This window comes from Pempheris klunzingeri, chromosome 7, assembly GCF_042242105.1.
Source record: "Pempheris klunzingeri isolate RE-2024b chromosome 7, fPemKlu1.hap1, whole genome shotgun sequence".
NCBI classification, from domain to species: Eukaryota; Metazoa; Chordata; class Actinopteri; order Acropomatiformes; family Pempheridae; genus Pempheris; species Pempheris klunzingeri.
Genome location: NC_092018.1, coordinates 24,067,582 through 24,179,793, shown reverse-complemented (window position 1 = coordinate 24,179,793; position 112,212 = coordinate 24,067,582). Strand labels below are relative to the sequence as shown.

The 112,212-nt window shown below is 43.5% G+C and overlaps 2 protein-coding genes across 4 annotated transcripts; both read left to right on the top strand.

Annotated features, from left to right (window-relative positions):
• The first annotated feature begins 289 nt into the window (after nt 1-289).
• cux2b (cut-like homeobox 2b) lies at nt 290-81,467 on the top strand. Its single transcript, XM_070834096.1, has 22 exons — nt 290-352; nt 33,798-33,908; nt 36,305-36,352; nt 56,573-56,651; nt 65,077-65,217; nt 65,500-65,659; nt 66,201-66,280; nt 67,163-67,229; nt 70,155-70,203; nt 70,892-70,996; nt 73,227-73,418; nt 73,543-73,601; nt 73,692-73,740; nt 73,962-74,061; nt 74,243-74,872; nt 76,012-76,113; nt 76,293-77,131; nt 79,198-79,363; nt 79,571-79,876; nt 79,970-80,158; nt 80,251-80,527; nt 80,663-81,467. Exons 1-22 carry the CDS (start codon nt 290-292, stop codon nt 81,465-81,467), a joined length of 4,617 nt encoding a protein of 1,538 aa, XP_070690197.1.
• Nucleotides 81,468-85,039: 3,572 nt separating this feature from the next.
• Nucleotides 85,040-108,771, top strand: mtmr3 (myotubularin related protein 3). 3 transcript variants are annotated; one of them, XM_070833071.1, is made up of 21 exons: nt 85,040-85,193; nt 87,242-87,317; nt 88,928-88,984; nt 90,264-90,353; nt 91,368-91,484; nt 95,333-95,415; nt 96,513-96,679; nt 96,771-96,867; nt 97,139-97,252; nt 97,963-98,153; nt 98,492-98,623; nt 98,776-98,887; nt 100,190-100,385; nt 100,639-100,824; nt 101,076-101,246; nt 101,851-101,996; nt 102,503-104,018; nt 104,139-104,249; nt 104,434-104,522; nt 105,725-105,751; nt 107,654-108,771. In XM_070833071.1, exons 3-21 carry the CDS (start codon nt 88,982-88,984, stop codon nt 107,823-107,825), a joined length of 3,720 nt encoding a protein of 1,239 aa, XP_070689172.1. In that variant the 5' UTR covers nt 85,040-85,193; nt 87,242-87,317; nt 88,928-88,981; the 3' UTR covers nt 107,826-108,771. The 3 variants fall into 3 exon arrangements, with proteins under 3 accessions (XP_070689172.1, XP_070689175.1, XP_070689174.1); XM_070833074.1 differs by having other exon boundaries at nt 105,725-105,746; nt 107,654-107,751; XM_070833073.1 differs by lacking the exon at nt 105,725-105,751.
• The last annotated feature ends 3,441 nt before the right edge of the window (nt 108,772-112,212 follow it).

Here is a 112,212-nt window from a genome sequence, read left to right as displayed (position 1 = left end):
TTCAAACACTCGGGCACTTCGCCAAAAATATCATCTACTTTTTTTTTTTTTTTTTTTTTTCCCCTCACGTCTTTCTTCCAAAAAAAAAAAACCAAAAAAAAAAAACAAACCCCCCCAAAAAAACATGTTGGCTGACTTGTCAAACATATCGGTGGAGTCTCGTGTCAAGTGTGTTCGTTATGTTTTTTTAAAAGTGGGACCGGTGATCGTAAACGTTGTTTAACGAGGGGGAATCCAGCCCACATATTTATTGCAGCCGCTGAAAAAAATCTCCTCAATATCCCCCAAGATGGCCGCCGATGTAGGATCGATGTTTCAATATTGGAAGAAATTTGATCTACGGCGGCTCCAGGTTAGTGCTATTCTTACCTTTCTCTGCTTATTTTTCCAGCGGTATGTCTTCTTACTGTACTCTGCTGCGTGTTGTGTGCTTTTGGGTGAAACGGAAGGCGAAAGCTAGCGGCGTTTGCATTGATAGTTATTAGAAATTGATCCCTCTTCTGCCTTTGTTCAGTTCAATCATTGATCAGCGGTGGAGCGACCGTGGAGCAGCACAGCCTCCGTGTTAGCCACACCGATCTGGGATCAGCACCGCGGACAGCACTGGTGTTTACATGCGTTAGCTTTTTGCTTTTTTACTCTTTATTGTCCGCGGAAAGCACCGGCGTACTTACATGTACGGAAACTTTTAATGCGCCCCTGAATCTCTGTTCTTGGACGTAGGCTCTAACTTTTTCACCCAGCTTAATGTTTTATGCGGTTTGTGTCGACGGCCGTTGCGTTGCTGCTGCATCTTTCAGTAGGCTATAGTACAATTCCTGTCTTTTTCCATTTTTCTACCTTCAAGATGTTGCATGTTGGGAAGTTTTATTTGTGATTGGGAAAGTTTATTTTGTGGACGTTGGCCCTTCTGTTCGGACATTTTATGAAAAAAGATCCACATTTGTGTGGACTGTGCATTTAGAAACGTTAGTCGTCACCGATGTGCACCGCCACACAACCAGTTAGTAGTTAAATGGGGGGAGAAGAAGAGGAAGAAGACGAGCTTTGAAGTCGCTGAATTGAAAAATGCTTTTAATTAATTTTGTGGGGGATGTGGCAGGTGAGCAGTTTGTTCGTATCACAGCCATAACATGTACCTATAGTCCCATAGCATGTCAGCTTGGTATCACGCCGCGGAAGCCGCTGAGCTGAAAGTTGGATTTAAAAACCACACCGCTGACAGGCTTTACGAGTATCCCTCTAAGCAAACGTTGAAATAAGGTTGGGAAAGCTAAACGCTGTTTTCAGTGTCCACTCCCGCCCCCCCCCTCTCTCCCCAACCACCACCACCACCACCTCCTCTGCTCTCTCCTGAAGCCGCATAGGGCTGCTCTGCCGGGGGGGCTGTGTAATTGTATTCCCCGCTAATGTTTGTAAATCAGCCTCGGCCGGCGCAAGGGCAGCGTCTGTGCCGTTTGACTGATGTTCTGTAACATGAGAAATGACAGGAGCATGGCAGCCCGGGTCCCTCGGAAAAGCCTACCGAGGAGGAGAAATCAGATCTGGTGGCTCTCGGTTGTCTTGTGCTGGCCGAGTGTTATTCCAGCTCCCAGCCGCTGGACCTCTCTCTCATCCAGGCTGGGATCCGGAGGGGCGAGGGGAGCTATTGTTGTTGCGGCTCCATGTAACAGGCTCCCGTCCTGGTTCACCCAGAGCACCGTGTAACATTTATGATAGATGCATACATCCAAGGGTTTTTATTTTTTTTTTATTTTTTATTAAATGTGACTGAGTAGCCTAGGAGCTAAATCTGAACTGCCCCTTAAGGATGCCCAAGCCATTACCCAGTGTCATGAGCAGTGATTTAGTGGTATATAATAAAAAGGGTAGCCTCCAGTCAGTGATGATCATAAGGCACACAGCCACTAATATAAAGAAAAATTCATGATACCAGCGGAAAACTGTTTGCTCATGCTCGTGTTCCCTCGGATGACCTTACCCTCATGTAAAATGAATCACTTTGATGCCGCTTACTATGAAATAGTAGCACCTGAATCTACTGCAGAGGGATTATTGTCAGTTTCTAAAGGGGGCTAAATTATTCCACCAGTGATGAAAAGGTGGATGGAATGAATTTAGGTATTTACTTCTGCAGCATACCTGGGTTTAAAGCTTTCGGATTATGTTTGCATGTTGTCCAGGGTGATATTCTGAACTGTAAGTAAAACACCGGTAAGCACCAGAATAACTGTGCAAAGGTTAGTTTGTTAACAAAAAGCCTTGTTGCAGAGGTGCACGTACATTTAGTCCACATAGTCTCTACACATGGCAACGACAAATGGCTCACATTGACTTTCTTGTGTCTGGAAAAGTGCCTTTTTGTGATCGGGTTGTTGATCCTATAAAGTTTGCCAGGGTGACGTTGAGGATCATTTGCCGGTCCACAAAGATGTCTGCTAGCGCTCTGGCCACATGCATGTGTTGATCATGGTGGCTGTGTTGAGAAATAATTAGATGTTCTGCTGAAGCTCTGTTCCTTTAACGCTGAAACATTGAATATTTCGCAGGGCTAGCATGGATTTGATTACATTATCTTTTCGTCAGCAGTTCTAATAAATATTTTTACAAGCCCTTGGTTGCAAACAAGCTTGCAGCTTAAATGTGACATCCTCTGTTACATGTGTCAGAAATCAATTAATTCACTTATTTCTCATTCAGTCACTGTTGTAGCCAGTTTCTGGTGTTGTAAAATGATTGCAGCTGTTCCACCATCTGAGCCCATATAGAAGAGTATTCTTCGCCGTATCTGAGGACATCTACGAGCTGTTTATTTTAGCAGTTCACGCTGGAACATTTATTTTCTCATTACAACTTATTATATCCGTAAACTGAGTGTGCAGTTTTTTAGTGTTTGTGCAGTAGTTTTGTGCCTCTGAGTAGTACAGGATGAATAATTCACCTGCAGGCTGATGAAAAGAGGGCAGGGAAAGTGCGAAGCACTGAGGTGGAGTGACCTTGGTTCCTGCTGGCTGCAGGTCACCCGGCCGTTGCTGTGGTAATCATTCACACCAGCCAGATGGCATTTCCGTGGGCGAGCATGAAAAGGACGGGTCAGGGTCTGTCCTGCCAGGTCCTGCCAGGCCCAAAAACAACTCTGGGCCAATACGGTACCTCGAGAGTGAGTATTGGTCCTGTAGAGAGACTTTGCAGAGCCAGGTGAAGAGAATGCCCGGTCAAATGCAGTTTGATTAGTTGTGCTTTTGTTTAATCAGCTGAAATTTTCTATTAATCATTGAGGATTTGCAAGGATATCCACAAAGCTGTCCAAAAATACTTTTTATTTGATTTTACTTAAGAAACCGTTTCTACTAGTTACTTTTATCCCTGTGCTTTTTTTTTTTTTTTTTTTAAAAGCGATGTTGCAATGCTGCGCTCATACGGCGAAACAATGCTCTGCTTATTTGTTACCATTTTTTAGCCTTGTTTCCACTCTCTCTTCCTTGAATCTAAGAAGCAGTGGGGTTTTAGATCAGGAACAAAAGCTTGTGATTGTACTACATTTAGCATGACTCAGTTGCTCTGGTGTCAGCTCTAATCCGCACACAGAGACAACAGTATTGCCAAACAGTGAAATTGCTTTGCAGCCTGTGAGCCTGGCTGCCTCCGCTGCCAGCCTGCTCTGTGTGCTGTTTGCCAGTAGCCCCCCCCACACACGCACACACACACACATACACATACACACCAACCCTGCAATCTCAAATTGGCTGTGAAAATCGCTCTCTGTCTCCCTTTCATTCATGCTTTCATATATTTGTTTGTTGATATTGTTAATGTCAAATGCATCAGCATAATCTCATTGTAGTGGAGAGTAAGTAAGTCCAGAGCGCCTCAGATCTTGTATTATTTATCATAATGACTGTATCATTTTATTCATGTGCTGTGATAGATATAAAAGTTGACCTCCACAGTGTGTGCTATACAGTATGCGCTCATTATATCATTTTTCAAGACGTCTCTTTTGTTGTTGGGGCTTTCAAATTGTCAGCAGATTATGTTCTGTATTTAAATGTAAAAGCTGCCCCATCATCGCAATCAGCACTGGTTTGAGTTTTGCACGTCTCCCATATAAACATTTCTTAACATGCCTTCATTATAACCACCTTTGTGAATCAATGGGTGGGGCATGTCTGTCACGGTCCCACATCCCTCTTGGTTGCCCCTCTCTTCCTTTGACAGTGACAACAAAGCAAATAAGAAAGAGGGGAGCTTTTACAGGACTATCTGGGGCAAATTGAGATGTGAAATCCAGGAGCCATAACCCTGGTACATAAAACGCAGGGAACATTAGAGAGCGAGAGGAGTGAAACAGACTTCAGCATTAAGCTGTTTAACCTCTCTGTGTAGCATTAGTGGTAGAGACTTCAAAGCAGATGCTCCAGCGTTGGAAGCCGAATGACAAATGGGTTTAGAGACAGCTACGGTGAGCATTCTCACAGGAAGACTAGGCCTGTCATTAATGTCAGCTTAATCACTTTGACCTTCCTTCAAGTAGATTTCCATACCTATCCAATCATTTTGCCTTGTGCTCCTGTTTGCAGACTGCAGTATGTGCTGCTGTTTGATAAGGCCGGGTGTGATGTTACTGTCCATATCAGCGACTGTATGCTTGAAGTGTCCTGAAAGCTGTGATATGAAAGGTTTGGTTTACAACTATTTTCTCATCTTCCTTCAGTAATATGTAGCCATGCATTTAGCTTTGGTGTTGCTTAGTTTAGCCTTGACATAAGCACTCTGAGATCTCTGCCCCCCCTCCCCATGTATTGGTAGAGAATGCAATTTGCATCTTGTTGCTCCAAAAAATTACAGCTGTAGCAGGTATCGTTTAAGAAACAACATAGCCCTGACCCAATACTATCATGTATGTATCATCATAACTGGGACATTTCAGTCCCTGATTGGCTCATAAAATTGATTACATGAAGAATGATAAAGATATCATTAGTGACCTTTTAATGAAGGGAAAAAATATATTAGTTGGGTCTAAAAGCAACAAAAAATAGGATTTGGATTTGACTCTGACCAGCAAGGGTCTATTCCATTGCTATCAATACAAACCATTTCAAATCAAAGATGGAAGCTACATAAAGGATAGATAAAATACACTTTTATTTAGTAATGTTGATGCAATATAGCTTCTGGCTACAGCGGCGCTGAGCACGCCGCTGTTTGCAGCACCCAAGTAAGTGGCAAAGAAATCCTGCGCAATTTTGGATCTCACATGGTTTGAATCGAATCTAATGGAAAAGACCTTTATTAGTCAGAGTAAACTCTTTGTTTTTTGTGCTTTTTCTTACTTCACACCTGCCTGTTTTTTCCTGAAGATCGCTCACCACCAGGTGAGTGTTTAACATTTCTTCCCAAAACAAATTTTACAAGCCATTTGTGGAAATATCTCGAGTTCTACAAGGCAGCGCTGCAGGACCGTGGCATGTATGTGAAGCAGGGCTAGAATCCACAGACCTGTTTGTGAACAGTTCTCATTGAAACTAGGATGAAACTGAAACCGTCCCAACAAAACCTGTTGACGGTGCGTTACAAATTGTGCAGAATAACAGGGACATTGTTATCCTGGAAATAGCTGTTAATGTTACATGTTTTCAATGCTGGAAGCACCTCAGACAAAATTCTGTACACCTCAATTATGTAGGCGAAGAGCAGAAATCTCAGAGACTGATGTCTCAAAAACTGAGCAAATAAAACCAAACCTGTCTCCATGACTAGATACCACTAGAGTTTTTTTTTTTCTTTCTTTTGGGTGAACTAAACCTTTAAACTGCTGTTTGAACCGCAGCAGCTGGATCAGGACACATGATTTCATAATACTGATCATTAATAGTTGTAGACTTTCATCATTATCCTCTTTGTTTTTTTTCTTCTGCATCTCTACCTGCCTGAATATTTCTGTTTGGAGGCTTGCTGTTTTAATGTCTTCTTATATGAAGCTTTGTGCCAAAAAAGCAATACCCCCAATGTTTCAGCAGGAACGCCCCCTTGGTATTTGACAGTGCTTCATAGCTAGAGATGCCAGATTTTTCATAGCGGTGTGTCCTCCGTTCTACTGCCCCTGAGCTGGAGCAATTGCTTTGCAGGAGTAAATAACCAGCTTTAACAAAACTTCAGGGACACATTAGTCTGCTTGAGGACGGCTCCATGGCGGTAGGGCAGCCTCTTCTTCCCTCACAGTGAGACAGGCGGAAGCATCAGGAGGGGGAGAGGTAATGGCTCATCGGCATGGGTATAAAGCTGTGTCCTCTCTCCCTGCTGACAGCCAGTCCCATGCCCAGCAAGTCCGTATTGAGCTGCGTTTCTCCACAGCGGCCTTGGCTTTATTTGTTTTGACTGTCTGACGCCACTGCAGACGTATTGAGCACCAGTCCTTTCTTGTTCATTTTACTGGGCTTACTATGAATCCCACTGCCCCCCTCTCTCTCTGTCTCTCCATCTCTCTACCTAGCATGCCTCAGCTGTATTTGGCAGGGCTTCACTTGCTGTATTTCATTCCTGTATTGTCCATTTTGACCTTCATGATTTAAAAAAAAAAAAAAAAAAAAAAAAAAAAGCATACCTTTTTTTTTCCCAAATGGGTAAGTGTCAAGCTTTGATACGGTGTTCTGATGGCGGTTGTCATGTAGTGTGAGTTAGCATGGTGTGAAGGGTGCTCCTGGGCCCGGCACACTCATGAGATCAATGCTTCACTAACCTTCTCCAGGTTGTCTTTGGGGATCTCAGTCGCTCTCATTATGTGCCACTGCTCAGAGTGTGTTTACCAGACTGGAGGAAGAGTAGTCTTGTGCATGCCATCTATTTGTAAGGCCCATTTGTCCTCATTTAAGTAAAAAAAAGAGAGAAGACCCTGGAAAGATGATCTCTTGGTGGTCTTTTGAGTATTAAACCTGGGTTTGTTATTACTAAGCAGATGTGCTCTTATTTGTCAAAATAATACAAAAGGTGTGTTATAGCAAAAGCAGATGGATAAGGCTTGTTGTGTTAGCCGGTCTTGTCTTTGTGCAGCTGCTACCCCCACACAGTTAATTACTCTCTTATTCATCTCCAACAATGGGAGGGGATGGAATAAATCTGAGCCGCGCACTCTCGCTTCTTCACCAGGAAGGTGCAGACTGGGACCCTAAAGCGAGCGAGTGGCTTCAAGAGGTACAGTTTATCATTTTTAATGGAGAGGAACAGGAAGTGGAGACATGAAGCTGGGCTCTGTGATTTATACACGCCTCGGTCGGGGGAGAAAAGAGCAAGTCTATCTCCCTGTCCACACCTCTGGTTTGCAGTTGCTCCCACTCGAATCATACCCCTTCGGTGTTCTCAGCTCCTTTCAACACCACCGAAATACCACTTGCACTTTCTCTGAGAATCTCCAGCGAAATAGCACAACAGGAGATTTCGCTTATGTAAACCATTAGATTTTGAAAATCTTGTATTGCCTTGTTTATTACGATCTATTATTAATGTCAGCAATTATATATGTTAACACATGCAGTCTAATTAGTTATTGCATATGTGTAGGAGGTACGGTATCATCCCCAAATCAATCTGCATCTCTCACTGCCTGCTGCCTCTTGGTTTATCTGGTTTATTGTTCCCTGAAAAGCTCAGTGATGTCATGCCTCCATTGTCACCTGTTCATTTACTTTCGTAGTGGAGGGCATCGGGGTATTGATTAGGGTTTGCAACTGTGTTAGCAGCTCTGCCGGTGTGTAATATAGGCCTTGAGGCTATTCTGTCTTTCCGTTCAGTCTCACGAGTGCTTCCCAGACCTTGTAATCTTAATTAAATATGCAACTTTTGATCGCAACAGGGTCACTATTTTTGCATTTAAATGTGGTCACAGCCTCACTCCCCCTCAGTTGAGTGAAAATGCAGACATTTTGAATCTTAATGCAAAAAAGGGAGAAAAGAACAAAGAACTGAATTGAGTTGCTCCGTTTTCAATTTCCCTTGTTAGCCTCCTGCTGCATTCCCCCTATAGTTTTCTTTCTATTTTTTTTTTCAGATGAATTTTATGATATTTTCCTCCCCTCCACTCTCCGCCGCTCCCCCCTTTCTCTCCTCTCTTTCACTCCTCGGCAGTTTTCCCCAGACAGGTTCCACAGTGTTTTAGAGGGGATGGATTTAATTGCTCTGTGGGGATTGGTTGGCTGTGCTGGGCTCGGCTGTTTAATTAGTGTACCCTGCCGGGATTGGTTTAATGCTTCATGATCTTGAAATTGTCTGATTGTTCAGCCCTCTGGGGACTCTCCCTGCCTACGTAGGCCAGCAGGTTTAGCTAAACATTGCTCCAGGCTTCGGCTGTATGCGGCAGGAGGAGCATGCCTAAGGAACCAAAATTTGGTTGAGGTGGTGGGTGGGTGGGTGGGGGGTTCAACTTGTATGACAAACCAAGAGGCATGCATGGGAAGTGGACAGTCTTCCTGGTTCTCCTGAGTGCTCGACTGCAGGAGGTCTGTGCAGACCTCACAGGAATGTTTATCCTTACAATATTTCATCTCAGCTTGATGCTATATGGAAATGATCCTATTGACTATTAATGCAGTACCAATATTTAGACTGTGATACAGTGTTTCCTTATGATAAGTAAGCACATGACTTTTAGCTGCAGCCGAGCAAAATAATTTGCTATGCATGTGGTTTCCTGCTTGGGCCACACATTTTTTTTTTTCTTCATTTTGAATGTGTTTTTGAAGTAGCTCTTCTCGCTGCATGCTTTCGCTGACTTGTTTTGAATGTCGGAGTGTCTGTGCTGCAATGAGGCCATCAGGATCATTGTGTGTAGATCTCTGAATGATGTGCTTGGTCACCTTGAGTGAGGGGAGCTGGGGAAATTACATTTGTGTAAATGGGCGTGGGGTGTGTCCGCATCCACTCCGTAGCCTTCCGTGGGATGCCCTTGGTTTGGTTCAATCAAGGCAGTGATGTTGACCTCAACAGTAAATGTGCTTGGCATTATGTCCTGGAAGAGCGTGCATTGTGGCGGTGCAGTCCAGTACAGATGGCACCTATTGAAGGCTAAACTCATTCCGCTTCATCAGACTTATCGAGCCCACTCACTCAAACAGCTCAACCTTCAAGTGAATAAATCTCCAGTGGGTGATGATAAGAATACCTTCCCCTGCTCCTCTGCCTGGACTTTATAATGTATTTTTCCTCACAGTGAATGATGACAGTGTTCTGGTGCAACAATGATTACTTTTGTCTAAGAGCTTGCTCTGTTCGGAATCCTCCAGGTAGACGCCACACAGATCATGTGTTCTGCTGCTGTTGACTGGATCATGTGCGATGCACCCAGGGGGGGTCATTTTTTTCTCATGCCCGTGTTCACTATTGTGTTTACACCCTCACAGGCACAAAGCAGATGCACATGATCACCAAGGTGATAGACTTCATGGCAACCCGAGCTGCTCCCAAGTGAGAGTCGCACCCTGAGTTTCATCCCCTTTCACTCTGGGGGAGATGCCCTGATTACTGAGTGACTTTGTGCGGGACTTGAGGGCCCACTCCAGCTGTTGGGTTTGTTTGTGCAATGATGATAAGGGGTTGTGAGTAATCAAAGTTGGGTTGGGTAGACAATCTTTTAATCTCTCTATTATGAATGTTGTTCAGCCATGTCAGAACATTTTATCCATTTGTGATAAGTGTTACTTACTGCACTTCCTTTTCATTTAGCCTTAAATAAGATAGTAGATAGACTACCAGAATATAACACAACGTTCAGAGATATTCATTGTTTTCTGTTATTTTTTTTAAGGAAGGAACCTCAGGTCAATTGTAGATCATGGTCAAAGTCAACAGTGCTCCTCTTTCATAAATAAACTCTAAGACTTAATATTGCAGGGCTGGTTCTCCTTCAAAGATAAAAATATTATTGCATCGCAACACCATCCCCCACTACCTTTTGGCCAGGGTGTGAGCCCAGCATCCGTCTAGACGTGCGGCATCATTAACCTGCCGCGACCTCGGCCCCTGATGAATTCGCTCTCGCATCCCCTGCAGCCTAGTGTTAGCAGCCCTCCCTCCGTCCACAGGGAACAGGGGCTCCTCTGGACTGGCCATTAGAGCCACTAGCCTCTGCTGGCAGGCATTAATAGGCCAAGTGGCCGGAGCCTCTCTCAGACTGCTGAATAATTCAGACCGTCTGGGCCATGTCTAGTCCCGGGGCGCAGGGGGATGTGAACTAGGGAGCAGGGTGCAGGGGGCTGCATGGAGGTGCAGGGGTTAATAACAGGTCTGCCTCTCTGTGTCAGCAGCTGCTCAACCCCCACCACCCCCAGCAAACGCACCCAACTCCACCCCACCCCACGTATGAAAGAATCCTATTCAGTTGATTAGATTTTTCAAAATGGATCAATTTTTAATCAGCGGAGCATCTGACTACGGTCAATACCATTGTCGCTGGGAAGACAGTTGCTGGACAGCCGTCTTTATTTACAGGAATGTTTGTTTTTTACTGTATGCAGATGTAGAGGCAGGAAATGGCCAGCTCAGACCACGGCAATACTGCAGTCCCTGGCCTGTCCAGGCAGGGGTCTGGCCTCATCATGCATGTCTGCAGCAACAACACTATTACCAAGGCTGCAGCAAATCCAACCCTCCCTGGTCATGCCCTCTGGAACATCCGTTGTATATATTTATTCACATCAGAGCAGAAAGGTAGATTAGTCTAATGTCTTTTCCTGTGTGAATGTGGGTCTGTCCAAAGAGACTTCTCTTACCCATTTGCATCTGCATAAGTAGTGAGTAGGAGTAGGAAGCCAACAAACTAGCTGTAATATTGCCATCAAAATTTCATTGGGCTGTGGGGAGACCCTAACATGTTAAATAATGAGGAGCCTATAAACTTAATGTTCAGAACCTTTCCGCAACTGCTGACGATGTCTAGTTATGACTCGATACAGAGGCAGAATTATGAGGAGATAATCCTTCTTCAGAGTGCTCCTTATTTTTGCACATCTGGTTCTTAAACGGCCAATCCCCATGTATTCTTTGTGATCATGTGAAGGATCCTTCAGTATGTAAAAATCAGAGGGAATAAGCTACTAAATATACTGTATGTACCGTCCCATCACAGTGGGACAATGTGTCGGTCACATGGACTGCACATAGAAAGACTTAATACTGTATATTTCAGCATAATGTAATGGTATTGCTTTGACACCACTGTAAGGGCAAACTTTTTTCTGTGTGTGATTATCTAATGTAGACTTGCATACATGGTGTCCTTTTTTAACAGTGACTGTTCCAGTAAACAAGGTCAAATGGTGCGATATGTTGATATGATATGTAAAATCAATACTGTTCTGTCCTGATGGGGTTAAATCAAGATACCCAAGTCAAAAAGATTAATCAATAATGTGACAAAGCAAACATAATTAAAAGGGAAAATATAATATGTCACTTACTCCATGCTACTTAAAAATAGATTTTCATGTCACCCACAACCCTGGAATAAGTTTAAAAGCATTACAGCGAAATAAGAACTCTAAAAATGACATTTAGCCGAGGTTTAAAATGCCAGACATTGACATGCTGTGTCTGTGTCTATGACAACGTCTGTTTTTGTGGAAAACAGCTGGACATTCATAGTAAAATGACACGAATAACTTGAACTAAAAGCGGAAACTGATTGAATTCATGCAACGTAAGAACTGTAGATCAGTTGTGGATGGCTACTACAGTGTCACGTATTGGCCACGTGTCGCTGCATCGTGTCATTACACATTTGCTTAAGCTCTTAATTTCAATAACTAGAATTAACAGTCATTGAGTTACAAATTTTAATTCTCAGTATCGCGTACATTTGAAATTTCGCAAAATGAGTTATGGCGTATGAGGTTGATCTTAACCCTCAATACTGTACTACTATCAACGAGTAGTCAAGTTACAGACCTTTGGGCTAAAAAAATGATGTGTCAGCTTATGTAGTAGGCTTTACGTTCATAAACACATTTAAGGTGGAAGTGTAAGAGGGCAATGGTAAGAAAAAAAAAACATCTTTCAGTAAAATGGATTCGCTGAAATTATTGTCACTATGTGCAGAATGATTGCTTCTGTGGCTGAAAATCTTTCTTTTTCCCGTCTAATCTTTTTAATCTATTTTAAAACGGTCTGAAAAGGTTGGATGCTGTGGGTCCAATGGTGTAAAAGATCCAGACACTTTGAGGAGGAAGAAGAATGAGGATGACAATCAAGCAAAACAAAACAATTGCTTATGGATCCCTAATAATAATTACAGTAAAAGTATAATTTGTAAAACAAGTTCCAGAGCACTTCGTAGTCATGAAAGATAAAAGACTGAGCAGATGACATGGATCAATACAACAGAAGGACACTGAGGCAGTGATGGAAAAGCTGAAATAGAATAAACAGAGGAATCCAGCAACAAGGATATTAAAACAATAGACTAGTCAGGAAGAACATGTCCCATAAACACAGTACATAAACGCACATCTTAGTCAGTGGAGCTGCAAGACTCATAATATATATTATATATATTTAAAGAAATGCTATTGTCACAGTATCAACAGGAGACAAAAATAATCATAGCAACATTTCAAAAAAGGGGAAATATCGTGTTGACTAGTGCACGACATAATGACACTGACATCATAACATATTAGCAAATGACACAGATGACATAACGACCTTTTGACCCTGTGATGTGATGACCTGTTTGCATCATGGCATACGATGGCATATTGTCACATGACATAATTACACATCCTGCTGTTTAATACCAGTATATTTATGTTCCATTGTGTGCTCTGTTCAAATCCACTCCTTAACCTCAGCGGAGAGAGACTTCCAGTTTATATATTGTGTTAAGAGTGAACTCATTAATGACAATGATCATGTTTTCAGCAAAACAATTACAAGATAAAGTATACAGTTTTGCCCGACACTGTCATAAGTGTAATCAATGCATTAAATTACAATTCTTTTTTTTTTTTTTTTTTTTTAGCTTTTCTTTTGCTTCATATTTTCGACAATGGATGAAACACTTGGAAAAACGACAAAATAAATCAAATGGTTTAACTGGGAAGAAAGGCTTCCACAGAGTTCAGACTTGACATAAAAACCCCTGTCCTCCATCTAATCTTCCCCCTTAAACGTCAAACTTGTGCAAAAAAAAGAAGCAATGCTTTCAATAAAGACTACTTATTTTTCGCTCACTAATGAAAATGTTTTGAATCTTTCCGCTGCTGTGCCAATGGCGTTGTTTCCTTCTTTGCTCTCTGATTATAGAGCTGTATAAACTGGGCGAGATTTTGAATTCTTAGCTGATTGCGTGCCTGTAGCCATGCACTTTCTCTGCTTTCCTCTTTTTTTTTCCTGATAGCCTCCTTTTTTTCTGGTACAGTGAGATGCAGTGCACTTCATATGCAGTTATGCTGAATAGGTGCTGATGTATGTTGAAAACAGTTTTGCAGGTGCCTTGTCAAATTGTGCAGCAGATAGGCAGTAACACAATTCTGTTTAATATGCTATCAATCAGCCCGTGGATGCCCGTTTGTACATACAGTATTATGAGTCTGCTGTTCCCCAGACTATCACGACACTGCTGGTGTTTAGCTGCTCTCATGTCCTCCAACAGTGTATCCCTATTGTGTGTTTGTCTGTTTGATATGCAAAGGCGGTCATTCAGGGAGTCATTTTGGACCAGTGTAAACGAATCAGCAACAATGATTAGCTGGCACTGCAGAGGAAGTGTCCATCACTGTGTTAGCGCATTTGGACACCGTCACTCCTACCTCAGGTCATCTTGCTGCTGCTCTCCCAGCCTCGCAGAAGACACTCTCTGAAAAACACCCAAACAGCACCAGAGTAAATACACTGTAAGTGGAGTTACTTAATGGGAGATTTTGCATGCTTAATTGCAAGTATGGATTGAAGGTCCATTAAAAGACATCAGGGTCCTGGAGTCCAGCATATAGTTTGACGATACTTGAAATGGATTGATCCATTGGCTTCCTGGCTTTTCTATCAGTGAAGTAATTAGAAACAAAGAGCTCAATGCCATTTTGAAGATGATTTGAAAAAACGAGAAAGAAAACATTGATAGTATCCAAACAGTCCTATTTCTGATGCTGGAGGTTTTTGTTTGTTCAGTGTATGCAAGCATGCTTCAGGGTGGCACTGTAGATGTCCTGAGGGAAATATCAGGCTTATTTATTGGAGCCTTTTTAGCCCCTGCTCAATAGCAGTAGTCTGATGGCCGGGGTACAGAGGGACTATCTGGCAGAGGAGGAGATGGAGGAGGAGCTGGGCCTGGCGTCAGCTCTACTGACAAGCTCTTATTTACCGTCCAGATCTATGACTCATTTTATGTACCTAATCGTAAAGCACTGAGATTTATCTGAGGTAACGGGACAGAGGGGAATACCCCAGGAGAGTGGCAGATTCAGCCCCCCCTTCATTCCCTGGCTGGGCTTCAGGTTTACTCTACCTGGCCCAGCACGCCAACACCTTCTGGGAAGATGGGAGCCCAGATGAGGAAGTCCATAATTCTGCCAGATATGGACAGCTGATATCTCATCTAATAAAGAAGAGGGTTATAAAAATTGGACGGGCTAATGGATGACTCTGTAAAGATTAATAACCGCTTATTGGCCAGGTGTAATGACCTCTTGCAGAGCTAACAATGCACTGGCCAGCTGGACTCTCACTGCATGCAGCACAGCAGTAGATGTGTGTGTGCTTTTTTTTTTTTTTTGGGTGGGGGGGGGGTGCAGGGAATTAAATTGCTCTTATAATTTGTGATACCTGTTGTATCCTCTTATGTTTTAGGTCACAAATGTAATGTGCAGTTGAACTCTGTTGGTTTACAAATAATGTATTCATCTAAGGGAGGAAAAAATCTAAAGGTTGACGTCCTCACTTCCCATCATTTCTTCTCATGTCTGCCACTCCAGTAATGGCAAAGGAAGAAGCAAAACAACAAGTTATTGTAATACTGCCTTTGTTCTGACAGGAGCGCTCTCAGGGCCTGTTTTATATTCCTGCCGAAAATTAAAATTAAACTTTCATTGTTGTGCATGCTGTTTAATCCAATAACGATCTGATGTAACAAACTGCCGTAATATCTCTCAGCATACTTAATCGGAGCGGACTTAGCCCTGTCACTTTATATTAACCTCTGCTGCAACAGGAGAAGGGCTTCACTAATCTGCCATTGTTGGGTTTGGCAGTCTGTAGCTAGTGCAAAACAGATTTGGCAGTCAGCGCAAAAGTAAAGGCTTTATAATGACAGCAGGGCCTCTCTGCTATTTCAGCTAATAATGTCAAAATCTAATAATGCTGTGGCCCTCGGAATTAGATGGGAGGTGAATGGGTGGGAATAGTGGTGGTGCGGAAAAGGATTTTGGTGGGATGGGCTCAGTGATCCCACCTCCTCATCATGCCACTCACTTTTTAGACGGCAAATTGGCAGTCTAATCTTTAATGACCTTGAAAGACTCTGTCAGTGGGTGCGTGCATGCGCTCATGCAGCTGCTGGCGTATTTATCTTGTATTCTATTAAAAATGTATAGCGCAGTTGTGAGGAAGTTGTGTGAAATAGCGTACCGTCCTGACGTCTGATGTCGTAGTCAGATGCCGCTGTGGTAACAGGATATTGGGCTCGCCAGGAAGCATCTGAGCAACGGACCAAAAGAGTCTCGGCTAACAGAGTGACCTCACACCGCTCAGCGAGGCAACATCTGCAGCGTCATCAAAGCACTCGACTCCTGTGTCCCCCCTGAACGCAGCCTTGTAACTTAAAACAAAGAGCTGATTGGTTGCTCTCTCAGCCTCCCCTCATCCTCTCTGCTGTGGATGAGGTCTCAGCCAGGGAGATAAAATAGCAGTTATTTCTCATGTGCTATGCCATTTTGTCAGTTTGACTGTTCCACTTATTCAGTGTTTTTTGACTTGCTGAGCTTGAGGGGATGTGAGTGCCATTTCGCAGCCAGATCTGAGTTGTGTTGATTGAATTAGACAAAGTCGGAAGATAATTAAGAACCGCAAGGCGCTGCAAAACTGTCTGCTTCCAAACTGGTGAAAATGAGACGCTGCCACATCAATGAGCTAGCTGGCTCTGCTTGATGTCAGTGGTGGGTTATATCAGTTGACACCCTTACCTCCTAGTGCTGGAGCCAGTTTCTTCCTTTCCCTTTAATGTTTCTCCAAATATGATTAATCACAAGCAGTAAAACCGTTGCCTCTGACAGTGCACCACATTTGCACAGCTTTGTTTGTTTCTTTCACGGTAGTAATATGATCCTCAGCTGCCAAGTGTAGTTTACGGCATAAACACCACCCTAAAGAGGTATGTCTAGAAGTCAAATGGAAATCTTAGCTTGGCTCACAACATCTCTTGTATTTGTGATTTAGTAAGACTGCAAGTGCTTTTGCATTCATATTTGAGTATTTTATGCATCTCTCCAATGTTGACCTCCTGATATTCTTGAATATATTGCAATAATTAGATTTCTCAGTCTGATCTGTACTGCACATATATTTAAATCCCTCCCTTCTACACACAGCTCTCCTGTGCAGTTAAGCCAAAAGGTAAAGTATAGTGAACTACTGCTACTGACCAAAAAAAACAAATACTTTCCAACACTTTTCCAAACCTTATAACGGACTTTTTTTTTTTTTTTGTCTTTTGGAGAGACATAAGGAAGGGTCAGGCGGTCGGCTCTGTCTGATAATGTGCTGGAAGCTCATGTGCATTCAGCCACTTCTCAACCTTTATTTTTCTATTTCATCCATTTTATTTTTCACCCCATTTTATGGATGTGGGCCATGTTGGTGCTTCCCTTTCTTTTCCATTGCTGGATAGGTAATGTAGCTGTGAGGTTAATGTTGAGAATCGTATAGCTCAGGCACAATAAATTTGATAGTGTGAGACCCAGAGAGGCATGTTTATGGTGGTGCCTAGCTATGTGTCTGCCTTTGTGTTTGTGTGAGCCTGAATGTGTAAAAGGGTTTGGACTGTTCTGAGGCCCCCAAAGGGGCTGGACTGCAGACTAGGAGGGTGGGAGCGCAGTGGAACATGGGGTGTCAAAGGCTAATTTTCAAAGCCACTCACGGGCGCTCATCTCTCACTGTGAAGTGGCAAGCGTGGCAAGTGGCTTGCACGTTGTCATGGATACTAAAGCATGGGACCCCAGAGATGGGGAGCGGGGGACGAATGGCTGCCCTGTCTATAGGATTCCTGTCAGCTCTGGCGTGATAGATGGCATTGACGGATCATTTGTCATACTGTAATTGTTCTCAGCAAACACAGAATACCCACTAGTATAAACAGTAGTGTGCCGCTGGGCTAATAAAGCAGGAAAATGGAAAGGGATTCACTGATCCACTGCCTCTTTCACTTAAAGAGACAATGGCTCTGTTGTCCAGGCAAGACGGTCTGATTAGAGCTGTGAGGGCTGCGAAAAAGCCCGGCCAAGAGAATAAAACAAGGCAATCATAAAGCAAACAGCAGTCACTTCTCTGTATCGATGTGGCTAGGAAGGGGGTGAAGTCTGTGAGAAGTGTTGACAGCTGAGGGAACAACAGGAGTAGGTCTAGGAGTGATTCGTTTTCTCCCCCCTCTCTATTTGGCCACTGAAATGGTGAGGGAGAATACTTGTCCAAGATAACAAATACAGCACAAGTACAGATGCATAGCTGGGACTAGGCGCTCTATCTGCCAGGCTCTGAGATAGCCAGGTGCCTGAGCTGGGTACAAATGACTCTGGGTACAAAGGTAGTATTTGTTCACCCTTGTTTTGGTATGGACCCTGTGTCTTTGCTATTACTGTTGGGATTGACCTAGTGCCATTTCTCTGCTTGGAGTGCTCTCTCCGCCCCAGTTTTGTCTGTGCATGGGGGGGGTTTGGGCTCAGACATGCGTGACTGTCGACGTATGTACCAGACATGATTTCTAATGTGTACTGGAATCAGCTAATCTTCAAACCTACATTCATCTGCAGCGATTCTGTATAAATCACTTTTGGAGTTGCAGCTTAATGGTGATGGCAGAGTGCCAGGGCACCAGCCGGACATGATAGTTCAGAATAGTCACCACAATACAGAGTTTGACATCAATCATCTAATCCAGGATAATCAGGATTAGATCAAATTTGTCAGGTGCCCACACTCTTTCTCACCCTTCTGCTCACTTCATACTTGTCCAGGGAGTGTGTTTCTCTCTTGCCACTACTCTGCAGTCCACCGGTAAGCATTTTTATGCAGGTGTATGATGTGTTGACTAATGCGTGTGTGTGTGTGTGTGTGTGTTAGAGGGAGGCAGGTGTCCTGCAGCCTGATGATGTTCTGTGCTGTAGCGAGTGTTCCTGGCACTCCTCGTGGAGTACTTCACCCCTCTGACTGTACCCTGACACACTGTGACGCCTGGAGCACTTTAGGCTGACCTGGTTGCTCACCTCCTGCCTGATGGACAGATTAAAGGACCATTAAGCATAATTACTGTTTTGGTTGGAGAGGCCAACTCATCCTGTCAGAAATGGTTACAAATTGCGGCACCTCTGCCCCCTGTATAGCTCTTACATTTTGAATTTCATTACATTTATGTACTTGTCTTGCTATCAACATGTTTCGGGTTTGACAATAAAAACGTGCTTGGTGAGGAAAAATGAGGAAGGCAAATGTTGATTAAGGGAAATACGACCTCAAATTGGGCTGAAAAATAATTTCTGCAGTTTAGTCGTTTGCTTTGCAATAGATGTTTCAGTTTTTGTGACTGTGGCTCTAAAGCAATCAAAGTGAGCCTGATGGTCGTGGAGAGGTGTGTGACAGGTAGTTGATGTGATCTGGAGTAGAGCAGTGTGAGTGTGTGGTCTGTTGCGCTGTCTGTCTGATTATGTAAAATGTGGTGAGATGGTGTAACATTGGCTGGCTGTTGCAGTGGTTTGCCAGCTCCATAGGGCCTGTTGCCAGTTTTACATGAGACTGTGCAGCCGTGCCTGGTAATGTTCTCCTCTTTCTATCCATAAGAAAACCCACACTACCGCCCTAGGGAAATTGGTCGATACCATCAACCCAGCTGGAGGCCTTGGCGGCAGACAGAGTTTTCCCATTTTTACATCATCACTGATGTTTATTATGAGATTTCCCTTTACTGTAACCTGTCCCTCTTGCGCCCCTTCTCTTTCTCATTTGGCCGATTATTACACCCATGGTGAGAACAAACAGTTTCCCTACTTAATAATTCACATCACTTTCATCTGATACTCAGTTACCATGGGCAATTTAGTAGTTGAATAATTTTGTGAAAAATTCATTTATTATCGCTGTGTGTTATGAATCTGGAGAGACGGAGAGTGGAGTGGTAGAGGATTTTAAATTGCGTCTGTGGAGCGAGGGATCCAATGGTAGGTAATGTGTTCTAATGTTCTCAGCCATATGCATTGTTTTCAGGGCTCATCGGTTTTACATCGATTCCCACTGAAGTGTTTAATTGCATCATGAATATGATCTAATTCTGTCCTTTTCACTGAAACTGGAGCACTCTCTGCAAATGATGTATGGCCTTGACAGCACCACATCAGGATGTATTTTATATGGAATGTAAATTATAGTGTTAAATTAGCCTGGAAAGATAACTAGCTGGCACGGGGGAATGGACTCAACAGTTTAATTTAGTGTCAAAAGGCCGTGAAGGGATAAATCACCTCTCTCTCCCCTCTCTACAATGCCATATTAGGCTTTAATCATTCTCCTTTTCTTGTAATATCACTTGTTTCTCACTGCTGCCTAAGGAGTTCTTGAGAACTACACTGCATTTCTCGCAGCATCAGTTGACTGCTTATACATATGGAAGACATTGTTTGCCCCTTTTTTTCACTTTCATACTTTAAATACTCTACACTTGTTTTAACTTTCCCCTGAGATCCAAATTGGCACTTGAAGATCTTGAAATCACTTTCTTGCGAGCAGCAGCATCTTTTTTTCATAGTAGCTCAGAACAGAAGCAGGTGAGGAAGTGCAAGGTTTCATTGCACAGTCTGGTAGGTGGGGTACTCGTGAAACAGATGAAAGCCATTAGATAGGCTTTGGTTTATAAAAAGGACCTCTCCCGGTTTCCTGTCCTTAAGGCTGGAGTGTTTGTCTGAGTGGCCCTGCCATTATCTGGAGTTACCCTGCATGACCCAAATAGGCCACTGTGCCTGGGAGCAACCTTCTTGCAGCCCGGCCTATCCAGTATGATTGTGTCCTTGACAGCAACTAGAAAAAAAAAAAAAAACACCTGGCCAAGATCTGGTTTTTAATGTGAGAACGCACTTGGCTTTGTGTTCCCAGAGTCCTTTCTGTGAACTGACATTCACTTCAATTCACTTCTCATCCTCTTGGTTGGATGGGTAGATGGATGCAGGGAGAGAGGATCGTGGAGGAGCTCCAGGGGCCAGTTGACACCCCCAAGGTGATGTAAAAACCTGTGCAGGTTTATGAATGTCGTGTCTGGCTATTAATACTTGGACACCGATAGATATTTAAAACCAGCTATTCACCGACTAACCAGGTCGGCGACACAACCAGGGTGCCTCCCCTCTCTGTGAATTTCTCCCACTGTACTGCTGATTTTGACAGCTCTCCAGAGAAAAGGGCCCTTAAATTATCAAGTAGGGTTGTAGTTGTTTTCCTTGTTGTTCTCATCTCTCAGGAGGAGGCGGGAGCTTTAGGGAGGAATTGGTATGTTAAATGAGCTATGGGAGGTCTGCTGAGGCATTTTTTTTGAGTGGGGGGTAGTTCAGTCAGACAAGAATTGCTGTGTTGGGCGTTTGAGGCAGCTGTGTGAAGTCATTTTCCGGGAGTGCAAGCGGGAGAGAGGTGCGGATTAGGCAGCGCCTCTGAGCCGGAACAAGTCTGTCTGGGAAGGGATGAAGGCTACAAACCATAGATCTAATTCCCGCTCACGCTGCTAGACAGCAGAGACACTCACACACAGCCAGTGTGAATTAGGCCCATTTGCTCCCCTCAGTCTGAAGCGAGCGAACACAGGAGCAGACAGGGAGAAGTTGACAGACTCCTTATATCCTGCCCTCTCTCCTGACTCCCTGCGCTGTTTTCAGCCCACCTCCAAAAGCTGTCTCTAGGTCTCTCTGTTTTTTTTTTATTTTTTTATTATTGTTTCTTGTGCTGCAGGTCTCTATTATTGCTGACATTAACATGAACACAGGGAAAAAACTGGTTCCACTGTAATCCTGGGAGGGGTTAAAAAAAAAAAAAAAAAAAGGACATTCCACTGGCAGTGCAGAAAATGTTTGCACCTGTGGCCCCATTGATTGCGTGCTTGAAACTCTAATGCCCTGAAGTTCATGTGTTTTTAATGCGTGCAATGCTTTGCCTCAGGTCATGCGATTGCCCTGAGGTTAAGGAAGGTTCACGAGGCCGTGTGCAGTGGTGGATTAGCCGATTCGCCATCCTTCTCCATTTCCCCACTTTACAATCACAGCTTCCCGCCTCTGCCTGCACATACACAGAACCAAACGTAGTGCCCTCTTGTCAGCACACAAAAACCTGACCCCAGAGCCATGCAGTGAAGGGCTGAGATCAATGTAGCCGACCCAGATACACTGTTCCCCTGCCTCTTTGTGATTGGACATGGTTTGCTTGCGGGTCAACCACAGTTTTGGAAAGGCAGGAGGGGAAGTTGCAATTCAGACCTGAATTAACCCCTGAATGCTATCCATCAAGTAACTAGTAATGCCCATGGGCATGTAGCCTCTGTGGCACTTTCACTTAAAGTGTTAACAGTATTTCTGGTCTTCCCCGTAATTCCACCACTGTTTTAACACTTATTTCGGAGAAGCTCCAAAAATCAATTGGATTGCTTTAGTTATTAACGCTGATTTTAGAGCTCTGTTAGTTGTGAGAAAAGATGGAGACATTGGTGTGAGGGCACCCTGTTCTCTCCCCGTTGTGCTTGTCTCTCCCATCACAGCCCTCTGCACCCTGCGTGCCCAGTAATGAGTTGTATTACATGCTCTGTGGTGGGCATGTCTTGTGTTGGAAGGCTGTATTCAATCTTTGTACGGTGAATGGAGGGGAAGGCTCTTTGTGTGTCTTTGAGAGGCACTGAATTGAAACGGTGTGCACACAGTGAAGCTGATGAGGAGAGAGCAAGTCCTGAGAGGAACATGTGGATGCCTGGCAGGCACTGAAACACTGTGGTATGTTTGTGTGCAGTTGTGCGTAGACATGTATCTAACAGTCTGCAATTGCTCTCTGTGCATTCACTGCAGAATGGTGGATTTCAAGGAAATGTGCTGCTGAGTTTGATGTAAGCTGAATTAGCCTATTGAGTTTACTTATTCCACATTTTCAAATGGTCTGCCAAGAGGTAGTATATATTATATGAATGAAAATCTACTCCAGTCGGCTCATTCATCACTTGAGCCTCTCATTGTGACCCTTTATAAGGTCTGGCGAAGGGCCTAGCTATGGGCTAAGTGATTTTATAGGGCTCAGGTCTTCCTCCTTTTTGTAAGAATGCATTTTCTACTTAGATGGCAACAAACTGCATTTGCACTTAAAACATATTCTGTAATCTTCTGTTATTTTACATACAAATTGCATCCTGGGCGATGCATTCATCATTGCTCATATCCAGCCCACTCTTAAATGAAAAATGTATCTGAGATGAATAATGGATCCCTCTATAGTATAATTTTGTGTTTCTTGAATATAGTCGAGAGTTCCTCCTCTGCCTTATCCTCTAAATTTTTCCTCTTTGCCTGGATGAAGTTTTAAAGGAGGGAGATATGAAGAAAAATTACTTATTTACCGTGGTTATTGTTTACCTGAGAATTTTTACATTATAAAGCTTCTGAGACACTCATAATATACAGAATGTGTCGTCAGAAAGAGCATATTGCTTTTGCGAATCATGGTGTGGTGACTTCAGGACACTCCACATTCGAATGCCAGTCAGTCACAATCATGCGCCTTACTATGTAGTATGTCACATGTTCAGTCTTTAAGTAGTTGATTGGGAGATGAGAGGGTTTGTAGCTAGGTAGCATATACAGGTGCTGGTGTAATGGCAGTGTCGAAGGGTTCCTCTGGGGGCTGTGGGTGGGCAGCCTTCTGTGAAGCTAGGAGAATTGAGGTTGAGTAGCTGAGCCCTCTGTCTTTATCTCTAATTACATGGTGAGGCTTGGGGAGATTGGGCAGAACTGTAAAGCCCCCACAGATAGCTCTGTGGCCCCCCTGGCTGTGACACAGCGGGGTCTGAGGGTATGAAGCAGAACCAGGTCTGGTGGGTCTCTAATCCCACCACAGACGTTCTCCCTGGGGAGTCCCCGGTGTTCTTTCCTCTCCACAGCAGCTCTGCAGTCTGCCACATTCCAACCCGCCGCTGGGGGAGAAGCATGCCGAGGCTCCGGCAGCCCACTCTGTCGTGCTCTACTTGCTCCTGTCGGTTTTCGTCGTCCCCAAAGTTTCCTTGCCTGTCCTCAGAGACATCATGACACAGAGTTGCAGATGGGAGGCATTGGACCGAGGCAGCTGGTGTCACAATGTGGATTGGAATTCACAGTTGGGATAAAATATGAAACAAATATGTCATTATACATATGTTTTCCACAGTTTGTTCATCCAGCTGTTTCCTTGCTCAGTCCCCCTCACTCCCCCTTGCCTTGCCATATAAACCTGGGTATGGTTGAGTGATACTAGCGCACGATTTGTCCAGTTGTGCCACATGTTTTTCCCAAAGTGGATGCAGGTACCTTTTAAGCATTATTTTCTATAGCTGCCACTTCAGTCATGAGAGCTCTGTCTTTTCGTTTTTTAATATTTGCACTTGGTTATTTTGTTGATGAGCCAACACTATCAGAGGAGAGCACAGAAAATACTTCACCACAAATGGAAAAAGGCAGAATTATTCCCAGTCAGTTAAGTGTCCTTTGACTCCTTTGCAAGTTTAATCAGCAGAAATCGATAAAAGGATGCATGTTGGGCTTGGGAGTCAACAGCAGCCATGTTTGATGGGTAAACGGACAACCAAATGGATGATGTGGGAGAGCATTCATCTTTCTTTAGGCAAATTGGGCCGGTAGATCCTGACTAATTGATTGATTGCATGACTTGCTGATACAATCAAAGCCTGGCCTGATTTATGGCGATAAATCGATTGATTAATAAGGTTTTCTGTGCTCACGTCGGTCTGTGATGGTGGTGAGGAGTGGGGGGAAGACGCCGCCAAGTCACACATCCGTCTTGGAGCAGTCAACCTTGTTGGTTTAGTGTGGTAATAAGAAGGGCCTGAATCTCCCTCCTGACATTTACAAAGAGCCGGCTGGCTATGACCCACTCCTTAGATTAACCTCCACTTGTTCTCATAAGCACCACTGATATTAAAAGATGGAGAGCAGTAGCAGGCAGGGAAAAAATGGAGTGTGACTTTTTTCGGTTCACCGTTTGCATAGATCATTAGGGGAAACAACAAAAATCAATTGCACATTCCAGAATAAATAAAAACAAATATCTTGAACAGCGTAATGCGAGGGCCTCTTGTTGACTTTTTCCAGATTACATTTAGCCGGGTGTTTAAATGCTGATTTACAGCAAGATGGAGTCCATTCCCTGCACTCTCCTGCCTGTCTGCCTGCCTGTTCAGAATATGAAATGGAAGTTAAACACTGTGAATCTCCAGTGTGGGGAGAAGGGCTCTGGACGTGTGGGCAGTGTAGCATCAAATAGATTGTGTTTCCTCCCGTGTAAACGCCTAATGTGTGCCGAGTGCTCTGACACAGATGAATGTAAGGAATTTGCTGTAAAGACTTTACAGCCCTTTTGAGAGACATGGCTGGGAACTGGTAGTGTGGAACCTGCTCCACGCCCCCCTGAACACACGTACACACATGCACGTACGCACATGCTTGCACAAGTGCTTACACATGCACACATGTCAAGGCACACAGCCCTCCAAGGAGAGCAGCTACATCAAACCGTTAAGGCTGGTGCGGACATCAGGGATGCTTTTTATTTGCTTTGGGTCAGAAATGGCGGCCCTGATGATGTGATGAAAATCATCTCGCAGACCTGCTCTGCACTGTGTGCTATGTTATGACAGGAAGTAATCCTGGAGATTCTCTTGACCAGGCTCATCATTTAATATACGAGAGCTACCTTCTGTGGCTGAACAGGGCAAATTATAAAATGATTCATGTATAAACTGCCCTTTCAAGTGGTTGCTCCCATTCCACGGCAACGGAGCTCGTCTGCCGGATCTTAGAGCCTTTGTGGTGGTGCTCAAAGCTCTCAGCTGCTTGTTGTCAGCACTGGTTTTATTCCCACTCTCACCGCTCTATTTAGATTCATTTATTTTTGGTTCAAATGCTGTAAAATGAAAGTGTGATGGAGAGAAGGAGGGTAAAGGAGTGTTCCCTCTTCCTCAGACAGGTGGCCCTGGTTTATGTCGCCGAGCCCATGGGGCCCCAGTAACTGAGTCTGAGCGAGAGGAGGGACCTGTCTCTCACCACTACACAGGTGGTGTGAAACGCAGCCCTCTCTCCACACCTGAAATATTCAGATTCTTCCAGCGGCGTCGCTTTGATCTTGCTGCAATCGACAAGGGAAAACGGAGAGAGTAGGGGGGAGAAAACAACAAAAACAAGGGGAAGAGCAGCACACCTGAGAGCGAACAGATTGACATTTCTTAAGAGAGAATAAACAATCGCAGGTTAGCTGTGTTGCATCGCTCCAGCTCGTCGTTTCAGGTGAAAGTGGGCCATTGTGATGATGGCTGCATCTTTGGAGCCTTCCTCCTCTCCCACGAACTGACCTCAATGGTGAAGCTTCACAGAAAAGTCCCCTGCAGTGCACTCCTCTTTTCCCACTTTAAAAGAAACAAGAAAACACACTGGCTGCTCTCCTAATTTTTTTATGCATTCTCCTCAAAGAAACCTAAGTTTTGAAGCATTCTGTGTTCGGAGAATGGGCTTTTTTCCGCATTATTGGGTATTGTGAAGCCTCGCTGTCGCTCTCCATTTTCACATCTCCATTTGAGCTGATCATTTGGCTGACTGAGGTTATCATGTCTCTCAGGTTTCAACCCACTAGTCTACTAATGAATCATAGGACTGTGTAATTAGTCACTCTGCATGTACCACACAATGACAATAGACACCCTGATTGTAACCACAGAGTTTGAAAGGAGCAGAACAATGGTCAGCCTTAATTATGATAAATAAGGTGTTGTAATTGGCCTTCGTTTAGAGCATTCAGTCATAGATTGTAATTTCAAGTTTCTAATTTGAGAACATTTTAAGTTATTCATGGAATTGAGAATGGAATTGAGATTGTTTGAAAAAGCTATAATAAGATGTTTTCATGATACCTCTTGATATTATTATGAATAAGACTTGACAATAAATGGAAAGCCTCCCTGATCATACTAAGATGTGTTACCAGTATATCAGTGAGAAATAGGAAATTGTGTGTGTGTGTGTGTGTGTAGGAATTAAAGACAGAAGTGTTGACAAGTAGGCTGCGCTCTGGTGCATCAGGCGCCAAAAACTCTCTAAATGAGGCAGGGTATGACGAATAATGGCTGACAACACCAGTCACACCTTTTGCTGATGGTTGTAATGCTCACACGCTTCTCCATCCTTTTGTAAGATTTAACATGCTGTTTGAAGACAGCCTGACTGACTGGGGATTAATTATTTTGGATGATTTATCAGACTTACCAGTCCAGAGTTTAGAGTGGTGTCAAAATTAAATGTGATTTTCCTCGTTCGCAAGTCCTCACGATCTACACAACCTCGTATATCTGCACTGTGCAGTCGGTATTGCTGCTGGACAGTTGCAGAGTGTGCAAGTAATATGTGGGGAAGGGATTCCCAAAAATGGTGTTCAGGATCCTACAAGGGATCGTAAGACAAATCTGGGGTTCTGAGATCATTTTTACCCCAAATTCTTCATCCCCCATTGCAAATTACACATCAGTTTACACATCAAATACCCAGACTGGCGAGGGGTTTGTTCACAGTGACATTTGGTTGCATGTTAGAAATATGTATATAACGCATCCAAAAAGATAGCAAAGGCACTGAATGTTCCTAGAGATACTGTTTGAAGCATAGTTTGCAAGTTCAAAGCTAAAGGAACGCTGGCTACTCTACCTGGACGTGGCAGAAAGTGGAAGCAATGGCTGCCAACAGATTTCTGAGGAGGCAGGCAGCCAAAAACCCTCGAGTGACTGCAAAAGACCTGCAGCAAGACTTGGTGGCAGCAGGCACTGAGGTTCCAGTTTCTACAGTCAGACGCATAGTAAACGCTAGAGGCCTCCATGCCAGTAATCCAAGACGCACACCGCTACTGACCCAAAAGCACAAGAAAAGTCGGCTCCAATATGCAGGAAACCATATAAATAAGCCACAGAAGTTTTGGGATTCTGTTCTGTGGAGCGATGTAACAAAACTGGAACTTTCCGGGTCTATGGATCAGCGGTATGTCTGAAGGAGCAAGAATGAGGCATACGCTGAAAAGAACACCCTGCCTACAGTGAAGCATGGCAGTAGCTTGGTGATGCTCTGGGGCTGCTTAGCTCGAGTATCAGGAAATCCTTGGAGAAAACATTGTGCTGTCTGTGAGGAAGCTGAAGCTTGGGCGTCATTGGACCTTCCAACAGGACAGTGATCCCAAGCATAGCTCAAAGTCCACCAAGGCTCGGCTTCAGAAAAAGTCCTGGAAGATACTAGAGTGACTGTCATAGTCGACTGACTTGAATCTCATAGAAAATCTCTGGTGGGATTTGAAGAAGGCAGTTGCAGCACACAAATCCAAGTATATTAGAGAGCTGGAGGCTCTTGTCCTTGAGGAATGAGCTAAGATTCCTCAGGAAGGCTGTCAGAACCTGGTGTCTGGCTGTGCATCATGTTTGCAGCAGGTCATTACAGCAAAATGTACTAAAGAGGCTTGTCAGGAAGGGGTTGCATATTTTTGAGACTGCAGTAGTCATTAAAAGCAGCATATTGTGTTTAATTTGGAGAAACCATCTGTAATATTAATTGTGTTGAGCTTTTTAAATTTTCTTCTATTCTGTTCTTGTTTGAGTTGTTAATCGAACACAGCTGAAAATTTTACGAATACACAATTTGCAACGGGGGTTAAATAATTTTGACTGCAACTGTATATACATTTATTATTATTATATATATATATATTATTATTATTATTATCATTCATTACATTTTTGCTTTTTGTGTTGTGAATTCCTAGAGAACTTTACTTCCTTAAGCCTCTGAAAATTGGTTGGTTCCTTAAGCCTCTGGAAATTGGTTGAATTAATCATAAGCCACTGATCACCATTTGCAACCACAGACAATGGGTTGTAAGACACTGCCTGATTTTTAGGGAAAAAGTTTGATATTTTAGGAAATAAGCTTATTTGCTTACTGCCAGGAGACTGTTATCTTAGCATTAAGCAGTAGCTTAGTAGGAGCACTGGAAATGTGGGCAGAGACCCCTTGTTTCTACTCTTTTATGCATATTCATGAGATGCATTTGGGAGTGGTATCAATCTTCTCATCTAACTCTTGGCGAGAAAAGCAAATAAGTTAAGTTTCCTAAAATGTTGAAATCTACCTTGTAGAGTCAAAGAGGTTGGGAACCACTGCAGACAAAGAACATTTAAACATGAACATGGTTTGGTGTCATTGACAATATACCTGGCACCTATAACTTTTCTAAATGGTAATGGGAAAACATTCCACCCATCTGTGACTCGCAGCAGTTTTTAACAAACTCTCAGAATGTAATGCAAATATTCTATTTGACCCAGATGTTATGTGGTCTAACAGCAGTGTGATGGTGGTGTGAATTGGAGCAACTCTAGCTAAGCTGACGAAGAGCAAAAGTGAAGGCGCAGCAGTCGGTGGTAAACAGATGGAGGTGAGATGTCGGGTGGTAGCAGCCCCACAGTGCTTCCCTGTCAGAGGCCGCGTGCTCAGCTCCCATTCCTAGCACCAGGTCACGTAGGTCAGAGGCTCCTTCTGCCCAGCTCCCTGTGTCTGGACGCTCCAACACACACACACAGAGAAAGAGAAAGACACTCTGCCGGTTCTGCCTTTAACTGATATTCAGGCCAAGGAGGCCAGATAAGAGTTCATGTTGGATCTTTCATATGGACAGGCGCCAATGTGCACGCTTCCCCATACCGCTGCAACCCCCCCACCAAACTGCTCCCTCCTCCCTCAATGGCTGGGGGGATTGCCAGTAATAATGTTGAGGCCAGACTAGACTGCAGTGATTGGGGCCATTGATTGTGGTGATTTGATTTATTGATCAGTCCCCCCTCTCAAATGTGGCGTCTGAGATGCAGGGCTAATCTGAGGCTGCTATGGACAATCTTATGCCTCACAGAGAATGCAAGGCGACAAAGGAATTCAGGAAAGGAATCTACACTTATCTTAATCTCACACCGGTCCCTGCTTTGCCTCGCTGCAGCCCCCGTGTGCATATGTCAACGCACATGTCTCTGCGCAGGCATGTTTGCACATCCGCTCTATTGTACGAGACCTTGTATGCGAGTGTGGTGTGTGTGTGACTTGTGTGAGTGTGTGGGTTTTCTTTTTGTGTGTGTGTGTGTGTGTGTGTGTGTTGGTGTGCGTATGCGGTGGGGGTTGTGAGGCAGTACAGTCACCAGGCAGAACAGAGTGGATCTATAAATTGATGGAATTCAAAGCCTCCAGCATCGATTACCATTATAACAAACAGCAGCACACAGAATGTCTGATTATTTTTAGACAAAGATTCTGTGCTCTCAGCAGCAATTCTGCTGATGCTGTCACACTTTCAGACATCTGCCTATGATTGCAATTAGATGGGATACAAAAAGAAAAATAATACTCCATCTGCATTTTCCCCTCTCTCCTCCTCCTCCCTATTTTTCCCTCTTTAATTTGTGCTGTCCAAGCCCAGTGCACACAATAGTGATTTTGACTCACTCTACCTCATTGCAGTACCTTGGTAGTTTTTTTTTTTTTTTTTTCCAGTTGTCAACATTTTCCACCATGGGTTGTCTTTGTGAAAGGCCAGAAAATAGCTTACCACTACAGATGTAATCAAGACGAGCCAGGTTTAATGAATCAATGTCAAATCTACTCAAACACAATGCATTAGTGAGCCCCACATTTTACCTAAAACATTCGCAGTTGCATTGTTACAGTACATCTCTCTGCTCCCGTTTTTGTCAAGAGCGTCGTCTTTGCCAGATTTGATTATTAGACGTTTTACTCTCTGTTTGCTGCGACTGCCTACAATAGACATTACTTGCCTCCCATCATTTGAGTGAAACATAACATACTTGACAACCATCTTATTTCGTAATCCCCAGTGCTTTGTCTTCTTACAGATTTGTTGCCACCACTGGCCTGCACTGCTCTTGCCTGGTTTATCCTTCCCCCAATAGAGTCTGAGGGGACCACTCCCTGCAGTCTTTGCTGCAACACACTTGCATAAACCTGAGACCTCTTAATGCAGTATATGTGGCTACCTGTCAGATCATGTAAGAGCTCAACTACAGATGCTGATACGGCCCATCTTTGGCTTAGAAATGTAGGATCTGCCATTTGATACTGCCCAAAGGACGTGCAAGTGGTGGCTTCACAGCTTTTTTCTGTTGTTCAGGAGTTCATTGAGCTTCCAGTGCATTTACTGACTGCCATTGGGCTGCAGGTCTATCCTGTTGAAGCCAATAAACTTCTTGTTTCTTGGTCTTTGTCTTTGACCAAGATTCACCAAGATTGCTTTCCCTTCACAGATTACCTTGAGCACGCCAGGACTGATTCTATGCTCAAAATCCCTTCTTCCCTACAGCCCAAATGACAGCTCCACCCTCCCCAGGGGACACTCATCAATTATGGCTGGATGTTTGACTGGCAGAGGCTTAATGACAGGAGCTCTGTATTGACCCGACTGTCACACACTGAAAATTTGGTCCCAATCGCCTTTTTTAAAAAACCTGTCAAACGATTACAGATAAACTCCTCTTTGCACAATGAGTTGAACTTGCCTTTCCTCCTTTTTTAAGTGTTTAAGGCATCAAAAACATCTACATGTTCATGCTAATGGTGAAGGATGAAGCTCAACGAAATGCAGGGAGATAAGTGAATTTTATCAGGGATCTCAAAGGTGCCCTAGTTGTAGGTTGAAATAGATCATATCTGATTAGGAGGAAGAGGAAAAATCTTCTTTAGTATCTTTTGTCTCCTGAGATAGCTTTGTGAAACACTACATTGCAGAGTTCCTCCCGTCATCAATCAGAGAAAGACAACCAAAGTAGCAAACAGTCTGTTCTGCTTCACTTCTTTCCAGAGAAACAGACAGTAGGTTTCATTTGATGGGCTGTTGCCCAGGCGCCCCTCCCTTGTAATGGTTTAGAAACTGTGGGGGTGCTTTCAAAATAACCATGCCATTATGATAGCACTGTTTGTCTTACATACGGCATGAGTTTTCCTCATTCTCATCAGCTGAGCTGCAATAAAAAGTGGCCACTGAGGCAGTGGCGGACTTAGACTCACCACACTGTTATATCTTAAGCACTTATAAAATCCACTCAAAGTCACTTCTAGAGGAATTTTCTCTTGGCAAGATTAGCCAGTCTAGGGCCATTTGAATCTAGTGGAGGTTGGCTGACTTCTGAAAGCCCACTTTCTAATCTCTAGGAAGGCTCATCCCAGATGGACTGTAAGGACTAACAGGAGTTTATAAAGTCCTGTCGCATTATCCTGAACAGCCACGGCCCTTTGCAGTGACGGTACAATTTGCAAGGAATGACACATTTCCCCACTAACCAAATGTAGCCGAAACATTTGGATACTTTGTAAGTGTAGAACTTGTGATGTATAAAAGGGAGCCGCACTGGTGTCTAAAAGTGTATTGTCTTTCGAACACGTGGCAAATGGGACAAGAGACATGCAATCTCTCAGGCTCATTGAGAATGTCCTCAGCAGAGAAACTCTTGTATTGGTAAATAGCATTTGTATAGTGCTTTTGTACGAAGGGCTTTAAATTTTACTTCTCCTGGCCTGATCATTGAGAGCAATTTAGGTTTCACTATCTAGACCAAGGACACTGACATGTGGGCCGGAGGAGCCGGTGATCAAACAGCTAACCCTGCAATCTGTGAGCGAACTGCTTTAGTGTTACTGTTCCTCATAGTCTTTATGTTAAGCTAAGGTAAGGTAAGCGCCTGCTGGGTGGTAGATTCATATTTAGCATAGAGACATGAGAGTGGTATCTGTCTTCTCATCTAACTCTTGGCAAGAAAGCAAATAAGCACATTCACCAAAATGTCAAATTGTGCTGGGTGGCATGTTCTCTGTATTTGTGACCAGTTTTCAGAGACTTACAGTGATATTAGCCAGGTGCATTGCCCGTGGACATGGTGGCAAGTTGTAGTGTTCTAATGTAGCATCTCATCTTATAGCACTGCATCTCAACTCAGACTGTACAGTCCTACTTTGGCAAATTCCCGATTCGTCAATCCAACCTCAATTAACGGCCTACGTCTCTGACCGACAGGATGCCACCATCCCATAAGGCAGCGGCTGTGGAAGTTTCACCCTTACCCTTTTTCTTTTTTTTCCTCGTGTGATGATTTATTAAATTGCCTTTAAGTAAGACTGCAGATTAATTAAAACACAGTCAATTTAATTTCCAGGCGTCATATATAAATTCACAGTGGTAATTGAATCCCTTACTCCACTTTTATATTGTAACCCAGCAGTTACAAGAGAAGATCCTCATCAATTACTGAGAATCACAGTCAAAATGAAGAGAGTGAAGAGGAGGTGTATGTACAGTTGTCTATTTCAGTGCTGCTCAGTACAGGAGAGTAGACTTTGAATCTTTTTTTCTTTTTTTTTTTTCTGTTTGCTGAAAGAGCCGGGAATTGAATGACTGATCGATAATATCGGATTTGCGGATGGCATGTGGTGCAGCTGAGTCCAGCATGAATGCAAGGTTCTGATGAAGGGCCTGCTACACAGACAGCTTTGAATAGTGGCCCAGACATGCTGCCGGGGTGGAGCTCTCATTTCATATAAGACAGACATGTAAAGAACCAATGCACAGAGACATTAGTGGAATAGCGATTAGGCTGTTGTTGTAGCAAAAGGGTAATTTGGTTAAAGCTATGGAGGCTGCTGTCATGTATTGAAAATCTGTGCGGGATCAATATAAAGATCGGTGCAGGCGATGTGAGAGAGATTGAAAAGAAGCTGAAAATAGATCTGACCTGTGGTAATTACAACAGCAAGCGAGGTGTTTGTATGTTTGAATCAGGTCTTGGCCAGGCTTAAAAAACAGTCTTTCATTTCAGGAAGAAGCAGTATTTGTTTGCAAGGGTGTTTGTCAGGTTATTGAGCCTCTACATGTGACCCCCCCCCCCCCCCCCCCCCCCCCTTTTCTCTCTCTCTCTTCCTCTCTCTCTCCCGCCCGCCCCACTCCCTCACTGGTGCTCTATAGCCGTTGCAAGCGTATTGATTATTTCAAATACTGATTATCTAAAAGGCCTTCTGCTACTGTAGGCATTGGATTTATTTTGGCTTAATTATTTATGGGCCAGGGCTAGCTGTAAGTATTACTGCTGTGAGATCATGAAGGATTACATTGTTAATATGCAGTAGTGTATTTTTATTTATGTACACTCTAAGCTTTACTGGATGAGCGTTGGCAGGCTCCCTAAAGTGCTGTCTCTCTCTCTCCACTCTCTTCCTCTCACCATTTCTCTCTCTTTTGTATGTTCATAGAGGGAGCTAAACTCTGTAGCATCTGAGCTGGCTGGTCGTCAAGAGGAGAGCGAACATTCCAACAAGCACCTGGTAGAGCTGAGCAGGGAGTTCAAGAGAAATGTCCCTGAGGTGAGTGTAGCACCCCCACCCCCCCATTCTCTCAACTCAGTATTGTTTCCCTCATCTTCATTTCAGCAGTCTGTCTGCATCATTATTGCTGCTCGAGTCTCTGCATGTACCTTTTGTACAGGGAATTATTTATTTCTTTAAAATTAGCATTAGTATATATTAACAGTGCACCCCCCCCCCCCTCCCTTCCAGTAGTTTGGTTAATATTTAAATGCTGAGGCCTTGCAGTAATGTTCACTCTGACTGAGTGCGGTGAGAGGCCAGGGGGCTCATTCACAAAAGGTACGGTCAACGTTGCTGCTTACTTTCAACTCCAAAGCTAAAGCAGCAGTTTCTAAAAAAGTTATCTTGGTACCACAATTGGCAGCTATTATATTGAATGTCTGTGTTGTAACATGAGCAGGTGTCTCTCCAAACCTGTAAGGAGTAGTATAGTGTAGCAAGTATAGCAAACACACTTTGTGCTGCTTTTTAAATAAATATGTTTAGTAGAGACAAGAGTAGAAAAGAGTACACTTTAACATTGCAAAGTGTATGTTAACATTTTAAACTCTTTATTTGGTTATTTGGGGCAGTTCCTTCTAGAATAGTTTTATATGCCATGTGCTGTTCTTGAATCACCTCATTCTCTGCATAATGCACACTGCTCTTTTCGCCCTCTTTGTGAACGCTGAAAAAGCCCAGTCTGCTCTGACTGGGTAGCTCCCACAGGGCTGAGCCGCCACTGTCCACCAACTCTACCAAGGGGAAGCGCATTAGCAACATGCTAACGGCAAGTTCAACAAGCTAACATGCCGAATAAACAGCCGGTATGAATCCATCCTTTTGAGTTTGTGCCGTGACCGGCCCTTGTTAAGACAGCAGTGAAATAGTGTCCACACACACACACACACACACGCAGGTTCCAGTTTTGCATTATGGGGACATTTCCATGATATTTCCATCTGAAATAAAATAAATCCACTGGGTCTTCACTTCCTTAGATTGTGAGAGGACATGCTTTTTTTTTTTTTTTACCACAGCTGCCATTAGCAGCGTGACACCGATGGCGGCAGCCTGCTGAAGGGCCGAAAGCGGTCACATGCTCAACAGGCCCTGCATATGAGGCGAGCAGGAGAAAAAGAGAGAGGATGGACTTTTCTGGACCTGCTGTTGAAAAGACATCAAAAAGTGCATTTTTGTATAATAATAATAGTTTTTTTAAAGAAAATGCTCGCAAGCCCATATGTGCACCGAAAGAGTTCTTGGCCTCTGTGATTGTTCCTTTAGCCTATATCGGCCACACAGAGATCCCGTTCTAGAGTGAAAATGAAAGAGATGAGGGACAAAACCCACAGCCCAAGCTAATCTCAGTCTTCAGCAGTCTTAGCTAGCCAAATGAAGCGGACAGCTTCCGAAATCAGAGAATTTGGCACAAAATCCCTTCTATATGTTACTTTCCCTGTGAAAAACAACGTAGTAGACATGCAAATGGTGCTGCTTCGAGTATTATCCTTTTGTAAACCTCTCCCCTGAGAAGGACTCCGTGGTTTATGCTGAACTTAATTCAGAAGTTCCTTTACTAGAAACATCATTACCTCTGTCACCCAAGTTAATACTATATTAATACTTACACAGTATACAAAATTCAGCATGCCATTATTTGTTATTTGACAAGACTACCGTTGGGGGGTTTTATTCTATGTTTGCTGTCTGCGCATCACTGTGTTGTTATTCATTGTCTTCTGCTTTACATTTTGAATGTGCCAAGACTTCATTACACCTTTATTATTGTCAGGCAAAGTGGCAATTAAGGTGGATTGAACTGAATACATGAAAAGCTAAATCTATGAATGATACAGATATGATTTTGTCCTTTTTATGATCTTCTTTGAAATGATCATCCATTGACATCTAAGCTGCAGTCAAAGAGAATATTTTTATATTTTATAAATGAGCCCTCAGGCTGTTTGCTGTGGCTATGCTGCCTGCCTATCTCAGCCCAAGTATGTAGTGTAGTGCTGTAATCTTGTCAGTATAATACAGGCATTTAAGACAGGATCAGGCTGTCACCACTGGCAGCACAATCCCCTTACCTGAGGCTGTGGGAGCGCACACAAGTCTGGATCTCTGAGCTCTAATGCAAGCTAGTGGAAAGCCCCACTTTTTAAACATGCGCACTCAAACGCTTTAGGTTTATCCACTAATACCCACATCCCATAACACACCTCAGTCGCACACACATGTAGTGTAAGTGGCTCTATGGAAAGAATCCATTAACATTTAAAGATTTCCAGTCTTCTGTCGTATGGAGAGCTGTTTGTGCCTCGGTGTAGCCAATCTGATTCCTGAACAGGTGGAGCATCTGCAAAATAGAAAATGCTGAGAATGAGTTTACTTTTTCTGTCTGTACACAGGAAGTCAGGGAGATGGTGGCACCTGTTCTCAAGAGTTTCCAGGCCCAGGTGAGTTGCACATCTTTTTGTTTTTTTTTACTGTTATAAGAAACATTTATATGTTCTGCAGGATGAAACACAGAAAGCCTGGAAACAGCTAAGTAGCTGTTGCATTTCCTAAGCTGTCTGCTCCACATTCTAATTTACTGAACAAGAGACACTCCTGCTGGATGTTACATGTACAGACCAGTGCAGATCACTGTGCCTGTGGCATAACTGATTTGATAGACAGGCATCCATGGCATACTTTCTGTCTTACTGCTCATCTGGTGCTTATTGACTGATGCCTTTTCTGTCAAAGTGAAGTAGCATCTATCTGCCATTAGATGATCAGATATCTGGCTTCTCATATTTTCTTGGCTGAGACAAGCCCTCATTTCCTGTTGTGATGGTGCATTCACCATGCCCCCTCTGACGTGGCCATATTGAAAAAGTCATCTGATACCTACCAAGACTCTGCTCCAGCCATTAAACCAAGGTCATAAATCACATTTGTGAGCTGCGTTATGGTCCGCAAAGCAGAGGCTTATGGAAATGATACCACAAATATGTTTTCAGTCTCGCTTTCCCTCTTAACTCCTGCTCAGCGCTAACCTGAAAGCCCTATCATCGGTAAACATGAGAACACTCAGCATGGATTGTTCAGTTCTCTTGGAAGTGATTATTGGCAGATTCTTTTTAATGCTCTATAATTGACTATGTTCAAGCAACCCTGTTCCCTGGCAGAAGCTATCACATCCTTCAATACTACACTCGGCAGTACTCCGTGGTTGATTTGTGTGCTAATTCAATTACTCTACTGTAAAGTCACACAAATATCAGACGCACCCTTCCTTGTCTTTATTGTGCAAACAGGAACCCACAGGATTAATTTAAGCACCATTGATGTCTGACAACTGGGAGTCTGGAGATGTTTCATAGTAGATAAAATAGATGGCTGATAATGAGCGATGATTTTTTTTCTTGGTTGCTGCAGGCCTCTCTGGGTACCTCTTGGTCTCTCTTGTGTAACTCTACAGGCTTATGTTCTGCACATTGATAAGTAAGCCAGCTTGCAGTGGAAAAACCCTCTGCAATTTTTTTGATCTCAAGGTGCAGCGAGCAACTCGGCACACCATAATAATATAATCCTCTGGTGTTTTCCGATACACTTTGACCTTATTGGTAATGTCAAACAGCTTGCGGAGGCTTGTGAACTTTACCCAGCGGTAGTCTTCACGACCTCAGTGTAAGCTGTGGGACCTCGACCTGCTGCTGCAGGGGGAGAATGTGAGGAGAAGGTGGAGTTGGATGTGCTTGTTTGGCTGTGTGGTTTGGGATAGACTAAAGCTCCCCTGCAGCTGCACTGTACAGGTGGTGAACGATGGAAAAGTCCGTGTGTGTGTGTGTGTGTGTGTGTGTGTGTGTGTGGGGATGCATATATGTGAGAAAGAACTGGGTCCTTGCTTCCACCCACCACCCCCTCCTCCCAGTTTGGAGGCCCAGAGGAGTGCCTCATGGTATTTGGACCCTCATCATGCCACTTCTAAAGGAGAAGTCGGCTCCTTTGAAGTGTTTGCGACATGACAGGTTCTCTTTCTTTTCTTTTTCATTTCAATGTTCCCCACCCACTTTCTCTCTCTTCTCCCGTCCAATCTCGCCTTCTAATTATCACTAACCAGGCGACTGATTAGAAACACGCTGCCGACCTAGTTTTTTTTCTGAGGAGCTGTAGGAGGAGAAAGGGTTAATCCCAGAGCTGGTGGCTGTCATTGGTCGCTTCCCTCCTTCTTCTCCTCTTTTTCGTTCTGCTCTCCTCTTTCTTTCCCTAGAAGTTTGCTAATGAGGTCCCGTCAGAGCTGAGGAGAGGTGTTAATTTGGCCTTGTGAAGTAGGAAGGAGATTAAGGACAGTGAGGAGCTGAGTTTACGGCTTAAAATACACCGCTGTCCTTATTAATCCACAGGGCCCTGGGAGACCGGCGTTTTTGGTTTTATAATGAACACTGTCTTATAATGAAGGTAATTTTAATAAAAATTTACGGCGAAGAAGAGGAGGTGGTACATGTCTCCATGGTCTCAGGCACACCTTTGGGGCTGAGAGATATGACAGTTATTTTTCAAATAACCAATCGCTGGAGAGACGGGCCCATTGGACCACACTGTTCACACAACTTTCACACAAGCTTTTGCTGCCATCTGAACATACAGATAGTAGTCTTCACCCAGTCTTTCTAAGACTATGTGGGCTTCTCAATGCAATTTACACCTCCCTCTCACTTGAGAGTGTAAACTCCCCTCAGGATAAACCTTTGTGAGGCAGAAAAAAAAAAAAAACAGTGACGGGTTTCTTGAATATTTGTAGCCTTTTTATTTATTTTTTTTATAGAGAGGCAGATTTTTTTTTTTTCCTCACATCCGGCCTGTACCATTCTGAATATCAGGTCCAAATTAACCAGTCATTCTATTTTTCTCCTCTCCTCTTGATGTCGTTCCGTGCTCTCAGAAAAAGAAAACAGCAGTATGGGTCCCTAATTACTGAAACTTGCTTTACAATGATAATCCGTGGAGTAATTTAGCGTGCACAATGAGAGTTGTGGTGCTTGCGCAGATGAAGATTCTGATAAATAGTTTGTAACGTGTAATTAGCAGCTCTGCCGGTTACATGCCATTAACCCCTCAAGCTCAGGAATCATTATTGGCCCTCATTATCAAGCAGCAAGGTACGATCTAGCTGACTAGACATCAAAAACATCAAACAGCTATTAAAGCGCTGCAAAGTGGGGGCCGGTGGACACCTGTTTATGAGTCTAACTGTGCCATTTCTTCCCCTGAGGTTGGGAAGTGATGATGTGGGGGAAGACAATGTTTTTATGTACGTTGTTGTTGTTGCTTGTTTTCCATGGGAGCATGGGTGGTATTTTGACTATACAGCAGCTTTTCAACTCCACGAAACTGAGCAAAGAGATCACAAAATGGCCGCTGCTTCTCACCTATACAATTTGACTTTTCATGCTCAGGAAAGTTAGAAAGAGGGGAATTCAGAAACGGGTTTAGTCAGCTTGCACTGATATCATCTTGTTGTACAGAGCTGATCATGTAACCGTCATGTTCTTCTATAATGCACCTTGTCAAACAGGCCATCGGAGAATGACAACAGAAATAAGGAAGAATGTACAACACAAGTCACAGTGGTTATTTGGATTGTCATAGTTGTGTTTTCAACCTAAATCAAGGTGCGCCAGGCATCTTGCAGCTGATTCGGCCAGCGTCGTTGAGTTGGGAGACCTTGCCCCCGCAGCGCCTTGTCCTGAGCTCGCACGCCATGCAGCGAGGTAGACAAACACCGTCTTTGATCATCCATCGAGAGACGACCAGTTCTTCCTCCTTTTGATTAATTCCAGAAGGAAATGATAATTTCTCTTGAATGTATGAATATGTTATGAATAGTGGAATGAATCAAAGAGTAAAGGATGATAATTAATTACAGCGCTATGATAAAAGGCTGTGGGTGTTATGACGCAAGCTTCCTCCGTGTCATTATGAGAGGCTCCGTAATTACCTTTCTGCACGAGCCAGCGCTCCTGGCAGTGCTGGCAGTAAGAGCGCCGCTCACTGAGTGAGTCTAACGGTCATAAAGCTTTTCCCTGCCTAATTGTCTGAGGGGCTCTATGGCACTTTCATAGATGAGGGACTGCGCCGTTAGGAAAAATGCTCGGCGACGCTACAGCTTTTCCAGCTCAATGAAGACAGATCTTCATCATGGGCTAAACCTTGCAGTTATTAGGTACAGATTGCTTGAATGGATGGCTAACTTGGGAAGATGGGGTTGGAACAAGTGAGCAGCAGAGTCAGACGGTGTGACGCAAAGCTGCTTCTAGACTATGTACAATTTTAAAATAAAGTTGCTGTTGATTTCTAGGTTTATTGTTTATTACAGGCCCATATTTCTGTCCCAGCAAACCAGATGCCTTCCAGTTACCCCTGAATATTCCCTTTGTGTTGTTATTCATGCCTTGTCTTATGTAAGGGGCATTTATGACACCCTCCTACTCCTCTCGGTCACTTATTCGTTCCCACTCGCCCATTATCCCCTGACCCCCCCCCCGTGCGCGCACACACACACACACACACACACCCCACACCCCCGCTATGACCAGACTGCTCCATATTGGGCTGACGAGGTATTTCTAATGCCTGTCTCCTGCTCGGCTGTCTCAGGCTCATTGAGCAGCAGGCCAGGCCCGGGATCTTCAGGCCATTAGCTATTCACAGCACATCCAGGCCTCCAGCCTATTGTGGGGAACATAATGGGCTCCAGGGCCATGTAAACCACCAGCTCTCTGCTCCTGGTTTATCACTTGTGTCCTCTTCATCCTAAGGAGACGGAAGGAAGATGGGGACGCAGAAAGGTTGGGGGGTTGGGGGGGGGTTGGGTGTGGGAGTGTAATTGGACAGTAGATAATACCTTCCTTGAGTGTTTTACATCCTCGTCATCTCCAGACGGCGAATGTCCTCGCCTGTTCTCCACATCAGTGCAGAGAAGCTGCTCTGACCCAAACTTAACGCACTTCTGTTCAGTTACTGTGATATTATATACTGGATCAAATATTGCACGACGATCCATCACACCTCTGATACCACTTCTCATCTAATGCCAAAGTCCACATTGACAAATTGAACAAATAGCCCACTCAAAGGCTTTATTAAGTCTTATTCCGAAGGCAGCTCTGCTTTTTTGCGAGGCAGTCTCATTAAATTCCACAGATCATTTTACATCAGAAAGCCATTCAGCAGACCGTTTACAATTAGCTCCTTTTTATATTCAGGTAGGCACTTGTTGTAATATTTGTTTCTTGACCCAGTTTTTTCTTAACACTTTTGAGCACTTAGTTCGCCCGTGTAACCTCGGCTGAACGTTAAAACGGGAATTTTAGAGGTGGAGCAATTGTGGATTTTTGTTGTGGTGGAGCACGAGGACAAAAGAGAAACAAGACGAGAGATATTAAAGAGGGAGTGCTTTCGGACACAGACAAACTGTTAGCGCGGATGTTGCTGGCTACCTATAGCAAAAGTCTTAAGAGCTGCTACATTGCCTCTTTTCAGCAAATAAACACAGACTACAAAAACACTCCAGCGGTCAAATTTTTACAAATGAAAGAAAAATTGGCTTTGTGTTCAATCTGAACAGTGACAAAGCAAGCAAACATAAGCTAACAATGGCCATTGTACTGGTCTGAGGCTGTAGCAGCGTTTTCATTATCACGAACTTAACTTGTGTGTTTGAGGAAGACTTTTTTTTCAAAAATGTGATGCTTTAGTCTAGCTTTAAATGGAAGTTTAAATGGAACTGACAAGCATGTGTAAACAGAAGATACAGGTCGCTATCTCCAGTCTTCGCAGATATTATAAAATCCTCTACCTCAACACAAATGTATAACTCAGGAATGCCTGCAAAATGTTGTCAGTCTGTTTCTCAGAAGTTAAGACGGTAACTTTAAAAATGAAAAATCAGTAAACGACTCCATTAAAAAAAAATCTGCTGTAGCCGGGTCGCAGTATTTAACTAGTGCTGCGCTTCATTCCAGCTCCAGATTGTGCCTTTTGAAGAAGTTTAATATATCTGACTGCCCTTGTTTGTTTTCTGTGCGGTGACTGATTGTTGTGATTCTGCGGGGTGTTTTTATGCTGAGATGCCTCAACCTTTCCATCAGCCTTCCCAGTGTCAGTCTTATCCCTCCTCTGCTGTGCTGTGATCTGATGTGGTGTGTGTGTGTGTGTGTGTGTGTGTGTTGGCGTGTTTGTTTTCCTGTCCTGACTGATGCCCTGTCGGAGCGTCCCAGTTGGGTGTATTCATCATTATGGATGCGTGTTTAGAGCCAGGGATGCACACCAGGTAAAGAAGAGAGGGGGGGGATGTTATAAATAGGCACTTGGCTCTCTAGCCATGTGGAATTGATGAGTTTCAGCACATTCTGCTCTGCAGTGCCAGGTTTAATTTCTACCGTCCTGACAGCACAAACCTCAGAGCCCGGAGACGTCACGCCTGACTGCTGCTGCTGTGCAAATGTTAGCCATGTTTGAGGATGGACGCACGCATAGCGCAGGCTGCACCACTCCTATTGGGCGTTTGACCGGGTGTACATCAGCTCTTCTAAACCCTTGTCACCTTAAGAGACAGGCAATCACGTTCCCCTCCTGACCCCTCACCAAACAGCAGACAGTAACTGATCTCAGAGGCAGTTTCTAAGGCCTAGCTCGCTTCAGTCTAACGTGGTCAGCTGCTTGTTATGGGACAGGTGAGAACCTCCCTTCCCTCCTCTGCTCCCTTCAGGCACATTAAGCCAGAGAGCAGCAGCACTAGCAGTAGCAGTAGCACTGTCTCTGAGATTCTCTGACTCCTGGCTCACTTTCAGCTGCTGGCAAGAGCACAGTCAAATTAGCCAATAAAAATGTGTGAAATCGGTGGCTCAGCGCCGGCGAGGACATGCCAGGAGGAATAAACATCAGCACTTGTACAACCAGGAAAAGCTCATGCGAGGAGGAAAAGGCGTAACGGGAGAGCTGCTCCGCCAATTCTACGGCGCGATTCTCTGATTTCAGGCACAGAATCGGAGCTGCACCGACAGTCAGAGAGCAAAGTTGTTTCTCCGCTCCACTGAACACCGAGACCCAGCCTTAGATCAAGCCAGTGGCAGCACAAGTCAAAAGAACATGAGCTTCTGTCAGAGGATACACAGCCCACATGTGCCGAAGTGATTTAATTCCCTCTGTTCATCTGTGGTGTTTCCCCCCTGCTGAAGTCTGGGAATACCAGTCTTCATTTCACATGATGCTCGGCTGTGAAGTTTAATTTCAGCAAAATCTAAACACGCTAATTAAATATCATAACTTTCTGAAAGAGGTTCTTGTAAAGGCACCTGAAATTTTAATTTAGACTTCAAAAGAGCGAAGACTTTAAAGCAAATCTATTGTTTTTCATTTAGACTTGCAATTTTCTTTTCTCTGCAGTACTGCAGTACGTAGTTATGATTGATCTGGTAATTAAAATATGCAGAGAGGGAAAATTATTAACTGCTCCTTTTTTTTTTTTTTTTTTTAACTTTTTTTTGTTTTAGAAAACAGCCGACACATTTTCCTTCTCTTTCCAGCACAGATAATTAAATTTTGCACATTGATGTTCTTTACACAGCATTCATCGGCCTCATTATTTTTCCATTTTCATCTTTCTGGTGAGAGATCGATAGATTGATAAAATGATGGAGTCTATCTTAAATAATGCAAGCAGAGAAAAGTTACACTTACTTTGCTGCTGGCTAAGTGTTTGAACTTTTATTCTTCTTTCAAATTGTATTTAATATCCCATGAAGGTAGGTCTTGCAATATTACATGCTAGTGTAAATCATTTATTCCCATTTTTTGCTGCCCCTCTGCAAAAAAAAAGATGCAGCTCCTCTCCATTTTTAGTCGGCCTATGGTATATGGGATGATGCTTGTCAAGGCTAATATCCTAAATGATAAAGAAACTGGCAATTCAAAGAAAGACAGCGTAAAGTAGGCCAATTAGTACCTAGGGAACATTTTGCTAGAAGAGATGGAAGCTCCAAATGTCACATGCACGAACATTAGGACCGATTGTTTTTAATATGACCTGACAGTTTGGGTCTCTTTAATATGGGATTAACTACAATACTAATTAACATGTGGCTCTAATAAAACAAGCAGCTGCAAGTGAAGTAACTCTCTTACAAGGGGAGGGGAGCAACTCTTTTAATGTACATCCCACATTAAAGTGTTTCTTCTTTACCGCAAATCAAATGTGTTTTTACACTCTTGTAAGATCTGCTTGTTTGATTCTTATTTTGCACTGGAAATGTGATGTCCTGAATCACACCCACCGCCCTTTAATATGTGAGCCCACAGATCATCAGAGTGCTCTTTGCCTTTGTCACAAACAGATATATGTTTTTAAGTTCCCCTGCAGGGCCCCGTTTCATCCAAGACATAAAATGGCCATGGTGGCCTAAGGACAGTGTTAAACGCATCCTCAATTAAAACAAAGTAACTTTGCATCTCGTCGGGATTTCTCTTGCAGTCCCTGTAATTGGGTCTCAGCGGATTTAGTGGGAGAGCTCCAGCTCTTCTTCTGGGTTGAAGGGCCCAGCCTGGAGTGGGGCTGGGGGGATGGCCAAAGGGGAAAAAGCTGCTGGTCCCCAGGCCCTGGATGCTAGCAGCTGGTAGGAACCAGCAAGAGTCAGTTGCAGCCAAACAGGAGGACAGCTGGAATAAGGGATCTCAACCACGGCACAGTTACTCAGTTAGTGTACAGGAGACATGGAGGTCCACCGACTCCTTGGGTGAAATGAACATGCAGGCTTTTGTAGCACTAAGTTATCAGTGGTGGAAATTTAAACAAGTACATTTACTTAAGCACAGAGGGCCACTTTATACTAATACTCCACTACATTTAACAGTTATTTATTGAACAGTTTTTACTTACATTTCATATTCAGATTTCAAGATTAAAATGTTGAAAAAGCTGTTCGTGATTATAGCCCCGGTTTCCTGCCTCTTTGGTTTGTGACATATTACAAAAATGGTGGTGTCTGATATGGGCCCCTTGTCCCAGATGTCTGAGTTGTTAGCATTTCATATCCAAATCTGTCAGATTGTAATTAACTGTTCAAATGTAAAATTACCCAATTACTTAACAACATCATTGTTATCTATTGTTGAGTAATTATTTAAAAGTCCAAGTCAGATTTATCTGGTTACTCATTGGTGGAGGGGGGCCAATCCCTAGTTTGGGAACCAGTAGACTACCTAACTGTAAATAAAATAGTTAAAACTATCTCCACCTGGATTACTGAAGTATTTTTATAGATACATTTTGCTGCTAATACTTCTTTTACTTGTAATGGAGCATCTTGAAACTGTTGTATTGATACATTCACTTAAGTAAAGGATCTGAGTACCTCGTCCACATTCATTCATTCACATAATTTATTAAAAGGTTATCTTTGTATCCACGTATGGACAAATATTAGGCTCATCGCTGATTATTTAAATTCACATAAATCCATTATAAAGAAGCAGATGTAGATATCTGCGAAGTTAGAAAAGGATTTGGGACAACTGAGATGGAAATTGTCATAAGTGCCTGTGAAGATGTTCATATTGTATCAGTGCATGTTAGATTCACATACTGGCTATGCAGTAAGTTAGACAGAGATCTAAAATAACTGGAAAAGCAAAAATATATAAAATATTTATTTTATGGTTTTCTTCAAAATGGCATCCTCTGGTCGTGTGTGTGTCAGCATGTGTGTGTTTGTGGGCGTGCGTCTTATTCTGGCGAGACATGTGAAGGACAGCCGAAGGTGCAGTGAGATCCAGTGATGGGCTTTTTTTATTACATCTCATATTGAGACCAATCTCTGTCCATTCACCTGAAGGACAGCCAGCTATTCCCTAACTAAATTAGCCAGTCGCTGTGGTGTGAGAGGCCCTCCACACAGAACCACAGTCTGACACACACACACACACACACACACACAAAATCACACAGGCATGTACAGCAGTCACGCAATAATGTGTGCCCCCCCCCCTTTCTCATGCCAGAACTTACACTTAACATGCATAGTAGAATGTCCTGTCTCTCACTTTTACACACACACACACACACACACACACACACCCCCTACTGAAGGCATGGATATGGGGTAATTGCAGTCATTGTGGCAGGTTGCATATTTGTGCCCCTGTCAATGAGGCCCACAGACCTCCTCCTTGTGGAATCATGTGACACAGATCTCAGCACTGTAGTCTACCTGGCTGCACTTCACCTTGTGCACGTCTCCACAATGCATCCCCGCTTAATGTGGGAAATGCACTGAGATCTAGAACCAAATGCACTGTGGCTGTGAGGGTGAATGTTCTCTTCATGCTCTCTCTTCCCTAATGAAATGTCTTTTGTACAGTCTGTTATTTTATATATTTTTTTTTCCACTCACAGCGGATGTTCTAATGAGGCAGAGCCTGAAATAGCAGTGGGGCTAGCACTGCAGAACTATGACATCCCATGTGAGAACTTGCCCAAATCACAGTGGCTGCAGCCGTGCGTCAGGTTTCTTTATTTATAACCCATACGGAATTGTCCTACACTCGGAGCATATGGAGGGTTATGTAACACTCAGCATCCAATAGGTAACCACCAAAGTCAGGTCCTATATATAAAGCTTGCTGAAGAGTTGTTTCTGTGGCTGCTTAAGATTGAATGTCTGCTTCACAACGGTTTAAGAAAAAATGTTTTTTTGTGAAGAAAAAAATATTTCTGACAATTCCTTTAAAGGGCCAGTTCATGCAAGTGACAAAAAACATACTTCTCATACACCTTTAGTTGTCTAAGCATGCTAATGGCTTTGGTTTTATTTACACAGGTGTATCTCTGAGATTTCTGCCTCCAGCTCAATACAATGGATGTGAAAGGAATTTTGTCTGTGATGCTCAGAGCAGTGAAAATATATTATATTAAAAATTCAGAAACCGCATGTCTCTCCAGGAACAATGTCCCCGCAGGACAATCCACAGACCTCACTGTCAACATTTCTTACTGTGTGTGTGTTTCTACAGGAAAAAAAAGCCCCTATGAAAAGTGTTGATAGTGTGTTCTGTAGGTCAGTGGTTCCAAACTGAGGATCAGGAACCCTGCAAGAGGTTGCAAGATTAATCTCAGGGGTCAAGAGCTGCTTACCGGGCTAGGACATAATAAAAAACAAGACTTTTTTAATATTGTTTCCTTCCTTTTTTTGAAATGATATATTTCTTAAGGTGCTCACAGCTAATAAACATCGACCATGTGACAAAATTTTGCAGGTAGACGTTGATTCTTATTAAGAGTTGACAAGCCAATAAAGTTGGGAACCACTGCACAACCATTGAATTTATTTCTAATTAAACTTCAATTTTGATCTGCAAACAAAATAAAATTAAAATCGTATTACTACAACCATTAAAGCTATCAAAATGCCTATGTCATTTTTGTGAACTGGCCCTTTTTTGAGAAATACGATACACATTTTGAATCCTTGTGATATGTGATTTGAAAACAACGTCAGCTCTTCCTGTTATGGGGATCTCATCTGATTAGCCTCATTCACTCAAATTGAAATGCCACCTCGCGCTTGTCACATTGTATATGAGTGATCAGGCAGGAAAGCTGGTCATTACAATCATGACATCAAATGCCTGGCAGCAGAGGTCAATCAGTGTACATTAACCAAACAGAGCTCATTTGTTTTACAGCTTTTAGTGGCGTGTTGGCACCAGCGTACATGAGCTTTAGGCTGGCATCCAGCGGGCATGGAGGGCCTCCCAGCAGGGCGGTAGCAAGATGGGTCTTGGCCAGCCCTCTAACAGAGGAATATAAAGGAGACAGGGAGTGGGGTGTTAATGTGTCCCCTTCCCCCTCAGTGTTCAACCACTTGACTGATTTATGCAGCTGAAATGAACTCTTTTACAGTCGGCATTCATAAATACCTAAAAGATTTTCAAATGATGGTCATGTGACTGCCAGAAAGATGTTATGCACTTTTTCTTTCGCAAGAAATAATTTTGGGGAAATCCTTGCTATCCTTGTCAGTCTCTTCTTTTTGGCTGGTACAGTTTTTAATCTTTGGTTGTTAACATACCATCACAGTGATGCGGTAGTGTGGGTTGGTATACAGATAAATGCATACACAGTCCAAAGATCACTCTTAACCTTCACCTGGTGCTAATTAAAGCAGAAAGGCACATTTTTTGTGGCAACGTGGTGATCTGTCATCGACGGGCCCTCTCCAGTCTGGCTGGGAGTGATATCTATCTGTAAAATATGTATGACATCAAAAAGCCTTAAAGGTTATTACAAATTAATAATGACTAGTGGGCCGAGAGCAGTAAAAAATAGCCTTCCCTTGGTGTCGTGTTTAAATGTTTAATTTAACATGCTCCACTATGAATGTGGACTGCCTCCCAGCAATGTGTGCAGGGCCCCGAGGCCTCACCAGACTGTCTTTGGTCTGGAACATGCGAACTCAGACCACCGGGCTCACATGTATTAAGATCGACGTTCAGATTAGGCTGATTCATGCAGACGTAAATGATCATCCGTCTGGAGCCGCCAACTGTTATCTTGAAGAGGCGCCCTTGCTTCTATCTGTGTGTCTCTAACAGCATACAGAATTATAAAAACACTAAAGGAAGCAGTTTTACTCAGATCAAGCGCAAATTCTCTGTAGACTCCGAGACATAGAAAAGCTCTTTCTGAGTGTCTCTCTGAAGCAAGTCAAATCATTGGCCCTGAACCCCCCTCACAGTAATGTCTGCAGACACTGTACAAAATTGCCTTATTTATGCCTGTAATGTAAGCTGTCTGTTCTGGTGTCGCTCATTCTCTGTGGAACCGACGACGGTGGCAGCCGAGTCTGGAGTGAATTTGCTGGGCGACTACCTGGGAAACATCAACAGTCATTAATTATGTAAAACTCTTCTCACAGTGGGAGCAGGGAGAGCTGCATACAACTGCAGCGCCCGCTCCTATTAGACTCAATGTACTCTACAATGAGCCCCCACTGCCTGGGGGCGTGGAGGGATTATCAGCCTACCTCCACGACCCCCCTTGGAAAGACACGCGCGCCGTACAGTAGAGACACACTTACACACACTGAATTTGGCGTTCTATTAAGTTCTACAACCAGTGTGTGCTTGTGTTAAGCTGAATAACAGAAATCTCTGCGCTGTCTCTCCTGCGTAGTCAACCCATCGTTCTCTTCTCTCGTCCTCGGTTCCTGGTAGGTCGTTTTCTCCCAGGCAATTGTCTACTTTCAGGCTTGCTCTCCACAATGAATGAAATCGGCAAATCTGACAGGACAAACGATATGCCATGTTTGTCAGGAATGCTGGGTAAGGGGGCCATTTCATTGTTGATAGTGCTGCCACCAACGCCGCTCTGGTTTCTGCTACCAGAAACCAAATTACCCACCGAGGCGTCCAATGCATGGCCCACGTTAGATCTTCCTCTGAGCACTGCAATTGACAGCAGCAGATTTATCAAGCAAATAATGGACCTAATTTCTGCACCATGTGTTTCCAATCCATCTTCTGAGAGCAACAGACACAGCATTGTTTGGCAGACTTCAAGTCGTCTCCACAGCATTCCTCCGTCAGCTGCGCTCTTCTATCTGTGGTTTAAGGCTCGTTCATCAGTGCTGCTCTTTTTAGCGGATGCAGCTTTGGCATGATGTTCCTCCATGCTGAAACAAAGGCAGCGCTGACACCTGTAATTAATTAGGCTATTATGCATTCCGCAATGATAATTGCCTCACTGGAAAGTCACCAGCCCTCTAAGAGGGGGAGAGAGAAGAGAGGTGGATGGAGAGCACTATCCATCATAGTGGAGCATGCTCTCCCTCTCTCTCTCTCTCTCTCTCTCCCTCTCCCCCTCCCCTCGTGTCATGCTGTCTCACCTTGACTGGTGTAGGCAGGGCTAGAGAAACACTGTCAACATGTGTCTAAGGGTGAGATATGCAGCTGTGCCTCCCCCTTGCCAGGGCTGCTCCACCAGCACCCTGCCAGGGTCCATCCACTCCAGGGCTTTGGCTCACACTGGCACAGTTACCCATGACACCCCATCTGTTGTAGCTTTGTTCACTAGGGCAGTACAGCACCGGGATAATGGGGGCACTTTATTTTTATAATTAGCCCTTACCTACACTTCTCCTCTCTTCTCTCCTCTTAACAGTTCTCGCAGCTCAGAAATCTAGTCCAGGTGCACTCATTACTACTTTTCACAGCCCTCTCTTTCGGCACATCAACCAGTGCCTTCATCTTAGCCTCAGCACGCCCCCACTCCCTCCCATCGTGCCATGATAGATACATTTTTAGCAGACACACTATCCTCAAGGTTTAGGTCATTCGCTGCATCAAATATTTAAAAGTGCAAGCTCAAAGAAAATGACAACTCCTGTCTTTTGAACTACAAAGACATTCAGAAAAGATGTTTTTTTTCCTCCTCCGTTTGCATCTCCCTGGCTCATGACTTTGACTTTGCCGTGACTTTGAGACGTTAGTGCCGAGGCTGGTGTTTTTTGAGTTTTGTCAGGAGAGTGGGTAACACAGCTCGTCTCGCGCCTGTTGATGGTAAGGGGGACCCAGAAGGCACCTGCTGTGTGATGGAGACAGCAGGCCCTTTGATCTGGGTGTAATGTCATGCCATGTTCTTTTTCTCATGCTGCTTCGCGCGCCTTGTCCATCAGGATTACGTCAGCTCCACCTTGATCTGTACAGATCTGCTTTTCTCTCAGGCCGGGTCATTATCACCACTGTCCACTAGGACACTGACCTCAGGTCTTGCTCATTTTGGTTTGTCTCATATTCAAGTCAAACACTTTATGTCATATATCTTGATGTACCTGTTTATAGCCTATGGCGTAGCTCTGGGGAGCACTGTGTTGGTCCGTTGGTTCGTCTGTTCACCCCTTTGGTCCAGGCTGAAATATCTCAGTTAGTACTTGATGGATTGCAGTGACTGTCGTGGTCTCCAGGGGATAAATCTTAATGACTTTGGAGATACTTTGATCTTTTATCTGGTGCCACCATGAGGTTGACATTTGTATTTTCAGAGAAATGTCTTGAGAACTGCTGGATAGATTACCATGAAATTTTGCACGGACATTTGTGCTCTCCTCAGGATGAATTGCATCACCTATGGTGATCTACTGATGTTCCATGAGGTTGAAATTACAATTTTCCCAATGCTTTGGTTTATGATTAAATGCCCTCAAAACTAATATCATTCCTATCAGCCTCAGCGATATGTTGTCAGCTGTTCTAATATGCTGACAAACTAAACTGGGATGATGAACATGGTCAACTTTATAGCTCCTAAATATTAGCATTTTAGCATTGCCATTGTGAGCATGCTGGCATTAGCAGTTATCTCAAGCAGCCTGACAATGCAGCTAATATAGCTGTTGAATCTCAGTCTCGTAATTGACTACTAATGCAATAATGAGTGTACAGACATAATATGAAAATCCTTCCTACCCTCTGTATGGGTTAATAGGGTCTTGCAACCTGTCTTCAAACCTATATTCAAAATCTTCTGCTGTATGGCCTACTTAACAGCGCAAGGTCCTACTCTACTTCCATTCAAAAGCAGATTAGCCTCTCCCATAAGACTTCCATCCAGTTGGATTTTCACTCTGAATTTGTCACTGCATCTTTCCCAGCATGTATTCGCATCAGGAGCATTTAAGTGGCACGAAAGAATATTGGTCAGCTTTGGCCAATTTTTTGGCTGAGGTGGCAGCTCTGAAGTGGCAGAGTGGGGGTGGCATCAGTCCACTGTGAGCACAGCGCGTTGACTGACAGGCACCGCTGATTGGAATTGACGTGGCGACGAGATGTGTGTCAGTGCTCTGACTGCTCATCTCACCGGGCATACAGAGACGGCCACAGCCACCGCTATGCTGCAACCACCGCTCCAAGATGGGTGTCACCATGATTAAATCTGCCCTCAGACAGTCTGTGTGTAGTGTGCATCTGCGTGAGTGTGACTTGGTGGGTGGGTGTGTGTGTGTGGGTGTGTGTGTGTGTGTTTGCATGCTCCCAAGTTCAACTGCGACAGTGTGTGTGTGTGTGTGTGTGTTCGTGGATATGTGTGGGTGTACATGGGTCTTTCGCTATCCAGACTGTATTGCATAGTGTTTACCTCTACCCCTCTCCTCCACCCACTCATCACTCACTCCACACCAACTCATCTCTCTCCTCCTGCCTCTCCTCTGAACCTACACTGAACGCAAAACAAACGCCAGCAGTGACAGCTGCATGAGTGCTGAGTGGCGCAGCTAAAATATCATCTTTTCGCTGCTTCTGAAGGGAAAGTTGTGGTTTTGCCTTCACTTTCTTTTACATACAGATCACATAAAGGAGTCAGGAGGTACATAACTGTCGGATTGAAGTTTTCTTCCTTGGATTGTTTATATAATGTTTCAAATCTTATCACCCCCCCATGAATGCTGCAAGCCTTCCTGTAGCCTGTCAGCCCGTGCATCTCTAAATTCTAAATTAAAAAATTAAATGCATCAAATGAATGCATCTTTTATTTTTTCACTTAAGGTCTCATTAGACATTAGAAGACAACACTGAGCGGGATATGGAATCATTTCGCCAATTAAGAAATATTCATACCTAGTCCAGGGAATTCCAGAGAATTGAAAAGTCAGTTGAATAGAATGAATTTCAATCAGTATTGTCAAGTGTGACTGAAAATGTAAACATCCGAATACACAACATTTTTAATAATTCATTGATTATTTAAGTCACGACATGCTAAACATTCCCTGGTTCCAACTTCTCCATGATTGTAAACTGAATATTTCTATGTTTGAAGACATCATATGGGGTTCTGGGAAACTGAGATTGGCCTTACTCACTCATTTCTGACATTTTAGAGACTAATTAGAAAAATGATATCATAGATTAATCAACAATGAAAATAATTGTCATTTGCAGCTCTATCTTCCCTGGTCCAACATGTGGACATGAAGTATGTGGATAGAAAGCCCCATGGTAATTTTACCAAAACATTGTACTAGGAGGGGATGAATATTGGTTAAAATATTGATTTCAAGTTAAAAAGTTAGTGAAAATGTAGCCAGAGAAAAGAGAAATCGGGATTACACTGGGCTTAAAATGGCAACATTGAGGATGGATGGATGGATGGATGGATGGATACTTTATTCATCCCCTTGGGGAAATTCAGTAACGGGACAGTGGAAGTTAGCTGTTGAAATCAGATATTTGGAAATGTTTTACCAATAAAAATTAAATTGTAAGAAAGCACCTCATGTCCTCAACACTTAACACCAAGGACTGAACGTTTGTCAGGAATCCAATGGATACTTCTGGAGCTGTTGTGACAAGTTGTGTTGCTGTGGTGGTGGGCTTCCCACTGTTTTGTTCTAATAAGCATGGAGCGGGACTGGGGTTGTTGTGACATCCTGTCAGCCTGTGGGCTGGCCTGGCGCTCAGTGAGCAGCACAGTAGGATGGACTCCCTATGATTGTGCACTGACCTTTGCATCATGGCGAAGATGACAGGTAATTTAGAGGCCTCAGGGACTGTGGAAACATACATTTGCTGTCCCCAAACCATGCACAGCACCAACCGCATTCACCTTGAGACGGGAGCATGTACACGCACACATGCAAAAAACAAAGAATGAAAGCCCATGCTGTGTACACCCGGGCACAGATGCATATGCAGATATGCTCCAAGCATCCACACACTTATATACACACATACACATAGTGCAAGATCTGTCTTAACACCCGCCCAACACCCCATCATCGTCACACACTCTAATCACCTGCATCATCACAACCCAACTAAATCACAGGGGGTGGCAAACTGGTAAGGCAGAGGGGGAAAACGATGATTTAGAGTGATAATTGCATAATCACCAGTTGTGATAATTGTAATTGATGACTACATAATTGCTAATTGCACTCTTTATGGGAACCTCTCTTTTCCGTTGTCTCTCCGTGTCTCTCTGTATGTCGCTCAGTAGTCCTTCACTCTGGTTCCCCTACTTCATTCCAGATTTGTTCTCTCTTCCCTCATTTATTTATTCTCCTCAACACATGCTAGCTTGTTCTCATTCACACACTCACACGCACCCACAGAGACTCACACACAGAGACCCACTAGCGGGTGCTGCAAGTATTCTCAGAGGCTTATCAGTAAGTATTTCCCAGCAGCCTTGTCCCAGAGGCTGTGTTCTGCCCACTCTGTTGCTGCGTGAAGAGTTATAGAGGAGCGCTAACAGGTTTCCTTTGTCTCTCTCTTGCTACTCTGCCCCAGGCTTTACTCCTGCTTGTAAAATCAACCTGTGGCCAAGCCCATTCCCTTGGTAACCATATCCTTTATCACAAAACGGCTGAAAACAAAGAATGCGCTGTGAGCCGAAGCCAGGGCCAGAGCCATATCGTGCATTCAAAAGAGAAGAGATTTGCCAGTTGCAGCCATTCCTTGAGCCGTACTTCAGTGTGCAGCCCTATCTGCTCATATCTGTTAGGGTGTGCTTGAGACTTCTGGCTCTGAAACCTAGTGTGCTTGGCTGGAGGTGGATTAGCATGGAGATGAAGATGACTCCCTGATCAGCCCACATTATGCAAGACACCACAGAGCGCTTTGATGATAGCAAGGGTGGATTGTTGGGGGGGGTATCTATACGCATAGTGGGTGCTAACGTGAGAAGGCATCAGGCAGGCGTTTGATTGATGTCTCTGCTAGCGTCTGTAGACAGGTTAATGGTGTGATTGTGGAGGTAATCTCCGTGTTCTCTCGTTAAAGGATGATGGAGGACCAGGAGACCCTGTGTGTCCCTGGAAGAAGGAGCCCTATAGTTGTTGCCTTCAGTGGATCTCGTATGCAGTTGGAGCCTGATTTTATGGATATGTGTTAGAGGAAGCTAGGCCAGCCGGCAGACTGGCAGTGAAAAGCTGATGATTAGCGGAGGGTTCAGCCACCCGCTGTAGTGGCCATGTAGTTTAGGTGTAAGCTAAGGTTGATAACAGCTTGTGCGGATGTCACAAAGCGCTTTTGTAGCTTTGCTCGTTGTCACGTTGAAGAGTGTCGGTTTGTTATTAGCTAGTGATGACACCCCGTGTCTTGAAATTGCTCCTGTTCATAGTGAAAACGAAGTAAACAAAAACAGTCTCATCAGTGGGGAGAAAGTAAACCTTCGCTGAACCAACACTAGTTGTTGATGAACTCATAACCCACATATAAAGCTGGAAACTGTTTATGGGGCCAGTGTGCTCAACACATTTTCACTGTTTGCAAACAAGCGTGCCAACCTTAGTGTTACGCCTTGGAAGGAGAGGAGAGGATGTGTGGGGGGGTGGTGATGGAGGTTAGTGGGTGGGGGGGTTAAATTGGGGTATAGCTGAGTGAAACAACAGCATAGTGTAGCAGGGAGCTGGCTGAGAGCTGCAGACTATTGCATCTGTATTGATTGGGCTCCAGCCTTTTCCATTTTCCATGAACTCCTCTGAGCTGCTTCAAGTGGGAGTGACGGGGAGATTTGCTTGATCTTTATGATATATCTTTAAACATGATGCTGTCGTTATGCCTCCCCAGGGGAAAACACAGGCCATTTCCACTAAATCAAAGGCTCTCTGTCCCTTGCTTTTTTCCACACACCTTATTTATAACCCCACTAAAGAGCTCCAACACACCAACACCACAATCACCACCCTTCTCATGAGTGTTTTCCACCTTTTGCAAAATGAACGTTTTTCAAGTGCAGTTATACCGATGAGAAGCAGTCTGGCTCAGCCATGTTGTGCACTTGACCCTCTGGTGTGGAGTCCATTGAGCCGATCTGACCGAGGCTATAATCAACATTGGCAGAAATGACATAGACAATAGATGACAATAATTTGAATTCCGTCTGCTCTTGGAGTGGGGGGTCATTTGGACGAGACTGATCGGATTTACTGTTGCAGAGCAGAGGACGTCAAGAGGCAGCCACAGCGCGTCCTCTGACTTACAAACAGGCCTGAGCTCTTAGCGGGAGCTGGAAGCAGGGTAACCCACATACCCACTAGTGCAGGTGCCCTCTCCATGGGGCCAGGTGGTGGCTAATTCGCTTTCTTTGTCCCTCCTAATGAATCGTTAATTGGTTTGCATCACCCGCCGAGCCGAGGATGGCAGGTGCGGAGTGCTGCTGGTGATGGAGGCCACTGTCAGTGGCAGGCCATCTCACACACACCGGCACCTACATTTAACAGGCCAAATGTCACCTCGCAACATGCAAAAACCTGGCAGTTAAACAGGGGGTGGGTATGGTCGTAGCTTACGCCTTGTTTCTCCAGTTGCTCCAGTGCTAAACGGAGCCTTTGCGTTGGTCAGTCTGTGCACAAGCTATGAATTGCACAGTATTTCTCTGTTGTACATCGTGAAAATGCAGTGCATTTACCAGGAATGGAGGAATGTTGGCTTCATTTATTGGAAAGATGCTTTGAGGTTGACCTTTGCTCAGGTTACTATTGATTCATTGTTAGTAATTTAAGATTTTAAGCTTTCTCTGCTCTGCATAAAAGCATCAATTTAACACCTAAAATGTGAATATGCTCTGCACTGTGAGTTACACATATGCCCGGATTAGATCAATGTTTACCTTAATGGCATCTTCTCCCCTGCAGGTGGTTGCTCTGAACAAGCGCAGTAAGGAGGCAGAGTCTGCGTTCCTGGGAATCTACAAACAGCTTATCGAGGCCCCAGGTGAGTCTCCCATAAAGACCCGAGATGTGCATCTTCACATACAACAACAGCAACACCCACACTCACATACATTATTTCTAGAATTATCTTTCCGTCTTCAATGATCACTCCCCGGTCATCAATTCCCCATCAAACCTCTATCACTGGACCGGCAGTAGAAGTATACACACCGAGACATGCTATGTATATATATGAAGCAACAAACACAAACCAAAAAGTAATTTCTCGCCATAGATAGATATGGTGCAACAGCACATGGATGTAAGATACATAAAACCCTATACCCTGTGGCTCTTATCTATTTTTCAAAGTCTGTGCTCTCAGAGTGGTTTCCAAAACTCTGCGTGAGGCCACTTCAAAACCCAGCACTGGTCCTTGAGTGTAGCCTGGCTGAGGAGCGAACACATCCTTGAGGAGCTCTGCTGTTGATTGTGGAGGGCCAATTAAAATCCCAACTGAAGTCTAGCTTCGTGTGGAACGAAGGCCTGATGAGGCCAATGGGGGGAAAAGGGAGACGGGGGGCTAAGACAGTAAGTTAGAGCGGAGGAAAGACGCATTCTGTGTTTATTCAGTTGTTATTTCAATGCCGGGGCACATGTACTGTATTGCTTTTTGTTGCAGGAGACGGCAGCAAAGCGCAGCCCAATCTCAGTCTAGATCAGAGAAACACTTGTGGCAGGAGTAGAGAATGCTGTTTACAGATTCAATGAATACAAGATAAAAGTCTGCGTCAGAGAAATAGCGACGGCACCAACTGACTTTTAAAGGTCTCCATTTTTCCTTGAAGTCCCCTGCTTGATATTGCGCCACCACACACACACACACACACACACACACACACATACACACACACACACACTTTGAATGGAGTTATTTTCTTGATAAGAAATACTGTTCTTTGAAGATGCATTCAGTTTGATTTTCTGACCTATACCTTTTATATCAAGGCCTTAATTCAAGCCCAGAAGCGTCTTGTGGGAAATATTTTGTCACGAATCTCTCTCAAGTAGAGAATAGAGTCAACTAAGAGTTATTATGCTCAAGAACAAAGACTAAAATAAAAAGAAAGGCCACTGCCACCCAACATCATCTCTTACAGTATGTAAAATGCTTTTTGTTTTCAAGGTGCCTAATATTTTTCCTCTCTGCGTCTTTATACACAGTGTATTTACTCACACAGTCTATGTGTGGTCATTATATTGAGTATGGAGAAGTAGACTTTTCTGTATCAGGTTACATCAGGTGATGCAACACAATCTTCTACCTCCGTTTGTCCTTAACTTTACAAAGGGAGTCTGTTTCACTGTATCACTTGGACTCATACAATGTGAAGTGTTTTCTTTATTAACAATGGTCAGAGAGTACCAAACAGTGCTGGGCAAGTAGCCTGAAATATGTCATTGATTACTTATTAGTCAAAGAAAAAAGAATATCTTAACTTTTTATAAATAATGGATGATTGGGAAAAGTTATACAATTACTTTACTAATTGCTTAACAGCTGAAGTGTGTTTCAGGAATTTACTGCACCCACTTCTGTATCTAATATTTTTTTAAATAAAAAACAAGACATCACGGTTTAACAAGCTGCCAGCTTCCTGTTTTGAGGTATTTACTGAGGTAGCTTAACACCTGCTGCAGCCCTCCATATTCTGGAGTCCAGAACGTCCATTGCAGTGACTCTAAAAAAAACCCATCCCATTCCTGAATATAGGTGTACCATTTGCTAACATGCGCTAGCAGCTAAGAGGACACAACATTTGGAAGGTGTATTCCTCCTCTTTTGGTTGCAGCTAGCCTCCTCACACCTCCACCCGCTGCATCAAGCTAAAACCTCTTCAAGTCTGCCAAGGATGGTTCACAAAGCAGGCAAAGCATTGCCTAGTCTGACTCAGGAACACTTGAAAGGCAAAAAGCTAGTGTTAACTGACGCTGCCGCTAGGTGCCTTCTTTGCCAGATCTCTGGCTGCAGCCAAATAGAAGCCGGACCACTGAGGATATCTCTGTGTCTGGTCCTTGCAGTATCTGCCATCTGTGAGGAAGGCCTACAGTATCCTCTGCCTGTTTGTCACTGTACATCTTGCTGCTGGTGTCCAAGGTCACAACTCCCCCCCCCTACCCTCACTCCAGCACACCCATCGCTAGAATGGATGACTCCAGGTACACTGGAGGACAGTCATTTGGCTTTGTCCCCACTTCATTTCTCTCTGCCCCTCAAACACAACAGCGAGCTTCCCCACCATTCCCCCAACAAATGCTACAGCTCATGTATTTTTAATCTTTTGACAGATGCAATTATTCTTTACACACTGTGCTCGTTAATCTTAATGCAGTTATTACTATTCATTGCAGGACGTTTTTTCCCTCCCTATTATTTCATTTGAAAGTGCCTCTCTCTCGTTGTGTGAGTGCGTGCTCATTTGTGTGCCCGGCACTGAGGCCTTCAGTCCAATCAGAGCGGGCCAACAGCGGAGTTAATGAATGCAAGAGGCGAACACCGAAAGGAGGGGGGAGGGGCACGCACAGCAGCGGCTCAATATGTGACCTGTTGTATCTGGCTATCATTAACATCTGGTCACATATCAGTTATCCACTTTGCTGTGCCCACTATTGAATACGAATAACATATCCGTTACATTTGTGAGATTCCAGCATGATAATGTTACGCTTTGTTAATGCGAGATAATGCTCCTGTTCAATGGCAACTAGAGTGCAACATTAAACTCCGAACAGAAATAACTTCTTGATGCAAGTGATTGAAGTGGTTGTTTTCCCCTCTCCTCTTGCCTTTTATGAGGCCCCTAAGCCGAGATGTCAATCCACTGGAGTGTTTCATTAGCGTTCTATATTTTGATTTGCGTGTGACATCTCCCATGCTGTGCACTGTAACTCCTACCCAGTCTGGGGCTTGAAAGAGGCCTGTTAACAGTGTTTCCCTAACAATGTTTATATCACCTCCGCACAGTTTTGATCAGTGCAGATAAACACATCCTGATCACTGAACACTGAAAAACAGTGGCAGCTTCTGCCCGAATTCATCAGTTTCCCAGAGATGCATCTAACTTCCTGTCTCTTTTTCTTCCTCTCCTCCTTGCTGCCTCACTCTGCTCTTCTCTCCTGGTGTGTGCAAGTGTGTGTGTGTGTGTGTGTGTGTGTGTGCGAGTGGCGTTTGAACGTCAGCGTTTGTTGCCACCTCTGTGAGAGCAGTGAGGCCCTGTCGCCAGGGGCGTAGCCCTGAGACTGACGCTCCAGGTGTTTGCTCTTCCTTACCTCCTCTCAGTATACACACTCATCCCCCAGGATCCACCCCGCTCCCTCTCTCCTTTAGAACACAGCTCCTTTTATCTGAGCGGGGAGCTCACTGAGAGTTTGTGAAGATTCTGATCTGAATACACCGCTCTAAGTGTGTGTGTGTGTGCTGGGCCTACGGCATGTCTGAGGTGTTTGTGTGTCTCTATGCATATGTGTGTGTGTGTGTGTGTGTGTGTGTGTGTGTGTACGTTAGCGGATAGGTTATGGTAACAGTGCTTGCTTGTGGTCACCGCGGGTACTGCAGAGCAGCGCACAAGCAGCCGTCTTCCTGTGTTATCAGATAGTTGTGAGTGCGGTACATTTTCACATCAGATGTTTCCCTGGGCTATGAGATTATCAGAACGCGCTGACCTTAGTAATTCAGAGTCATTCAAATGCATAAAGAATAGTTGTCCTTCTTCAACCTTTCACATACATAAGCAAGCACCAGCATGAGAGGCCTGCGAGGCAGAGCAAGCTGCCTTTATTGTAATTTTGCAGCTGAGTACCTACAGTCAGGATGAGAGTGAAGAAGGAGTGCTGTGTGGCGGTCTGTCAGAAAATAACGACGTATAAAAGCTGATGGAAAATGAAAGCTCTCTGGGCGGGAAGAGATTATGCACAAGTGATTAATAAGAGCAGTAATAAACAAAGGCCCAGGAGATGTTTGAGGTGCTTAATAATGCATTATGTTCATAAAAGAGCTGGGCCTCTGCAACTGATCCCTGTGGAGTAGGAGACCCCAGAGGGACCAGGAGAGAGTGTGCTCTTAAAAGAATGTGTGTAGGAATGTCTCTGTGTGTGTGTGTGTGTGTGTGTGTGTGTGAGAGAGAGAGAGAGAGAGAGAGAGCAGATAAGATGTAGCCATGGGATTCAAACATGCAAAGACAATAGACTGGTGTATTTGATGAGGTTAATTCATTGTGATTTGTCTTGCATCTCTCATGAATAGGATTCTGAGGTGGGTTGTTTTATTTTGGATGTCATTGGCACTGCTTTTTTTCGCTGCAGCTTTTCGTGTTAATTTTAAATGCTATCTAGCTCTTGCTCCACTCTTTGTTCCAAGCTTTAAAATGTCTTAGTATTGATGTCATTCCCTCTCCGTCCTTCAGTCTGTCAAACAAAGACATGGAACGGCAATGAAAAAGAACAGGTTAAGAAGTTTCTCTTTCAGCTTTGTTTTGTTCAGACACAAAAGCGGCCGCTTCCCACAATCTTTTTTTTTTTTTTTTTTCATTCCACCTATCTTTTTATTTTAGTGTTTTCTCACTCCTTCTGCCACATCAAGGTAAAGTGAGACTTCTGTTTGCCATCTGAATAACAAATGCTCCACAAGCACAAAAGTCACATTTATAAGTTGCAAGCAGCTCGTGTTTTTCTAATCATAACTAATCATTGACAGATAGAAGAATAGAGGCAATGTGTCCCACATGCCTTATATTACTTTACATTGTCTGTGAAGGTGAAAGTAAAGACCAAGTGTTCTCTCAACCTAGTTTTGGTTCTTGACAACAATATTACAGCAGTGTTACTGTTTGTTGCAGCAGCAGCAGAGTGTGTTTATGGACCTTGAAGTCCACTCAGAGGAAAAAAAACAAGACTGTTTTGAATGAAAAGAAAAAACCTTGGAGCACAGCCTTGTAAATTAATTTGTTCGTGTTGTATGATGGGAACACAGCTGGCCTCATTAACATGCGCACAACAAATAATTATAGCGTTTTTTTTCTCTCTTCAGCCAGCCAATGCTTGGCTAATGGGCTTGCTGGGTTAATTATGTCAGAGCGTAATTACACAGGGCCCAGGGAGACATAATGGTGCACCCTGCTGCGCCCACACCGCCTAATGATGGTGTATCGCTGACAGGGCCAAGACGGACCGCCCCGACACACCTGCTTGTCTTGGCGCACACCACCCCAGTCCACCCTCACCCACCTAGACACACATCCTGAACCTGTGCACCATCCTCCCCGGTGCCACCTGCAGTCTGCTGAGCTGTCCGGCCTCTGACGGGCTTTGGCTCCTGGACTGAAGGCTCGCACAAATACAGTTACTGTCTCCCATTGAAAAATGTGCAATAGCACAGAAACATTAACGCAGTGACCATAAGCACGCAGCTTCTAGCTGCTTTGCTGGGTGGCAGCCTCATTATCACTCCACCAAAGTGATGAAAGTCAGTATCAATGCAGTAGAGAGGGTGCAAAAACAAAACTCATGCTAACATTTGTTGGGTTTTTTTATTTTATTATTAAGTCATATTTCTTAGTAGTGTTGGCCGTCTCTTCTATTGGTACAAATGAAGTAATTTCTAGGTTTGCAAAAGCACACACAGCAAGGTGCAGACCAGTGTGAGCTTGAATGCTTAATTTACTTTGCCTTCATCTAGTTTGCTCGTATACAGTCCATGACCTTGATCAGTCATGTTACTTACAGATCACCATGGACACTAAGTATAAACATAGTTTCCATCGTCTTTTTAATATATTTTAACACAAAAGACAATATTGGCTTCCAGTGAATGCAGAAAATTGCAAAAGGATGTAAATGACTATAAATTCAAAACATATAGTATCACAACCCGCTTTTTATTATTTATCAAAGACAGTCTTTTTATCTTAACTCCTCAGTGGGTAAGAAGGTTGAATTTCTTTTTCAGTAAAATTCAGCACTCTTTTTCAATGTCATTTTTCAAACAGATTTTTCAAATCTCTTCCTTCTCTGAATATTTATGGAGCACCCCTAACTGAAGTCAACATATGGTTTACCTCAACATATATTCATATATTATCCTAATATTTCTGCTTTGTATATATGCTTATTTATAATTCCTTCTACAGCGACATCCCTAAAAAGAGATAAAAGTGTGCAGTGAGATGATGAGATTAAACTTATTTGGAAGTGAAAACAAAAATGGACGGTAACGTCATTCCCCAAACTGTCCCCATGTATGAGCATCATCACAATTTTCAGAGACTTATCGTTCAGTTTTGAACTTTTCAGCAATTACTGACAGAAGTGATGGTCAAAACCACAAAAACATGACTGAAGTTGTAACAAACCGGCACGATCCTTTGGTGGCAGACAGCTCGTCATTGTGAGTGTTCGCGTTTTCACAATGACATTGCCGAACGTGCCCGTGCCGTCCTGCTCTTCTCTTGCAGAAGATTCTTGCAGAGCTGGACCGATTTTCACAAGAGAAAATGATGTATTAAATGTCCTGTGATGTATTAGTTTAAATGAGCTGCTGATGGCCGATCAGTTATCATGACCTCAGAGCAGGCGTCCAATTATCTATGATTAAGATAAGGGGGGAATAAAAGATGGAACCGTTTATTTTACAGAGAGAGTGATGTGGCTCATGTGATGTACATAATGCTTCGTCAGCTACGTCGTATTTCTTGATTAAGGATTCAGGTTGGTATATTTACCGTCAGAACGACTCTAAAAAGCACCTCCAGCGCCTCCGTTAGCTGCATCAATTAGTAGCTCTATTTCCCAAAGTTATCGGCCGTCTTTCTGGACTCTCCTTCAGTAACTGCAGATCCTGGGCGCTTAAAGAGTATCCCTGCTGCTCTACTTTGACGGAGGTTAATTTTGTATACAGACTTAAGTTATATCCCTTCACTTTAAATTTGACTTTACTTTACTCCCCTGCCACTGATTGATAATCCTGGCTTGTCCATGTGTGAGAGATCCCTTACTATAATCTCTGTCCTTTGATCATTAAAAGTTGAAAGGATATATGGGAAAGAGGCTGATAAAGTGATTTCTGTGACAGTGGGTCGATGGAATAGCAGTGCTTTAAGTCATCCTGTTTGTCTTAGAAGAGCTGTGCTCTTAATAGTGATGTCCCTTGTGACTGATGCAATATCTCCACAGTTGGTGTAACAATGAATGCAGACAATGTTTGACTGTAAACGATCCTGGGAAAAATAGCTCAATCAATTAAATGGCCCAAAATGTTTGTCTGATGAAAATGTAGATATGGCGAGCTGCAATGTATGTCCAGGATTTCATCAAATTGCACGTTGCAGAAGTTTTGGCTCTCTGATGAGCATTTATTTTCATGGCCCATCGTCTCAGAGTTTGTGTTCTCTATCTGACAAAGTTTAAACGTCTGCGGCTCCAACTTCTTATGAAAAGTCACTTCAGTCAATGCCCATACTGAAGAAGGGATCCAATTGGGTTTCATACAGAAGTCTAAGATGAGTGGATGAAAGCTGTGGGAGAAAAGTTTGTGCAGCAAAGCAGCGATTTTCCTCCTCTTTTAGAGTTTTGAAGAGCTGTGGTGTGTGTGTGAGAGGATGTGTGAGTGTGCGCGTGGCTCTACATCTTGCCTCCCCCCTTGTCAAGGAGCTCCCATGAGCTTCCCTCTCTGTGCTTTGGCACTAGAAGTCACCTCCTTTGGTGTTCAGCAGGCAGGTACACAACAGGAGCAGCTCTCTCTCTCTGAGCTGTTGAACTTTTCGGGAGGGGAAGAAAGGGAAGGGGAAGATTAAAAACAGCTCTGTGATGTGGAGTGCCGAGCTGCCTCCTGAGAATTCCTGGCATAATAATTTAAATGATCAAATGATACAGAGGAGACTTGTTAGCTGAGAAACAGCCTCCTAGTTGGCCCCATGGGCCCGGTGCTGCCGCGCATGCATTGCAAAACAGCTCCTCTGTTGTGCTAAAGAATCCTGCTTTTTTTTTTTTTTTTTTTTTTTACCCCCTTTTCAGGAGCAGACTTTTTCTACACTTTGCCAAGGTGTATACTTGGGACTTAAGACTCTGTCACATATTTATGGCAATCTTTTTCTCCTCTTTGCCATTCATTAGCACGTGAGCGCACTCATTAGATTTGATTTCTGAACATGTGAAGGGTCGGAACAGCGCTTGTATCATTAGGTCCAGCCTGTGAAAATTTTCAAAGGCGTCTGAGTGGGGAAAGTTTAAGAGTCACTCTTTGGAACGAAGTCTCAGTGGAATAGTCTGCCTCTGTTGAAACTGTGATGCAGAAAACTCTGTAATGCGCCTTACAAGCAGAGCGCGCGCAGTAAAATAGCTATTTTGCTTTTTTTGAAAAGTAGTAGTGTGTGGATATCACGTGAATCTCAGGAGCTCTTTCTACTGAGATTTGTTTGTGTCTGTCTTCACAGATCCAGCTCCTGTGCTGGAGGCCTCACACACCCTAGAGGGAAGGCTGCAGCAGCTTCAGAGTGCCGCCCCAGACAGCGAGGCCCTGGTGCGAGAGATCAGCGGGCACTGGAAAAAACACCTGGAGTGCCTTGAAAAGACAGGTCAGGCCCAGATCATCTACATCAGGGAGCGAACCTGCTTGAATACTTATTTTTTTGGATTCGACGCAGAAGTGGCTGCTACTGTGCTGAAAATGCTGGGAAGTTAATTTAAATGTACCTGATCACAGGAAGGATGTGAATTCCAACAAAATATGTGGAGAAATATGAAGAAAGTCGCAGTTAAGATGACTAAAAAAAAGTAACTTAAAAATAATCACCTGTTAATATCCGCTCGTTCAGCTGACGTTGGAGAACTCATGCCAGACTTCTTCTTCCACACAGAGCCCTCAGAGGAGGGTCCAGCAGTCTCACAGGCAGCAGCTACAGAGGAGGCCTCAGAATCCAGCTCTCCAGCTGCCCTGATGACCCCCAACAGCACTCCGGCTCCCAGAGTGCCAGGCTCCCCACAGCAGAACTACCAGGACCAAGCTGAGGGCCGAGGGTGAGAGCCAGCAAAGCACTCCCAGCCTCTGCCTGACTATCAATTAACTACCCAATCCCTGCAGCACAGACCAGGGCTTACATTTAAGTAATTATTTTAGGTGAATATGAAAGAGGGCCGGTTTTTATAGATTCAGTTATAGCCCTTAAATGTTCCAAACATTTTCCCCATGCAGAGATTTCCTCATTCTATTTTAATATTCATTTAGGCAACGATGTTCAACTTTTAATGATATAAGAATAGATGAGGGGGTCATTTGTCTTCTGTCTGTAACCCTGCACAATAAAGCCTAAATGCTCCCATTTACCTTGCCTTGGCAGTATTTTTAAAAAAAGAAACTGAAGCTAGTGCGTGTCAAATGAGGCGAAACTCTCCTGAAATGCAGCAAACATCTGCTGCGTTACATTAAAGTTTAAGTTGTTATGTAGATTAGCGCATTTCTTTCTGTTCAAAGGCACAAGTTGCCTATTGTAGCTTTAAATGTGTGGCCGGGGATGTAGTGAAGTAACTGACACAGTTTTTTTTTTTTTTTGTCTCCCAGGGAGGAGGGGGAGAGTGCCGATGGTAATTTGGCTGACAGACTCTCAGAGGCAGAGGAGAAGATTAAGGTTCTGCATTCATGTAAGTGGTTTAAACACTGGCACATACTATAGCTGTTAAATTTAATTTCAACCTTTTAAAGAGCCAATACGTATGTAATTGCTGTATGGTGCCCCCTGCTGAAATACAGATACCCCCTGCTGCTTTGACATAACTATAAGTTCAAATAAACACATATTTCAGTGTACAAGTGTGTGTAATATCAGCTGTCAGTGAATTCTTTGATTAATGGTGTGCCCACAATTGATTAGATTTGATCTAAAATTGACCTGTATTTTAAATATTATTTCTGCAAATAAATTAGTAACTTTAATTAGTAGTTTTAACTCTTTCATGCATAGAGGTCACTGCAGTGTACAGCTATTCAAAAGCTGTTTCCTTGTATATGCATGAGTTTTGATGGCGTAGTTGCACATCAGCCACTACAGTGGATGCTACTGCACCATCTCATACACTGCTACCCAGTGCCAAGCCCCTGCAAGTGGGAAAAAAAAAAGAGTGAAACCAAGATGGTGGACAGACAGCCAGAAACACCAAGTTGCTCATTTCTTTCTGTTCAAACCTTCTATAAAAAGAGACCCTTGCAGGTGAAATCAAGTAACATGTAAGGAGTCATGCAATTGCAAAATTTTCCAAGTATTGATTTTATATTGTGAGGAAATTATGATTAATCACATGTCCACTGAATTGTACAGCATGCATCACTGGCTATATTTCAACTACTGGACATGTAAAAATATCTTTATAAAATTTGGGCTGAATCTTGTTTTTCATGCCTAAAGATGAATAAAAACACTTAGTAAAAAAAAATCCTGACTGAGGTTATTGAAATTCATGCATGAAAGGGTTAAGGTCAAAGTTCATGATGTTAATATCTCTCCTCCCCTGTCGTCCTCTCACCAGCTCTGAACACTGCACAGACAGAGTTGCTGGACCTGCGGTGTAAATACAACCAGGAGATGGCAAACAAGTAAGACTCTGCCCAAGATTTTATATTTTCTGTTGACATATTTCCGACAAACTTTTCTATATCTTTCCTCCCTCACTCACGTCCGGGCGGTTACACAACCCTTGTGGCTTTCCTCACTGGAAGTGCTGAAGCCGCCCCTTTTTTATTTTACCAACATAAACTCATGTCCAATGTAGAGCTGAGGAATGCCATTGTAAAGGCAGAGAGTGAGAATGACTCAGCCACTAATGCAGGTCGATGAGAGAGGTCTGTGTTTGCCTTCACTGGCAGCTGGGCCTTGACAACCCTCAAGAAGAATTGCTCCATTTAAAGATTGCTTCAGAAAACACTCTACCTTGTCCTGGTCTTTGAGCGCAATGTATCCACCACACGCCTGAAATGAATCTGAGCTTGTATGAAGGATGTCGATAGACATTCAAAGTAAACACGCTTTTGTTTGGGTTGTGCTCCAGAGCACAGTCAGCCGCTGCTAATGGATTTTCTCCCAGGCTTAATCCATGGCACAATTGAACTGATGTTTCTAGACCCACCGCCATCCATTTTGTTGGATTGGACACATTTTCAGTTTGGCCTTACCTTTCGTGTGCAGCTGCAGTCTGAAAGACCTTCTCTGTTACGAGGTTTGTCATACAGTGTGCGTTTGAGTCTGTGTGTGCTGTCCCGGTCACATTCCTCTGGGCTTACAGTAGCACCGCTGACCCCAGAGGTCCAGCTGCAGTTATCCATCCCTGACCCTGCGCCTCAGAACACCAGGCCGGCCTCTATTACTCTCACTGACTGTTTCTTCAATGTTGATAAGAAAGACTATTTGTCTGCTTCAGCTTGAGTAGCTGAGCAGGTAATCAATACAAAACATTTTCCGTACTGCACAAGTTCATTAAACGTGGAGCTGACACCTGTTAGTGTTTGCTGTCGGCCGAGCGCCATCTATCCCGGGCTTATTGATAGAAACGGGGCAAAGCCAAGACCCTCTGAAGCCAGTGTGGCCCCACACAACACTGATGACCATTAATCCCAAGAATACGTTTGTTTGAGACAGTCTCAGTATCTAACCTATTCCACATCTCACTGCAGAAATATTGGAATGCTGTCTTTTGCTTTTTTTGAGCACTCGGGACGCAATGATTTCATTCGATCACTAATATTTTAGGTAATTACGCAGCCTGATTTGAGACAATGGGAGCAGGTTAGTGCAAACCAAAGAATAAAGGTTGAGCTGAATGTAGTTGTTTTTTTTTTTTATGTGGATTTAAAAAGTCAAACATATTCTTTGAACACATTTTTCTTTTGGTAAAAAGGACTACTGTGTCCTGAAACTTGAGAAACCTGCTTATTTAAATCAATCACAGCATCCTCGTTAATTCATCCTTATCTACCTTTTGAAAACCAGGTCCCATGTGTGCAAAATGAAACTGTTGAACTTCAAACAAACCTCATGAATAATCGTGCCGAGCTTCTGTCTAAATTAGACTACTCTGATTGTTAGATGTATGGAGGCAAGTTGGAGTTCAATCTCCGAAGAGTTCTAAAGAAACAAATCATATATATACATCCACTAGCCACAGCCTTTGTGCAGCGCTATAGCTGTGATGCAGGATGTGTGTTATCTGTACTGTTTCTAGATAACTTTTAACGGCATGTGAGTTCATTTTTATATTCAACCATAACACATAAATTACTCTTGGTGGGGTTTTCAAGCAGAGTATGATGTATGTTACCCTGAATATCTCTCTGTTAGGCCATAAACAATTTTGGATTTAATATTTCTTTACTAGAATATTCCTGGTATTTTGGACAAGGCTTTGAACATTTAAGGAAGGTATAACAATTAAATGTGTTAATAAAATTGGCTTTGTTGAATCTTACCTTATGAGGGTGTGGTTGCATTTTGACCCATTTCACTCATTATTTCTAAAATCCTGGATACAGTTAATGATTCTGCAGGTATGTATACGTTCCACGTGGTTCTTCAGTGCCAGCAGCTGAGCAGTAATACACTCTATTGTCAGTTTATTAGGTACCTCCATAAATACAGGTTATAATGATCAGCTTTTGTTCAAACTAAAAAATGCCGATTGTATGATCACTTTGCAGGCTGTAGTTTGTTATGTAGTTATACTGAGAGATGATTCTAATCTAGTCTACCCTCACTGATAGAGTAGAATAGTGAAAGAGAGCCTGTTTAATGGATATGTACACAAATCTTTTGATAATTTGATAGTTGTGAATCTCCTTTGGCAAATGATCTTCAAATACTTACTTAGCATGAGCTATGAAACAGCTGACTTATACAAATCAGAAATCAATCTGATATCAATTACAACAAGAAATTGGGTGTTATCTCTGAGTTTGGAGTCTCTGAAGTTACACAGTTCAGTCATCTTTGTTGGTGCTGTTTCACTGTCACTGTTCTGCATGGTTAGCTTTTGTTAACACGGACACCGAAACAAAACCGTACTATTCAGTACAGCTGTAACCACCATCTTCAATACAAATAAAACCTGAGCTTATTTCACTGAATGTCTGCATACGTCCCAGTTGGCAATGTAAACCTATCTGCATGTTATGGTACCCCCTATAGAGCTACATTGAACTCTCATGAACTCTCAAAAATATATAAAAGTACAGTGTGTTTGGCTTTGCTCTGAGTTGAGTATTATAAGGTTCTGGTTCAAGGCTCAAAAGCCAAAATGCACATTTACATACACGAGGCAGAAAATGTAGGTTTCCTGAAATGTATATATAGAAAATAAGACAGCTTAAGAAGTGAACTGTGACAGTCATGTCTTTACAGGATTGTATAATTAACAAAATGTATGACAACGAGTGTGGCTTTGCTTTTTGTGTGTTTGCTGTTTAGTGGATAGCGAGTTTCTCCTCAGCTAACCTGTGGCTCTCTATTTGGGGGGGTTATGTGTGTTCCAGGACAGAGGAGGTTGACGCCATCATGGCAAATCTTGACAAAGCAAACCAGGTGAGTGCAGTTCTTCTTCTGCTTCTTCTCTGATTGAGATGCTCCTTCGTTAACGTAATCATTCCTGTAATCAAGCCTTGGCTTTAATTAGACACCCTCCGTCCTGCGCACCCCCTTCTCTCACTTCCCCTCCCTTGAGTGTGTGATTAGTGAGTGTAAACCTGAGCCCCCGTCATTGGGCGTGCGATGGCAGCACGGCTGCACTCAGCAGAGAGCAGGAGGCTGCCGAGTACGACTGATGCCGGAGTTGCGAACACCGGGGTTCTTAGTTATCTTGCTGCCTTGATTGCTTCCTATCCTGGTGATACCTCTTTTCTTCTGCTCCATTCTTTCTCCTCTGCTCTTCGCTCTCATGCTCTTATTTTTCACTCTGTTGCTCTTTGCCAGCAACTCCTAGATAAATGTTCTCAAAATGAATCATTAATTAGCAGGTCGGGTGTGACAGAGCAGGTAAACAGTTTGGGGAATAAAGTGGGCTGAAAACAGCCCCCTCAGCAGAATATAATGTGGCTGCGCCCATGTGCTCGGACCCTAACTCAGGTTTTTCACGCGGCTCTAAAATTTCAGAGCCACTGCGGCTCTTTTGATTTATGTCTACGCTCACCTTGAGAGCATGCACCATTTGATGGCCAGTTGATGTGGCAGGTGTAGGGAAACTGTAACACTGAGATACCGTGTTTGTGTGCAGAGAGCGGAAAAGGCCTGGAGGGAAGTGGAAAGGCTAAAGGAGCAGTTAGCCAGTAGCCAGAGTGCCACCACGGGGAACTGTCATCCAGCAGAGGGCACTAGCAGGGTAAGAATAATGGGCTTCATTCACAAGCAGCACACACACACAAACCTGTGCTTAAACAGTGCAAACGAATGTTTTGTGCACAAACCTGGGACTGGTGATGTTTCCTTACTTGAACTGCCTCAGACCACACGTACACAGAAATGATTAAGTTCCGGCTATCTTAGAAAGTGTAAACACTAAGCATTTTTAATAAAGGTGGTTTAAAAATGCAACATTTTGTAAAAACGTTTGAGTACTTAAACAATATTAAGAAAACTTCAATTTATTTAGAAATGTATTAAACAATCATGACATTGATTGTCCTTTCATCCTCATCAATTATTGTCATAAGTAAATATTCAACTATAAATGCTGTTTCCCAGCCTTAGCTTAGAAAGGAATAGCTACTACTCCCATCAATTTCTAGAGTGTGCCGTTTCTGGCTTCCACCTTGGACACTATTGATTCAATTTCCTAAATTGTGAAATTCTTTTTGCTTTTTTGCTTGAAGTTCTTTCTCCATGATACACCTCTAGGCAGGGGTTCAGGGGCTCTAGTTGGATTTGTAACGTGGTGTGACAAGTACACGCCCGAACATCCAGGCTCAAGAGCGCACAATTGGGCTGAGCCTCAGACCAATGTAACATTATGGTGCCAGAATGAAAATAATCAATTTATTTATATGAATCAATAAATCTCCATGGTCATCACACAGCAGCAGGAGCCATACATGAATCTTTAAATTCAGAATGGGCACTTTTATGCATAACAGCTGAGGTAACTTCATTAATTATTAATAATTAGTTTATTATCTCATCAGGGCGACAAGATCAGTGGTAGATGATATTCTGTACTTTTCTACAGACATTCCACGTTTATTCAGTCAAATCTTTGGGAATAAAGAAGCAATCTGTCTGGACTCTGTGTATGTGGAATGAAACGCATAGTGGGAGTGGTAGTCGCAATATGTTGATTACAAATAGCAGGCATGTGCCTGTTACTGAATCTGAATCACTGTAAATTGACATACGCTCCGGTGTAATTTGTACTTTACTTGATTACTTCAATCATATACCACTTTGTACTTCACTAGATTTCAGAGAAGATGATGAATGTTTTTTCACTACATATACTGTATGTGGCAGCTTGCTTTTCAGATTTTAGACAAGATTCAAAATACAAAAATAATCTAACAGTGTGTGACATAGTTAAAATGGCTCCCTGTTGAACAGCAACAACATTAAAGTTTACATGTTAATGCATCAATGATAATAATGATACAGTTATATAATACATAACACAGGCATGGACTGTTTCCCTATATTATGACTACAGTTAAATACTTTTTAATGATGATGCTTCATATTAAAAATGTGAATGGAGGATTTTTACTCATAATGGATTGTTTTTAAATTGTGGTAATGTTTCTTCAGTAAAGGATCTGGACACTCCATTGCTAGGATGCCTGTTTTATTCTTTGGTTTTTGGGGAGTCCTATGGTGTCTAAGTCACCATCGCCTTGGTAACTTTGTAGTTTACTTTAAAGAAATAGCCTGTCAATCAACGCTCTGCTCTGTTGTCTTTCCTTCAAATTTAGTTTTGAAGTTGCAGTAGGTGCAAACACATTTATTCTTTGACTGAGAGTTATAGTTCATTCCACAGTGACCCCTCAAGGATCTATATGGACGTAGTTCCACACTTGCAAAAACAGAAAACTAAGTAAATAACATCAACACCCATCGGCCCATACTGGACAAATGCAGTACAACTAGAAGAAAAATAGATTAAGTCTGAGAAATTCTCAATCATTTCTTGAATGTGGCTGTTCTTAACTAGATTGGTTAACTTCCTTCTAATCTAAATCTATCTTTTTAATTACGGCGTGTCTGTCTTAATCTCATCACCTTCATCACCTTTACAAACATACAGTAAAAAGGTCTTCAAACATAATTATGCAAATATCTCTTTGTTCTGTACAATCATTAAATTATGGAATCAGTGACCGAGAGCTGCCAAAGGGCCTTTAGTTGGTTAGAGATGTTGGATCTACGCTGATAAATAGAATATGGTTAAGTTGTTAGATCTTTGCTGAAGTCAAGATATCCTACTTTCCAACTGTCTGAATATAACACTGCAGAAGTTGTGATTCACAGGTTGGCCTCTCACATTTTTCCCCCTCTTCACTCCTTTTATCACCTTTTCCCTCCCTCCCCCTCACGCCCTCTGTCATGTCTCCCTCTCGTCCTGTCAGGAGAAAAACGAGAAGGGCGAGGTGTTGCCCTCCCAGCTGGAGGCCGCCTTGCTGGCGAAAGACCGCGAAATCCTCCGCCTTCTTGAAAACATTCAGCGGCTGCAGTTCACACTACAGGAAGTTCAAGAAACCTCGGCCAATCAGATCCTGGAGTTGGAACGCCAGCTGGCTTATAAAGCAGAAGCTATTGAGGTGAGTGGCTCCAACACACGAGAAGTGACAGAACATGACGAACACCTCCTCGGGTCCTCAGCGGCTCTGATAACTAATGAGACTCACATTAATAGAAAATAATATGTGCTGCTTTCCATTTCAGAGATTAGAAGCTAAATTGCAATCCCAGATGGACTATGAAGAGATTAAAACTGAACTCAGGTGATGATTTTAGCCAACTTCAGAATTTAAAAATGTTTTAAAATCATTTAAAAAAACTGACTTTCTCCTCGTGTTTGTTTCTGCCCATAGTATCCTAAAGGTAATGAAGCTGGCTTCAGCAAATGGCAGCTCATCCCAGGTATATATGCTCCTGCACCATCTTACTGTTCACACAGCAGTTTTCTGTCTCTTACCAAAGTATACTGTTGGTGTTCTCTACATGCACTCTTTGTGTCAGGGAAGAAAAACCACAGCAGTGCCATTGAATGCTTCACTGATTGTCATCCATTATAAGGATATCTACAGCCACTGTAATTGATTAATCGAAAATTAACTGCCTTTGTGTGTTTGTGTGTATAGGATTCTGCCAAGGCTGCAGAGGCTCTTTTGCTGGATAAAGAGGCCTTTCTTCCATCTCACAAATACCTGGTGGATAAAGCCCGAATTTTGCACATCAATGGTAAAATAAACGTCTCTTTCATTTTTTGTCTATAAAACCTGGTTTGAATAGTTTACCATATGATTCTTAACAAGAAGCAGTTATTTGAGAAAAGTTGGTTCGATTGAACGTGTGCTAAAGGCATGCAGCCGTACGCCCTACATACGAGCACCAACAGTAAATGTGTGTTTTCTGTCACCAGATGACGACCAGTCTGAGGACGCAGGCAGAGAGACAGGCAGGCCATCCGGCTCCCACTCGTCCTCCACTCAGGCGGATGGTCGTGCCTCCCCCAGCTCTGTTCCCCCCACCCTCGACTGCTCCTCCTCCAGTCACGATCTAGCCCGTCCCTTCTCTGTGTCGCCATGCTCCGGGGACAGACTGTCAGGGGACCACATCCTTCACAAGCAGCTCCTCTCACCACACTTTAAAAAGGAAGGCCTCATGGCTTTTCCCACTGCCCTCTATGCAGCCAAAGTTGCCATTATGTCAGCCACCCAAGGGTCTGCGGGGGCGGGCAGCGTCGACGCTGGTTTGCCTAGCGACCAGTCAGAAAGCGGCAGCTCAACCACAGGAGACGAGGACCAACTGGACACGGCAGAGATAGCCTTCCAGGTGAAGGAGCAGCTGCTGAAGCATAACATTGGCCAGCGCGTCTTTGGCCACTATGTGCTGGGCCTCTCCCAGGGTTCAGTCAGTGAGATCCTGGCAAGACCCAAACCCTGGAGGAAACTGACTGTGAAAGGCAAAGAACCTTTCATTAAGATGAAGCAGTTCCTTTCTGATGAACAGAACATCCTGGCACTTAGGACCATCCAGGTCCGCCAGAGAGGTAAGGAAAAGACATTTAATGCAGGTTCAGGTGGCACGATCGACACGCTCGATTCATGTTTGTAGCATGAGCAACCATGACAGATGTTTTAAACAAGTCACCTCCTCATCCCTATTTTCTAAACCACCGGCATGGAAGTGGAAACAAGTGTGAATGAAATATCATTCGTAGTCTCCCACTGCCTGTGTTTACCATGACAGTTACAGGATAAGTCCGGTGATATACGATACTTTTCTTATTGTCATCAAATCCATGAAAAGCCCTAAACTAACAATGAAATTGTTGAACCAACAAGTATGATGTTTGTCAGTGTTTTTCCTCTGTACTCCTTACACTGTCCTGATGCTGGAAATACACAAAGGTGCATATATCCGCAGCTGAAAATAGCAAGTTAAACCTGCTTGAGTTATATTTGCTGATAACTACAGTGACCAGCTGTTTTAGGGAATTTAAATTAAAAGTGAAAGTATATATTTGTGACTATTTTTTTCATCTTCAGTAGGAGTGCATGATCTTTTTCATGGGATTTATTGACAATAAGAGAAATATAGATTGACACTAGCCCTGTACTTTAGGTGGTACTTTAAAGTTGAACCAGTAAGTAGTTATGCATAAACCAATGGTCATAATAACCATCAGTCTAGGTAACATTGGACTTCATCCTTGTGTTGCCTTTAAAATAGATGGCTTATATATAATAGTTATATATGTGGCCAAAGTAAGAACTGGGTTGTTAAAGTTATTTTGAGGATGTTTAAGGGATTTGCAAACGTATGAAGCTACGATGTACCAATAAGTTTTTACAGCAGATGCCGTCTTGTTTTGGTGGCTAAGCTCCTGGACCTGTGTAGGTTTAAACCTTCTAATCTACTTGGACCTCATCCTTGACTTCTTCGTGGCTTCCTCTGCCATGTTTGTAGTGTTACTTTTAAACTTTGTTTTCTCCCTAGATTCACAGCTTTTGAAAGTTGAGATTCCCGTATACTGCAACCTCAGACAGCACACGCTCAAAGGCAGCCATTGATCTACCAGTCAAAAGCAAAGCCTTGGAAGTGCTCTCTGATCAACCATCCCACTCACCCCCTCCCCTCTCTCTTCTCTTCTCTCTCGCTATCTCTTGCTGTTACCCTCTGTGGCAGGGAGCATCACTCCACGCATCCGAACTCCTGAAACTGGGTCAGACGACGCCATTAGGAATATCCTGGAGCAGGCCAAGAAGGAGATCCAGTCCCAGAGGGGAGGTGAGGAGAGAGCTGCAAGTCAGAACTTATAGTTAAAAGCCATACTGATTTTTTTTTTATTTATTGACAATGCTGTTTACTGCTTTTATTATGAATTTTGATCACAATTGTATTGCATCTAATCTGGAAAGCGGATGTGAGCGTGCATCAGTGTCAGCGTGTTGGTCTTTCTTGTTTAGGTGATGGCAAGTCGTCTCTGAGCAGCTCATCAGGCAGAAGTAGTAATGGGCCAGGCAGCAGCTCAGATGACACCATAAAGAGCATCCTAGAACAGGCCAGGAGGGAGATGGAGGCCCAGCAGCTGTCCCTGATGGAGATGGAGGTCTGCGGGAGGCCCCCGACTGCCAGCTCGGGAGCTCAGGTAGAGCGCCTGGGGCCCCCAGAGCGCTCCCGGGGCCTTCCTTTACCTGTCTCCATTAAACAAGAGGAGGAAGGTGGTGTTGCAGTGTGCATGGTCAACCCCATCAGCAGCCCCCAGACACCCCTCAGCGTCCTCTCCCCAGCCGCCTTTGTCCAGAACATCATTCGCAAAGTCAAATCAGAGATAGGTGAAGCAGGCACCTACTTCGACCAGCACTGGTCTCAGGAGCGGGGGTCAATGGTTCTCAGTGGGGGAGGTAGCTCTCGGCCATTCAATTCAGTCTCTCCCTCCTTGTCTTCCTCCTCCTCCGGGCCCTCTGCCTTTCCCCGGCCCTGGCCCCACGTGGAGAATGGAGAGTGTCTCCCCAACAGCGAGGAGGCCTCTGCTGCTGAGGACGAGGTGGGGCTGGGCCGACCGGTGGAGGTCAAAGTGGAGTCAGACACATCAGTAAGCGGAGAGTCTCCTGGCCCTGGTCCAGGAAGACTCTCCTACTACCCAGCATACATCCCCCGTGCCCTCAAGCCCACCGTGCCACCACTGACTCCAGAGCAGTACGAGATGTACATGTACCGAGAGGTGGACACCATTGAGCTCACCAGGCAGGTGAAGGAGAAGCTGGCGAAGAACGGCATCTGTCAGAGGATCTTTGGGGAAAAGGTCAGATGTTGCTCTTTCTTAATTAATAAAAAATGCATGCATGCTAACGTACAGATAGAGGGCCATGAAGAAGTACTTCCTGTTTTCCTGTGTGTTGCACATTAGTCACACGAAAAGTTTTTCAGATCTTCAGACTGTGTCATAAAAAAACACATATTTGTGTTAGTTATCTAAGGACCAAGGTAATCCAACAATCAAATCATCCACGTGAAAAAGTAGTTGGCCCCTTTTTGATTTTAAAGACAGAAGAAACTGTAACCTGGCCTTTATGTAGAAGAACACATTTGAAGTGCTTCAGTCCAACTACCGTTGAGTTTCCATTTCAAGGCAACTTCAAAATTTTAATATTTGTTATTCAGCCTCTCAGATCTGCTTTGTGCTCTGGACCATTGTCTTGTGGCTCATGTGCTGGACTCTCATTTGTAATGTTTTAAATATTTTATGCTTCCCCTAATACCGGCAATTCCAGATATATCATGCTTGACTGTTGGTATGATGATCATATCACAGTTGCTTCAGGTACAGCTCTGCATAGGAATCCCAACCCTATAGAAAACTGCAATTAGTCTGAAATGCTGTATTTTCATGGTATTTTATAACCTGCGTCGTTTGAAAGTTCCACTCTTAATACAGATTAATACAAACGATTCAGATTCTCTTCTTCAAATGTGAAAAAGCGTTTTCCTATTGTGGCTCGATCAACTTCGTCCTTAGCTGAGAGCTCTGCATTTCTTGTGACTTCCTGGATGAATTGTTGCTGTGCCCTTGTGTAGAGTTTGGGAGGCCACAAGTTCTACTATACCACATATTCTCAGCCATATTCTGTGTGTGTTGCTGGAATCACTGGAGTCTCCTTTGTGGCACATCGTGCTGTAGATTTTATAATTTTGTTGCTCAAATGGCAAGATCCATATATAAGCATTCAGCTGTCGTCTGTGTTCGGTCACCTGAATCTAGTTATCCGTTAAATGCGCCTGTTTGAGTAAGAAACACTTTTTCAAATGGGTTATTGCAATGTTGTTCTGTAAAAGAATGACTTCATAATTTTCGTGGTTTATCCTTTAGTCAAATGTTACATTTTATCTAATAATTTGGAACAATTCGCTGTGACAAATATGCAGGAACAGAAGAAATTATTGAAATATTTGCATTTTTTTCCTGAGATGCTGTGTTTTTTTGTTAATTTATCTCTTGGTGATATGTCTTTATTTCCAGAAAGTCCCTGCGGGTGCATTTCTATCACCTTGTCATTTGTTACAGTTCATCCTCTGTGGAGTAGATAACACATTTAGGTTTCATTGAGCATATTTTACAAGTCTTGATTCCTTAACTTGGGCCTTTCTTAAGGTATTCATATTTGTAAATACTTGACTGATGTTGGGCCATTTAATATCGCATTCCACTTTGGTCGAAGTGCGGCAATTGTATATAAACCATTTATTCTGAGATTTTGTTCGTAAAACAAAAAGGCAAAGAAAAAATATATAATGGTGAATGAAATAATTAGGTAATAAAACTGCCTTATGTCATGAACTACTCACACTCAGACGTTCATACACTGATGGCAAGGGCTACCATGCAAGGCGCCAACCTGCTCATCAGGGGGAGACTAACTATTTCCACATGTTTACATGCTGAAGTAGTCATTTGTATCTTGTATAGTATCTATACTACAACCCGCTCTACCACTAAGACACAGCCGCCTCATAGAATCACTTTTCCATAATATTTTCAGTTGGTTTAGGCTCAAGCATAATCTTTTAGTTATTTACATATATATTAATCACACTTTTGCTCCTTAAAATGATTAGTAATCTGCGTTGCAGTGGATTTTGTGCCTGCTTGACTGTATTTGAGCAGACTCAACATAAACATTTATGGTGTGTTGCTTCCCTCTAGTGGTTGTTTGCTGAAAATGTGTTACTGAAGCCACATGTCAAAAGCAAAGTTTTTTTTCTTTTCTGATAATAATTTGTATAACCTATTATCATTTATACATTTGTTGTTAGTATTGCAACAGATAACAAGTGTAGTCATAACATATTAACCTGTGTTGTGTGGCACAGGTGCTCGGTCTTTCTCAGGGCAGCGTGAGCGACATGCTGTCTCGGCCCAAGCCCTGGAGCAAGTTGACCCAGAAAGGCAGGGAGCCCTTCATCCGCATGCAGCTGTGGTTACTGGACCAGCTAGGCCAGAGCCTCAACCACCCTCCGATCCAGGGCCACGCTCAGGGTGAGACTGCAGTTTAGACACACTCATATCAACAGAGACGGACGGACACTTCAGATACCTCAGTAACAACATACCAAACATAAAAATGCATTCGAAAAGGCAAAACTGTTTTCAGTTTCAGGCTTCACTCTATATACAGTCGGACTTCTGCAATGGCTACATGTAGGCTATAGGTTTATTGATTATTGTGATGCCCTCTGCCTCCAGAAAAAAGCCCAGTGACAGCCCAGTCCTCGCCCTCCCCGCCTCCTAGTCCACCTGAAAGCCACCCAAGTCCGCTGGTTGAACCTGTCAGCCTCTCCCTGGAGAGCAGCAAGGAGAACCAGCAGCCTGAGAGCCTCAGCCTGGGGTTGCCCCCCCACCCAGATGGGGTGAAATCCACTCCTAGTCTCATGGCCCTGCACCAGCCCACAAACCCACTGGGCATCCAGGAGCTGGTGGCCATGTCGTCGGAGCTAGACACCTACGCCATAACCAAAAAGGTCAAAGAGGTGCTAACGGACAACAACCTAGGTCGGTCTAAGTTCACACTGTGGAGTGTAGCTGACAGTCCATAAGAACGCAGACACAAGTCCTGCTTACACTGTATATGCTTGTTTCCTCCAGGCCAGCGTCTTTTTGGGGAGACCATCCTAGGTCTGACTCAAGGCTCGGTGTCTGATCTGCTCTCCAGGCCCAAACCTTGGCACAAACTCAGCCTGAAAGGCAGGGAGCCGTTTGTACGCATGCAGCTGTGGCTCAATGATCCACACAACGTAGACAAGCTGAGGGCCATGAAGAAGATGGAGAAAAAAGGTGAGGACACTGTCAAATCTTTCAGTACATTTTTCAAATTTTGTTGGTGCTCCGTAATCCCCTCATGCTGGACATCACTGTTTTCCCTCCAGCCTATCTGAAAAGGCGGTACGGGTTGCTGAGCACCGGTTCGGACAGCGACTCACCCAGCACTCGCTCTGAGTGCGTCAGTCCAGCCCTGGCTTCGCTGGACCTGTGCCCCTACAGCCAGGTGAAGAAGCCTCGGGTGGTGCTAGGAGCTGAGGAGAAAGAAGCCCTCAGGAAGGCCTACCTCCTGGAGCCCTACCCCTCTCAAAACACCATCGAGATACTGGCCTCCCAGCTTAAACTCAAAACCAACACGGTCATCAACTGGTTCCACAACTACAGGCCAGTCTAATTACTATTTTTAATGTGTGTTTAGCTGCAAAAGAATACATGAAATGTACATTGGAAAAGGTAACTTAAATATCCTGACATGCGAGCGTTTGCCCTCATGTGTCTAAAAGCAGTGTTTGTGTGCAGGTCCAGGATGCGACGGGAGGTGCTGATGGAGGGTCTGCCAGACAATGACACAGATGCTGAGCACCACAGCTACTCCCCCTCAATGACCCGGAGCCCCCAATCTGATGGAGAGGAGAGGAGGCTGCAGCAGCCCTCAGGACACATTCACTCCAGCTTTCCTCTTCGGGCCAACACCGCACTGCCTCATGTCAAACAGGAGGCAATGGACAGGGAAGACGACGGGGAGGGGGGAAGGGAAGACACCATGAAACAGTTGAGAGTTCAGCACATGTCCACAGCAGTACAGGTGCCGCAGTTGAAAAGTGAGCACGAAGACTCCATCACCGGCTGCCGCGAGCCCCACTTGGCTGGAAGGCAGGAAGAGGGGATGAGCAGCCAGGCTCAGGGGCTCTACCATGTCGCGGTCTCCATAGACGGCCCCCAGAGGACCAACCAGTCCAGGCATGAGGGGGAAGACTCCGGAAAGTCACCCGTTGACCCGGTCAGCTTCAAGGCTTCGTCAGAGCCCTGCCGCAGCAGCTTGGAGGTCTCCCTCAACTCCCCGTCTGCTGCATCCTCACCTGGCCTCATGATGTCAGTCTCCCCCGTCCCCTCCTCCTCTGCTCCCATATCGCCCTCGCTGCCCAATCCGCCCTCAACGAGCACCAATCACAGCCTGGACCCTAACCCGCTCCCTCCCTTCCAAAGCCCTAAACTTAACAGAAGCACTCAGAGACGCAATGAGAAAATGGCCAACCTCAATAACATCATCCACAGGTTAGAGAGAGCAGCCAATCGAGAAGAGACATTGGAATGGGAGTTTTAAGTCCCAGCTCACTTGTATTTAGTCCCGATGACCCTCATGTCACAGAGGAGAGTCTCAAATAGAAGCTTCCTGAAGACTTGGTGCAGAGCCTGGCTCCTGAAGGCCGGTCCTCTCAGACTGATAACTCATAGGAAATGGGGACACAGAGCAAACATATGGCTGCATTCCCTACAAGAACTTATTAAGAGTTGAAAAAATTTATAATTGTGCATTTGTTTTTTTTTTGATAATACATACTACTTTTAAATATATGTGACAGCACTAGCTGTTGTTTTACCTACTGGACTTGACATGAAGACTTTTGCAGCTATGGTGTCATAAAATGTACACTGAAGTTCTGTAGATTGCCACTGGGTGAGATTAAAAAAGACCCCTGTCTTAAGCCATTAAAAGCACTATAACTATTTGAAAAGAGACACTGACCAAATTTGCTACTTTTTGAATAGCAATTTTTCAGATTTTGTCTGTAAGACTGGACAGTTTAAGTCAAGTAACATGAAATCCTATTACTGACTGAGGGATAGTCCTTTAAGACTCTAAATATTCAACATCTTGTATGTACTTAGTTTCTTGGTGATATGTTTTGAAATATTTGTAACTCACACGTATAAAATGTGGTTGTACATGTTGTAGAATTGTCTGCAATAGCCTTCTCTAAATCTGATGTAGCATGGTACTCACCTGACCCTGTTATCCTCTGTAGTTAGTCACCTGTGATTATACTTGAGCGAAAACAAGAGAAAAAAAGTTGAAAATCCTGCAAAAAATAAGAAAAAAGGAAATGTTCAATCTAACGAGTAGAGTACGTTTAGTGTTTTGTTTTTTTCTTTGAATAATCCTTGAGGTTTACAGTTTAGGGCCCTTGTGCTTTTGGTAGTAAGTGAAACATTCACTACACATGAGCACAGTTTACATTATTTCTTTCAGACTTACCTCTCTTACCCTCTAAGGCACTGGTTCTCAGACTGTAACAGGCCAAGACACAGGACACCTGGTTTACCTCAGATTATGTTGATGCACATCATGCTATGACCATGCGTTTTGTTCGTATGCATAAACATAACTTATTTGAATCAATGGAGGGAAAGCACTCTGATCATGCAGAGATCAAACATGAGGCAAGTGGTGAGTTTTATTGGGCAAAATGTTTCTTTTACTGAGAATATGCTGCTGTGTGAAAAGATAGGCCGCTAATAATTATATGTGTGAATTATGATCCTCCTCGCTGGTAACACCTTATTGAATGCAGTTTCTCAAAATGGGTCATTCACTGTAGCTAAAATAAAGTGTACAACTCAACCTCTAGGCATCGTCATGTTGAAAAGTATGAAATTGTATGATGTTTGAAAAGGTTGCCATGAGCAACATTACAGTGCTGTGAATTGATATCCCTTGGGGCTAAAGCTCACAGTGTGTGAGAGCATGATACAGTATGACCTCTCATCAACATGAAAACATCCAATCTGTAAGTATGCTATATCCACGGACACAAAAGGTTACAGGTACCCCCTCATATTATCTTTGACCACGTGTATATTGTGTCTGTAGAAGTTTCTTTGTCATGCTTGCAAGATGTTCTTTATGTGTTTTGCCTCTATTTTATACTCAGAACAGTTAACTAGATATTCAATACCTCGTGTATGAACTACTCACAGCACTTAGATTTTGATAATTGTGAGGACTCAAGAAAATTTCAAATATCACCATTATCCTAACTTAGTGTCCACAAGTCTTTGCCTTTACTGTATCGTTGAAGTTGGTAGTAAACACTTGCACATGTCTACATAGTTCAGAGAACTTGGATTGTATTATGTAGAGATATATATTACACAATTACTAAAAAAAAATGATATCTTACATTCTTGGAACAAAATGTGCTGATTATATTGAAATAGAGTGTACAGATTTAATAAACCAAACCCATTCAAGCCAGTCCTGGTCTGGCAAGCTTGCCCACGTTTTAGACCTTTTCTCAGGGTAGTCTTGCTTTTTAAAGCTTTACTGAAACAGTTGCTCTCATCAGTGGTGGTAACTATGATAAACATTATGTGGTGTAGAGAATGACTCTGTTATATGTTAAGTGGACCAGTGGAAGTTGTGTGTATTTGGAAAATGAAACTTTCACAGAAAGCAGTGGTTTGGTAGAGAGCTGTTGCTGTTTTGTCATTACACAGATGTGTCAAAGTACAGTGTAAATTGTAACTACTAAGATGAAGGCTTGCATTCTTCAGATCAGTAGACTTTGCTCTCTAAAAATACCGTTTTTGTTTTCTCTTGGAGCCACAGAAGATTTTTCTCGGGTTTTCGTACCACCATTTTTTGTGCATAATATACTGTAGGATTAGAAGTGGCATTTCTTATGTGGAAATTTCATTGTCTTTCATGGAAACAGACATATGACTGAAAAAGAATTGTATTTACTCAGACCATTATCTCTTCATGTAAAGCCCATCTCATTGTTTTTGCATGCAAACCCATTCTAGTAACATTACAAGGGATAGACTGTGTTTTTGTGTTGTTCTTGCACAGGAACTTTGACTCAGCACTTAGTATTTTTACATTAGTGAAGTCCATGCATGGTGCAGCTGATAAATTTGGCTCTCACTAAGTCATCATGAATCCAGTCAAGTCAGAACACAGTAACAACCAAGTGAACATGACTTCCAGGTAAATATTTAAATCAAGATTATTTTGTGCCATATCATATGCCTCATGCATTACCCTCACAGGAGTAATGCCCTATGTTAAAGTGTGTGTTTAAGAGGGGTGTAGGGCTCTTTGTCGTCCAGTTTAAAAAAGCAAAGCTTTTTGTAACATGAGCCCGACACATTGGATGGTTTTATTTTGTAATTGACATTTGTCACTAAAAAAAATAAGGTAATTGGTCAGCTAAATTTCAATGCTCGTGTTTGGAGTTGTAAGTACAGAAACATATTTACAACCCTGACACAGCCGGTTTGTCACCAAAAAAAAAAAGTGAAAGTCAGCTATGAGCCAATAAAGAGAAGTGTCCTGCAGGCTTAAATTACTGTCTAATGCCTCTCATGTCAGGCTACTAAATGTTAAAGAATGGACAAAGGTATGCCAAGCGTCTTGAAATTGAATTTGCATATGTAAGCCATCATTCAATACATAATTGTTTAAGATCCTGCTGTGTTGTGTTTTTATTTCTTTATGGTGAGGATTGACCCCCCCACACACACACACACAATACAGATAACTACACACAAATCAGTGCAAACAAATTCATCAAGTACACCTATATAAACTACTATACAACCTCACCATCTTTCACTGGAATGTACATCGTATGAATATAGAACAGCATGTTATATTCTCAACTATGTGGAGCATTCGGTTATTTCCACGTCGCTCATTAGCAGTCTCCACACACTTCCTCACACTTCGGGTTGAATTCATCACGTCCATTATATTCGCTTGATTAAGCCACAGTGTTTACATTGTCGTAGCGCATGGTGTGTCTGAACCCCTCCCCCTCCCGAGCGTAGCTCTCCGGCGCGATTACGTCACAGAGCACGTAAGTTGATGGGCTGGACAATTCGCGGCGATGGCGACGACGGCTTGGTGCAGGAGAGGGACGCAGTGAAGCTGGCCTCGGCTCGGATATGACTAACGTTTATTTGAACGATGTTTATTTGCTGCTGAGTAATTGCATTGGCTTCGGATGAATCATAGGCTCCTAACTTCCCATCACTCCTTTCGCTGGTGAGTCCGCCGGTTGTGTTCGTTCCTCGGTGTGTTTTGACAGAGGCCTCCGTTTTGGGTTCCGCCCTCCATCTCATAACAACAAAAACAGTTGCAGAGAACTGCGCTAGCTCAACCAGCTAATGTTAGCTCGCTAGCTAACTGTAGTCACAGTCACTAATAGTAAACACCGACTACTATGAGATTGTAACACAGCATCATATTGCTTACTAGTAAATATTAATGTCGACTGCTTGCTGTCCAAATATCCGCCTTGGCCTATGCGTTAAATAGCCTATTATAACTTTACGGACGTGCTGTTCTTCATAAACTATTGGCGTTAGCTAGCTGCACAAGATCTAGCTTAACGTTAACCCAGAGAAGATGGGAGAGCGGCAGTAATGCTACTAGCTGGCTAACTAGTTACTTTTGACTCCTGGCACGGGTGTGTTAGTTATCTGTATAACTAACCTGTCAAGCGTAACTTACATTAGCTCCTGACTTTTGCCTGGCAAAAAGTGGTTAGTCAATAGTTGTTCATATTATGCTGCAGAGCACTTGGCTAGCTAGCACCCCTGAAGACTGTAATTCAGATGTGTTTTGTTATGGTTTTTGAAGGACTGGGGCTAATATTAAATTGCCACGTTCATTTACTCAGCGAAGGCGCGCTAACTTGAAATAGCATATCTATATCTCATTTTAGCTAGAGTTTGCTAACGTTTTCATCGGAAAGTGGAGCCGTACCGTGAAAATTAAGCTAGCGGAATGAGATTTTTTACGGACTCAAAGATAGCCGACGTGTATGCTTTACTGTGAGTTAATCCTTGTTAGAGCCCCTGTAAAGTTCAATACCGCTACGTGAGCCACCAAGCTAACTTTCTGTCAGTCACTGCAATTCATCGCCTCATTCAATATTTCTTTTAAAACTCGTTAACGTCAGTCCGGCGATTGGGGCTATTTTTAATAATGTAGAAGTTTGTGATGCATGGTGGCCTGTCACGGGACAGGAGTAACGTTAAGGCTCTAAGGGGCTTAGCCTTCCCTGTGTGACTCTGAACTCAGAACCAGACTTGAGCCTTAGCCACGGGTTATGAGCCTGCCGCGGTAAATAGAGCCGTGTGAGTGTGTGTGTGAGTGAGAGATATGCTTTATCAGGTAGCACCGGCAGTTAAAGCTGGACTCCTCGGTCAGTGTAGTAATGATCTCTCCTCCAGGCCGTAATCAGGTCCCCTCTATCACTAGTGCAAGGGGCTTTTTGTCTTGTTTCTGCCCTGAGGCATCCGGAGAAGGTGTGTTGGGGTTTCTGCTGCTTTACTAACCTTCTCAGATCAGATTTCACTCTCTGTAAGAGCAGCTGACCTTTATAACTGCTTGTGGATCTGTATGCTGAGTGATTCCCTAAGAAGTTGCCTGTTTTGAAAGGAGACGTGAGGCAGTATCACTTGATGGATAATCACTGTAAATGTATTTTAACATTACCCAAACAAAAGTGTTTGTTAAAAAGGCATATTTTCAGCTTGGCAGGAAACTAATACCAATCACAAGCCTAGTGATTTAAGATATTTGGCTCTGCCAAGTGTGTGTGCTTGACCAGCTGTTTTAGCAGGTGATGAACAATTGTTGGATGGTTTAACCACAAATAATGTTTCATTTGCATTAGCTCATCTGCCATACCTTCCATTGGATCGAATCTACTTGGCAGCGGGAGTTCAACATTGATATAAAGCGTTAATTTAGTGTTCTTGTTTGGTTTTTTTTAAGGTGGTCATTAGATGAGCAGTTCACGTGACTGAACCATGTCCTCACGCTAGCTAGACTGTAGACTTGGTGCTTCAAGGTCCCGTTGGCTTGTTTTCCGTTCCACAACTGAGTTTAAGTGGTAACTCTGAGCTCACATGCAAGCCGCTGTGACCACCAGTACAGCTATATTTGCAAGGGAATCAAAAGAGCTTCTGTAGCTTGAATGTTTCAGTGAAAAGCTGCTGTTTGTAAAGTATAGACACGTTTGTAAGGAAAAGCATTTGCTGATTATTCAGGTGCATGTTTACCTTCATTTTCATTTCCTGCAGATTTCCATGTCTGTCTTGTGAGAGTTTCCTAACAGAATCATCAGGAAAGCACATCATCTGTTACTGATTGTCTGAGGTAAGTCTAAAAGATATATCCCATAACTGTTTTTATATGGCATGTATGGCCTAAATGCTACTTTTGCTTGTCATTTCATGTTAAATTGATTTGCTATTGAACATTTTGAACATTACTGCTCAACTAGGGGCTCATGGTCTCCTGGTCAGTCATGAACTACAATCATTTCATTGCCTAGACTCATTCCCTGACAAGGTATTAACACACCATGCGTGTATACAACATCAGAAATAAAATAGCAGCAGCTTTTGGCAGGTTTTCAAAATGCATTCACTACCTGCAACGCTTGTCTTGTGAGCTCCTTGAAAATTTGTCCACATGCACTCTAAATAAACCCAACAGAAGAATTGCTAATTAGTATAGAAAAAGGATGTAAGGCTAGTTTGTCATTTCAGGTAGTCCTTTCATTCAGAGTAGATGAGACCCAAAACTATGGGGGCATTTGGTGAACTGGAATTTCACTGTTGAAACATTTTGTTTAAATTTGGTTTTGAGCAAGTTTTAGCTTTAATGGAGAGTGTGCAGTGAGAGATGACAGGAAATGAGGAGAGAGACAGATAGGGCATGACATGCAATGGTCCCTGGCCAGAGTCAAACTGAGGACATTGCAGTTTGTGGTTTCTGCCTTAACTCTTCAGCTACCAGAATGCCCAGATAAACATGTGTTTCCATTGCAGGACACTTCGCATGAGTGATGATGTAAATTTTAAAAGTAATCAGTTCATTCAAATTTGGCTTTTATCTGCAGCAAACTGACTTTCCAAGAATGGCCATTGACATAAATAAACTAGATTGAATGATGACCCAATGATTTTAGCAAACGAACCTTGATTACTTAATGGAATTAAACAGAATTTCAACGCCAGTCATTTACATTGATACACCGAAATCAGCCATATGGCAAGAAAGGATTCAGAACTCACAATGAGACATTGTCAGAATAGCCAATATAGAAGTATTTTATGAATTCTGTTAATATAATATATACTTGGGGTATCACACTGCTCAGCCTCAAGTGGGGGAGTTGAAGTATCTCGGGGTCTTGTTCACGAGTGAGGGTAAAATGGAGCGCAAGATGGACAGACGGACTGGTGCGCTGTCAGCAGTAATGCGGGAGCTGTACTGGTCCGCTGTGGTGAAAAGGGAGCTGAGCCCTCATCTATGGCCATGAGCTCTGGGTGATTACCGAAAGAACAAGATCGTGGATACAAGCGGCCTAAAGATTACATGTCTCATGACCTGGGGACGCCTTGGGGTTCGTCAGGAGGAGCTGGAAAGCATTGCTAGGGAGAAGGGTGTCAGGAGTGCCCTGCTTGACCTGTTGCCACAGCGGGCTGACCCCGGATAAGTGAAAGATAATGGATGGATGTTTCTATAAATCTCTGATCCCAGTGGTTATTGGCTATACAATGGCTCACCTCAGGCTAGAGGAAAAAAAATTTAATTTGAAATTTTTTGGGCAATCTGTGGTTAAACTGTGATCAGATTGTGTGTAAGAAGATGGTAGAGGCTTTAATTTTGTGTTAGAATAATGTCTTTAAGGCACCATAAGTAATTCTGACAGAAATGATGTAAATGATCTATCAACTTTCTATGTTCTTAATGTACAGACTGATCCAGGCCGGAGTTCCTCGTTGGGTGACCCACACTCCTTCACAAGGGCTATGGTAAAGTAACTTTAGTTCATGGTTTGGACAGTAACTGCTGTGTGTTCTGTGGCCTGAGTGCAGTCTGCTGAATTGGAAAAACTCCATCGATTATCACTTTCAATCAGCTTTGTTTATCAGGAAGCAGAAACTTACATCAGCTGCAACAGTGTCAAAGGTCTTCTAAGGCTGCCGTCTAAGCAGGGCAGCTTTCAGTTTCCCCTGCAGAAATATGTGTTGTATCGTCACATCATGACATAACCACTGGAACAGATCCGTTGCCTGTTGTCGATGTGTGAGTTTTTGTGTTCTTGGCATGCTGCTGCGTGGTGGCTGCCCCCTGGCTGGCCCCAGCACGCTGCTCCTCCAGCCATGGTGACTGTTTATATCAGCTTGGCTCATGCTGAGCCAGCATCCCACAGGATGTGCAGTCACTGTCCACTGTCTGCCGCCTCTTTCGCCTACCTTAATCTTTCTTTGCACACTGTTTAGACTAAACTCTGCTCCTGACCAAACACAGTCCATAGATTCCTGTTGATCTCTGTCAGCCAAAGGCCAGACATTATTTTGTAAAAGTCTGCCCTTGAGAAAAAATCCCTGACTACGCTTGTATATCCATGCTTTGCATTCCCCACTGATAGATATCCTCTGTGAAATATGTTCATGTGACCAGAACATTTGGCCCTCATGAAAGCCTACAGACTGCTGTGCTCAAATACAGAATGTCCATAATTTGATTTTGACAAAGTTGACCAAACATTGATTAAGACCCTACTGTCTTTTCAAGGTCTTGACTAAATTATTTACCATTTCATCTGTTCTCAGTTTTAAAGCGTTGTATGTTGATGGCATCTGTTATGCCATGTCTTAGTGTACAAGGGGTAGTTGTAGTAAATTAGCCTGGGTTGCACATTACAGTGTGTGTGGGAAAGAGAAGACGGCCACAAAAAGCAGCATAAATGCCGTACTGTCAGCTTGGCTTTAAATCAACTCTCTGGCTCAAAAGCAGTGACGTTCCTTTTCCCAAAAACACTACCACTAAGATTTCCTTGAGCAAGGCTTTTAACTCTGCAAACAATTCCCACAGACCAGCTTTGACCACTAGGTCAGCTCAGTAAGTGCACGTGTCAGTGTACATAAGTGTGTGACAGGGGCAGGGTAGTAAACAAGGAAGACCAGCTATCTCAGGATAAAATGTTTCAAAAACCATATTAAAGCTACAGGAAAAAACGTGAATGAGTTTATGGTTGTTAAAGTTGATGCTAGTTCAGTAAAGAGTTAATGGACCTTTTCTCTGTAGGAGGAGGAGGGGCAGCAGAGCTTGGAGTGTATCCAGGCCAATCAGATCTTCCCTAAGAAGTCCCCTGTCCTGGAGGAGGAAAACATGCAGGTGAGGAAGCCGCTGCCCTCGCTGCTTATCTTGTGCTGTAAAAGTTATGTGTTAATATTTGGGTGAGGCTCTTCTCTATGATGACACCATCACCATTAAGTCAGGTGTGACTTAAGGTCACTTTCAGTTTGACAGGCTCAAAGTCTCAAAAGTCAAGTGCTATCTGAAGCCTTTTATTGTTTATGTTGAGAGGAAAAAATATTTCATTAAGAAGCGATGCTTTAATACTTTTTCTGCTGCTCTGAGAAGTTTCAAGTTAGCAGTCATTCATTGGCCAGTTGGGTACTAAAGTCATGTGTGTGGCCCCTTTATTTACATTTATCTTAACTATCAATTTTATATCGTGGTGAACATATTGTGGACAGTAAAACTAACGTTGTTTCAGAATGGAAGCTTTAAGATTCCAAATGAGAACAATCATTTTAAGTGTTACAGATTTTTAAGGTTCACAGGTGCAAACAAACACCAGCCTGACTTCAGTCTGTGGGGAACCTCATCTTCCTGCTCTGTGTTTACACTTTCACTGTCCTCCTCCATGCCGGCCCAATCATGTTACCTTGTCAGGCAGCTGGGTTCTTTAGATCACGCAAGGACCATGAAATTAAGTGAGATCACGCACTCACTTGGGAATAGCTGTACAGTTGCAGGGTATATACACCATCATATTGCCCAACTTTAATTTGCAACCCACTGAAAATGGCAGATGAGGCCTTTAGTTAAGAGAATCAGAACTGGAAAAATTCTGAGCGTCTACAAAAAGTTCACTAGTTGTTATGGAAAGTTCTTGAAGTAGAAAAGGATTGTACAGTTGCTATTTTAAAACCTCAGATTTACCTGCAAAAGGGCAACATTTCATTTTGCCTGACTGCTTCAGAAATACTTCTTGAAGTTGCAAAATCGTCACGACTTTACCTGGTGAAACGGTTGGTCATACCACAGCCCTCTCTACATCATCACTGTTACCTCTGTGGCTCCGCAGTTTGTTTGAAATGTTTTATGCCCTGCTGTTGTTAGGTGCCCTTTCCTGAGCTGCACGGGGAGTTCACAGAGTATGTGGGGAGAGCAGAGGATGCCATCATCGCAACGTCCAACTACCGCCTACACATCAAGTTCAAAGAGTCTGTTGTCAATGTAAGTATCTTTGAAAAGTCGCTGATAAGCTTCAAGGTCAGATGCACTTAGGGAATATCTCTAACACAGCTCAAAATAACTGCAGAATTAACTACATTGTCTCTTCTGGAAGCTGTGTAATGTTTTGTGAATGGACAGAGTCAGGGCCATTGTGCCAGCAGTGGTGACCTGGCCATTCAAAGCTGATCTGCACTGGCAGCATTGCCACATGACTCTTCATCACCTCTATTTCTACACCCCCTGCCCGCCCTGCTTTCTCTCTGCACTTTCCGTCGCCTTGGCTGCAGTTGTTCCAGAGGGGATGCATAACAGTTGTGTCCTCTCTCTCTTTCTCTGTTTTCACCACATTAAGGAGAGATTAGCTTTGTTACCCCGGTGCTGTCACTTTCTAAAAACTTCAAGGATGCTCACGACACTATTTTTTGTACTCCTGCTAGTGAACTTGCTTTTTATAACCTAGAATCACACCACACATGAGCATATATACATGTAAATATATACACAGCACCAGTCAAAAGTTTGGACACACCTTCTCTTCGAATGGTTTGCCATTATTTTTATTATTTTCTACTTTGTAGATTAATATTGAAGACATCAAAACTTTGAAGGAACACGTATGGAATTATGTAATAAACAAAAAAGTGTTAACAACCCAGAATATGATTTATATTTAAGATTCTTCAAAGTAGCCACCTTTTGCTTTGATGACAACTTTACTCACTATTAGCATTCTCGCAATCGGCTTCATGAGGTATTCACCTCGGATGGTTTTTCAACAGTCTTGAAGGAGTTCCCAGAGGTGCTGAGCACTTGTTGGCTGCTTTTTCTTCACTCTACGGTCCAACTCATCGCAAATCATCTCAATGGGGTTTTGGTCAGGTGATTTTCGAGGCCAGGTCTTCTGATGCAGCACTCCTTCGATGTCCCTCTTGGTCAAATAGCCCCTACATGCCCGGAGGTGTGTTTGGGCTTATTGTCCTGTTGAAAAACAACTGATGGTTCCGCTAAGTGCAAACCAGATGTGATGGCATGCCGCTGCAGAATGCTGTGGTAGTCATGCTGGTTAAGTGTGCTTTGAATTTTCAATTTGGAAAGCATTCACTCACCTTTTTCATGGCGGCTGGACGTGTTCTTTTATAGTTTTGAAGTCTTCAATATTAATCTACAATGTAGAAAAAAATAGAAATAAAGGAAAACCATTGAATAAGAGGGTGTGTCCAAAGTTTTGACTGGTGCTGCACATTTGTACTGCATGGACTATACTGTGGACACTAGGGTGGTACAGGGAAAAAAACATATTTCTCCAATGATTGTATTCTGTTGCTAAGTGGTGTAGCTCCCATAATCTAATTACATGCAAGTCTATGAATGTTTTTAATTCACAAATTGGGTATTTGCCATAATTTGTCCAGGAAATCTTACTCTTAATGTCATGGGTAAAGCATGTGCAGTCTTCAGTCCGCCAAGCTTCTCTGCTGCTCATGTGAGTTGTGCAGTGCCGAATTATGTGCTACGGGAAAAGCTTGTGGCTGTTTCACTTTCTTCTCTTATCATTCAATCATATTTAAAAGATATGTCTGGTCTATTTTTTATATATCTTTCTTTCTCATTGTCAAACAAATCCTACAAACTATTGAATTGATCCTGTCAGCAAGTATTGTCAGTGTTGTTCAAAGGCTATTTAACACATCAGTGAGAGACAGTTGCAGTGGATGACATGTTCCGTCATTATAATGAACACAGCCAGTTTATCCGCATACACCGTCCTGCTGGTGCAAATGCTCATTTGTGCATGAAAGAGGCGGCTTCCTGTTCGAGTAGCATTTGCTGACACCGATCCCATCTGTTATCTGCATATATGTGACCCAATTTATTCTTCATCACATAGTTTGTGATTTAAATTGAGGTTGGGCAATGTGACGGTATATCCTATGTAAGGGGAGAAGTGTGAGATATTGCTGTTCTGTTGCCACTGTGGGAGCCATTCTGATCTCGCGTGTTGTTGATCCTGCGTGATCTCATTAATACTGATTTGGGCAGACATAAAGTAGTTTTTTGTTTACTGTTTTGTAACTGTTTTACTGTTTGATTTGCAAGTGTAGTCTTGTCTGAGGCAATTGTGTTTGTTTGTATAGAAGTTCCAGATAAAATGAAGAATGGTCTTATTGCCCACCCCTAATATAAATTAATATTTTGACTGATTGATTAATGTTTTGGAATATTTTATTTTACAGCTGCGTGACAACTTTTAGCATCTGAGAGTTTTGACCTGTTTTGTTTATATTCCTTAATGTAAGGCATCAAAAGAATTGATTTGATTGAACTGATGTTACTGTATTAATAGTAGTAAATACTAAATAGTAAAAATTTAAATGATGCCCAGCGCTACTGATAGCTGCAGTATTACATGTCATTCCCAATTTTTATCTTATTTCAGTGGTTCTGATGATTGCATCCATCTGTGTGTTTCCTGTTTTCACTGGTTGCCCATCATGTGTTGCCAGGGTTAATTGGACCTCAATTAGGGCCTGGGTGTTGGCTCACGCACGGCTTCTTTGTGCTCACATCAGACAGAGCCAATGTTCCTCTCACACAGATTTGGACGTGTTGATGAGGCATCTGCATCACATGGCAGAGTGGTCAGAGCTCACAAATCGGGGACGGGAAGTGCTGCAAGAGAGCAAGAGGCTGTTAACAGGCGGCCCATGAATTTTGATGGTTGCCAGGTTGGAGATGTAGATTAGAGGGCAGGAATTCGTTTTTGCAGCAGGATGCTTGAACATCCGGAATGCGCTGCGATAGCAACCCTACACGGACAGAAAATAGTTACGAATCGACTTGCATCACTTTCATTATTGTTCTTTCTGTTTTGCTTTGGATAGAATTGTTGTTGTGAGATGTCAGTAAGTATCAAGCAGAGCTGCACGGCGTGGAGTGGTTGACCTGAGTGTATGATTTGTGTGTGCCTGTCTTTTAACTGGCTGCTGCTTAGAGGAGTACAGTCCTGTTTGTTCCTCCTTTTTAACATCAGGTGCTGGAGTGGGCATGATGGAAATATATGCATGGGGAAAACATATCCACACAAAGTATTCAAGCTGTTAGGCTAATTCAACTTTCACACCAATAGAATCTCCATCAGAAAGTTACCCTGACGTTGTATTGGGAGCTGGATCTGCTGATGAGTGGCTGCCGATAGTGCATGGCTCCAGACTGTGTGGGTAGCAGCTTAAGCCACACCTTATATGAAAGCCCACTGCGCTGCTGAAAAGTGCTCTTTACTAATTAATCAAGCTTAGTCAAAAGCAGCATAGGTATTTCCCTACAGTACTCAAAGTATGCTCTTAAGTCATAAGCGCATGGCAGATCTGTACTTTGGATGCTATTTGCCTATAAAAGATAACACTAGCTCTGGGCCAAAAGGGAAATGGAGATAAAAGCACTTCATGATCTAGTGTTAAATGTTTTTGTGCTCCCATTCTTCATGTTTGGAAGATGATGTATATTCAGAGAGCACAGGGTCAGGTGATGTGAAAAATTAATGGAACAAGTAAATCTGTGTCACTTTTATATTTTTAGCACCATGTGACTGAATGGTGGTTTGGTTTTATACAATTAAAAAGTTTTATTTGATGATGTAGCAAATGTGGCTTATTTCTTGGCATGAATGTGTTTTATTGTGTTGACCACCACTGGTTTACTAAATGGGTTGTCAGTAACAGTCTACCACACTACTTGTGCTGCATGTATTTGGTTGGTACATTTTCAATATACTCGATATGCTATTTGATACGTGTCTATCAAAGTTTGACTGTACGAAGAGTTGATGTTTCCTCTCTTTCCATCCACAGGTTCCACTTCAGCTCATAGAGTGTGCAGAGTGTCGGGATATGTTCCAGCTTCAAGTCACCTGTAAGGACTGTAAAGTCGTCAGGTATGACCAATGATGAACTCCTGCAACCTGAAGTAATTCAACTAACGGCTAAAAATGAATGATGAGTTTATTCTGACTCTTCTCATAGATAACCAGACACAGGAGGTATATGTGTTACAGTTAGCAGAAAATGCTCTGAATGTACAGTACTGTGCAAAAGTCTTAGGCAGGTGTGAAGAAATGCTTTGAAATAAGAATGCTTTTAAAAATATAGAATTTAATTGTTTATTTTTATTGATTTGCAAAATGAGCGAACAGAAGAAAAAACGATGTATGACAGACTGGGGTTTCAAGACGTGCTGTTCAAGCCCTTTTGAAGAAGCACAAAGAAAGGGCAACATTGAGGACCGTAGACACAGTGGTCGGCTAAGGAAACTTAGTGCAGCAGATGAAAGAAACATTATTGTTACTTCCCTTCGAAATTGGAAGATGTCCAGCAGTGCCATCACATGGCCAAGCGACCCAACTATGCATGAAAATATAGGAACTGGGGTGCAGAAAAATGGCAGCATGTGCTCTTGATTGATTGGTCAAAATTTGTAGAAGGCAGTGTGTTCGCCGAAGGGCTGGAGAGAGTGTCTGCAGGCAACAGTGAAGCTGGTGGAGGTTCTTTGCAAGTTTGGGGTTGCACTTCTGCAAATGGAGTTGTGGATTTGGTCAGGATTAATGGTGTCCTCAATGCTGAGAAATACAGGCAGATACTTATCCATCATGTAATACCATCATGCGTCGGTCTGATTGGCCCAAACAAGGAGTCCTGGAAGTGATGGTGTGGCCCCCACAGAGCCCTGATCTCAACATCATCTAGTCTGTCTGGGATCACATGAAAAGACACAGTTTTGCACAGTACTGTATATGTTTCACCTGCATTAGTGCGTCGCTTTTCAAAACTTGTTGGGAAGCCTCTTTCTGTCAAAAAGATTCGTAACCGTCTGAACCAGACGGGGTGATAATACAGGAAAGTATTTGCTTGGTGCTGAAGTGTCTGTATTGGAGATATTAGTATTTAAAGGTTTTTCAGAGTACCAACCTTGCACCATAACAACATTTTATAGCATGCTAAAGGTGTAATGTTGGCTTTTGTATTTGATCCCTAGGTGCCAGTTCTCCACATTTGAGCAGTGTCAGGAATGGTTGAAACGCCTGAATGCTGTTGTGCGCCCCCCCTCTCGTCTGGAGGACCTCTTCTCCTTCGCCTTCCATGCCTGGTGCATGGATGTGTATGCTGGCGAGAAGGAGCAGCACGGCGAGCTCTGCAGACCAGGTACACAACTGTTGTTGACATGTCCTCACCTAACCCCAATAGAACGTCAGCTCCCCTCTGGTCTTATCGGACATCTCTGCTCTGTCTGTAGGCGAACACGTGACCTCCTGGTTCAAGAACGAGGTGGAGAGGATGGGCTTTGACACTCAAAACGCCTGGAGGATATCGGACATCAACAGCAAGTTCAAGTAATGGTGGCTTTCATTCAGAGTACCTGCTGCTGTGTTGATTTCCGTGACTCCCTGCTAAAAGCTAGATCTGTCTTTTCATTGGCGAACAGCACAAGTCAGCGTGTATGTGTTAGACAGTGGGTGGTTGTGTGATTGTACTCCACTGGTGCTGTGCCCTGGCCAGATAAGAGTCCAGCATAGCCCCGGATTGGGTGTCTGTAGACAGAGACTTTTGTTGAGCCATCACAGCCCTTTGGTGATCCCTCTCTCTGTCCCTCTGCTCTGCCAGGCTTTGCCCCAGCTATCCTCAGCAGCTCCTCGTACCAGCCTGGATCACTGACAAGGAGCTGGAAAATGTGGCAGCCTTCCGCTCCTGGAAGAGATTTCCTGCTGTAGTCTATAGGTTGGTGTGTTTTTTAAGGGCAGAAGGTTAAACTTGGTTACCGCCACACAGCAATGAAAAGGTTTCTTATGTGCTGGTTGGCCTTTTTTGTAAACCATCCATCTTCAGATAATAACTTTTATGGCCTTGGAAAGCAACAACATAAACAGGTTATTATTAATAGATAAGTCTCTCCAGACTAAAGTTCTTTATATATCACAGTTTGTCAACACGGCTGAGACCACTGACAGTGATCAGGCTGCAGTGAATTGTGGTTGTCGTGTTTCACAAACATTGCTTGAGAGCCTTTGATCTTTTGTGTTGGGAAAAATTATTGAACTGAATGGTAACTTTATATGTCTGTTTTGTGTGTCACACCATCTGATATAATTATAACAGACAAGTTTGGTGGCTGTAAAATTACTGAAGCCATTGTTCCCAACCGCTTTGGCTCATGAAGACAAGACAAGGTCTACTTTTGACCCATGACAGATCAGATGAGCAGACTGTGCTAAAGATATGAATAAAAGGCAAAATGCTTATCCGTATCTCTAACAAGCATCTATGTATTACAGTATTGTGCAGAGTGACAGCAGTGAATCGTATTTTGTTTCTGTAAATAAGATTAAAGCCCTAGATGAAAAAAGCCCAAGCCACAGTCTTTTCTCAAGAGTGACTATGCTGGTGTGTTGTGGTTATCTTCTCCCCACCCAACCCACACACAAACACAGGCACCAGACCACAGGAGCTGTGATTGCCCGCTGCGGGCAGCCAGAGGTCAGCTGGTGGGGCTGGAGGAACGCTGATGATGAGCACCTGGTCCAGTCCATCGCCAAGGCCTGTGCTGTGGACAGCAGCTCCCGCAAGCACCTTTCCAACGGCAGCTACACCAATGGCTCTGATCTGCCTGATACTGACTTTGGTAAGAGCTCACACTAAGTCAGCCTCACTCACACTCACCTTACACATACACACAAACACATACTTTCAGCTGAACACACCTCTACCACCACACAGACTTTTCCACGTCGAGTTCTTGCTATCTGCATAAACGGCAGACATTTACCTGTCAGGGCTTGTCTGAGACAGCAGGCCCACACAAACTCACAGATCACAGTAATTTCAGACTCTGTTGGATGTGTCTGGATGAAACACTGTATTCATGTCTTCATGGTTTATTTGGACTTTTTGATTGTGATAATGATCTCAAACAGACACCCCAGCCCTAGCTAATTTTGCTGTGTTTTATGTCCATGTCAGAATCCTCCATGACCAACAGCTCAGAGGTGGAGACGTTGGCCATCCAACCCCACAAGTTACTGATCCTGGATGCCAGGTCCTACGCTGCTGCGGTAGCAAACAGAGCAAAGGGGGGAGGCTGCGAATGCCCCGGTAGGTCTCTTCAGTCCCTGGTTACAAGCAGAATTAGGTCAATGTGTGCTGTGGGTTCAGCAGCTCAGTTAACCGCAAATGTGATTGTTCTGCATTCTAAAATTAAAACCACCACTAGGTTTTGTTAAACCATTTTTTCTCCTCTGTCCCAGAATACTATCCCAACTGTGAGGTGGTGTTTATGGGCATGGCCAACATCCACTCCATCCGCAAGAGTTTCCAGTCTCTGCGTTTTCTCTGTACTCAGATGCCTGATCCAGCCAAGTAGGTTTTTTTTATCCTCCCAGCAGTGCCTCTAATTTCCCTGAGTCATAACTCTAAAATTCTGCAGGCTATAACGATTAGATCCAAAACTGTCAAGCTTTGCATAGCTTTGCATTAGTATTAGCATTAGCTCTTTATGTGTAGGTAACCAGTAATCACAGCTGTTTTTGGCCTTAGCTATACATCTCGCCTGACTTAGAAAGCAGCGGCTAACCTAGAAAAATATTAGACCAATCAGCCTAATATTTTGTGCACGTTAATGCCTGTATGCTGAATACCCTTTTGCAGTTGTGGTGATTCATAAGTTTTGAAAAAAACCTATTATATTGACTGTTTTAATATGGTCATTTATCGTTTATCGTTGTATTTTTTTTTTTGCTTGGAATAATCCCAGACACAATAAGACAAGTGAAACATTTACTCATAACTGAAGTAGGTCAAGGTGTATGCATGTCTCCCACTGGTCATAGTAATGTTTGAAATATTACATGATCATTAACTAAACATGCAATGTCATGGACGGCTGTGGCTCAATCGGAAGGTCGGCGGTTCGATCCCCGGCTCCTATGAGTCAGTGAGACACTGAACCCAACTTGCTCCTGAAGCATAGCTTCAGTGTGTGAATGTGTGTCAAAGAATAGTCTCCTCCTACTTAGATTCCTGCTGTATGATGTGTGAATGGGTGAATGAGGATGTAATGTAAAAAGCGCCTTGAGTAGTCGAAATGACTAGAAAGGCGCTATACAAATACAGACCATTTACCATTTGATAATAATCAATAATGGCTTTACTTTACACTTTCTTTTTTTACTTTATACTCTTTACTTTATAACAACATTGTATCAAATGACATTGTGAAAACAGGGTGACTGTGAGAGGGGTTACTGGTGAAGTTTGAGAGAGTTTCAGCTTATTGTTTAACTGCCTGGCCCTGCAGCTTTACTGTTTTGGTTCACTCTCACTGCTCTCACACTGCATAGTTTTGAGGCAAAGCAAGGCAGCTGCTTTCAGAAAATCATTTCTTAGAACCCACTCTACACTACCTGCTAAGCACAAAATAATACTAGCTGGTGAGCATTTATCAGCTAAAGGTGTTGATAGAAACCAAAAACGGAGCTAAGTCATCAGGTGGACAGAAACAAGACCCAAGAAAGTAGGACCAGTCACAATTACACCATGGTTGGGCTCTCACCTAATGAGTCCGTGCACATTTGCTGAGGCTGGTTCATGCTATGTACTTGACCTTATAAAATGTGTGCCATCACTTAAGTATTATTGTTCTGTTGCCATCTGTGTCTGCAGCTGGCTTTCTGCACTGGAGAGCACCAAGTGGCTGCAACACCTGTCCCTGCTGCTGAAGGCGGCCCTGCTGGTCGTCAACGCTGTGGACCGAGACCACAGGCCCGTCCTGGTGCACTGCTCAGATGGCTGGGACCGCACGCCTCAGATTGTTGCTTTATCCAAACTACTGCTGGACCCTTACTACCGCACTATTGAGGTATGGATGAAGACTCCACCTCTTAGTACCATCCCTTACCATGGAATGTTTTTGAATTTTCATTTTGGAGACATGATCCCATGAAAACTTACTACATAACTGATGTTATGTATTAAGTGCAAGTCTGATATTTTCAGTGTAGTTTTGATACAAATTCATAGCAGGAAACTTGATTTGCTCACTTAAATTTGACATCTGTTTTTTATATTTTTGAAAAACTCCCGTGTGATAGACGTATATTGTCTTTGTGCAGGGCTTCCAGGTTTTGGTAGAGACAGAGTGGCTGGACTTTGGCCATAAATTTGCTGATCGCTGTGGCCATGGAGAAAACTCTGAGGACCTGAATGAGCGCTGCCCTGTGTTCCTGCAGTGGCTGGACTGTGTTCACCAGCTGCAGAGGCAGTTCCCATGCTCCTTTGAGTTTAATGAGGCCTTCCTGGTACGTAAGTTTGATGGTTGGAGTCAAAAACATCTATTGCGGAGACTAATTTTGCTCAGGTCCATCGATAGCTAAATAAAGCTAAATCCAGAAGTGTACTGATGTCACTCTCTGATTGTGAGCTGCTGATATGCAGTTGCAGTCTGGGTGTGCTCACAATACTGTCATCTCAGCTCTTATTATCATACCTGATTTGTGTGTGTGTGTGTATACAAGCTTCAACATGTCACTTTGCGTGTATGTGTATGCAGGTGAAACTAGTTCAGCACACCTACTCCTGTCTGTTCGGCACCTTCCTGTGTAACAGCGGCAAAGAGAGGGAGGACCGTCACATTCAGGAGAGGACCTGCTCAGTGTGGTCGTTGCTGAGACCGGCCAACCGCACACTGAGGAACATGTTGTACTCCTCACACTCCGAGACTGTAGGTCCACCGTCAATCCCTACGTGTTCACTCTTTAGTACTTTGGGAAGTGGACTTCTGTAGTCCTGGTTGTTCTGGTTTGATGACAAAATATTTTCTAAAGCTAGTAAACAATGATCTTTAAATGGATTGAAACTAAACAAGACAAAGAATAACCATGAGTTAAAGATGTTAAGTAAGTTCATGGTCAGTGGAGTCTCACCCCTCCAGGCCTGGGTGACCAAACCCTGCAGGTTCAGCAAAGTCTTCAAATGCATAATGGGAACGACGGGACGAGTTATGTATTTCATACTGTCTCTTTCGATTCATTGCTAATTGTTGTGGTGTAAAACTTGATTTAAGAGTCGTTTTACTACCCTTCTGAGACTTGCATATTTGTGGTGACTGTTGTTTTTCATTTTTACATTTCTAAATATTTGTGCGTGTGGGTCGGTGGGTGGGTGTGTGAGGGAGGAGTCATGGTTATAAATATTGTCCACTTATTTTATATTATATAAAATGTTTTGTTTCACACGTTTCAGATTTATTATTTTGCCACTGTTATTTGTCATTTTTCCTTCTGTCTTCTGATTGCACCCTGAGTTAAGTTTTGCAGCTGTTGCAGGTTCTCCACCCCGTGTGTCACGTACGCAACCTGATGCTGTGGACGGCGGTCTACCTGCCCAGCTCCTCCCCCACAACCCCCTCCGATGATTCATGCGCCCCATACCCTGTGCCTGGAGGAAATCCTGAGGACACACCCCTGGCCAGGTGAGCCTGGCACGCTGGCACCCGACCCCCTCTCTTCCTTCCTCATGTAAGATAAACACAGGTCGAGGACTCCCACACCCGGAGGTGCCCGGCTTTTCAACGCCACTGCTTAGATACTTTGCTCTGCTTGAGCCTTCATAGTCACAGTCACAGATACTGTTTTATGCTCTACTTAAGTTGTGTGTTATGACACCTATGCCATCAAGAAAGAGCAACAGGAAGTTACTTAATTTTAATGTTGACATAGTTTATGACGGTTGGTTAAAGAGACCATGTCTGAATGCTTCTCTTTCTTTATGTTTGTGCTGCATTGCTCTTGTTTTGATGAGGCTGATGTAATTTTTGTAAATGATGAAAACATTTTGTAATGTTTGTGTATGTTAGCAGGATTATGTGTGCAGCTACAGAGCTACAGATTGACTCATAGGGTGTCAAACACACTGAGACATTGTTGTGTAAAGAAACGCTGTTTCCTGGGCATAATTCTTCTCTTGATTCCTCTTCAGACGTACGAAGACTCGTTCCTTCGACAACTTGCCCAGTGCATGTGAACTGGGAAGCTCGCTGGCTCCTAACCGTCGCTCCAGTGACCCAAGCCTGAATGAGAAATGGCAGGACCACCGGCGCTCTCTGGAGCTCAACATGGCAGTGGGGCCTGAGGGAGGGGCCCAGGATCAAGAGGTGCAGCCTAACGGAGTGGGGCCGTACCCAGACAGACCGGACTCTGAGCTGGATGACAACCTGCAGCCCCGTGACTCACAGGCTGAGCTTGGACAGAGAGTCTCTGTCCCCCCAGCAGCGACAGGAGAGGTAGCAGAGGAGCTCTCTGTGGTGGTGGGTGTGGCTGAGGGCCAAATGGAGAATATCCTTCAGGAAGCCACTAAGGAGGAGGCAGGAGCAGATGTTCAAAGAGAGGGAAGCGCTGCTGTTATACATGCCATTACCACTGTTGACACAGAGGTGGAGAAGGATGAGGAAGATGATCAGTGTGCTAATATCACTGGGACTAAGATGCAGGGAGAAACATTTGCCAATGGTCACCATCCAGAAAATGGTGTAATGGAGACCGGGGAGGATGTTGAGTCTCCCCCTCTGCCCACACAGAAAGCAGAGGAGGTGGATCAACAGGCAGTTGACATAACTCCAACACCACAGGATCTGGTGAAGCAGGATGTAGAGAACTCTTCTGTACAAGAGGAGCTTGCACAAAGTGAGTCTGGCTCAGGGGAGCCAGAGCAACCTGAAGCCCATAGAACTATAACTAACGGCTTTGTGGACAGGTCACCTGAAGAGCCAGACATGGATGAGAAGACCTACCTTGACTCAGAATCTGACCGCTGCGTCTCAGAGCCGGTGGAGCAAGTGGATAAGAGGGCCTCCTTAATGGAAAGCTCCACAGAGACTTTAACTGAAGAGGCCTGCAGCAGGTTGGAACTACCAGCACCGCTGCCTGTTTGTCCAATACGTCAACCTTGCAGTGATGGCAGAAGCCAACCGTCCTACTCTAGGAAAGAGAAAGGACTGGAGACAGGCGAGCATGGCTTTATCAGAACTTTGAATGGGAGCAGCAAGCGACCTTCTGTCAGTGCCTTTCAGTCTGTGAGTGCTGACTTCAGCAGGGACAGACTTTGTAATGGCGACAGCTACGAAGGGGACCCCTGTGGAGGACCTCATTGGGCTAAAGGGAACGGGGACAGGGCCCCTCTGAGTCGACAGGTCTCCCTAGCAAGCTGCAACTCCCTGATCCTTCACCCGAGGGGAAGCTGCTCCCAGCACCACTGGTGTCACACCCTGTTGAGCCGGGCTGCTATCAGCCCAGAGCAGCCGTCCCGCAGCCATCTGGACGATGACGGGCTGACACTTCACACAGACGCCATCCAGCAGAGGCTGAGGCAGATCGAGGCGGGACATCAGATGGAAGTGGAGACGCTGAAGAAGCAAGTGCAGGAGCTGTGGAGTCGCCTGGAGAATCAGCATCACACCGGATCCCACAGGATCAATGGGGACATGGGAGACGAAGTGGTAAGATGCTGACTGGTTGATTTGTTGTGTTACTTTAAGTTGTAACTTCAGTCCGATGAACTCTTGGTTTGCTGATTAAAGTTAGCTTGATTCTGATCGCCCGTGTCTCCCTCCATGCAGACCTCAATGACAGACTCCGAGTACAACCTGGACCCCAACTGTTTGTCACGCTGCAGCACAGAGCTTTTCTCCGAGGCCAGTTGGGAGCAGGTGGACAAGCAGGACACTGAGGTGAGCAACCACAATAACCTAAAGATCATTTTAGGGTGTGAAGAACCAACTGTCAAAGCAATAGCTGTATGTGTTGCATGTATGGACTAGATCTTTTCAGAAGTGTCAGTTGATGATGGGTTGATGGTGGGTGAGCTGCTCTGTAGATGGGAGCTGTGAACTGAGATCATTCTGTACATTACAGGTGACTCGCTGGTACCCAGACCATCTGGCCGCCCAGTGTTACGGCTGTGAGAGCAGGTTCTGGCTTGCCACCAGGAAGCATCACTGCAGGTAAGTACTGAAGATTACCAAGCTGCAAAATCTCAAACGCTCAGTCACTATCCCTGTCATCAACTAGTCCTGTCTGTCCTGTTGAGGCTTAAAGAGATTTTTCCTCTGTTCAAGTTTGCGCCTCTTCTGTCCAGACTGAGTTTCTTGCATCAAGACGCATCCAGGCTGTGTCTAGATTAACCAGAGACAGCTTTCAGTTCACACTTGGCATCTTAATGAGTCTCACAGAAAGCTCAAAATCAGACTGCCTTGATCAGTTAGTATGTTTGGTCGGTACTCCCCCGTTAAAGTATTGGTTTTGTCAATGCAGTCTGGAGGCTTACAGGTCTATCTCTGATCCTTTCTGCAGTGTTGTCAGACACTTTGGCACTGAGCCTGTCGGTAGCAAAAACAAGTACTTTTAGTGGACGTTCTTTGATCTGACACCATTTCCCTGAAGTATTACATAATAGCCATTGTAGCTCATTCACGGCCTGTTCTTGGCTGCAGGGGAAAGGTGATTCTGGACCAACTTCAAAAGTTTTTCTACCTACCAGTCATTTCAAACCCAAAATATGTAAAAAAAAAAACAAAAACAAAAATAGGGCCCAGGTGGAGATATGACATCCTGATGACAGGATGGTGATGAGAGACTTGAGAAAGCTCCCTCAGAGTCTCTGACATTGTACAACTGTTCGCTGAGCAGTACTCTCCAGTGACCAGTAAACTGGTGGAGTGCTCCTTTAATTTACAACTTGCCCTGGTGATAGGTCAATAGATTAATTGATGTATTTTGTTGGATAGGGCTGCTGTCCTACACTGATGTGCTCAGACACAACAGTTCAGAATAAAGGGCCGCATTTAACAGCAGTGTCCATTCAAAGTCAGTGTAGAAGTATCAGGGTATCTTTTGGTTATCTGAATAATACTTTGTTTTTTTTCTTTTGAGATTGGTTGGATCAAGTTACCACTAGCAGAAATTCAAGTTGGATTCATTTTGGAAGTTTAATTGTTCATCTGGTGTGGTTGGAGTTGTTTACAATTATCTGTTATTTCAGCCATGGATTCACACAAAAGTTTAGAATTAACAGTGAAGCATTGTAGCTATCTCAGTTTTTTCATCATTGTAACACATATCTTCAGCAGGAAGTGTGTTTTAGTGTTTTAAGTGTTCTCCACTGTTCAGGCAGTTCTTATCCATTGTCTGCCCCTCTCCTCTACAGTGGCAGGGAGCCTGTCCAGGAGGTCTGGTGAGATCCGGCTCCCCTGTCCCCCCCTACAACCCAACCACCCTTTTAACCTGGCATCGCTGCACCTTCCTCCTCCTAATCCATACCACCCCCAACTCCACCCGCTCCTTCCCCTCCTCACCCGCTGCATCTGGTTTTCCTTCAGTCTGTTCTAGTTGTCCGCAAATTCTCAGGGAAATCTCTCTTTATCTCTGAGATGTATTGACTTGAATGTGCATCCTGCAGCAGCGCCCATGTGTTTCCATTCAGCGTTTTTTAATTGGCTATCATTGGGAGAGATGGGATAGGTTGAGGGCTGATTGCTATTTCATCTGACAAATTTGACTCAAGATAAACTCTTTCTCAACTGTCTTTCTCAACCTCAACCCTCCTCCTGCCATAGCACCACATCAGCACCCTGCCCTCCCACCCCCCCCTGAACACACATCCTTGGCAGCATGCTGCCCCAAACCAGCCCCCTGCATCTCACCTCCCAGCAGCACAGCATGGTACTGGAGACCACCCAGTCCATCTGGTGGTGTAAAAGCAGACTCAGTGAATTAGATGTTTTTTTTTTTTTTATTATTTCTGCTTAGGATGAGTACAGGCAGGTAGAAGGGACCACTGTGTGTGTGTGTGTGAGAGTGAGCATGGCCTTACATCTGAATCTGAGCATGGTATCTGAAACATCGAGTGTGACCTGCCCTCCTGTCTAGAGATGATGATGTGTTTTAATTGGCTGATCAATCAAGTTAGCACTAATGAGTGACAGAGCACCTTTCTAACCCTGCATGTGGTGAAAATCACAGCAGAGTTGAACTGAAAACACGATGAATGGGGTTTAGTCAGAACTCAGAGCTCCTACACCTTCTTTCCATCTGGTCTATGATGCGTCCCAGGTGATCGGACGAAACAACAACAAAAAAATCACTTTGTTTACACATTTTTACAACAGCATCCTGTTCTTAAATCATGGCTTAACTAATCCAGACTAACATGACGTTAGCCAGATAAAATGATCCCGTTAATTCTCCTACAGCTATAGTGCCATACAGCTCCATTGTTGTCCAAGAAGTATTAAAAGCGCATCAGTGGCCCACTGTTGCACTTGGTGACATGTTCCATCATTACCATCATTACCACACGAACACACACACACACACACACACACACACACACACACACAGTAGTTTATTTTGAGTTCATCTCACCATCATCCTGCTGTTGTAGATACTCACTAGTGCACCAAAATATCTCCAGCCTTATCCTTTAACTTAAGGCACTTAAAACACACACATTAAACTGTAAAAAATCTAATTGTTTAGAACACTTTTGGCAAGTTCACTGCAATGACAATCAATTATTGATATGTTGTTTTAATCCAACTAAATTCTACAATTTGTTTCTTATGATATGGTGTTAAAGTCCCCATCAGATTGCCATGAATAGCCTTCATTGGTTCCTTTGATTACACTGGAAAACCTAAAGTTGGATGTATTTTCTTTTGTCCACAATATCCAAAACTGGACTTGGATTAGTTTTGTTTTAATAACTTGCCAGGTACAGGCTGGACTCTTTATTGATAAAATCATTCTACGATGATTACACCAACAGGGCTGGATGATGTCTTCATTATTTATGTGCTCTTCTAAAATCAAAACTTTCCTGTAGGTGCCTCTAAGGGAAGGAGCCATCTGTATCTGACAGCTTAAGTTGATTGTTGAGACGAGCTTGGATTTCTAATTTATTTTAAAGCTGGCTAATCATTTGTCCGAAGCCGCTGTCAGTTAACTCAGGTTTCCACGTGTGAAGCACAGGGCCCTGGTGCAAATGCAATGTACGCTAAGGCGGCGCATGGTAACTGTAGACGTAAAGAGGCTGTATTGGAGAGTGCAGCAGTAACCTGTCGGTGTCTTCGTGCAGGAACTGCGGTAACGTGTTCTGTGCCAGCTGCTGCGACCAGAAGATCCCAGTGCCAAGCCAGCAGCTGTTCGAGCCCACCCGTGTCTGTAAGTCCTGCTACAGCAGCCTCCAGCTCAGCCCGGCTCCCCTGGACCTGGAGCTGGAGAAACCCATCACAGCCAGCTCCAACTGAGCTTCAGAGGACCGAGACAGGAGGAGAGTCAGGCTGAGCCGCCTGCTGCTGAAACAGGCACACTGCTGAAGAAAAGCACAGGAGCTACACAGAATGTCCAATGTACTTTGTGTGTGTGCTGCAGATATGGAGTCTAATGTGTATATACAGAAGATGTTGTGGCAGAGGAGCTGAATGATGTGTTGATGTGATGCCGAGTGCTCTGAAGGGTGGGTGGCGTGTGTGTGCACGTGCGAGTGTGTTTGCGCGTGTGTGTGTGCGCGTGTGAGAGAGAGAGAGAAATCACACATTCGCCACAAAAAGGGTTTACGGGACAGGACTCCCAAGGCCAGAGGAGTGAGAATGGACATCCTGGTGCCTCGGACCAGGCAGGCAGAGAAGGTCGTCTCACTGTGTTGCTGAAGTCTCTTGGAGGGCTTTGGTCCATCGAATCATTTCCCTGCTCATCCACGCTTCTCATCAGACTTCTACATTATCTCCCAGTTCAGACTCCTTTTCTCTGGAGGGTGAACGATCAGGAGCAAAAATCTCCTGGTAATCTTGAGACGGCCCATCAGCTTTGGAATGTCTGGAGGGCTGATGCTCACAAATGTTGTTCAGGGAAAAGCTTAAATGGTCAGTTCACCCAAATTACCAAAGTCAGATCTAGCGTTATCCAACCATGCTTTCAAATTTCATTTGATTATTCCCAGGTTTCCCATTTGACATTTCTGCTGCCACCCGCCTGTACAGTAAAGGTGAATTGAATAAGGGCTGCAACTATCACTTTTCATTATCAATACATATTCTGATCATTTTTCAATCAAGATATATATATTTTTTAATGAAACAGTAAAATTTGATTATACAAGAGAGTTTGAGCTTGTTTTCAAGCTTGTTTTCAAACTCAAACAAAGATTCAGTTTAATAGCGTTTATTACAATGAAAAGTAGCATTTTTCAGCTTGAAATGAGTGGCTTTGTGGCTCACAGTACTGAAAAATGACATTTAAAGTGGTTCTCCAGTGGCTTAGTATTGCACTTACAGTTGTGGGACTTTCAAAAGACAGATTAAAACAGGAATTATCAAAACAAACACTTACTTTTAGTCCCCAGTGTCTGGTAATCTCAAACTATCCCCTTTCCCATAATACAACACAAGAGCATCTTTAAATGAGAGTTTTTTTCCCACCACTTAACCTCCCACATCTTTCAAACTCCACACGGGCTTTTTGAGAGATGACCCTGATGATATCGATAGAGACATCATCATAGTTATTTTTTTCAGACGTGGTAAAGCTCCCACAGAGCCACAGACGACATTATACAGCTGTTTTCACAGACTGCATAGTTTATCGGCCCCTTAAAAAAACCTAACCGGCACACCTCCTTTCCAGCGGCCCTATTACTCTGGATAATCCACAGTTTAGTAATCTGGGTGAACTGACCCGTGCTCTGTGCTGAATCTCAACTCAGGATACTTGTTTGCTTTTGTTTTGGCGAGTTCCTCACAGAATGACACACGTGTGTGTGTGTGTGTGTGTGTGTGCGTGTATGTACAGAATATACAGCTAATTGACATGTAAATACAAAATGGAGTTGTGTCCATGTCACTTCAGAGTTTGTGTTTGACGTGCGTTGAGATTCAGCCCAGAGCGCAGGCAGAGGAGGTCGAGGATTTTAATCTTCTGTTAAAATGCCATTGGGATATTTTCTTCCTCAGAGAACCATATTTCTTTTGAATACTTAACTTTGACCACAGTTAGGAGAGAAATGTATTTTTTTTGTTTATAGATGACAGGACTACTTAGAGATCTGTTTAAAAAGAAAAGCTTTAGAACGTGCGACCCTTTAACAGCTGCTGCTCAGCTCTTCCACGCTGATAGACTGTTATTATTGGTCTGCTGGGAGTGGAAGTGGCTGATGGTGGTGATGTGGCGCTGTCAGTGTGTGTCAGACACAGACTGACTGTGTAATCTCTCCCGTTAGCCATACCCTCATGCCCTTCACTCAAAACAGCCCCCCTTTTATTATTTTTACCCAGCAGGCACTGGGAGTTGGACGTCTTGCTCACTTTTCAGTCCTTCAGTGGAAACCACAAGTGAAGTTGTGAAATTGACACATTTAAATTCCCATGTCCTTATTCTAAAGACGACATATTGTCTCTTGATTTAATGTAATTTTCTTTGAGGCAGCAGCCGACCATGACCTCACTTGTAGTCTCCGCTTTGATTGGCTGAAACGTGGAGGAGAGCAGCAGCAGAGATGGCTCTTGGCATTTTCAAAAGTCTGTAATTCCACATAAGAGAGATGTCAGAGAAACTTAACTGAGAACCCACTCTGCCTAGCACCCATTCAGTGACCTCCTTGCACATACGCACACACACTGACATTTTTTGTAAAATAAATGAATAAAATAATATATTCAGATACCTATATAGCATTTAAAAAAATGTATAGAATCCTTGAATAGTTGCTCACTTAATTAGTCACCATTTTTTTTTATTTCTTTGTTTTCTTATGTTATTAATTGCAGAAGAATACATATATTTTGCTGCCTGTTGAAAATAACAGGTGTTTTTTTTCTAATAGAGAAGCAGGGTGTCCTGTTTTGATGCTGCAGTGGTTTTTCCCTTTTAAATGCGATCATTTGATTTAATTTATTAAGGTTTTCGTTGTTGAATTGCTGTTTAAAATCCAGACAATTCAATTGCCACAGGATAATCAGTGTTCATGAGATGGGAAGTGAGCGATGGTTCTGATCCGTGGCTACAGTGATGCTTGTCGTTTCAGCTCTGTATCAGCCAATCCCAGCAGGATGGATGTATGGAATGATTTCCTGATGCCGGGGGGAGGGGGGTTAAGCCAGAGGTGTCACCTAGCATCATGTGAGCTTTGATGATCATATGTCAAAAGGAAAGAAAAAAAGAAAAAACCATGAGTGTGTCTGTAGCCAATGAGATATCTATGCACTGAGAGAACAGTGGTCCAAAACAAGCAGCCAGAATCCAAAATACAAGCCCCACCCCCACAAACTCCATTCAAACCCATCTACAAACACTACCTCTACTTTGTACACACACTCTTTCATGCACACACACATTCACAATAAGTTTTAGTTGCTGTGTGATGCTTAGTGTCCAGATTTACATAATTGAGAATGGCCTTTGTTGTTGTAAATGAAAATCTGTGGTTTTCTCCGTGAATCAGCTGGAGCATTTAAGGTAAAGTGCAACTGCAGACTTTCATTTTAATGATGGCCTCATTGTTGAGACTGCCAATCTATTTATTCCTAATCATCCAGCTGTCACGTGAGCACAGGCCCCACGTGTGCTTCGCTTAGCAGTTTGCCTGACGGTCGCTGTGTTTCAACCATGTGTGATGACAGAGTTTTGAGTATTGGAGGAAATGTGTGACTGACAACATGATACTGTTTAATCATTCTGGAGCTGCATCACAGATCTTGTGTTCCTGACATCTCGGGATGGATTTCAGTGTGTTGGTAGGATCAGCAGATGATTGAAGTGTACAGTGGAGTCAGAACAGCCCACAGGCTTGAACCTTTTGTTTTTCTCGCTGCCCTCCTGTGTAAGTGGTGAACATGTTTATTTCAACAGGTTGACCTTCAGTCTTTCAAATACAATAGAGAAAACAGGCCTTTGCTTGCCCCTCATAGATAATGAGCTGCAGTTTCTGTCAACTTAACATTTACCAAAACACTTGAACAAGCGTTGCCACGGCAACAAGAGTGGCATTAACTGTCCAAAAAGATCATTTCCTCTTGAATATATTTGAAAATTGGTACTACTGCGTTAAATGTGCAGCAAAATTTGATTTTTCTTTTCCAGTTTCTCTGAATCGCTGCAGATGAAAACCGATCTGCAGCCAGAATATTTGACTTTGCATCTTCGACTGTTGCAGTGATCATGAAGTAAATCTGGCCTGTGATCCTAAATCAGTGCTCCAATCAGCAGATGAATTATTTCTTCACACTCCTCTGAGTCCTATGTGTCTACGTCCTAAATGTTAAGACGATGTTTTGCCAACACTTTGGAATTCATGATCTCTTAAATACAGATTATTAAATGTCAGCAAAGAATTTAAGTTGAAGAAGTTGTTGAATGAGATGTTTAATGCCCTTTTATTAGCCTGGTCCGAGGCCAAAGCTTTTTCACTTTCCCCGCAGACACACTTGACAGTCGGCAGCATGGATCCTAACCCTGTTTTCACCACCGTCACAGGCATGTGGGGCACCAAGCTTGTCTTGTTCAACAATCCATGAATGTGAATTGTCTTAAAAATACAAAAAAAAAAAAAGAGGCTATTTTTTGCACATGATATAAAGTAGACACTGCCACAGAGTGCATCAGAATGAGCTGAAGGTGTGCTGTGCTTTCAGCGTTGTAATG

What these genes read in the sequence shown, in the direction of transcription:
- cux2b (XM_070834096.1), top strand. Translation starts at nt 290, where the DNA reads ATGGCCGCCGATGTAGGATCGATGTTTCAATATTGGAAGAAATTTGAT. An exon ending in GGAGTGCCTTGAAAAGACAG is followed by an intron (nt 65,218 to 65,499) that starts GTCAGGCCCAGA and finishes TCTTCCACACAG; the next exon opens with AGCCCTCAGAGGAGGGTCCA. An exon ending in CATCCAGGTCCGCCAGAGAG is followed by an intron (nt 74,873 to 76,011) that starts GTAAGGAAAAGA and finishes CCTCTGTGGCAG; the next exon opens with GGAGCATCACTCCACGCATC.
- mtmr3 (XM_070833071.1), top strand. An exon ending in CTTACTACCGCACTATTGAG is followed by an intron (nt 100,386 to 100,638) that starts GTATGGATGAAG and finishes GTCTTTGTGCAG; the next exon opens with GGCTTCCAGGTTTTGGTAGA. An exon ending in AGTTTAATGAGGCCTTCCTG is followed by an intron (nt 100,825 to 101,075) that starts GTACGTAAGTTT and finishes ATGTGTATGCAG; the next exon opens with GTGAAACTAGTTCAGCACAC.